At 36.5% G+C, this 144,179-nt stretch overlaps 4 protein-coding genes across 4 annotated transcripts; 2 read left to right on the forward strand and 2 right to left on the reverse strand.

The window, feature by feature from the left end:
* Positions 1-3,128: 3,128 nt before the first annotated feature.
* Positions 3,129-8,616, reverse strand: cd40 (CD40 molecule, TNF receptor superfamily member 5). Its single transcript, XM_081385798.1, has 9 exons — positions 8,482-8,616; positions 7,703-7,787; positions 6,917-7,039; positions 6,495-6,647; positions 6,125-6,215; positions 5,490-5,542; positions 5,101-5,199; positions 4,255-4,274; positions 3,129-4,138 (listed from the first exon to the last, which is right to left on the reverse strand). The coding sequence occupies exons 1-9, from the start codon at positions 8,509-8,511 to the stop codon at positions 3,902-3,904; spliced, it is 891 nt and encodes a 296-aa protein (XP_081241924.1). The 5' UTR covers positions 8,512-8,616; the 3' UTR covers positions 3,129-3,901.
* Positions 8,617-16,218: 7,602 nt separating this feature from the next.
* Positions 16,219-57,031, forward strand: LOC308703057 (uncharacterized protein). Its single transcript, XM_081386325.1, has 16 exons — positions 16,219-16,291; positions 17,219-17,293; positions 17,365-17,538; positions 17,706-17,863; positions 19,577-19,837; positions 19,952-20,504; positions 22,512-22,674; positions 34,904-35,015; positions 37,169-37,259; positions 39,276-39,362; positions 45,449-45,601; positions 51,168-51,297; positions 51,402-51,434; positions 51,745-51,842; positions 52,694-52,777; positions 55,870-57,031. The coding sequence occupies exons 1-16, from the start codon at positions 16,220-16,222 to the stop codon at positions 55,972-55,974; spliced, it is 2,349 nt and encodes a 782-aa protein (XP_081242451.1). The 5' UTR covers position 16,219; the 3' UTR covers positions 55,975-57,031.
* Positions 57,032-65,759: 8,728 nt separating this feature from the next.
* Positions 65,760-79,737, forward strand: cbln4 (cerebellin 4 precursor; the record flags this gene model as incomplete). The annotated part of the gene is made up of 3 exons (XM_081386002.1): positions 65,760-66,053; positions 78,429-78,545; positions 79,540-79,737. 3 exons carry the CDS (start codon positions 65,760-65,762, stop codon positions 79,735-79,737), a joined length of 609 nt encoding a protein of 202 aa, XP_081242128.1.
* Positions 79,738-124,677: 44,940 nt separating this feature from the next.
* Positions 124,678-126,435, reverse strand: LOC308703220 (putative N-acetyltransferase 8B; the record flags this gene model as incomplete). Its single annotated transcript, XM_081386542.1, has 2 exons — positions 124,678-125,384; positions 126,315-126,435. 2 exons carry the CDS (start codon positions 126,433-126,435, stop codon positions 124,678-124,680), a joined length of 828 nt encoding a protein of 275 aa, XP_081242668.1.
* Between the last annotated feature and the right edge of the window lie 17,744 nt (positions 126,436-144,179).

The following is a 144,179-nucleotide window of genomic DNA, read 5'->3' on the forward strand; positions in this document are numbered from 1 at the left end:
GAGAAATTATTTAAAATGCAAATTTATGCATTTTTTTTGCTTTTAGTTTTAGTTACAGAAGCATACTTTCGATTGTATTTCTGAAAGTCTTAAAGACCAATTCACTTAAGCAATAAGCCACGGAAATCTGTCCATGTTCAGTGAATTGCCTATAACTCGAACAGTTATAACCAACATTTAGTAAAATATAGACCATTATTTATCAAAAAAATGCCTTTATTACATGTAAAATCCGACGTTGCAACATTGTAGTCTTCAATATCACAGAAACGATATACGAGCTTTCAAATGCGGCTCATCCAATCAGAGTTGGCGCAACGCGAATTTTTAAATAAAATATCAACAACAGCGATGGGATAAAAAACATTGATTTGATTTGTTTTTTGTTTTGTTTTTTATATTAATTGGATTAAAATCTTAAACCACATAAAATTTACGTTCTGTTCGCTGTTTGACAACGCTTTGGAACGCGGCTCAGCCAATCAGAATTCAGAACTATTTTATTGTTTTATTACACACATGTATCCATCATCACTCTAAAACCTTTAAAAGAACGTATACAATCGAACTTTATATATATGATAATTGCAGTCGTTCGACAGGAATTCTCAGATTTTCGAGGCAGATCAAGACGCGTTCAAAGCGTTTCACTTCAAGGCTGGATTTAGGCTTCATGTTATCAGTGAGGACACTACTATTAAGGGATTTGCATATCTAGCTCTGATCTCTTAAAACAATTCAAGGCATCGCGGATTAAGGACATGAATTGTTCCGTTTTAAAGGGTGATAATTAAGATTATTCTCCTGTTTAGTCACGACTTGACAGACGAAAAGTGCCAGAGGCTCTATCTGGCTTTACACCCTCATTTGGTGCTCAAAGGTAGGATCAAACCTGAACAAAGTTACTTATGAGAAAATAAATAGTATTCTGACACAAAAAGTCAAAGTTAAAAAGTGAATTATATTATGACAATATAATGGTGCGAATAAAGGATTAAAAATAAGTCAAGCTAATAGCGATTAAAATTTCCTGTGCATATTTCACCCGCCTAGTTATGAACTGGCATCAGAAAATGAAAAAATAATAGAATCTCAAATAAATAAACTGATCCATCCAAAAGAAAAAAGTTGCATCCTTTTTCTTTAATAAATCTCTTGACACAAACACACCAACATGATTAGGCCGTAGGAGAATATTCTGTTTTTGCGGCCTCCCCTCTGCAGAGGGAATGATAAAAGGAAAACTCTTCCTTGCCAATCACTATGGCTTCCATGTAAATTCAAAGGCCTGTGGTCTGTTAATCCAAGGATAATGAGAAAACCCCTGGGTACAAAAAAGAGCACCTCCCAGCCACCCCCCAAGCACATATTCACAGCTAACACACACTGGGCACAACAATCTCCTCCATGCCCCCTTTTCGGTGGCCCAAATGATGTGTAATCCCAGTCTAAACATGACAGGCAAAAGGCTGTGATATTGAGATAAGGATTGAGGTGTTGAACAATGGTGTGAGATACAATGCCTAAATCGGCCATCAATGTGTCACACAAGGGCCTCCTGATCCCAGCATATGGTCTTATGCTTTGGATGCTACACACTGATTTATAGTTCAACAAGCTATGTTTGTTAAGGTGTATACAAGCTTTATAAGAATGTGTCATGTCAGAAATATTTACATCAATACAATCCATTACAATTGTATATTTTCCAAAAAAAGTTAAGTGAGTTGGATTGCTCTGTGATTTTACTGTGAGGTATTTTATCCCAAAACTCCACAGACATGGAAATGGCAACCTCTTGTGGACAGTCAGAGTATCCCACAATGCATCTCTTGTACAGTCATGACTCATGAGTGATTTAAACTCAGTTTCACACTATAACATCTGTCAGTAGTTTTTCTGTGGACATTTCACACCTCATAAGTGGCGAGTAAATATCTTGCAGTGATAGACGGGTTATTTATGCAGAATCAGGAATGCTTTAATATGTATAAAGAGTTTATTTTACACAAACCTGAAATAAAATACAATAAAAAACAATTCACAAACAAAAATATTTACATAAAACAATACAAAGCATCACAGAAATCCCAACGTTTAACAGTCGGTCTAACAGCAAACAAATAAACACAAAGCCAAATATTAAAACATATTTTTGAGCATAATAATAATTACACTCACTTTTTTTGTACAATGCTATGTTCCATCCCAGCTAACACTTCTAAGAAAGTGGTAACTGTTCAAAACTTCCATTTATAAAAGTTGTAGTTTAATACAAGCATTCTGGAAAAAGGATCCATAAAAAGCATCCATAGTGCCTCACCACTTCTCTTCCTCGCTCCTTTAGTAGTAGTGGTGTGTGTGTGTGTATGCTAGCTAGCTCAATAAAAAGCCACCCTCAACCACTACTACAATCCATCAATATTTTTTTATTTTTGTTCGCATGTAAATTTGCCTTCTATTTTGGACTTGTAATTATTATGTTAGTGGATTATATTTCATAACTACCACAGGACACGGCAAACAGCAGCACTGAGTAGTATCTACAGTACAGGGCTCTCAAGTCTCACGCATTGGGCGTGAGACACACGCAATTCAACCAGTTCACACGCTCACACGCCACACCGTGTATTTCTCACGCTGAAAAGGCAATGCCAACCAAGTTGTCCTGCGAGCTTTATATATAACGTTGTATACGAGGCGCAGGCACACAAAGTGAAGTTTCCTGCCGCCAGCACGTATCTCAGCACGTATTGCGTTCGTTACAAGGCAACACAGATGCGCGAACACACGGAAGTTGACGGAACATTCTCGGCCACCGTACGTTCGTTACTAGGTAACCAACAACATTGCGCGAACACACGTCGTAATGGAGAAGGTAAGTTGGAAGAAAGCTCGTCTAACGTTTTTAGGCTAGAACATTTAATATATAGCCCATCGTTTACATTATTATTAATGCAGTTAAAAACTCTACAACTACTCTGCAACCAGGCCAGAAGCTTTGGCTCAGTTTGACTAGCTTACGTTTTCTTAAACTAAGGGAATGTTAGTGGGTATGGGAAGGAATGAAGATGTATTTCTTCATTTTATTTTAAATACATTTAAATTTGTTTATTTTATTTTAAATTCTATATTATACTGTATTAATAGTCTTTCTAGTTACATTAAGGCTATGTATTAAAGCAGAGTGCTCTGGGTAATATTTTATATCCTGTCAAAACATACATTAATCATTGCCATTGCATTTGTATTTTTCAAACACAAAACACATTTCATAAGCTGGAGTGTGTACTCTTGTGTACACACACACACACACACACACACACACACACACACACACACACACACACACACACCTTAATAATACTCTAATATGTCATTTGTTCACAATGTCCCATGCACCACACAATAAATAATTACCGGTATACCATTTTGACTAGACATTCAAAATGCAAAAAGATTTGTTTTTCCAAACTGTTTGGAGCAATTTGTTATATTTTTGTAATTTTTGTATAACTTATTTGTAATTTTGAAATATAACATTAAAGAGTATATTTGATGTGATCAATTGCTCTGTCATTTATCAGATTTACCAATTGTAATAATTTCAATTTGGGCTGGTTAATTATGAACAATGGGTAAAATTGGGGGGCGGGGACATATGGGGGCGTGGCTTCATTAGGGCTCCTCCCCTTACCGCATATGATCTCACTCCAAGCTTTTGGTAAAACTTGAGAGCCCTGACAGTATGTGTTTGAAAACACAAAGCTCATGCTAAGGAGCTACTGTTTCAGTCATGAAAAAACACTGTATGATTGTATAAGACACATGCTGGTTTGGGGACGTTTAGTAATGCTCTATATATTGATGGTTGTAACATGATGGGAGCACAGATTTTGCTCTATGAATATGAATATGCAGTTGATTCAGTAGTTGAAATGATATGTTCCTTGCCGTGTTCTTGATCGACAACATTTCCATTTTCTGTCATGTTACTTGGCGTGGGGCTCACGGGTATGCTGCTGTCAATGTCCTCCTCAGGCTGTCGTAATGGTTGGTCTGCTCTCTCAACATCTGCTGCCTCTTGATGCACCGGTATTATGTTTAAGAGCTTAAGATTTGATTTCACTTGGTTGAACTAAAAACAAAAGAACCATTATCATTAATCTCCACACATGAATATAACATTATTCGAATTTACGGCTGTGCATGACTTTGAATGTTGCATATGATTAAGTAAACCCAGATATTTACCTCTTTAAATCCATGATTTTCTAGAAGAAAAGTAAAAACAGCAATTATTGATAATTATTTTTGTTATATGAAAGATATAATGAGCACTTGATCACTTAGAAATTGTACTATGAAAGCCTATAGAGTGAAACAGTCTGGTTCCGGTAGTAAAAACTCCAGTAGGAAAATTGATTTTTAAATGACAAATTACAAACCTTTAAAGGCAGCCTTACTGTGAGCTACGAGGTTGTTAATCGATAGTATTTGCTTCTGTTGAAGCTGTTAGCCCACATTACGAGGTTGTTACGAAACCTCGAAATGATCATTGCGACGGAAGCAAATCAATTAAAACTAACTTTAGATGGAAATAACTTAACTCTGCTGTAAAGCCGAAACAATCTCTGTTACCTTAAATTATACGCTTATCTCTGTAAAGCTGCTTTGAGACAATCTACATTGTTAAAAGCGCTATATAAATGAAGATGACTTGACTTGACTTTATTCCAACAAATACTACATTACCCATGATTCTGCGCAGAAAATTCCACCAATCAGAAAGTAGAAGTAAAATGAAGACAGCAAATGACGTAGAGTCGGTCTAAAATATTTGCATTTATGTGCATATTATGCAAAAATATTAAATTATATTGTTTATATATATGCCTGTTGGCTTGGTTCATGGCTTATAACTTAACTTTAATGAAGACTTCTTTGAAATCCCTATGAGAGAAATTAATGGAAAAAATACTTCCGGAACCAACGCCGCTGAAAAAGTGGGCGGCACTGTTGCACTCTATTGTGACAAACAGTATACTTTGTGTTATTGTAGATACATTTAGTAGATGATTTGTAGGTTGCAGTACTTACTTTTTGACTTGTAAAACAACACACCTAAAGCTAAGATGACTGCCAACACAAGTACTGTAACTAGCACGCCAATGACAACTCTGTGAACAGGTGCACCCACTGAAATGTGAAAAACAAAACATACAACAAACTGAGAAGCCTTCCTCATGCCTAATATTAAGGTACCTGTAATCAAACCAATACTACTGACAGCATTGTAAAACATTTTAATGTGTATTGCAAATGGTGCAAAGTCTTCACAGTCTTGTTTCAAATGAGCATGAGTGATCAAAAGTGATCACACAAATTTAGCCATACAGGAACTGGACTCCACCCCACACAACTGTCAGGTTTCACTACTGTGTTTGTAGAATGAAGGCGATTAAAAAGCAAGATTGCGTTTTACTCACGGCAGGTGCGGTCTGAAGTTGAACTGCCAGGAGTGTTTGTGCCATGGCCACATCTAGACACAGGAAAAAAGAGAAATTTAAAACTATTTATAAACTTTTTATGATTGTCAATAAAACTCTTGACTTAAATTCTGATATAAACCTATAAATATGATGGCCAAATGAAAATATATAATAAACAAAAATCAAACATTTGGGAGTCGCACATGTCTCTTATGCTGCATTTATTTGATCAAAAATACAGTGAAGACCGAAATACTGTGAAAATAATTATTTTCTATTTTAATGTATTTTAAAATGTAATTTATTCATGTGATCAAAGCTGAATTTTCAGCATCATTACTCCAGTCTTCAGTGTCACATGATCCTTCAGAAATCATTCTAATATGCTGATTTAATGCTCAAGAAACATTTCTGATTATTTTCTATGTTAAAAACAGTTGTGCTGCTTCATATTTATGTGAAAGGCTTGATATATTTTCCCCAGGATTCTTTGATGAATAGAAAGTGCAAAAGAGCAGCATTTATTTTTTTAAATAAAAATCTTTTGGAACATTATAAATGTTATCCTTGCTGAATGAATGTATTCATTTCTTTTTAAAATAGGGACCTAAAATCAGAAAGATGTTTCATACTTTGTCCATTCCTTGCAAGTGTCGGCTGAATCGTGAGTGGAGAACGTTCCATTTTTACAGGGTTCACACAGAGTATCACTGTCCGGTGAACCTGTGTAAATACAAGGAGATGAGGGGCAAAGATTAGACATTGCCAGAGGTTTGAACCTACAACCTTTCATTTAACCACCAGGCTTCAACAGATTCCTCCAATGTGTCTTTAAGGCAAATCAGATGATTACAGAATGATTATAAAATCTCTAAATCACATCTGAAGTGATAGTCTAGGAGGGATGTGGCATATTTTTTATTCTGGAGGTGCAATTCAGGACAGAATCAACATAAACCAGCAAGTATATATACTATATACATGACGCCTGACAGCACAAACCTTTTTTGGCGACTCTCTGTCCTGGCTTGCAAACACTGTGTTTAATACAAGCGCTGCAGTCATCATCTTGTGTACAGTAGTATCCATCTTCACAAACGCATTTGTTTAGATAGGTTGTGATGGGTTTATCCTCTTGTGGCTTTAAATGTAAATCTGATTTAAACAGAAAAGCAAGAGAGATTACATTTACATTTATTAATTTAGCAGATTAATTGATCCACAAGTTTATCATGAATACTAATAATTACGTTTTAAAACTATTTATTATTGATATTAATAGATAAAAAATGAAATGTGTAACTGTTAAAAAAAAAATCATAAATTTGTCTTAATAAATAAATAATTAAAAATCTTGAGGCCAAGACAAAACATTGTATTTATTAACATTACCCATTACCCATTCAGCAGTAATACACACTTACTGGGGTCACAGCTGGGCTGGCGTTTGCATTTGGTATTGGATGTGTAGCCGCTCTGATACTCTCCGATTTGGCAGTCCTGACAGCGTGGGTCCTCACAGTTGTCGTCCACCAACATCCTCTTACCTGTGACACATTCACAGTAACTACCCACTCGGATTAAACTAAGAGATTCGGATATTAAAAGAGGACTAAGACTATGTGAAATATGGTAGTATTGATGGGTTTATTTCAAGGCAACATGTGAAAAAATATTAATTAGACTGGGCAATTAAAAAAAAGTCGAGCTAACTTGAAAAAATAAGTTAACTCAACTAATTTGCTCCAGTTAATGTCAACTTCTATACTTTTGTTCTTCTAGATGCTTACATTGCTAAATGCTAAACATGCTTTAGTTGCATTGACAATCATTTTTAAGTTTAAAGGACTACCTGTTACTCGTTACATTAACAGAACTTTTCAAGTTAACTTTAAGTGGAGCGAATTAGTTGAGTAAACTTAAGTTGAATGTGATAGGTAGTCTTATTCTTTCAAGTTAGCTCAACTTTTTTTAAAGTTGCCTTGACAAGAATTTTCAAGTTCAAAGACCACCAGTTACTCATTAGATGAACAAAAGTTTTTAAGTTGGCTTTAACTGGAGCAAACTAGTTGAATTAACTTAAGCTGAATCTGATAGGTTGCCTTTTTTCAAGTTAGCTCTAGCTCTCTTAGGCCTACTGTATGGTGATACTTCCTCAAGTCTAGACATATTTATTAACTAGAGTGCCACGCTGAATTATGTCCACATACCTGGTCCACACTTTTTGCAGCATTTATCATTCTTCTTATAATGTGTTTCCTCCTCACAGCACAGCACAAACTGCAACAGTGTGACCTGTCAAAGATTAAACATAAGAGGAACATTATGAAGAATACATGGCATGCCAGCGCCCATGAGGAGATGAGAGGGCCCACTCCATGAAGAAAAAAACAGCTTTTTCAAGTAGACTATTATGTTAAGGGTCGTTTTCATTTTTTTTTTCTTGTAAACAATCTTTTTAATAATCAGTTATCATACAATACGTTATTAATAACCAAGCCTATGTATGTTTTCGAGCTAGTTAAGTCAGTTAAGGACATGGGAACTCTCAGACCCCAAAACAAACCACCGGGGCATCTTAAAACTGAAACGACGTTAAAGGAAAGTCCCTGAGATCCCCACAAAGAATGACCGTTATTGAACAGGGCAAACTGCAACCTTATACTTCCATCAAATAACTATTTAACAACATACAATGCACATGTTTGTTTTCATATGTCACTTGGATACAGAGACGCTTTAAATGCTTCTTTATATGCTATTAGCCTATGCGCATTCAAATAGAAAGTGAAAGTAACCTAAAACATACTAGTCATTCCTTCAGCAACCACGCCAATCTAAGATTTCTAAATGCTACACGTGAAAAATAATAACAATACTGTTACAATGAACATCAACAATGTAAATAACAACCGACACTAACATTCACGCGAAGGTATATTTCACGCGTAGTTATCAAGCACGCGCAAAGCGCTCAGCACAAACTTACCAGCAAATAAATAATGAAAACTGCCCTCATGATGGCAATATAGAAACGGATCCTTTTCACCAGTTGTTAATGCTTCACGAACACATAAGACACTAAACACTCTGCTGCAGCTCTTCAAATAATGAATCATCACAGGGCGAGAGGGGGTTTCTTTCCCGCAGACAGACACGCCCACGAGACATGTGACCATTTCCCATTTCCCCATGCTATTCCAAGAAGTGAGAGTTGGCCTACAAACTCTGAAGACGTTTTAGAGCCATTGAAAGACACAAATTCTTGAAAAAATTGATTTTGACGCTTATTTTATTAGGAATATTATTTCGAGTTTAAGAGGGAAAGTTGAAAGAATAAATTTCAATAATTAAAAAAACAACAAAAAACAAACAAACATCCAAACACACAAAAAAGACAGATTATAATATGGGAATGGTTTATCTTTCAGCAGTCTAACTTGTAATTCAACCAGAGAACTTCCCTGCTTGACTCTCACTTCCTCCACAGACAAACGTGTTATTATTATTGAGTCACGTCACCAGTGACAAAGCTTGCGTGAAAGTACCATTTATCCATCCACCTACTTTAATTTCAATTATGTACAGATGCAAAATATAAAATCATTTAAAATATGGATTACGTTATATGACTAGCTACAGAAAAATTCTGACCACTAAGTGTAACGTGATCAGGGACGAGGCAGGGCATCCAAATCCTAGCACAAGTTTATTAACAAAAACAGATAATCCTAGAGCAGGCCGGAGAGCAATGACTGACAAACAATTAAAGCACAGAGGTTAAATAGATTAACAAGGGGCTGATGAAGGACAGGTGTTGGTGATTTGATGTCATGGTAACTAATGAGGTAACTAGGGTGACAAGGTACAAGGCAAAACAGCAATCAAACACAGGAAGTGAACAGAAATAATGGGAACCAAGAATACACTTTAAAAAGTCTTTACAAAACACAAGACAGCACAGGGATCGTGACGAGGCGTAGCTGAGGACCACCACAAGGGCAGATCAGACAGGTCAGAAGATCTTCATGGCGGTTCAGGTGGAACTGGAGCAAAGAAAAGGTTAGGTTTGGCCTCTGGGGCCATGTGTCAAAACAGAAAGAAAGTTCAGTAATGGCCTCCGTGGCCATAACAGGGCAGCCAGGACAATCAGGAGAAATGTCTTTGAACTCGGCCTCCTTGGCTGAGACTTGGGACCATAGAACGGCCTCTCTAGTCGAGACGAGACAGGGAGTTCATAGGTGACCTTCACGGTCGTGACAGGGCAAACAGGAAGTTCTTGAACGACCTCCGTAGTCGTGTCAAGGCTAACAGGAAACTCAGGGACGACGTGTCAGGACAGGTAGGGGGTTCGAAGGCGACCACTGTGGTCGTATCGGGGCAAACAGACTCCTGGGCAGACACCACCGCCTCAGGCAAAACTAGATCTGGTTCCACCACCTCGGGAGAAACTGAAGCATACGCGACCGAGACACAAAATGGCCACCGGCGTAACGGGGAATGCCATCAACAATGGGAAAACTTCTGAAACCCCCAGACTTGATACCGCCATGGAGATGCTAGCTGCTCATACCAATATCAGCGCTGTGCCCGCCAAACTGGAAGCCAATCTCACATGCCTAGGAACCACCTTGGTATCTTCAGGTGCAAAGTTTATGACAACTGGAAACATGGCGTGGCGGCCATGACGGCTGGAGACTCTGGAGTAGCGTGTACAGCATGACTGTCTCGTTTCTCCTCCACGACACCCACCGTAAAAGTCCAGGTAGGTTCATGCAAAGGCATGACCGAGCTAAGTGGTTCAGATAGTCCCCCTCGAAAAAAGATCATGATGGATATTTCCTTCATTTTGGCAAAATGAGCCAACTCAGAGTCCTGTACATTATAGTCCTCAATTTTTCAATCTCCTTGGCGGAGACGCATAATCCTCCCTGCTGGGTCCATTTGTAGTCGAGTCTTCTGTAATGTATGGTGACCTCAAAAACAAAGGAGAGCTGGACCTAAATGCAGTGATTTTAATTAAAAAACAAAACAAAAACATAATAACTCCAACACAGAGAACCCAGGGACCAGAGAACCGAATGAGTGCACCAAACATACATCCATGTAGGACAAGACCAGTCAAGAAACACTGGGGTTTAAATTCAGAAGGGGTAATGGGCAAACAAGACATAGGCTATCAGTGAAAAATCTAAGAACTAAGAAAACAAGAAACACTACAAAGGACTACAAAACATGGTGCAGAAAAGGAAATATAGAAGTCCACACAACACCAGGGGAACACAGGCTGGGATCATATACTTATATTTATACTTATATTAAGATTTATATATATATGTTACATTTTATTTTTGTGTATGTGTGCAATATAGTATAAATAATATACAAAGTATGATATAGTGCAGTGTTGTTATTCTTAACTATAAAAATATTAAAATAATTTTCATTATTTTAAATGAATCTGGAATAACATGAAATTTAAATATTAGATGGAATAAGCAACAGAACATTAAAAGTGTTGGCAAATAACTAAAACTGAAATAAAATTTAATTAAATCTAAACAGAAATATAAAAAAACTAATAAAAATGATAAAAGCACATAACAAAATGACTAAAACTTAAACTAAAATATACGAAAAATTTTAATATAAAAAGCTACTTTACAAATATTAATAAATAATATAAAATAATAAGTATGAATATATAATATAGTATAATAGCCCATAAGACAAGAAAGCAAATGATATTGAAACAGTTAATGAGACAAAAAGGTTGAGATAATGCCAGCATGCTTTGAAAGAGCACATTTGACACAGTTTGCCACTGTGAGAAAAGAGGAGATTTAGCAAAGCAGTCTGTAGCGTGAGTTTAACTCACTGAGTTTAACAGCCAGAGGTGAATCCCGCCCCTGCTAGAGGACTCTCCCTTAAAAAAAAAAAGAAAAAAGCCCAGGTTTGGATTCAAGAGACAGCAGGAGGAAATCCCCATGTAACAAGGAAGTTGTTTTGGAATATACACATGAGTAGTTTTAGGGACATACCATGGAAGAGAAGAAATACTCTCTGATCATCAGTGATTCAACAAGGCGGATCCCAGCACAATGATGTCTGACTTTAGACACGCTTGGAAGATTTTCTTACTTATTGTATCACTTCCTCACCAGGTATACATTCTGAGAATGATTTGAGGCATGACATACTGTAATTAAACGTTCTAGTGAAAAACCCTTGAGTCCCATGAGGAACAGTTTAGAGAATATGTGCGTCACATGTTACATGTTCTCAGAGGAAGGCTCTTCTCTTTCAAGACACTGCACAGTCTAGGGGGCTTGCTTTATAAAACGCATCTACAAATTACAGTTACTATAGACAATAAAAGTAGGGTATCAGACAATAACGGGAGCACACAGTCTGTATGTTAAATAATGTATAAATATGCAAAAGGTAGAAACACTAGTATACAAAATACATTGCATGTATGTAAACTTGACTACAGTGGTAAATTAAATAGGATGTAAACACTTCCTCTTCTCAGTCAGTCTGTCAGTTTTTGACGCACAAGTTATTTTGAGTTAGTAGGCCTAGTCGGCTACAAATGCCGGCTACAATTTCCCTCCAAGTCCATTTCATTGTTTACCAAAATACAGAAGTTAACAGTTATCTGTAATGACAGTGCTCAAAGTATACAGCAAGCTCCTGTCTATTTGAATGTGGGAAAGACTGAAATCACAGAAGCTAGTTATTGTTATGCTTAAATAATTTATTTCAAATAACAACCTAACAACATTACTATCATAAATGGTAGGGGAGCGCGGGCCACAACCTAACGCGGGTCTAGTTGTAACACACTTGTTTTAAATACTTCCACACATGCTAGCATGACGAAACTTGGTGCATTTACTAGTTGCCATATCAACACTATATAGAGACAAAAAATGCGCCAAAATTAATTTGTTTTTGGAAGATATCCATAGACATTTATTAAACCATCGCAAAAGTAAATTTCTTATTTAAGTACATTTTTCATCTCTATTTTTTGTGTTTATTTAAAATTAGACAAATCTGATATTATTTTAATCTCCAATATGGTATTTAGCAGTTGAGATAGTTCTGTAATGCTTCGCTAACTAGCAGAAGACACTAGCAGGGTTTTAATCCCAGTTGTGCAGGCGGGGCATGTTGTATGTGCCCCTATTAGGAATATGCTATTATATTCTATACTTTTATTAATTTTATTGAGAAAACGTGAGAAAAAGGTGAATAAAGACTGAGAGTCAATGTTCAGAAATTACTAATTATTTATTTGTTTTGAATTATGTTGTATAGCTGTGTTTTCCTGTGTTCGTAGTCAAAACTCAAAAATGAGTTTATATTTAATTATTAAAAATTGGCATTATTTTATATGAAAAAGTTTTTTAATTGTATTTTATTTAAAAAATATTTTAGTTTGTCTTGTATATTTTTTTATTAGATCAGATAACATTTTAAGCTGTCATATGTCATGTTACAATGTGCCCCTCACATGTTACAATGTACCCCACCTTTGGGGCATGTTGTCACATTTCACTTCCATTCTTTCGGGGTATATCCAGAAAAAAGTATATACTGTATTAATAAAACAAAACCACATAATTGTACTAGACATGTTGGAAATTAATGTGGGGAAAAAAAAATACTCTGAACCATAAGTAGATTTACACAAACTGAGAAAGTCATAAAGCGTTACTTTGTGCCCTCTCTTCCCTACCATAAACTGCTGCTTTTGCTCACATCCCTCAAATTACATGATTAGTAAGTCTGGTGATTTATGTTTTTACATTACTTTAACTCATCAAAATAATTTAATCAATTTCAACTTTTTTTTAAAAAAATACGTTAGGATATCCCAGACAGGACATAGCGTCGGCCCAGATCCGGGCCACATCTGGCAACGCATACAAGATGTGGGCGGGATCTGTAACCCCGCCTCTTTTCAGGCTGAGCTCGTTATATTTTGAATGAATGGCTAGTTTAAAATCTTCCCCGTCGACTGACATTTGTCAAGACATCTGCTTTAAACATTAGCCTACAATCCTCATGATAACTTTCGTTAATGTTACATTAAGTAAATCCACTTCAAAAGCTAATTACTCCTGAACAGCAATGCCATAGAAATATACAGAGCGACCGCAAAAACGGAAGTTCAAAGACAATATTCTAAAGATGGCGGCGCCATAAGGTCTTGAACCGGTGTGATGAACAGACCAATCGGTTTATGATGATCAAAGTACAACGAGAGCGATTGAAAAGCATATAGAGCTGTCTGCGCTCTAATCGTTTTCGCGGTATTTTGATGTCATTCACCGATCGGACTGTCTCTGTGCAACGCTGGTTCAAGTCGAACAACATGTTGCTGTTCCGGATTCAATTCAACCTCAGTCAGTTCCAGGGGCGATTCTAGAATTTTCATTTTAGGGGGGCTCAGCCCCCAATGAGGGTATGATTTAAAAAAAAAAAAAGTTAGTTTATGGTCTAATGCGCATTATTAACTAGTTTCATTCATTCATCCAGTAACATGCATATGGCAGGGTTTTATAATCACTGAGGTACCAAATGCGAGGTATTTAGGGGGGTTCGGGGGCATGCTCCCCCGAGAAAATTTAGATTTCTCTGATCTACATATGTGCAAATTAGACAAAAGTTTATTAGTTTTCTAATTATTTTTGTCATTCGTTTAACATTTATGACCTAAAAAACTGTCAAATATAAAATGTTTAGTTTAGCTACTTATATCTTCTTAACTCGCACTTGACCGTAAACTGAAGCGTCAGTCATGCTGCTAAAATTCCATGTAAAATTCGCGCTCAGCAGCTTCTGTTAACATAAAGCCCGCCTACTTTGATTTGATTGGTCATCTCAAATATTGTGACATTGACGAGAAGTGAAAGACCAATGAGGCTCAGATGAACAAACACACACACGCGCGCGCCTCTGTTTCTGACCTGCGCTCTGCTTGGCGCTGCTGCGGACTGAAGATGAAGAACATTATTTAACCTTGTCAAACACAAAAAAATATATATATTTTTTTAGAATAACAACATTTCTTACTCCAAGTTTTAGGGGTGCTGAGCTCCTTTTTAGGGGTGCTGAAGCACCCCTAAAAAGGGGCTAGCCTCGCCCATGGTCAGTTCAATATAATTTAAGTTGAAATGACTTGTACAACCAAGGTAATTATAATAAAAAAATGTAAGGCAGCCACTGAACTTAAGTTTTTAAGTAGATAGGTGGATTATTATTATTATTATTTTTTTTTACAGTGTCCTTTTCTGGTCCTGCCGATGTGCAATGAGCACGCGCACTCTATAGTAAAAAAAACAAAACAAATTGACACTCGGCCGTATATACCACCAAGCGGTAGGACTTACCTAATGATTATTGGATTTAAAGCAACTGTAGTATTATGATATTTTGTCTGAATCTACGTTTAACTTGGTGAATTGTCGTCACAGTAGCATTTAAGCTAAAATACTATTTTACAGCTGCAATAACTGCTTTAAAGTTTGTTGTGGGTAAATAACAAGCCACTTTCATGATCAAAACACTATTATATAACTAGTTTTGTACTTTATTTAAAGTTTAGTTGTCTTTTACAGCGTCGTAGTGATTTTGTGTTGGATGTACGCCATCTAGCGGTTGAACAATTGCGTTACAACTTGCAAACAGACGCGGACATGTTTTATTTTACTCATCAAATTTGACAGTACAAGTAAGTACAACCAACCACATTTACAAAGACAAAGACATGATACACAAGCCATAGATTTAGATTTTTTTAATGATTTTCAACTGAGAGACAGACGCATTTTGGTGAGTCCCACAGAAAGATGAGAAGTCAGATAAAGGGTGGAGGTGTATGACTTCACCTTTTTCTTTTTTTTTCCTCAGGTAAGCCGCTTTTCAGGAAGTTGCCTAGTAATAAATACACATTCCATACACGCATACCAAGTTCCCTCTCATACAAACACACACCTTTACAATCCTCAGTCTAAGTTTGACTGATGGTTGATCTGACATGTTTTGGTCACTTGAAGCCCAATGAAGAAACATGAATCATAGAAAGACAGATTTTCCTCAGGTAAGAGACATTTCTTAAAGCTATTATTCAAATATTCAGTGTAAAAGTCTGTTTAACTGCAACTGTACTGTGTTGAAAAACAATGGGTAATCATTAAACTGTTTAATTTGTTTATATTTAATGAACAAAAATGATATCAAACCTCAAAAACACATGGCTGTAAATGAATGTTGTGTTGTGAATTCATAAAAAAAGCTGTGTTCTCCATTTCATTTACAGATTAATGTAATGCATTTGATGTCCCACGTTGATTGCGTTAACCAAAATAAGAATCATATATAGTGTCTCTAAATAGTGTAATAAAAAGTTAAAATTTTACAAGAAGACCAAACATGTGTCATAGGGAATCAGATGTCCGCAAATCAAGTGCACTAGCATGAAATACAAGATTAGAATGACGGTAAATCGTGTGCCAAAAATAAAAATCATCAAAACTTCCTCATTTCAACAGTCTTTTGTCAGCTAGTTCATTGTTGCCAAACAATGTTCCATGGAGACAGCATGTGGTTGTCTTAAGAATAATCACTTAAACTCTTGACTTAAACTCTCATTGTTTCTGCAGCTCAGCAACGAAATGCAGCTGAATCTCATGGACATGGTGAAATCGGGGAAAATGAGTATCGACGAAGCTGTAAATCAGGCTAGAAGTGGCTCAGTACGGAAGCAAAGTGTCTTAGACCTGGAGGTGATCTACAGTGATCTACAGTGGGCCAGAAAATTCACAATGCAATAGAATGGCAATTCAACATTTGAAATATACAGTCGTGCTCAAAAGTTTGCGTACACCTTGCAGATTCTGCAAAATAAGATGGAAAATCATACAAAATGCATGCTATTTTTTATTTAGTACTGTTCTGAATAAGATATTTGACATAAAATATGTTTACATATAGTCCACAAGACAAAAAAATAGCTGAATTCTGAATTTATAAAAATGACCACATTCAAAAGTTGACATACCCTTGATTCATAATACTGTGCGTCATTACCTGGATGATCCACGACATTTTCCGAATCCTTCAGTTTTCCAGCTTCTTTTGCATATTTGAACCCTTTCCAGCAGTGACTGGATGATTTTGAGATCCATCTTTTCACACTGATGGCAATTGAGGGACTCAAGCACAACTATTAAAAAAGGTTCATACAGTCACTGCTGGAAAATGTTCAAATATGCAAAAGATGCTTGTCTTGTGGACTATATGTAAACATCTTTTATGTCAAATATCTTATTCAGACAAATAAAAAATAACATGCATTTTGTATGATCCCTCTTATTTTGTTAAAATAATTCACATTTTGCAGATTCCTTAAAGGGTTGAGTAACCTTTTGAGCATGACTGTATCTTTTATTTTGTTTTATTTAAAAAATATATAAAATAACATAGCAAAATGGGCGTGTAATTCAGTCAGACTGATTTCGTTGAGCATTCGTCATAAGAAAGTGGCTGGTGGCAGTCCTTGTTAAGGAAATGATTTGTTGTTTAACCAGTCGTCGTGGGACTGTCCCTAATATTAAGAGTAGATCTCTATGGTTATTTTAATCATCTCTATTGTAAAGTGACCTTTTAGGAAGTATTCTTGATTTCTTTGTTTACATATGTTTCTGTTGAAGGAAGAACAGCCATCACAGTATAACTTCAGTGTTCGCAAGTTCAACCGCTACATATGGCAGAAACGAGTGCTGCAGGTGTGTATCAAGTAGATACATATTACGTTTTAATGCACGATATATAACAAATGCACGCTTCTATGCTTCAGATTGATTTCAGCACAAGCCTAATGTGCAGCATCGAGAAAGGCATCGTGAAACGCCAGCTCCTCTTTTCTGATGTGAAAAACTGCCATGAAGCGACAGGTACCAGGTTCTCCATTTCGTTCAGAGGTCGGACTGACTATGAGCTGGAAGCTGCATCTTTAGAGGACAAGCAGAAGGTGAGAACATCACGTGCAACGCGGATTGAATTCATAGTCTTTGGCAGATCATTAAACACATATCAAATCTGCTGTGTTTTTAAAACCATTATTATTAATATGAGTCTGCATGGCCATGATAAAGCATCTTTATTGATGTATTATAAACCATGCAATCTCACCTTCAGATCATGCTGCTGATAAATCAGATCATCTACAGTAACATATACAGCTCTCCTGTGAATGGGTCAGTTGAAAGGAAAAGCTCACACTTACCTCCGGACAACCTCAAAGAGGGACAGCTTTTACTCCAGAGAGGAGGACTGGCATCATTCAAATGGAAAAAGTATCATTTTTTTGACATTTTATGTTTTGTCTGTTTCTTGCAAAACAGCCCTTAGCAGTTGTTATACCAGTTAGACTGGAACAAACGTCACAAGCCTCTTCTCACTAGAATGATCAGCTCAGGTAATGTTTGGTAACATTTTAGTGGTGCTCACTCATGCAGCCGTCCTGCAGGCTCATACTTTTTGAACAAACCCCTAACCATAGATACTAAATTATAGTATGTATGTCACTTTTTAAAGTAATATTCGATTTTTTTTGCCTATGAAAGCGGCAAAATAAAATCCCATAGGCTTCCACTGGATCATAAATAGCAACCAGAATATCAGCAACACCTTTGCAACCATCTAGCAATAAACTAAAACTGTAAACCTTAGCAACTGCAAATTTCTGGCAAGTATCCGGCATTGTTGCGTCATGTTTTGCACAGCAAACACCACAACAGTTTTTCTATGCAAATATATTGCAAGTTCGTATGGAAAATATGTTGGCATCAGAAATATAGATTTATACAATGTCTTTCTGGGGAATTACAATTTTTTTTCATTTTTTTGGCACCCCTTGCCACATGTCAACAATCTTAAAGGCTTATTAAATATATTTGTGATCTACACTGAACAAAATTATAAATGCAACACTTTTGTTTTTGCCCCCATTTTTCATGAGCTGAACTCAAAGATCTAAGACTTTTTCTATGTACACAAAAGGCCTATTTCTCTCAAATATTGTTCACAAATCTGTCTAAATCTGTGTTAGTGAGCACTTCTCCTTTGCCAAGATAATCCATCCACCTCACAGTTGTGGCATATCAAGATGCTGATTAGACAGCATGATTATTGCACAGGTGTGCCTTAGGCTAGCCACAATAAAAGGCCACTCTAAAATGTGCAGTTTTACTGTATTGGGGGGGTCCGGGGGGGGGACCACCCCGAAAAAAAATGTAAAATGAAAAATGGGTGCAAAAACAAAAGTCTTGCGTTTATAATTTTTTTCAGTGTAATTAATTAATAATTAAAGACCGTATTTATGTTTTGTCATTCTGTCTCATAAAATGCTGTTATTTTGAACTTTCTATTCCTAAAAAAAAAAAACATGGAAAAACAAATAATAAGAAATGTTTCTTAAGCAAATCATATTAAAATGATTTCTGAAGGATCATGTGACACTGAAGACTGGAGTAATGATGCTGAAAAATTCAGCTTCGATCACAGGAATACATTAAAGTTTTAAGTTTATCAAAATAGAAAACATTTATTTTAAATTCTAATAATGTCACATTATTAGTGCTTTTACTTTTTTTCTTTTTGAATAAATAAATGCAGCCTTGGTAAGCAGAGGAGGCTTATTTCAAAATCATTGAAAAACTTATATAGAGACCCCAAACTTTTAAAAAATATATATATTTTAAACTCTATTTAAGCATAAGAAACAACTTTTATGGGACAGTTCATGTCAGATTTTGTAGCTAATTTGAAATATGTTATTTAATTGTGAGTACGGGAAGAAGTTTTTGAGATTTCAGGATTCCCCCGTTCAAATAGATGGGAGTTGGTCTTGGATGCCTGAAATAACTGGACAAAGGTGTTGCAAATATGGCCGCCGACTGAACAGACTTTCCTTGAAAGGGACTTTGAATGGGGGGGCTATATATATATATTTATTTATTTATTTATTCAAAGATTACTAACAGTCATGCTATGTTCTGCACTCTTAGATATGAAGCTCATCTTCAGACTGGTCAGCTGACCTTGTGGACTGTTGCTCAGCAATCTGCCAGCAGTAATCCAGACGTGTTAGTTTCCTCCAGCGAGACAATCTGGACGCTCTCAGACATTTACGACAGTGTGGATGACATCAGGTGTGCAGGGGTTGATGGGACAGCTGTTATCATCCATCTCTCAGACGGTAATGTCAGGGTGGAGACCTCCTGCACCACCGACACCTTCACTCTGATCAACGACAAGAATGACTTCCTGTGAGTCAAGTGCTCTTTCTTAATCCTTGATCTTTACCGCAATAGATAATAGTCAAGAGGAAATTAATGTGTGACCAAAAGTTAACTCAACAACACTCTTTTTATCTTTGTCAGGTTCCGAATACCAAAAAGCGAATATATGACCTCAGAGGCAATACAATATGAGCGAGACGCCTGGGTGAAAGCGATCAAACAATTATGTGTGGACTGGAAACGAAAGTCACTACATGAACACTTCTATGAAGCCCCTGAAAGAGCTCACATTGACAGTACAAAGTCAGAAAGTAAGACACAGAACGACCTCATGCAGTTCACACCTCCACCAGTGCCACCTACTCCGAGACCACGGTTACCCAAAACATTCCCAGCTGAGCTTATAGATAATCCAACAACACTAGAGCCAGAAATCGTCTCCATGAAAGGATCAGAACCGAAGCCAGCCCGGACAGCAGAGTTCAGATCTGTGCTCAAGCCAACCTCACCAGTGGCCACATGCTCATCACCGTCTCTGACTTTGCCGTTTGTATTGCCCCCACCTTTGCCTGTGCCGTCAGCAGTTCCAGGTCCTGTACCGCTCGCTCCTTTGCCCCCTCCGCTGCCCATGAAATCCAAGCAGCTTTCAGAGAGGACAAAAGCTTTTCACTGGGACCTGGTGGCTCAGGATAAGGTATCTGCTCTTGTGTTTGGTTTTATCTATGGCCCGGTTTACACCTGGTGTTAAGATGCGGATCACAAGTAAATGAGGGAGACACATTCTCGTTTACACCTGGTGTTTTAATCCGTCTCTTTTGTCCACTTTCAACCACTTCTGTCCTGATTTCTTCGAGCGAAGGGTGTGAGTGTGTGTTAGAAATCAGGAATGGTGAGAGAACATTGTGCTTGGTATGTTTTTAGTCTTCAAACCAAACTTGGGTCTCCAGCCGACAAAGTTTAAACCCCGTCTGGCTAGCGCGCTTCCCATAATGTTTGCACATTAGGTCAGCAGGCGGAGAGTAGACAGTCTTTTGTGGCTGTTTGAACACATGAGCGTTTACACTACAAAAGCAATTCAGTCGAATGCGTTTTCGTCTACCTCTGGAAGTGATTGAAAGTGGACAAGCTCAAAACGATTTAGACCCCATTTATACCTGTATTTAGCGTCGTCCACTTGTGATCCGATCGACCAAAACGCTTCTTAATACCAGGTGTAAACAAGGGCCTCCAGATGTTTGGTTGGACCAGTGTTATTTTAGTGTAATTTAGATACTTATATTCATTTTTATTTTAGTTTTAGTTATTTTTAAGAAAAGTTAAACTAAAAAAAGAGAAATGTTGCCTTGGCAACTATCTGAAATAAAATGCATACGTTTAATTTTTAAAATAATTTATTTCACTAAATGCCTATTTTATTGCAAGTATCGAAAATACTTATTTTATGGTGTTAGCTTAAGTCTTAGGTAACTATAATAACCCTGAGTCAGACAAACTACTGTTTAAGCCATGAAGAAAATGTGCATTTGTACAGTATTAAAACCGCAGTAATTAATTGTTAGAATTAATTAAAGTTTGGGATCGGATTTTTTTTTATGTTTTTGACTCTTCTGCTCACTAAGGCTGCATTTATTTGATAAAAATACAGTAATATTGTGAAATATTATTGCACTATAAAATAACTGTTTTCTTTTTTAATGTATTTTAAAATGTAATTTATTCATATGATGCAAAGCTGAATTTTCAGCATCATTACTTCAGTCTTCATTGTCACATGACCCTTCAGAAATCATTCTAAAAGGCTGATTTGCTGCTCAAGAAACCTTATCAATGTTGAAAACATTTGTGTTGCCTCATATTCTTGTGGAAACCATGATACATTTTTTTCTTTGATAAATAGAAAGAACATGATTTATTTGAAATAGAAATCTTTTTTAACATTATAAATGTCTTTACTTTGACTTAAGATCAATTTATTGTGTCCTTGCTGAATTAAAGTATTAATTTCTTTAACAAAAAATCATACTGACCACAACTTTTGAACAGTAGAGTACGTATACTGTACATGTACTGCACAGTTCTGTATGCAAGAATACGCCAATGACCTACTACATCTGGTAAATGTGCAGTATACAAACAATGATTCCCAGAATGCAATGCACTTGACTTGACCTTCCATTTGTAGCGTTAACATATTAAACTTTCTCAGTCAGACTTATTATTTGATTGGCCCATTAATAGTATTTGTATGCAAAAATTGGATTCAAAATGCAGAATTACCTTTTTTATTCAGCGGTACGTCTGGACATGACAGCAATTAACATTTTAAACATGTAATCTTATTTTTCACATACTATTTTTAAAAAAGTATGCTAGTGTTCCGTTCCGAACAACTATCGTTTTACATTTTTTTTCGTGAGACTTTTATTTTTTATTTTTGGTGAAAGAAAACCCCATACAGGGGCTAATTTTTGTTAAATGTCCGTGTGATGATGTTATTTGCTTGTAAATTCAGACTAAAGGAGTCATTCAACATTCATATTGCAAACGCAGCATTGCTGTTTCAGCATTGAAATAGTTGTTATGCCAAATCTGTTTCTTAATATGTAATCATTTGCTAAAGATCACTTGCATTCAAAGCAATGCCTTGATATGAAATAATATCATATGAAGTAATGGTATTGACTGTTCCCTGCCTTTGCAGATCGAGAAGTCAATATGGTCTTGCAGGAACCCCAGGAAGACTGAAATTGACACCTCACGCTTGCTTGAGCTGTTTGGAGTGAGAGAGTTAGGCGGCCCAGGCCGATCAGAGTCCACCACTACTATGGAAATCATGTTGAATTCAAGGATCGCTCACAATTTCAGTAAGTATTGCAGAATCTGTCAGGCTATCAGCCAACATCTTTAAATGAAAAGTACCTTTTCATTTTCATAATAGAAATTAGCAGCCAGGATATTCTTGCAGGTTTGGAACGGCATGAGGGCGAGTAAATGATGACCGGTTTTCATTTGTAGGTGAACTTCCCTTAAAGTAAGAGGATCATGGCCTAATGTTGTTGCTTGAGGAGAAATGCCAGGCCGTGTCTCGTTATAAATGGTGTATTTGTTGTAGAACTTGTGGAATCGGTCATGGTGTGGGTTATTGATCTCTGTGGGAGGATTAGAGCAGCAACAGAGAGGACCATTAAAAACCTCTCCTGGATTGGCTTTGAATAACAATAGATCTGACAAAACAATTTGCACATAGTTTAGTTCTCACGTACTTAAGTCCTCAATAGATTTTGTAGTTTGACAAAACACTATGAATTGAAAAACAAGCTGTTTAGCAGACTGCTACGCTGATTACTTTAGAAAAGAGAATTGTGTCTTATCTTATGCTTATTTGTTTATTAGAGGTGCTTGCAAAGGACTTATTGAGGAGTGTTGTGCCATATTACCTTTCTAAGTAATATTTTTGGCTTGGACTTCTGGAAGATTATAATTTGACTTACATTTATTAATGTATTTTCAGGTTGTCATAACTGTTCAACACATTGTGCCCAAAAGGCTGAGATCACATTGAAATTCTGACTATCAAATGCTAATTTCTGCTGTATATATTGTAGAACACTATCATTCAAAAGTTTGAGGTTGGTAATTTTTATTAATGTTTTTTTTTTTTTTTTTTTTTTATGAATTTAACGATGCTGAATTTTCAGGATCATTACTTCAGTCTTCAGTGTCACATGATCCTTCAGAAATCATTCTAATATGATGATTTGATGCTCACAGAGTCACATGATTATTCATATCCGAATCATAAATTGGGTTGTGAAAAAGTATGAACAATACAATACAAAACAGTGAGGTTTGCTATTGCAAACACGTTGAATAAACACATGAGCATAAGAAATATCAAGAAACAATTCTCTTTTCTAAAATAATCACATAGCAGTCTGCTAAAAAGCTTGCTTTTCAATTTATTGTCTAAAATCTCTTCTAATTTAAACCTGGAATCAAACTTCAGCACTAGATGTAAAATGAAGAAGAAATATGTAAGATTTTACTAAACTATTAAGAATGGTTTACATTAATTGATATTAAGCTGAAAAAAATAAGTAAAATAAAATAAATATATAAAAAACATGTAAAAACAACATTTACAAATGAAAAAGTACTACAATAACTAATACTTAAATAATAATACATTTAAATATAAATATAAAATGGTGTTGTCAACTTTTATGTTAGATGCGATAAATCATGATTAATCGATTTGACAGCACTTATAAAAAAACAAAATTAATAAAAATGACAAAAGCACAAAATGACTAAAACTTTAACTAAAATAAAATATATAAAAAAGCCAATTCAAAATATGAATAAATACTATAATAAAGTATAAATAATACTAAAATAACAATGGTGTGGTTGATTGAAATTCAGAGCTTCACGTAAATTGTTATGCTGATACTATAATTTGTAATGGAATAAATATTTGTAATTAGAAAAATGGAAAATTTTCAGTAGTGCATTTTCTCAGACTTTTGGACCCTACTGTATGAAGCATTTAGCTTTCTAAGAAAAGAAAATTAAGCATAGACAGAACAAATGCTCAGGAACAATTTACATTTGACCACAAAAAAAAGATCTCAACCTGATAAATCTGGTCTGTTGACCATCTAAACAGCTCTAAAAGATACAACTAGGTGGCAGTGTTGCATCAAACTGACAGACAAAAAAAAAGTATAAATAAAAAAGTTACTGCAATGTTCCAGTGTCCTCCAACTGATACTCAAGCATGGAATATGTTGAATCATCACACTGCGTTTCAAGTGTTCTGTTGAAAATACCTCTTTGTGATGCACGTTTCCCAGAAGCAAAGATCTATCTTGAACAATAAGGATGCTGATGTTCTCTTAAGCACGTCAGAGGTAGCACAAAACATCTGTTATTTCTGACCACCCTGTTTTTTTGGATAAATTTTTTTTTTTTGCCTGATTGTTGCTAGTGAATGAGACTTGAATAGCTTCAGAATCTTTGTAATGCTTTTTTTACTTAAGTGTTCACTGACTCAAAAAAGCATTAAAGATAAAAAAAAAATGATTTGCAAATGAAAGTAGGTCCTTGTGATCTCTGCTATTAATATTCAATACATCCCTAGAAAATGTTATAAAAAATGTTGCGAGGCCACATTTTGTGCTTGACTGTTGGATTCTAATAGACAAGCACCATTTTATGTCTCTTTGAATGACCTAAAGTGCACTTAAAACTAAAAATCAGAGTTTAAAAGTGCTTTTGTGCAAAGTTCTGCACCAAAAACAAGACATTTCCACAACTTTTACATTTTATTTTCACCTTAGCTCTTCACAAATAGGTAAAGCATGGCCTCGTCTACTCAGGAAGAAAAGAGATTGGATTTCAGAAGCGAGTAAATCAGATCGAAAACAATAACACCAGCAGCAACCAAACGGCTGTGAGTTTTTCTCACACAGGTGCCTCAATTAGGGGAGCGCTATGAAAAATGCATGGCACCCTTACTAGTCTACCGTGTCAGCTATCTCTTCCCTTCCAAGTGTCCTCTTCCTCTTCCCCTGTCTCCGACAAGTTGCGGCGGTAGGCAATCAGGGCCCAGAGGAACCCCCAGGCAATTTATCTCTCAGCCAGTCTAACACGAGGGGGCAAAGGGCTACGGAGCTCGGCAAAATGATAATGCCTTCTCAGATGAATATTGCATGTTGATCAGTAATAACTCAGCCAGAAAACTCCCCCGACTGCATGAAAAAGGAAAGAGATTCGCGAGGTGATTGAGTTTGTAGGAGTTCTTGGATGATGGCATCTGTGGTAGCGTGGAAGGAAATGCTCCATCACGTTCGTCCTATTGTTTTTCACGTCTGTGACCAAATCGGCATTATGACATTCATTGTTTATGTATATTTAAGTATCTCAGGAGTTTTGCTGAAGCATTACAGAAAATACAGACGGTTATAAATGCCATGCCTCTTAGTCAATTGCCGTGTAGCTTTATTCCACAGAGACACATTGTAAGCAGATGTAGCTTAAAGTTGCTCTGCACACGGATGGCTATGCGGTGAAAATACAGATGGAGGAATTATGGGATTGTGCATTTCACTCGTGTCTGGGTATTATCATGAATCTGCTTTATGTCCGTAAGTAGTAGTTTCGGCTAAACTTTATCACCCCCTCGTGCCAATAAATAAACAAAACGACATAGCTCGGTGAGATTTATTTCAATAAAGTGTCCAGAATGGCTATGTTATACATATTATCCCCCTGTAATCAATAACTTTATCCCTTAAAACTCATCTTTGATCACCAAAATGTCATATTTATACTATCATATTTATACATACCTTAAAATAGCTTGAATGTACTGTAACTCTATACCCTTGCTTCATTTAGTATGCAGTTCAATGAGTATGCAAATGATCCCCGCCTCCACTCACACCAGCTCAGAGATCCACTCGTTGACGATCACATGGTTGATGTGATTGGTTACAAGGTAGTTTGTGACGTCAGAAACACCAGCGATTTCAAACCGCGTTTTTGAGACTGTCTTTGGTTCACTGCAGTTTTAAGGAGAAAATACTCAGCAATAATGTTGACTTATGAATTTACACATGATTTGTCTTAACCCCCTGAGGTCGGCTATCGCGCTATCGCGATAGGCTCGTTTTTTTCCGTATGAATGCAAAAAAAAAAAAATAAATAAATAATAATAATAATTTTTATCTTATATGCTTGTGTTATACATCAATCGATCCTGTTTAGTGTGTATTTTTTTTGTGTATGCTCATAATAAAAACAAAGTGTTGTGCTTTTTGCCAAATAAAGAAAAATAAACATGATGCGAGTTCTGCCTACTCTCCGTCAGTGAAGTCAATTCTGAAACGCGTCCGAAAATGAACTAACTCAGCGAATACTCAGTCAAACAGGCATACAGTAACACAGGCATGAAGCTTGAATTATCTTCTTTTAAATGAAGTAATTTTTATAAAAAACAAATATTCACAGTTTATGTAATATGTATGCAAAGAGAGAGATGTCAGTCGTTCTCATCTCAGCTAATTAAGTTTTAATGTGACTCCGCCCACGGAGAGCGCGCGCTATTCAAACGCAAATGTGAGGCGATCCATACTTCTGTGAAACGCCCACATCAGCTGGATAACACACACCGCGAGTTCACTTTCAGACTTATGTACTTTACGATGCTGTGAGGAATAATACTATCTTGATAATAATCCTGCAAAAATTTACCTCAGAAGTTCTGGAAGTATCATTTCGAGGAGCAAACGGATCCCGCTGAGGAATTATGTCAGTTCTGTTTGCTTTGTTCTAATCGGAATGAATGAACGCAAAGATGCGTGCTGTTGTGGGGCTACTACAGCTGGCAAAAATACTGTTTAAATATGAATCGCGTTTCTGTGTATGAATGAATGAACGAACGAACGCACAGATGCGTGCTGTTGTGGAGCTACTACAGCTGGCAAAAATACTGTTTAAATATGAATCGCGTTTCTGTGTATGAATGAATGAAGGAACGAACGCACAGATGCGTGCTGTTGTGGAGCTACTATAGCTGGCAAAAATACTGTTTAAATATGAATCGCGTTTCTGTGTATGAATGAATGAACGAACGAACGCACAGATGCGTGCTGTTGTGGAGCTACTACAGCTGGCAAAAATACTGTTTAAATATGAATCGCGTTTCTATGAATGAATGAACGCACAGATGCGCGCTGTTGTGGAGCTACTACAGCTGGCAAAAATACTGTTTTAATATGAATCGCGAATACAAAGAAAGATTACACTGGAAATATTGTTACAATTGTAAATGTTGTTGTAATTGTATAACCTTAAAAAAATAAAAAAAATAAAAAAAAAATATATATATATATATATATATATATATATATAAGGATAGATGTAAACAAAATCTTAAAAGGTCATTATAAGCCTTCTCTTTAAATAATTTTATTATGCTTTATTAGTGACACATTTGGGAAGAGAATATATTCCAAATCTGAAAATACAGTATGAGAACAATTAACTGCACAATTACTAGAAATGTTTACCTTGGATATTGTACAATTTGCAAGCAAAACTTGTGGAAAAAACAACAAACCAGTTATATATTGTCCTTGCATTCTTGTGGCTCAGTCACACACCTGAATGAAAGGCTCATTACGTATGCAGCCTCATTATGCGGGCCCCATTGTCTCCTAAGGTGTGAATCACGCCCACCCGCATATGGCCTTTCCAAACAAAAAGTGTTTTACAAGATTTAAATCAATGTATTGTGTTATGTGAATGATTAGGCAGGATGATTTTCACATAATTTTGAAGAAAAAATTCTAGGCAACGTCATCCATTAGTCAAGTCTTATTTACATATATTTAGAATGTGTTTTATGGCCTTATTTCAGAAACTTTAGTTTTTTGTTTTTGAAAAAAACATGCATAAACATTATTCTATCAAAAATACAAACATGTACATGCAAGTTGTTCACATATTATGGTAGCCCTGTTTGTGCTTAATAGAGTGAATTTACACCTTTTCCATTAATATGTTTATAAGCAACTGAAAAAAGCACAAATGTCAGGGCATGTCAGAACATCTCAAGGACCCCAAAAACCCCTCAGACCCCAGAGGGTTAAAGCACATTAAAAACACCACATAGACATATAAACAACATTAAAAGCTTGATTTTCACCACAGGGGGACTTTAAAAAAAAAAGTGTGAGCTGCCTACAGAAGCAGTATTTTAAGAACATTGTACACTACCGTTCAGAATTTCTCTTATGCTCATTAAGGCTGCATTTATTTGATCAAATTTACAGTTAAACAGTAATATCGTGGAAAAATTGCTACAATATAAAATCTAATATGCTGACTTGGTGCTCAAGATATGTTATGGTATGCAGTTGTGCTGCTTAATATTTTTTACGGAAACCGTGATCAATGTTTTTCAGGATTCTTTGAAAAGAACTGCATTTATTTGAAAAACAAAGTTCTGTCATGAAACTCTAGATAGCGCAGGCTGATTGGTCCTTAACTCTATTAGCGATGTTAGCGATCACATCGTTGCCAATGAGCTTGCCTCTCATCATTTAAATACTTGGCATTGTTTGCTGTTTGCAATCTGCAGCGCGCTTTCAGAAACCCTCCACCTTCCCCAGCTGCACCTGTATTGATCTGCTCCACCTGTATTAACATTGGCATTCTCTCAGAGGGTTGTCATGACAGAATGCAGTTAATGCATCCTGAATAAGAAGTATTAAATAATAACAAATATTACAGACCACTTTTGTACGGTAGTGTAGGCATACATGTATCAATGCATGTGTCTGCATAATGCATTCAATAATAAATATTATTTATTTATCACGAATATAACAGTTCGTGGAATTTTATGCTTATTTGGGCTAGTGCCCCGCTTTGCACCAGACAGTTTGATCATTAGCAACATGCTGATGTTAAACTGTATTGGAATAGATAGTTAACCGAGTCTTATTTGTATGGTTGCTGCTTTGTTACAATGCTGCCTTAGAAGAAAGCTGCATATTTAGGTAGGTGACAGTAAGGCAGCTCATTAGGTTTTGGAACAGACTCATTATGTCCTGTAATATGACTGCTTATTTGGCTCTTGATATAATTTATAGCACACGTAGGTCCTAATAATGCGAACTCAAAGACTAATCTGATGCCAGACACTTTTGAGGACTCTGTTGAGACTTTTAACACAACCTTAGAGTCATCATTAGTAGCAGCGATTTTATCCAGAGGACAGTTTTATTGCTTCGAGGTTGCTCTTTCATGTCTCTGGAGATTTAAGATGAGATCTCTGACTTATAATTGCAGACTTTGGTATCTTTGGTAGCACAGTTTGAGATCTCTTAAACTCAAGAGGTGACACACATGAAATACTAGATTACTAGGAGAAAAAGGTTACTGTCATTGATGTCTTAAAGGGATGGTTCAGAGTAATAGCACCACAAGCCAAACACCCCCCCCAGAAGCTTTTTTTCCCTTGGTCGAACATTATTAAAGTTAGAGCTTATTTAGAGATATCAGCCGAATGGCTTAGTGCAGGCGCTAATGGATCCAAGGTTGTATCTCGTAAATTACCCCACTAATAAAGCCTGGAATGGTACCAAACTTCTACAGTAGTACAAATAGGTTCTACTTTTATTTGAAATACAAAGTTCTGTCATGAAACTCTAGATAGCGCAGGCTGATTGGTCCTTAACTCTATTTGTTAGCGATCACATAGTTGCCAATGAGCTTGCCTCTCATCATTCAAATACTTGGCATTAGCCGCTTTCCGACCGGAGGAACCTTTTCACACTTCCTAGAACTATTGGCTAAAGTACCCGGATGTCGGCGTGTTCGCACCGCAGGAACTAGGAACGATTTTAGTTCTAGGAACTCCATTTGTAGGAACTAATTTAGGTCCTACTTCAGAGTAGGGTCTAAACCAGCACTATAGGAACTACCCGTGACGTTAGAGTTCGCTGATTGACCGAACGCACGCGGAACACCAGCACCCGCCATTTTTAAAACAGCTAGAATGTAAACACACAGATTATAGCCTATATTTACTCCATAAACTAACTGTACAAACATGGAAAACAGTGATAGATGGGTCTCTAAACCTTTATGCTGAAGAGAAAATCCAACGCAACTTTGAGGGGACCAAGTCAAACATGATTATGTTTATCTGCCCAGCTAGCAACACTGGACATCAACCACACGGCATAGGCTAATAACCTTTTTTTCATATACTGTCTACTTTCTATAACCGTTCTATCTAATAAGATATTAAACAGTACTGTTAGACAGATCGCTGACGAATAAACACAGAGAATGCGAGCATTGTTTGCTCTGGCGTTCTCAGCGCCGCCAAAATAAAGGTCCGTCGCGCCGTCAAAATAAAAGTCACCGTGCTTGCGTCACTCCCTTACCCCTCCTACCAGTTCCTATGGCCACTTGGCCAGTGCGAACGCAAACAGCAAAACCGAATTTGGGGGAGAGTAGTTCTTAGAACTGTTCAGAAGTGGACAGTTCCTAGAACTAAGTTCCTGTAACTACTTGGTCGGAAAGCGGCTATTGTTTGCTGTTTGCAATCTGCAGTGCGCTTTCAGAAACCCTCCACCTTCCCCTGCTCGACCAAGGGAAAAAAAGCTTCTGGGGGGTGTTTGGCTCGAGGTCATGGTGCAAAGGACCCTAGGTTGAAATTACTCCGAACCATCCCTTTAAATGATATCTGACAGTAAACTTTTCTCCCCACAGATATAGTTTTGTATATACAGTAGGGTCCAAAAGTCTGAGACTACATAGAATTTAATTTAAACAAGAAAAAAAATTGGAAGATTCTCAGTAAAGAAAATATATGGCATAAAAAATAAGAAATATTTCAGATTCTACAGATTTCTAGATCACTAATTAATTCAGCAATTTTGTGACTTTGAGCATGTAAACTTTGTACAAAAGGTCAGATTTTCATTATTCCATTGAAGCTCATGATGCTCTTTGAAACATCTCAGATTTTCTGGATAATGATGAGTGTTGCTGCCATTAAAGCTGAAGTACCAAATATGAAGACATTCTGCAATCATGTACAGTCATTTAACCTTTTCACACATTGTTGTACTAAAATATGCTATATTATATACTATATGCCCACTATATGGACAAAAGCATTTGGACACACCTCTTAATTATTGTATTCAGGTGTTTCAAGCAGACCCATTGCCACAGGTGTATAAAATCATGCATCTAGCAATGCTGTCTGCATTTACAAACATTTGTGAAAAAATGGGTCATTCTGAGGTCAGTGAATTCAAGCGTTGTACTGTAATAGGATGCCACCTTTGCAATAAGTCAATTTGTGAAATGTCATCCCTGCTAGATATTCTACGGTCAACCCTAAGTATTAGTACTGGAAAGTGGAAGAGTTTAGGAATAGCAGCAACTCAGCCACGAAGCGGAAGACCATGTAAAGTCAGATAGCGGGGTCACCAAGTGCTGAGGCACATGGTGCGTTAAAGTCACCAATGCTCTGCTGATTCCATAGCTGAAGAGTTCCACTGGCATTAATATCATTTCACTGGCAAGTATTCAAAAAGAGATACCATTCAACCAGAGATACCAAATGTCTTTTCTATTTCTCAGTCTCTGGCTATGGCCTTAGGCCTAGTGCTACTTCAAATGAGCAATAGTGGACCGTAAATATATTTACTGACCTCACTGGGTACCATATTAATGGTATGGGGGCTGTTTTTCAGACTTGGCCCTTTTCTTTTAGTGAAGGGAAATCTTAATGCATCAGCATATCAAGACATTTTGGAAAAATCTATGCTTCCAACTTTGTGGGCACATTTTAGGGAAGGCCTTTTCTATTCCAGCCTGACTGTGCACAAAGCAAGGTTCATTAAGACATGGTTGGATGTGTTTGGTGTGGAAGAACTTGACTGGCCCTCACAGAGCCCTGACCTCATCCCCATCCCCATGAACTGGAACGGATATTGCGAGCCAGACCTTCCCGTCCAACATCAATGCTTGACCTCACAAAATGCTAGATGAATGGGAAACTCCAAAATCTTGTGGAAATCCTTTCCAGAAGAGAGTGGAAGTTGTTACAGCTGCAAAGGGGGGACCAATGTGATGTCATTACAGTCCCCGTTGGTGTAATGGTCATGTGTCCCAATGCTTTTGTCCAGATAGTGTTTATTTGTAATTTTTTGTGTGTCTTTTAAACTAGAAAGCTGCTAAAGAGAAGCATTTTCACTAATGGTCTCAGACTCTTGGACCCACTATACAGTCATGTGAAAAAGAAAGTACACCCTTTTGAATTCTATGGTTTTACGTGTCAGGACTCCTGATAAAACCATAAATTCAAAAGGGTGTACTTTCTTTTTCACATGACTGTATATATGTTCCCATATGTTCTCTTTCAATCTTTATTAGAGCTATGCTAATGGCTTTAAAGTGAACATCACTCCTTGAGTCCAGTCCTTGAACAATGATGGAACCACACAGTCTTCATAAATAAAACAAAAAGTCCTGCCTATTTCTGAATTGAAGGGCTGTATCATATTATTCCATTTTAATGTATCTGAACTTTTTTGTTCCAACTGTACCACCTGTAAAGAAAATAAATTGCTAATCGAAAACCCATGATTAGAGCCGCAATTACAGCTTGAAGACTTTTCATAGGGGTTTGACTGTTCAGCTGGTGGTGAGCTACTGGAATCATGAGTGAGGAACGTAGTCTGAAGTCCTTGTTAGCCTCTACAGCTCTGGCTGTTTTCAGTTTAATCACTGAAATAAGGAAATAAGATGAACAGCATATAATTGGAACATAAAAGTACAAAATTATATGTTAATACAAGTGAAGATGTTATTCTCACTCTTTTTATTATTTTTTTCCTTCAGTGTAGTATTGGTGTTTTTTTTAAACAGTTGTTTCCAAAAAAAAATCACTGACTTTGAAATGTTCTAAAGAAAAAGATTAAAATATTATATTTATATTCATTAAGTAAAATATTAAGATGACAGCATATCTGAGATAAACACAAAGATAAATCAAGTTAGAACTTTTGCATTGTTTTATGTAAAAATGGCAACCTTTGCAATGCCACTGAAAATCAAAGTGACACATTTCAGTGAGAAACAACTTGGAATAACTAACTGCTTATTATTATTATAATTGGGTATGTGACAGTGTTCAGAATAAACTAATCATCAAGCTCATGTGAAGTGGCAGTCACATTTTTTTTTCTTTTTACAAAGAAATTTACTGCGAATTCTGATATTAAAACAATTTTCTCGGTCCAATTAATTCCCAGTGGATAGGCTACTACATTCTAGACTCACCCTTAATTTTTTGCCCTATCAAATCAAGTGGTTGTGAACGCTAAATACTTAATGTTAATCTTTTTTGTGTTTGTGAGGCTGTTGGTTTTTATGAATGTGACATGGCCGAATGGACGAAATCAGATTTTCTTGCTTGGCTCATTGTTGCCGAGGTGAAATCATGTTAACCATGAAAAAAACCTTCCTTTCACACAGATAGGCTATAGGCTAATGGTTTCTCTGTAGTGCAACTTGGTGCAAACAGGAAAAAGAGGCTTTCACCGCGTCCTAACCAGACGCGATGCATTCCAGCGACAAATATTTTTTTCTGTCCACACTAGACTGCGAGATGCGTCAAAATCAATCAAACCCCACGGCCAATCAGGACAGCGTGTGGGCGGAGTCTCGTGGCAAGTTCACACAGAGTAGGCTAGCTTAATTTTGACGGCAATCGCAAGAAAATTAATAAGTAGGCGCTACATAATCAAATTCACAAATATTACACCATTTAAACATTATTAAAAATACATATGCTACTGAGTCACTAAAACAATCTTTGTCAAAGAACACACTTGTTTGTTCACAGTTTGAACGTTTTTGTTTCCACTTGTGAGCACTAAATGATATTCAAAGTCACATTACACGCTTTTAACATTAAATAAGCACATAAGCAGTAGCCTACATGAGATTAACATTGCCACACTTTGTGTTTGTTGTTCCAGCGCGACTTCGCAGAAAAATAGAAACCGTTTCTAAAATAGAACTCGCGGCTGGTTAGGACAAAAACTCAGATTAACATGGAAAAGATAACTTTTATTGCGCGTCACGTCTCGTTAGGAGTAGGACAGGGTGTTAACATTGTAATTGTACCCTTGAACCTGGTGCCACTCAATCAAAGTGTGAATATGTTGCTGTAATGAGCGTCATGCAGCTGCCACGGCTCCCATTATTCATACCTTTTTTTTTCTGTTTGCAGCTTCAGCACAGCTAGGTTTATTAGGTAAAATGAAAATCCCATCAATTCAGGTTTTGTACAATGCAAATCAGCATGCATCTGGCCCTCTCTGGATCATGTATAGAGAGGTAATTAAGCACACAACCCTTTTGTCTTCGAAATGCGCTTGGAGTTTTTCATCACAGGTGGGGAGAGCTGCTGTCAGGAGAGGTTGTTTCAAGAGTTGCTCAAGACTGAATGTGTGTGTACATGTGTAAATGCATTGCGTATTTTCCCCACAGATATTTTCCTCAAAAGTTTCCCTGTGCATCCAAAAGAGCTCAAGGACAAATTGTTGATTATAAATGAAGAGGAAGGGGGTCTCTCAGACGAGCATATTGCCTCTCTCAGGAGGTAAGAGATACATGGAGACAAAGCAGCCTGCCAAACTCCACACCTGACACAATAGTTCATTTCTTAAATGTGTATTGATTAATTGTTGGTCTATGAACACATGCAGACTGATGTCTTTGGTTGTGGTGTTGTTTTGCTTCTTTTTCAGCATCTTATTAAGAGTGCCATGTTTTTAAGATGCTGTATCACATTAAGTCAAGTTTGTACAGGAGGTTTATGAATTCCATTTTGATCCAGACTAGGTTATGCTGGTCTCTTTAATTGAAAATGATAATTTGACACGCAAGACTTTATGGAACTTCTTCAATATGTCTGATAGCAAAACACTGAGGACTGGAGTAATAATGCTGAAAATTCAGTGTCACACCTGTCATTTCAGATCCTTCAGAAATCATTCTAATATGCTGAACTGGTGCTTTCTTTTTATTATCAATGCTGAGAGTTTTGCCCCATTTTTTTAGTTGAATTATAACGAACCATTTATTTGAAATAGATTTTTTTTGTAAAATGATTAATGTCTTTACTGCCAACTTTTGAACAGTAGTGTTAGTGTAGCAGCCTGAAATGCTAAATTATACCATTTACATCAATTGTAAACACATTTTATACTGATTTGATAGTTTGTATGCACTTTTATGACCAGAATAGTTAAAAAAAAATCTGTTTATGAAATATACTGTATATTTTTAAGACCGTTAAAGGTATAGTTCACCCAAAAAAGGAAATTCTGTCATCATTTACTAACTGTCAAATTGTTCCAAACCTGTTTGAATTTCTTTCTTTTGCTGAGCACAAAAGATATTTTGAAGACTGTCAGTAACCAAACTGTTGATGGGGCCCATTGACTTCCATAGTATTTACTATGGAATCAACAGGCCCCATCAACTGTTTGGTTACTGACATTCTTTAAAATATCTTCTTTTCTGTTCAGCAGAAGAAAGAAATTCATACAGGTTTGGAACAACTTGACGGTGAGTCAATGATGACAGAATTTTAATTTTTGGGTGAACTATACCTTTAAGAGTAAGAACCCTAAAAGAAATGGTGATAAAAATATACACATCCTACTATACATGCATGCATATTTAACGTCAAATGTTAATGCTTGAAAAAGATTCTTGTCCATGTTATTAGTTAATGACCCTTTTATAAAATATAAATGAAAATATAGCGGTTGAGATCAGCAGACCACAGTTAAATGTAAAAGAACAGAGTGAGGTCTGTGTTTTGTAAGATACTCCAGTGGTAGATGTAATGAAGACCACAGAGACCACGAGAAGTCACGGGCAGTTCATGTTGAGGAAGACACCGTAGCGTTTCTTTAATGCTAATATAAAAGAACATATGCCAGGCTCTCTTAACAGAACAGCCTGCTTATAAAACTTTTATCTGATGTATTTGAGGAAAAGGAAACTATTGAGTTGCCCTGAGGGAAGCTGGAGAAATGCTTTCTCCTCTGCATTTGACTGCAAGAAACATCCTTAAATGACTGCTGGAGGCCAACCTGCATGCGGGAGGCATAATCTAATGTACCTACTGAGATTTATATTTATTTAGCCAAATACGATGGAAATCTTAAGTGCGGCCACATGGGCTTCTGAATACAATCTTATTCGAGATGGTCCCAGCAGAAACTGCAATATTAATGGTAGGTGGCTTTAGTTTGCTTGTTTCTCCATCGGAACATCCTTGGGCTCATGAAATAGTCAGTGTGGTATGGATTTGAAACGCACTAAAACGACCTGAACACAGGTCCATTTTGGAGGTGAGCTGGGTTCAAACAGGATGCAAGCCAGGAACAGCCAAACATCAACTACCTGAGCACTTTATACAAGCTGACTGCAACTTGGCTTTTAATCAACCTCTGTTCCTCGGGCCACTGCAAATCAGAGTAGCATGCGCCCTTTTCAGACGACTAGATGGAGAGATGCAAAGAGAAAAGGAGGCAATCTTGGTGGAGAAAATATACTCGCTAGGCAGTCAACCTGTAAAAAAGGAACAAGGGTTGTGTGACATCCTTTTAGAATCGTGCACGCTTAAAATGGTCATCTATGAAGTATTTATGACGCAGAGAGGTTGGACCGATGTAAAACTAAATTAGGGCAGACGTTTCAGTGCTTTGCCATGTTTTCATTTGTTGCGTTCTTCATCAGATACGTGCCCACCGCAGATGACATTGAGATGTATAAATTGCATAAAGGAGACTTGACTGAACTGCATGTGGTGGACCAGTACATGATGGAGGTAAAGACATCACGTTCTGGTTAATCGCTGAAATAATGGATGTAATATACAATATGTATGTATGTGTGTGTGTATATTTCAAATCAACATAAATTGAAGAAGTGTATACTATTATATACTACCATCTTTGTAAATATATGGGTCCCTATTTTAACAATCTAAGCGCATGGTCTAAAGCGCACGGCGCAAGCACACTTAGGTCGTGTCCAAATCCACTTTTGCTAGCTTAACGACGGGAAAAATGGTCGACTGCCCAGCGCATGGTCTAAAAGTGAGTCTAATCTCCCATTCCCTTTAAAAGCCAGTTGTGCTCATGCCATGGCAGATTTGCTATTTACACGCCAACAATGCGCTTGAATACACATAGTTTTCAGGCCAGCACGCCTATGGGCGCACAAATGAGCGCAATTGCATTTGCTATTTAAACAACGGGGCGCAGGATGTGAAAATGATAATTGCGTCGGGCTGAAACTTGCAAAAAACACTTGCATCGCGCCTCCGGATGTATGATAGGGCCCATGATATGTAAGTACTTTATAAATACTAAGAATTTTCAATTGCATCATGTCTGATATGTTCTTAATAGGCTTCATGAGATTCATCCAGACATTGTTGTTGACATTAATGAGCAATACTCTGCATTTTCTAAAAGTGTCCAATTATATGTAGATTCTTATGTATTAGTTCCAAATCTCTCATGTATTTTAGTCCGCATTATACATTACCTACAGATTCTGGGCCATGTGCACAAGGCCATGTTTTCATGTGTCTAAGTGCATCGAATTCTTCTGATCCTCATTATGTGAAAAATCCATGAGAGGATTTAATTTGACAGCTGTTGGTTTAAATTCTTAACCTTCATTTTCACACTGCAAATGAACCACACATCTTGAAAAAGGGATTTTTTAAAGAGAAACAGCAGTTGCTGTCTTCTGTTTCAGATTAATCTTTAGTAATTTTAACAACCATGGACATGCCATTTGTGATGCATCAATCACAGTGCTAGTCCGTTCCAAAGGTTTGAGGCTGGAATTTATAGCGGTGATTTTTAGTGTTTTCACGATTTTCGGCAAACATCGTTCCTGCCTAATGATATCTTACTCGAACACCTTCCAGCAGTGGTGGTCACTTTGCATCAGATATGTGAGATACATAATACATAAAACATGTAAAATATAAATGTCTTTACCTTGAAATATATATATGTGTGTATAACCTGAGTGCAATCCATGATGCGTTGTATTTCAGCTGATATCTGGGAACTTGTTGAATGTGTATGACTGAATCTCAGGCAACATGTCAAAAACATGTCATATTTGAATCAAAAGTATGTTCTGTTTAATAAAAACCAGGATCATTTTTTTTTTTTTTTTTTTTGCATTGTGGCATTATTTTCATGAAAATTGAGCTAATTTCCTGCCAAATTCCCAAGAGCATATAATGCACAACAATCTTTCTCATTACCATAACGTGAGAAAGTATATATGTTTTTAAAATAGATTTTAAAATAATAATAACTAATTTACTGATTTTAATAAAAATAGAACTGATACAGTATTTTTGCATGCAATACTGAATTACAATAATGAGAATCACCATTAAAAATAATGTGAATGAAAAAATAAACAGTAATAGACAATTTCACTTAATTATCATGAAAATAATGCATCAAAGTGCAAAAAAAAAAAGGATCTCTACATATACTAATAATATATTTTAATATTTAGTTTATTAATCAATAAATGCTATAAAAATGTCTTATGCAATGTTACTTCATGATTCCTATGCATGCATTAACCAATCTTAACATGTAGAATCCTAGTAAAGTGTTTAAAGGAGTCCTAAAATATACTATTCGGTTTTTGTTCGCTTTTGGTGTGAAATATGACCTGGGTTTTTTCATTTTCAATTTGTGAGATTCACCCGTATGAACCAAGCAGAGCATGTGTGAAGGTGTCGCTGCATATCTTTGTGACATTGTCCAGGCTGTCTTCTGATACATCACCTCTTCCTCAGATGTGTAACATCCCGGACCTGAGCGCCCGCCTGGACCTGCTGCTCACGCTGCGAGAGCTGCCCATCTGTATGGAAGACCTCACGCCGGTCAGACTCGCATTACAAACACCTCATATGCACCTGTCAGTCATGTTTGTGTCAGCCTGTCTCAGCTTCTCTTGCCTTTTGCCTCTCTTTTTCTCTGAACTCTACTGAATTACTTACCGATAGGGCTCATTCAGAATGCGCTGCCAATATAGAATGCATTTTCTTTTTCAGATGATACAAGAAAAGAGAGGCACTTTTGGATGCATTCACTATTACCTTTAAGATATGATAAACAGCATGTGGTGTGTGCATATATTAATTTGCATGTTTGTGGTTGTGCCGGCATTTGTTTTGCAGTTAGCACTGTACTGCACTGATGATTATGAGTGACAGATGAAGAAAATGAAAAGTTTGTTTGTGGAAAAACAATCTCATGTGAACTCGATTCTCACAGTTCGTCTGGAGGACATCAGTATTAAAGCTTCGCAATAGTGGCTCCTGAGGCAAACAGCTGAACGAAGGGGAATATTAAAACAAAAGCAAAGAGAAAGAATAAAAAGCTCATTTACTAATGCAAAAGATAATCTTGGCAGACAGCAGGTGCTTGGAAAAAAATAAATGAAATGGACTTTAGGTGAAAAAAAGAATCATGCATTAATACACAGGGGTTCTGTTCCCAATGAATCAGCACTTAGAGTGGGCTGAAGGAGTTTCTAATGGCATATTTCCTTCAAGTCATTTATTAGTTAGAGAGAGGTAGTGCCGGGGAGAAGGAGATGTAGCCCAAAGAGCACTCTGAAGGCTTTTTCTACCTGTGAGTAAAAAAAAAGAAAAAAGTTGAAATCCCTCTTGTACTTTCAATGCATCTCAAAAGTTCGTTTTTATTTGAGTCCCTTATACCCACCTGGCTCCTCTATTCTGCACCAATACATTTCACTCTCACGTTAAGTGCTCCGAAATCCCTCTAATGAACAAATGTAGTGTTTTAAAGGTATGCGAGATGTGACATTCATCTTCAGAAGCTTTTTCTGTGTGAACAGATGATTATGTACTGGACAGGGGCTGGAAGTTTAAGCCCAATAACTTTGGAGAGGTCAGGATCATGGACGTGTCGGGGATTTTTCCAGAGGTTATGGGTGTTATATGGCATCGAAATAGGCTTGACTCAGCATTTGGGTGTCAGTAAGGGCTTACGTTTTTTTCGCCTCAGGGAATTGACAGCTATTTTAGCTGATGTTGCTGTTCTGTCTACCTTGCTCTGCTCGGTGGTGTCACTGACTTTCGTCAAAGATGCCGGAAGCAGTAGACATTTGAATCGGTCACACTTTGACGAATATGTGTCGATACTGAGAATTTGAAATGTGAAAAATTAACAGTTTTATTTGTATTGACAAATGACAAAAAAAATTTGCTCATTGTTAGTTAATTTGTCAACATTAACTAATGGGACCTTATTGTGAAGTGTTACCCATATTTCAAGGTTCAAGGTTCAATTCTCTAACCTCAGTTAATGCCTTAAAGGTATAGCGGAGGATCTTTCCGAATTTTAGATAAGAACCGCCCTCTCCACTTTTTGAAAAAATGCACATGCGCAACACTCTACTTGCTCCCGAGAGGGAACGCCTATTAAACGTGTGCGAGGTTCTCCTCGTGCACGCTCTGTTTACAAGTTGCTGTCGGCATCACTCATACAAGATTACTTTCCAAAAGAAGATTTGCACTTTTTCACCAAATAGCATGCCAAACTTTACCTGTCGAGTAGAAACTTCGCGACTGAGGCATCAGTGGGAAGCCCAACCTGTGTTTTCAGCGCACGCCATCGTGTGAAACAATCTCCCAAAAACACTCTGATCTTGTTTCTCTCTTCTGAGGCCTTTCTCTTCTTCTCATACAGTTCGTACAAACTTTTTCTCTTGCGACCCTCAGACATTTTCAAAGGACCCGGTGAAACGGCGAGCTTCAATGAATTGCTTAAACCGTAACTCTAGCTCACCACCACACATAAACACCTGAAAGTGCGCATGCGCAGAAAGCGAAAACTAAGGGACGAGCACGTACGACGGCCTTACGTAAACATATCACCAGAATGATTGACACTTAGGTGGACCAATAGTTTACACTACCCACCCGGAAAAAGAAAATCCTCCGCTATACCTTTAAGTGTCATGAACGAACAATGAACAAACTTCTTTTTACAGCATTTATTAATCTAAGTTCATTTTAATCTATAAATATACTATTATTCATTGTTAATGTGTGGTTATCCTTAACAAGTTAATGTTAATGTATTTATAATTTAGAAATTGAAATGTTAAAAATGTAGAAATTTACATTCTAATGTCATGCTGACACTTTTAGGTCTGATAATGCTGATAATGCTTTTCCTAATCTTCCACTATTTGCTGTTTTTTTGGTAACCTTTATTAGATTCAAGTTAACAAGCATTAAATTGCAAAGTATTTCTAAAACATTTTCGAAATGCTGCATAATTTACAACAGAAATCTAAAATTCCTAAATAGCTATTTGGTTGGCGCTTAACATTATTTATGGTCTTGTCAGCTTAAAAGGTGAGTTATTATATATATATATATTATTTTTTTTTTTGAATTGCACCGATTTATTTTGCTTTCATGAGCGCAAGGAACATAAGATTAAATAAATGGATAATTCACCCAAATTTGAAAATTCTTTCATCTTTTACTCACTCTCATATCGTTTCAAACCGATATGACTTTCTTCTGTGGAACATAAATTTTTTGTCTATACAGTGGAAGTCAATCGGGTCCAATGTTGTCAGTGTTTGTTTTGACCCCAACTTTCTTCAAAATATCTTCTTTTGTGTTGTGAAAGTCATACAGGTTTCGAACGACATGAGTCATCATGTTTGGGTGATCTATCCCTTTAAGATCCATGCTATATTTGTGTCTGAAAATGTTATAGTGTAACTTTGGACCTTACGAAAAGGTCTTCCATTGTTAAGAGTTCCCAAAACATAACCTGCTATTAAATCCGTGGGATTGTCTGACATGGTTGACTTTTTAAACCTGTAACATTAAGGCGGATTTAGCCACCATCTGACAGGCTGGGTGCTAGGGTGGAAAATTGGTCTGGCTTAGAGTGGGGAATACTGAAGAGCTCTCTAGATGTGCTGTGCTTTGTCTAAAAGCTGTCTGAGGAATGCTAACTCCTTGTGGCATTGTGAGCTTTTAGTAAACAGAGAGCGTGCAGTGCTCAAAGAGCTCATGAGGTTAGAGAAACACAGGAGTTTGAGAGAACTAGAGTAAAAAAGTGCAAGAAGATCACTCATTTTGAGTGTTTGAAAGAAGCTTAGCTGGAGTTTCCACCCACTGGGACTTGATTAGCATTTGGTTAAATTAGTGTTTAAGGGTGTGAATCACCAGGTAGAAATGAAGGAGAGGGCTCGAAGGTAATGGATTGAGGCTGAGGTTACGATGGAAACAGATGAGCATATGGTCTAATGGTTTGTCTTGTATATCGTGGACGTCAAATCAAGTTGTGTCTGGACTTTTTCCTTCAGATACTGTCTCTGCTGTTTCCCTTTGCTCAGGGGTTCAGTACACCAGCTTGTTAGACAGGTTGAAAAATAACAAACTAATACTACAAACAGCGATGGAAATTAAAGCTAGCAGCTCACAATGCGTTCGCAAACTCCTTTCAGTCAAACCTGTTTATCTTGGCTAAATCGCAAGGGCTTTGCCCCAAGAGAACCATAAACTTCTTACTTCTGGTATTAATAGGAATGTTAATGTTAAGCCTAAATTAATATGGTATATCTAATTTGGTGAAGTTAATTGGAAGTAATCCAGTGTGGTTCTGGGAATATTACTGATTCAGTCTGTATCCTGATCCACTGTGAGTTTAGTTTTCACAAATGCAATTTATTTCGAAGTGCATTGGTGTGAATATGGACATTTATGCATTTTGGTATCTGTACATCCAGGGCTTGACATTAACACCCGCCTACCAGCCAAATGCAGGTGTATTTCAGCAGTGGCATGTAGCGCAGTCACTCCTACTAACCACTTTGGCGGCTTGAATTTTATATATAATATAGACATTTTTCAGTTGTAGTCTTTTAAAGGGCACCTGAAATAATAAACTAAGTGCAGTGTAGTGTTGTCAAAAATATAGATTTTTTGATACATATCAATACTGAAATATCTGAAACGCTTCCAATACTCATTTTCCGCAGAATAGACACACGACACCAGCTGAGCTTTCTCTCTCTCTCATCTCTCCGACTGCGAGTTACACACAAACCCGCCTCTCCTCACTCACTCGTTTCTTTTGCTCCGGATGAATATTGTTGGTGTTACAAGGCTTGGATTTCAGCATGGAATTGCTTGTTTTGATCATACTCATTCCTACAAATTTTGAGCTCACACCCAAAATGCGTGCATATAAAACTGCCTCTCAGTACTAAATAGAGTTCTTTTTCGCTGCTTATTGCACTGAAACATATGGAAGCTTGTTTCCGCCACAGAATAAAACATTTTAAAAGACAATTGCGACTTTTTATCTCACAATTGCGAGTTTACATCTCGCAATTCTGACTTTATTTCTAAGAATTGCAAGATATAAAGTCGCAATTGCGTGTTATAAAGTCAGAATTCTGACTTTTTTTCTCGCAATTGCGACTTTATATCACGCAATTCTGATTTTATATCTCCCAATTGCGACTTTATTTCTCAGAATTGCGATTTTATTTCTCAGAATTGCGACTTTATATCTCCAAATTGCGACTTTATTTCTCACAATTCTGACTTCATATCTCGCAATTCTGAGAAAAAAAGTCACAATTCTGACTTTGATATATCGCAATTGTGAGAAAAAAAGTCAGAATTGTGAGATAAAAAGTCTCAATTATTATTATTTATTTATTTATTATTCAGTGGCGGAAACAAGCTTCCATAGAAACAGTCAAAGACACACAAAATAATGTCAAAATGCCGGTCTTAACGAGTATTCAAGCAAACATAGTCAGTTAAGTGAACGTTAAACAGCTGAGAAAGTAAATGCATGTGTAACACTATAATGAATCTGTGCGTCAGATCTAAAAGTGACAGCAGCCTAATATTCCTGCTGCCAAATTATGAGATAATATTAAAAAAATCTATATTGCAGTTTTTCGCCTTGGTATCGATGTACAATTTGGAAAACCACTAGCCACAGTGGCTGTTGAGCAAAAAAGTTAGTGTCAAGCCCTGTGTACATCACTGTGAAAACCTGTGACCATTTTCCAGCATGAAATGTCATTTGCAGGCCATTTTTATTGTATCAAATATTTTTTTTAACAGATTGTTTATTTATTTTATATTCTGACCTGTGAATCACTTAGAGCATTATTGATTGATCATTCATTCATTCATTCATTCATGCTTTCTTTTCTTCTCTAAAATGTTTTATATTATTATTATTCATTATTTTATCATTATTGTTATTATTATTTTCGCCTTTTTTATGGCATTAACCAGCATTTATTTACTGCTTTTAGAAAGGAAGCATTACTTACAACAGTAGCCTAAAACAATGATGAAATAGCTGTTATTTCTCCTGAGATGATGTTAGCTGAATGTTGTTACATAGGCCGAACAAGCCATTGTATTTTGATAAACAATTACAAACAATAATTTTTTTTTTTTTTTTTTTACAGGAACTTGCATTAAGGAAATGAACAGGGTCAATTTTGATTTCATGTTGACTTTAAATAGATTATCCTCTGGCACCATTTTCTGTAATATTAACCTTAGTCATACACCATTCTGTTCCAGAGTTTTGATTTAGCACATAAACTTGTCAAGGACTCTTTGTAATAGCCCTGATTTAAGTGTCTTGTTGACGAATGATAGTCGTTGATTGTACCTTATACTTGTTACTTCAGTAAGAACCCCTTAACCTAACGGCTATCAATCCTCAGGTTTAACTTTCTTTCCTGCTTCAAATAATATATTACAGCACTTCCTGTGTAGGCTCAGATATACACTTGACAAGAACGGTTTGTGTCAACAAGACCGCTGAGAAATCCGGCTGTGCTTAAGTGTCTGTGGCTGTTAAGTGAGAGGCAGGGAAAAGTTTGCAGTTGGATTAGTTGGAGATGACATGTTCTGGCCTCTCTGTCTTGCAGCTGATTATCCAGAAGATCCGCATGTGCCAGCAGCTGTGGGCTTGTGAGCCATTTGTCAGTGTGCTGGAGTACCTTCTGGCTGTGGGCAATTACCTCAACCAGAACGCGGGCAAGGACAGGGCCAAGGGATTTCGCCTCTCATCCTTAACTAAGGTAGGACCCGCACCGCCAGCAAATGACCTTTGGGCGATGGCGAGGAGAGCCAGGGCAAATAAAACATCTTATTGGCATACTGGTTTTATTTCTCTCTCTTTTTCTTTCTTTCTTTTTTTTTTGACCAGTTTTCATCTCTCTTCCAATTGTTCTGTCTGTTCAGCCTTGGTAACAGCATTAAGTGTAACTAATAATATGAGTTAGGGTTTTCCTGTTTTCAGCAAGTAGCAGTGTCTGTTTTTGGTCACACTGTGTTGTGCGCACAGCTTTGCACACAAATAAACCGAAAAAATGTCCTGAAATACACACTCCTCACATACCATTCAAAACCGGTGGTGTTTTTTTAAAAAGAATGAACACTTTTATTTAGCAAAGCTGCATTCAATTGATCAAAAGTGACATTAAAGACGAATGTTACGAAATTTTTCTATTTCAAATAAATGCTGTTATTTTGAACTTTCTATTCAGTCAAAGAATCCTTAAAAAATGCATTGTGGTGTCCACAACATTGATAATAATAATAAATGTTTCTTGAGCAGCAAATCAGCATATTAAAACGATTTCTGAAGGATCATGTGACACTGAAGACTGGAGTAATGATGCTGAAAATTCAGCTTTGATCACAGGAATAATTTTTTTTTTTTTTAATATATTGTTATAAAATAATGTTTTTTTGTTGTTGTAGTTCCAAAAGCTTCAAAAGCACAAATCATTGCTTAACAACCGCATTGATTATGGTCAGTCTGTCTTAAAACATTCATGTTAAAAATCAGTTTTAAGTTCTACCAGAAAGACTCAAAAACAAGCTGTTTAAGTAATACAAAATTAATGAGTGAAGTAATTACTGTTAATTATGGATTCCTAATTTATGTACCTGAACAAGTCATCCCGATAGAACTAACGCAAAGCTAGTATTTCCAGAACCCTGTTGTCGCACTCTGTTTTGATGCATTGCATGTCAAATGTATTGCGACGTGTATCATATTGTGACATAATTCCCAATAGTTTGTCATGTTTTTATGACTCCATACACTACACAAATCAGACATGCAGTACCTGAGTTTCTCTTTGTTGTTCATTTCTACAACCTCTTGCCGCAGCGGCCCAATTCATTAGCCACGCGGCATGGGTTTTTTTCCGAGTTCGCTGAGTCATTAGCGACACATGGTGGTAATTTGTATCGATTTTTTCGGCCAGGATGCTGAAAACCCAGTTCCTCAGTGGCAAGATTTAAGGGCACTTCCACAATAAGCTGAATGACTTCCTCCTTTGCTAATGAGGTATCTGAGTGCACTGTCTCTGTGCTTCCTCCATAGAAACACGACATAGAAGGACGAGAACAGCATTCTTACTCTATTATGGCGTATAACTTTACAGGGCAGTTACAATTTTCAAAAATATCATTTAATATATCATATTTTTGTTACCAGTGTATGAAATTTGAAGATATCACAACATTTAAGACCAATATGTATTTTAAACGTATATTTGACAGGCTTAAATGTAAATTTGATTCTTATATAAATGTAGAATTTTACAGTCAGATATTTTTGTATAATCACTGCTAAATTGTATAAATACAGTGCTATGCATAAGTTTATACACCCATGCTAAAGTTGACTAAAAAGAGGAATAAAAAATCATCTTTTGGAAATTGAACTTAATGCCTTAATTAAAAAAATTAGGAAAAATCCAACCTTTAAGGACACCAATTTTCTTTGTGAATGAATAATGTATCGTAAATAAATAAATGTTCTTCCTTAAAATACAGGGTGCATAAGTCTGGACACCCCTATCAGATTTTTATTTTTAAAGGCCAGTTACTTCATGGATCCAGGATACTATGCATCCTGATAAAGTTCCCTTGGCCTTTGGAATTAAAATAGCCCCACATCATCACATAGCCTTCACCATACTTAGAGACTGGCATGGTTTTATTTCAGTTAGCCTAATAGCTGGTTTGATTTGCATTCAGAGATGATCTTATGGAAAGTACTCCATGCCAATCTCTAGGTATGGTGAAGGCTATGTGATGATGTGGGGCTATTTTAATTCCAGAGGCCAAGGGAACTTTATCTGGATGCATAGTATCCTGGATCCATGAATTAACTGGCCTTTAAAAATAAAAATCTGCCTGCCTCTATGGGAATTTAACATAGGGGTGTCCAGACTTATGCACCCTGTATTTTAAGGAAGAACATTTATTTATTTACGATACATTATTCATTCACAAAGAAAATTGGTGTCCTTAAAGGTTGGATTTTTCCTAATTTTTTAAATTAAGGCATTAAGTTTAATTTCCAAAAGATGATTTTTTATTCCTCTTTTTAGTCAACTTTAGCATGGGTGTCTAAACTTATGCATAGCACTGTAACTGTTAATTTATGTTTCTTTTAAATCCCATTTCTCCTTTTCCCATCACATAAAATAACTTGAAATCAACACTACCATTCAAAGGTTTGGGGTTTGATAGATTTTTAATGTTTTTGAAAGTATTTTATGCTCACCAATGCTGCATTAATCTGACCAAAAATGCAGCAAAAACAGAAATATTGTAAAAAATTATTACAATATAAAATAAATGTTTTCTATTTTCATATATTTTATATTGTAATTTATTCCTGTGATGCAAAATTAAATTTTTAGCATCATTACTCCAGTCTTCAGTGTCACATGATCCTTCAGAAATCATTCCAATATGATGATTTGCTGCTCAAGAAACATTCATGATTATTATCGATGTTGAAAACTATTGTGCTGCTTCATATTTTTGTGGAAACCATGATCATTTTTCCTTCCTTCCTTGATATTCATCAATATCAGTGCATCCTTGCTGAATAAAAGTCAAGAATCTCACTGACACAAAACTTTTGGATTTTTTGAAACTGCAAAATATGAGTGATCCTTTGTGAACTAAGCCTAAACTTTGAACAAACAGTGTATTTGATGTCTCCAGGTCATCTTTTAGTTTTGTAGAATGGTCTGGGGATTGAAATGGTAAACAACACAGACTAGAAACAGAGTATAGCCCAATTTTCCACCCATCTGAAGATTAGCATTTAGCCCCCTGTGAGTTTTAAATTAGCGGCTGTTGAAATTGTTGCAGTGGTTTCATGTCTACATGCATTACCATAAAGAATGGGTCTAGAGAGCTTGATATATTGCCACTCTTGTTCTCTACAGGCCTCTTCATATGAAGATCAGTTGAAACAATCACTCATGAACATGCTTGCTGGTTTTTGTGGCATGCACACTCGCTTTACATATTCTTTCTTTAAGAGGATGCAATTTAGATAGGATTGTTTTGTTTAGCACTATTTGATTCATTTTCAGTGCTTAAAGGGATAGTTCACCCAAAATGTTTTATTCTGTCATCATTTACTCACCTTCAAGTTGTTCCAAAGCTGGACGAGATCTTCTGCTGAACACTAAAGAAGATATTTTGAAGAATATGGGTAACCAAACAGTTGATGGGCTCCATTGACTTCCATAGTGTTTTCCCCCCATACTGTGGAAGTTAATGGCAGTTTGGTTACCCATATTCTTCAAAATATCTTCTTTTGTGAAAAGAAAGAAAGAAATTCATACAGTTTTGGAACAAGGGTGAGTAAATGATGACAGATTTTTTGTTATTTTGGGGTGAATTGTCCCTTTAAATTATTCACATTACCATTTGATAAGTGTTAAACCTTTGTGAATTAGCACCTATATTTATTCTGCATGATGACTCGTGACATGCATTCCTTATCATTATCACCCTTTAGCCTGCTGTACAAATTCCCAATCTTTAAAAACACTCGTGCGAGGCTGCGGTGCTCCAACAGCATTTGCATTGTGTCTGTATGGTTAATCAGAGAGCAGAACATTCAGATGTCAAGGAGATCCTTTTGGAAAAATGTTAACCGTTTTTCACATGTGCACAATAGAGGTGCTCTTCAGTACAAGGACATTATCTTCTTCCATTTTTAGTTGATGGTAATATGCACGTGGGTGTTGAATTGTCAAACCTCGCTCTTTCTCTGGCCTTGGGCAAGGTATTGGTATTCAGAAGTGCGTGCATGTGCATGCATAAACGCTCACAAATGCACACTCACACCCAGATAAATATTTGTTTACCTGATCCTCTAAATATAACACCCTCTGATCAGATGGGATATTTGATTGGGGATGTATGACCAACCGTTCCTAAACCTCTGCCCTACTGCCAACATAGACAGCTACCTTCTAAGAAAGCATCCCAATTGTTATGGAACCTTATAAGTGACCAATTTGGAACACATTGGCATCTCTATGTCACACAAACAGCACACTACACTTGACAGACAATTGATTCCAATAGAATTAGTTGTTAATATGTTGCTAATGGCATTAAAACACATCACACACATATAAAACAATACATATTTATATATTTTATATTTATTTTATATAATAAATAAATGTAAAATTTGTATCAACTAGTTTGTCAGCATTAAATGGAATACAAGTTAATTTATAGTTATTTCTCTTACCTCTTCTGCCATCTTGAATATCATTTGTTTATTTTTCACTGAGTTTGTGACATTGCAATTCTGGGATTGCCTTCACTGCATTTTGGCTAAATCAAAATAAATGTCTATTATGCTTTAAAATGCTGCCTACATAGGGAGCTTACCAGGTTTTGGACACAAAGTAAATTTTTCATAAAATAATAAATGTTTTATCATATTTTACATACATATTTTAATTATATATTATGTTTTATATTTGTTTATTGTTATATATATATATGGATTATATTAAATAATATTTGTATTAAAGGGTTAGTTCACCCAAAAATGAAAATTCTGTTAGTAATTACTCACCCTCATGTTGTTCCAACCCCGTAAGACCTTCGTTCATCTTCGGAACACAAATTAAGATATTTTTGATGAAATCTGAGAGCTGGATCACTCCTCCTGCAGGCTTATGGACACTATAACTTGCTGGCCCAGAAAATCAATTAAAGACATTGTTAATATAGTCCAAGTGACTCCAGTGGCTCAATCTCAAGTTTATAAAGCGACGAGAATACAAACAAAAATAACGACTTTATTCCACTTTTCATTTCCTTCTCTCTGGACCTCGAGTCTTTTCACGTAGTGGAATAGCGTAGCGCGTCTGTGTTGCACGTCACCACGTATCACACACATGACCAGCGTTGGCCAATAGTGAGCCTACGTGGTGACGTGCAACACAGACGCGCTACGCTTATACACTTCGTGAAAAGACTTGAGGCCCAGAGAGAAGGAAATGAAAAGTGGAATAAAGTCGTTATTTTTGTTTGTTTTTGCGCACAAAAAGTGTTCTCGTCGCTTTATAAACTTAAGATTGAGCCACTGGAGTCACTTGGACTATATTAACGATGTCTTTAATACATTTTCTGTATTTAATGGAATACAAAGTGTCAAAAAAGTGTCTATGATGCATTAAATTGCTCCCTACATAGGCAGCTCAATAGGTTTCGGAACACAGCAAATGTACCACCGTCTTTTCAAGTGCAGGTGCGTGGATAAACGCATTCATTATTTTTCCCTCCTTTTTCCAGCTTTCTCAGCTGCGCGGGAACAATCGGAAGTTCACCTTGCTGCATGCCCTTGTGGAGCAGATCATGTTGCGAGAACCACATTTGGCCACCTTTTTCCTGGAGCTTGCAGAATTCGAGACTGTTCCTGGCGGTACTCTAATCAAAATTTTATTGGAAGGGAATATGTGATAGAAGTTTTTTGGGCTGATTTGATTGAATGCCTTCTGATTGTGTGTATCTGTGGTTTTCCTGCAGCTTCGGTTAAAGGTTTAACAGCAGAGGTGGATGGTACGTGGTCTTATCTGATGTGTTCTGTGATGCTGCTGTTATGTTTTGTAGATGCTTGATGCTTGATTGAGCACTTTTGCTTTCAGAATATCAACAAACCCTTTCACTGTATATTCAAGTGTGGTCAGGCATTTCATACAATTTATAAGTTTTTAATCAACTGAGCGTTAGATTTAAACCTGTTGCTGCTTGGCTTGCTTGTGCATTAATGCATGAAAGCATTGAAGTTTTATTCATAGAGTTTAGCTAGTCCATTACAAATGTCCTAAAACAGAGATCCCCCCACCCCACCCCCCTTGTCCCTATTTAGTCGTGAAGAACGAGTTTCAGAAGGTCATCCAGTACAGGAAAGCACAAAAACGGAAAATCACAGCCAATCAGCACCCCAAATTCATCAAAGACTTGAAGGTAAATTTACAGGTTTACCCAATTATATTTGCTTTGTGTGTTATTGTACATCACATACTTGGTCTGAATATATATAAAGGTAATGTTTTCTGATTAATGATTTATTCAAGTGGTTTCCTCTGTGGAACACGAACACAAAATTTTAAATGATGTACTTGTCTCTATTTTTCATGCAATAACCATGAATGGGGATTTAAGTTTTTTTCTTTCTACAAAAGAATGCAGGATATACTATTTGTGTGATATATTCTAAGTCTTTGCAATTTAAGTCGTCACTCAGTTTCAGTGAGCTGATAATGACTGTGATCGGATCACTGAGTCAGTGAGTTGAATTTAATCATTTAAATTCAGTGAACTGGATCAAAAGATCTGATTCAAAAGAATGACTCAAATTGGACAAAGCTACTTTACTCACTGAATAATGACTCAAATTTCAATCTCTTCCTCACACAAAGCTATCAAATTACTTCAAAAGAATATATAATACATTATAATGCTTTTATGCTCATTATTAGTCCGTTTGGAGCTTGACAGCCCCTGTCCTGACTGGCCAGGATATTCTTTAAACAAATTAAAAAAATCCAATGTACTGTATCATTCTAGCACAACTCCACAGAGAAAGGAAGTTAATGTAGATCGTATGAAGCACAGACCTTTGTGAGCTTGTGGTTTGTTACACCTTTTGACTGTATAAAAGCTTTTTCTGATGTGGTCTGTTTGGAGAGAAATATCAGTGATGAAAAGCCTCTGAGGATGAGAGCGCTAAGAATGCCAGCGCTACCTCTCCAAGAAACGGAAAGAAGGAAAATGCACACCCGAAACACCTGCTGTTCCTTTATCTCCGGCTCTAGATGGCCATAGAGAAGCAAGAGGCCGATTTCAGACAGCTGATGAAGAGGTGTGAGGAGATGAGGAAGCTCTACACTGACATATTGGTAATCCCTGAGTTATTATTTCAATATCTTCTGTTGTGTTGGCTTGAGAGATGGATGGGCCAGAGTCACCGGCTATCTGGAGATTGGCTTTTTCTGCTTATCTGTGCCAGGTGGACTTTGGGAAAGGGGAATATATTTCAGCCCACCCATTCACCAAGGTTACAGTGTTTTTTTTTTTTTTTTTCACTCACTGTGAGGGACATGATGCTGGATTGAGAATGACTTATGATGACGGTTCTCTATGATGTTCATGGGTTGTTTATAGCACTAAATATGTTATGAGCACAGAAGATTGTCTTGGGTATACCAGAGGGGTATTTGCTACAAATATTTGCAAAGCAACTGCAGAATTTCAACAAATATGATTAAAAAAGAAAAAAGAAAATAATTAATACTTAAATGAAATAAATGTATAAAAAGTAATATAAAAAAACTTTAAATATAAAATATACTCTATATGAAGAAATTTTGCTTAATTTAAAAAAAAAAAATTGCTGGAAAAAGTACACAATTTCCTTACTTGAGTGAAAGTACAGATACTCCGTTACAAGTAAAAGTTGTAAATACCTATTCGGACACCCAAATGGCTGTTCCCTCAAATAGTGCCCCATTTAAAGTTTTTTGGCTTTTAGTATGAATATGTTAACCTTACTGATATCTATAAGGTAGTGTGCTCCACAACAATGACAAAACTCGCATTTAGAAGACCAAACCCAACTTTGAATATGAAAATCAGGTTGATGTCAGAATCCAACATCAGATTGACATTAATATCCAACGTTGGACAGACGTTGTATTGTGGTTGAAAATTAAAATCGGGTTGATGTCAGAAACCAACATCAGTCGGGTTCTGACGTCAACCCGACTTTCATTTCCAACCAAAATCATGACGTTACTACTTTCTACTCAAGGACCTTGACAGAAATGTAGCGGAGTAAAAGGTACGATATTTGTCCTTCAAATGTAGTGAAGTTAAAGTAAAAAGTTTCCAGAAAAAATAATACTCAAGTAAAGTACAGATACTCAAGTACATGTACTTTGTTACTGTCCACCTCATATCTGAGTAAAGCCCAGTTGGGCCACATCAGGGGCCAAGAAATACACAGCTTTCTTAATAATAAAGGAAAGTAACAAATTCTTCAGCAGAGTCCTTTTCCTCTGTTTGTAACTTGTATTGTATTTCCCAACTGTTCCAATTTTCTTCAAGACTGTGAGCATTTCATTGTGAACGTTCAGCCCATTGTGTGTTTGACAGGATGAGGTGGAGGCTCCTGCCAGCATTGAGAATTGGTTTAGTTTTACAATTACAGCCCAAACTTTTAGCCTTGGGCAAAAATACAGCAAACAGCAACTTGGGGCTGTGGCGCCAGGAATAATAGAAAGTATAGTGCCAGGATGAAGAGAGAAACTGAGAGGGATGGGATCAATTTATTTTGTTGACTATTAAATAGTTTATATCTCTTAGTTTATCAGCATTAAGGTTTGTCTCTCCAGGTATGAAGGTGATTGGACAATGGTTCACAGTAGTAGTTGGTCTAAAAGTTTAAATTCTGTCATCATTTACTCACCCTCATGCCGTTTTAAACTAAGATTATGTTGTTTCTTAGGTGGATGAAGAAATTATAAAGGGGACTTAATATGCCCTTTTTCAAAGTCTTGATTTTGTATTTGTGCTCTACTAGAATAGGTTTTCATGCCTGAATGTTCAAAAAACACCTTATTTCCCCCATATTTGACATTGTGGCAGCTCCTCTCTTCCCAGTAAGTCAGTAATGCTCTGTTTAGTCTCTTTGAAGCCCCTCCTTCTGAAAAGCGCTGTGCTCTGATTGGTCAGCTGGATCAGTGTGTTATGATTGGTCAACCGCTTCAAGCGTGTTTGGGAAATGTCCCGCCCCTTACCACAACCGCCAGTACTGTACACACTACTAACTAATCAACCAGGCCTCGTCCCTTTATTTTGCGTATGCCTTGGGCAGCAATTATTTAAATTAGGGATATTGTGACGTGTCAGGATTACAAAGACTAAACTCAAGATTACAATGAAGGTGTTTCAGGGAGTTCAGAAACAGTTGCTGATATACAGAATAACTCCCTTTGGAGGGATTTTGTGCTTTGTAACTTTGCAGACCTTTTTCATGCTCAAACAGCAACATTACACACTAAAGAAATCTGAAAATGTAAAAAAAGAAAAGAAAAAAGGACCCCTTTAACTAGTATGACTTATGGATATTAGTGAAAAATGTCAAGGGAACATTGACTTGGGCCCTGTTTATATCTGGTATTAAGATGCGTTTTGTTCGATCGGATCACAAGTGGATGATGCTAAATACAGGTGTAAACAGGGTCCAAACCGTTTTGAGCTTGTCCACTTTCAATCACTTCCAGAGGAAGCTGAAAACTCATTTGACCAGCTTTCTTTCTTAGTGTAAAGGCTCATGTGTTCGAATGCATTCAAACAGCCACAAAAGACCGCCTTCTCTCCACCTAATGCGTATACATTATGTGAAGCGCGCTAGCCAGACGGGATTTAGACTTTGTCGGCTGAAGACCAAAGTTTGGTTTGAAGATGAAAAACATACCAAGCACAATGTTCTCTCACCATTCCTGATTTCTAACACACACTCACGGCGTTCAGCGTAATCTTGTGGCTGTCAGAGCAGAAATGAAAGCTGATGGTCTCCGTGTTTTTCCGTCGTCTCCGGGCGCGTTCATATGTAAATTGTGTGAGCTTATTTTGTCCATTAGATCGAAAGATCTGAAAAAACACCCTTCCCTCGAAGAAATCGACAGAAGTGGTTGATAGTGAACAAAAGAGACGGATTAAAACACGGGTGTAAACGGGAATCCCTTGTCTACTTGTGATTCGATCGACCAAAACACATCTTAATACCAGGAGTAAACAGGGCCAAGGTGGTATTTGGATGGTTTGATTTGATCAGAGGAACTATATTAGAACTTTTACATTTTGTATTTTGACTTTGAAATAGACGGTAACAGTCACAATATGAAGCAATTTTGATCGTATCAAGTGTTATATAAATAAACTTGACTTGACAATATCACTGTTCATTTGTTTTCTTTTTCATCCACAGGTAAAATTTGGAGAGCCTTTGGACCAAGACTCCCAAGAACTTTTCGGATGGATTTGCCAATTTATGAATGACTTCAAGAAAGTATACTCTGAATACGCTCAATGATCCTGACTTTCCAGGCAGATAGTCACATCTAATGCAGTAGGTGTTTGTACAGTCTGTGTGAATTGACACCTGCTTTCTCAAACATTTCAAAGGCGATACGAATGTCTGTAGAAAGAGACTTACCTACAGACTACGACCAATGTTTTCTGGATCTTTCCCAGTGCTGGTGTTTGGTTTGATTTGATTAAAAGGATTCTTTGACACAGTGCTACAGCAAACAGCTTGGATTGATTTTCCAAGCAGGAGCAAATGTTTACTAGAGCCACATATCATTTTGGTTCTTTTAGAATGGATGTATAATGAATGTTAGTGATACATTCACAGATGGCTGGTGTGAAAGAGGCATTCTGTTTCAGACAGCCAGTTGAATGGTTTCCACGTGTCTCTCCTGAATCTCAGACTCTCTGTGGCCTTGAGCGTGTGTGTATTTTCTCGAAGATACAGAATCGAGTCCTCTGTGGCGGTTCAGCACATGACATCTGCATTTCACACTATTCAGAACAGACCCCTCTTCATTTTTCTTTTCTGAATTATAGAAGAAACTAATCTTTTTGAAGTCTGATTTCCTGCGCATAACACTAGGATTTACATGCTCGTGTCTTGTAATCCTTTTGTAATGAACATCCACTGCAGTTTTTCTGCCTTTGCTGGAATAGTTCAGCCAGAAATGTAAAGCCTGTCATCATTTACACATCTTCACGCCGTTCCAAACCCATATGACTTTCTTTCTTCTTTGGAGCACAAAAGAAGATGCTTGGCAGAATGTTTAAGCCGCTCTTTTCCGTTTAATGACGAATGATGCTAAACAAAGCATTTTTAAAAGTAGTCTATAGCATTTGTGCACTGTAATAAAATGCTTCTATTCTATAGCACTATTTTTAAGGCCTTATTTCAGTTAATATGTGACCTATTGTTTTAAACCACATAGCAGAGTAGCAACATAACTGTGTAAACATGACCTTGTGACTAATTTGTTGTGGGCTACGGAAACAGATTCATTGTACAGTATAACAAGCAAATAAAGTGAGTATTGCGCCCTGCAGAAGGGTACATAAAGTATTCTGTGTGGCATATCATGACCTGCAGGAGTTTGTCAGCTCAAATTCTCTGCTTAGTCAGACATAAAATGCTTTCCTTCTACCATGAGGCAAAAATTGAGTTTTTTTTTCCACTAAAATGAACTTGACTGCACAGGGAATGAGTATTTTATTCATTAAAGAAATCTATTAGAACACTGAAAGATTTAAACCAAACAAGCTTAATTTGTCTTCTGAAACACTGATTTGCGTTAATTGTCATCTTAATTTACACTTTTCGAAAATAAATAATTAAAACGACTTTTCTGGTATCACTAAAATCATGTCCTGCATGCTGTCATTCCCTTAGTGTGCTTTTTTTTGTACTCATACTCTGTGATTATGTTTGGTTTAGAATAAAAGTGGGGATTACATCTCCACCTGAAGCACACACAGGGCTTTTACGATGACATTAGTTTAAATCGCTACATCTTACATCTGTTCATCTTCTTAGGTACCCAGCTGTTGCTTTGTTACCTTATATTTGACCTTATGTTCAGGGGTGAATGGCCATACAACACACACACATTTACTAACTTATATGTTAGATGCGATTTGATAGCACTACTTTCAATTCAGCAAAGAATCCTGACAAAAATGTTTCATGATTTCAACATAAATATGAATCACAACTGTTTTCAACATTGATATTAATCAGAAATGTTTCTTTATCATCAAATCAGCATATTATAATGATTTCTGAAGGATCATGTGACACTGAAGACTGGAGTAATGATGCTGAAAATTCAGCTTTACCAACACAGGAATAAATTACTTTAAAAAAAATATATTCACAGAAAAGTGTTGTTTTTAATTGTAATAATATTTCACAATAATACTGATTTTACAGGCTTGGTGAGCATAGACAAAATCTTAAAGACCCCAACCGTTTGAACGGTATATAATTTAATTAATATTAATCTAGTTCAAGTTGCATGCATTAATTAAAGTACTTATATGTGAAATATTAGTTATTATTTTAATACTTATAATTCCTCCTTCATAATATTTTAGAATGAATTTGTTTGTTCTAATTTCAAAACGTCTATGGCACAACTAAACTTTAGAGTTTTTTTTTTTCGATTGGTCTGAGCTTCATGGAACATAAAAACTGAAAATGCATGGGCTGCCCTCTTGACCAGCGCTACACAAAAGCATTTATGCTGTTGAAGAAAATCACTGCAGCCAAAGTGCTCGGCCGTGACCCCATTGTATAGACCACAGATTAAACAATTTCTCTTGGCCTGCCTTGCGGAGCGCCTGCCAGGGGTGAAAGCAGCAAGCTGCCAATCTTTTGTCAGCCTGCACAGTCAGGCAAGATTGGGACCAAAAAGTCGCTTTTGCCATCAGATGCTTTTCAGTCACCCCATCAGAGGTGGGTTAGCAGGTGCTTCACAGTGTGCTGGACAACAGTGTGAAAATGATGATTATTAGCAGCTGTCAAAGAGCTCACGCTACCTCAAACCTATAGCGTAAATCTCCCAGCCTCCCCTTCACGGACATTTTTAGGGAACTACAGGTAGGCCTTTGTGTTTAAAATTTTCAGCCTACTAATGGTGGTCTTAAAGGAAGAGTTCACTCAAAAACTGAATTTTAGGTTGTTTAAAATATGGGTTACACTTTATTTGGTAACTCTTTATTTTACAGTGTCCTTGTTATGTTACATGTACTTACCATAGTAATAACAGTAAATTATGCATAATTACAAGTAACTAACCTTAAACCAAACCCTAATCCTAGTCGTAACTTTATAGCAAGTAAATGTAGTTAATTAATATTACTCAATATTAAGTGTAACTCATTATTTTAAGGTGACGTAGTTACATTTACTCAAATAAGTACTGAGTAATATTAATTTACTACATTTACTTGCTATAAAGTTACGACTAGGGTTATCGTTTAGGGTCCCACTTTATATTAAGTGGCTTTAAGTACTATGTACTTACATTGAAATTAATAATTTGATACTATGTACTTATTGTGTAACTACATATTTTTACATTGTACTTACACTTTAAAAATTCCTGCATGTAATTACAGCTGTAATTAATTTATGTAATTACATTTATAATTACACAGTTGACCCTTCCCTTACACCTTAAACCTACCCAATCCACCACACCTGTCCCTAACCTTACCCGTATCACACCTCAGTAGCAGCAAAAGTGTTTTACAATACAACATGAACACAATAAGTACATTATACTTATTTTTTTATGCAAGTACATAGTACTTAACGCCACTTAATATAAAGTGGGACCTGAGTTAGTTACTTGTATTATGCATAATTTAATGTTATTACTCTAGTAAGTACATGTAATAATGCGTAACTACGTCATCTTAAAATAAAGTGTTACCAATATATGTACTATTTTTATGGTCATTTTAAAAATAATTTTAAGTTCTGTATTTTTTGGTGATCTATTCCTTAAAAAAAAATACATTCTAGAATGGATTCTGTTTTCTATGAATGAATATTCTGAACTGACTGAAATTAAGGTAGTTTGAATAGGATGTAAAATAAGGACTATTTTATGGTTCCTTTAAATAATTTAATTTCTGAATTTTTCTGGATTTCATTAATTTTCATAATGTTCATTTTAAAGCTTGACAGATGTGTTCATTTCTGGAAAGAGCTGCATGAAGTTTCCTCAGTATTCGTCATTTTGTCTCACAGAAAACAGTGTTTGAGTTTGGAACAACATAAAGGTGAGTAAATTCCAGAATGTAATTTTTTTTTTTTGATGATCTGTTTCTTTAAAGGGATAGTTCACCCAAAAATGAAAATTCTGTCAGTAATTACTCACCCTCATGTTGTTCCAACCGCGTAAGACCTTCGTTCATCTTCGGAACACAAATTAAGATATTTTTGATGAAATCTGAGAATTGTCTCACTCCTCCATAGGCTTCTAAGGGACCGAAACTTGCTGGCCCAGAAAAGTCATTAAAGAGATCGTTAATATAGTCCAAGTGACTACAGTGGCTTAATCTTAAGTATATCAAGCGACGAGAATACTTTTTGTGCGCAAAAACAAACAAAAATAACGACTTTATTCCACTATTCATTTCCTGCTCTCTGGGCCTCTAGTTGGTTCACGTAGTGTTTTTGCGTAGCGCGTCTGTGTTACACGTCACCACGTAGGCTCACAACTGGTCATGTGTGTGATGCGTGATGACGTGCAACACAGACGCGCAGCGCAAAAACACTACGTGAACCAACTAGAGGCCCAGAGAGCAGGAAATGAATAGTGGAATAAAGTCGTTATTTTTGTTTGTTTTTGCGCACAAAAAGTATTCTCGTCGCTTGATAAACTTAAGATTGAGCCACTGTAGTCACTTGGACTATATTAACGATCTCTTAAATAACTTTTCTGGGCCAGCAAGTTTCGGTCACCTAGCAGCCTATGGAGAAGTGATCCAGCTCTCAGATTACATCAAAAATATCTTAACTTGTGTTCCGAAGATGAACGAAGGTCTTACGGGGTTGGAACAACATGAGGGTGAGTAATTACTGACAGAATTTTCATTTTTGGGTGAACTAACCCTTTAAGACATGCATTCTAGAATTGATTATGTTGGTTATAAATAAAGAATAATTAATAATAACAAAAAAAAAAGTGTTATACCTGTTAAACTCAAGTCTGGGGAGCAAGGGAGAGTCGTCGTCACCCCACCCCCCTCCCCCCTCATTTTAATTCTGTGGGTTTTTTAACCTTCTCTCTAGACTGGCAGATTTGTTTGGATACCCCTAGAGAAGCCGGTTTGTTTGAACTCCAGGAAAAGTGCAGGGCTTTGTTTGATGGATTTTTAATGTCATTTGCTTTAAGTCAATGTCAGCTTTGGGGAGGTGTTCACCCAGAGGCCTTTACACCCAAACGCTGCAGGCCCAGAATTACTTTGTGCTTTGTGCAAGGACTCACATAGAGTTACACTCACACATAAACACAGACAACTCCACAGCACCTCAAAGTCCTCCGCTCGCTCCACAACCCAGTGAATCATAACGTTGTTCTGAAATGGTCCAATGAGGCAGTCCGTCTCTCTCTCTCCACAGTGTCAATGGGGTCGTGTGAACTAGCCTTTTCTTCTCGCTCCCAGCAGTGCTTACCTGGCTGAGAAGACTGCTAGCCTGTAGGTCACAGGGGTTTGATTCGTTTGCAGTGCTTCAAGTCCAGCTCATTTATCTTACTCTCATCCAGGAATAGATTCACGGCTTTCTCTCCCCAGCTGCTGTCCAGGTGACTGGTCCAGCAAAAATCCAATACTCTTAATCAAAAATTAACTCCTTATGTCATCATTTGTGTTAAGAGTCTTACAGGCTGGTATAAAAGTAATAATTCAGGAAACTTTAAGAGTTTTGACTTTTTTTCCCCGCCATTGACGGAAATTTCTGTCTTTTCTGAGACGATGCTTCCCCGAAATGTCCAGCTTTTCACTGTTATACGGTAGGGGGCGCTATTACCAACCCGACCTCATGGCAATTCATATGAATTTTACGAGGTGGCTAATTCATACGAAATCATACGACCTCACTCAAAAGATTTTTGCTAAATCGTACATATTTTACGAGTTGCCCAATTCGTGTGAATTCATACAAATTTACTGACCCCGCCCCTAAACCTACCCATCATATTTAGTGACCTTTTACTCACTCAATTCATACGAATTGGTCATGAGATTGCGTTGCTATTACACATCTCCTGAAAGAGTACTGAATCTCCTGATTAAGAGTCTCCTGGACATTAAAAAGAAGACCAAGCGACCAAGACCAACATTAAACAGCAAATAAAACAAAACTGCCTAATGTTATCCAATGAAATGTCGACCCAGGATGTAATATAGGACTGTGAAGCTTTGGGGGTGTTGTTGGACGCGATCTACTACAGTATAATTGGATCATTATTGCAGTGATTGTTATGTTAGCATGTTAAATGTTTGGCAGCAGTTCTTCTAACTCTAATTGATGGAGTGTGTAGCTTTTCATTTCTTCAACAACCATATAGGAAGACACATTATGGCCATATTCCAGGATGACAATGTCAAGATTCATCAGGCTCAAACTGTGAGAGAATGGTTTGGAGGGAGCATGAAGAATCATTTTCACACATGAATTATCACCTTTGAGTCCAGATCTTAAATTCATTGAAAGTCTTTGGGATGTGCTGGAGGAGACTTTACAGAGTGCTGGACTCTTGCATTTGGCAATACAAGAACTTTACCAAAAATGCATGCACCTCTTGATGGAAATAACATCACAACATTTATTGAAAAGTTACACACTACTGTACATCAATTAGGGTTAGAAGAACTGTTGCCAAACATATAACATGCTAGAAACATAATAATCACTGCAATAATGATCCAATCATAGACTCTTAAAGTCCCCCTGGTGAAAAGCAAGCGTTTAATGTTGTTTATATGTCTATGATGTGTTTTTAATATGCTTTAAGTCAACACCATTGTTGAGTATTTTCTCCTTAAAACTGCAGTGAACCAAAGACAGTCTCAAAAACGCGGTTTGAAATCGCTGGTGTTTCTGACATCACAAACTACCTTGTAACCAATCAGGTCAACGTGTGATCGTCAACGAGTGGATCTCTGAGCTGGTGTGAGTGAGTGGAGGCGGGGCTCATATTCATAGAACATAGAGAACCGTGTATACTAAATGAGGCAAGGGTGTAGATTTACATTCAAGCTATTTTAAGGCATGAAGAATGTTTTTTTCCAAGGAAAAAAACCTTTGAATATGTCATTTCGGTCATCAAAGATGAGTTTTAAGGGATAAAATTATTGTCTAAAGGGGGACTTTAAGCATTGCCTATTTGCATCCAAACAGCGCCTTTCTTTTTTTCTTTTCGCTGGCAGTATTAAAAGCATTATGATTTTCATTTTTTATTTTGCATTCACTACTTTTGTGCACATTTCCCACCAAAATGTTCTTACACCCTATTGCCGGTTTCTGGTTTGTCCCTCTTTGAACCCACGAGCCTTGTCGTTTCAGAGATACTCTGACCCAGTCGCCATGCCATAACATCCAACACGTTGATTACGAGAACTGAATGTTTGCTTACCATCTAATGATATTTATATTTGTGCCCTATTTTTGAAAACAGTCAGACGACGTCCTCATCATTAGTGAAATTACCAGCAAGATGTAGGCTACAATCTCATTAAGATTTTACATAAGAGATGAATATTACCAAATGCCCAAGCATTTTTTTTTTTTTTGGTGAATGACTTTGATCCAGAACTGTGAGGTTTAAACATGTGAAACATTTATGCATTTTGAAATATGCATGACCACATCGGATGCTGTTTTTCTAAGCAAGAGAAGCTCCATTCACACTTGGGCACTGTATACTAAATGTGCATCACACCAATGCTGTCCTATTGTTCACACAATGTAATCAAGAGTTTACAGTATTCCTTTATCTTATAGAAGACTAACACTGGGAAAGTGGTGAGAGGCGCTGAGAGGAAAATGAAGAACATCGTGAAGATAAACAGCCATAACAGCTCTCATTTATTCAATAAATTCCCAAGCATCTCAATAGGTCCCCAGGTGAGTTAACTGTTAATTTGTGTTTGCAAATATTCCATCCTTAATTTGTTCCATAAATGAAAAGCCTTGCATTTCTCAAGTTCACTCTCTGCATCCTCCAGAGAGATTGAAATCAGTGAGTTGAGCCGAGTACAAAGTGTATTATTCATTTTCCATTGACTTCTGAATTTGAACTTCATTATAGATCTTATGGAAAAAGGTTTTTTTTTTTGCAGTCTGCAATGACTTTATTTAAGTGTTGAGTCCTGATGAAAGCAATTCATTTATAATCTTATATAATCACTATACACACACACACACACACACACACACACACACACACACACACACACACACACACACACACACACACACAAACAAATAACTACAGAATTACATTGCTTAATAGTCCAACATTAGAGCAAATAACATTCACGGCTCCAACTTGAGATGCATAAAGTAGCGCCAAACGCATAAAGCCAAATATTGAAACGCTTCTCTGCTCCATTATAGATTGCACATGAATTGCTTGTCCTTCTTATACTTCACTCAGTATTTTCTTTATTTTTGAGACATGTATATGAAATGCAGTATTCTCCTGAGACCCATTTGTCCAATGCAGTGGCTGTATATTTTTTGTTTATAGATATTACAACAGACATGCCAAGCTGCTTTTAAGAAAAAAAAACAAAAAACAATAGCTACATTTACAAAAAAGTTAACATATATTCTTACTGTGTGTCATTACCTGGATCCATGTGCATGCATCGTGCTTCCTTCTGGAGCATCAGTGAATGTTTTAACCTTTTATTTACTAGCTGTGTTTGAGTCCCTCAATTGTCCTCCGTGTGAAAAGAAGGATCTCAAATTCCTACAGTCGCTGCTGGAAAGGGTTCAAATGTGCAAAAGATGCTGGAAAACTGAAGAATTTGCAGGACCTGGAGGATTTTTCTGAAGAACACTGGGCAGTTTAACTGCTCAGGACAAACACAGGACTCAAGAACAACCATAAAAAAAAAACCAAAAAAAAAAAAAACAGTTGTGGATCATCCAGGTAAGGACACACAGTATTAAGATTCAAGGGTAAGTCAACTTTTGAACGGGGGCATTTTATAAATTCAGCTATTTTTTGTCATCTTTTAGATCTTTTATGTAAAATATCTTATTCAGAACAGTACTAAATAAAACATAAAATGCATTTTGTATAATCCCTCTTATTTTGTTAAAATAATAAACATTTTGCAGATTCAAGGGGTATGCTAACTTTTGAGACTGTATATAAATATTAATTTAATACAAATTGGAATATATATATATATATATATATATATATATATATATAGTAATATATTATTTAATAATATTAATATTATAATTAATAGTTTAGTATAAAATATTTATTAATTGTATTCATAATAATAATAATAATAATTGGTATATTAAATATATCATTAAATACATTGAATTACATAAATATTATTTTTATTAATCGTAATCATAATAATAATTATTGTACATAAATATAAATAATAATAAAAACTTTACTTAATTACCTATGTAACACTATTTAAAACATGTCTGTTTGCTGGGTGTCAGGTGGATATTGAAAAATCATCTGACGTTACGCACCAGTCGTCACAGTGAGTGAATAGTCGGGCGTCATTAAGGGTGTGCGCGCGCTCATAGAAGTGTCTTGTGGTTGAGAGAGAGAGAGAGGAACATCCACTGATGTGTTAAGGGGGTCATTGGGGGTTTGCTTTAGTAGGCTATCCTTCTCTACTTTCATGGCGCAAAACTAATATGGACACGAAGTGGCGATTGCCCATGCACTGCGGATAATATAGCATTGCTGTGCGCACTAAGTGGATTTTTACGCGGAGTCGCCAGGAACCCACGGAGAAACTGCACCTGTCCAAAACTCGTCTGACAGATCTTCTGAAGTTGAAAACTATCAGAATTAATAACACACAGGGAAATAAGTATAACAATAAAAAAATGACTATAGACATAAGGTTGTTGCATCCACCTACGCGCATTTGGTGATTTGTAAATCAGCAGCTGGTGTCCGGACGGATGTTTGGCGTAAACGAGCACGGACACGGAGCAGAAGCGAAGTGACGGGTTCGGGAGAGCCGTTTGGATTTAGACTTCATTGGAGATCGTTCATCATGGTGTCCATAAAGCCCTTAAATAAGGCGTTTGTCGACTGCGTGGCTCTTTTGTTCTGCCTGGCCGTCATGTTTGAGTTGGCTTTTTCTCAAAATGACACGGAACCCATCGTCCTGGAGGGCAAATGTCTGGTGGTTTGTGACTCGAACCCCGCCGACTGGAAGAGCTCGTCCTCGCCGCTCGGCATCTCCGTGCGCGCCGCCAACTCCAAAGTGGCTTTCTCTGCGGTGAGAAGCAACAACCACGAGCCCTCTGAGATGAGCAATAAAACGAGAATCATATATTTTGACCAGGTAAGGCTGATCTTCATGTTTTTATGCATGTTATATTGAGACGAATAGTATTTCTTTATGACTTTGACTTTTCAGACCGTCCAGGTAAAGCTCGTGGGCTGGACTAACAGTTTTGGGTTACACGTAGCCTACTAAATGTTTTACTCCCTATTTCTCAGGGTAGGTTTATTTTAAGTCACTTTATGTATACAGTAGTTTAAACTACAAATAAAAAAGATAGTTTAACACATTGACCTTTTCACAGGCCATCTTCGAGGTATGTTGAATTAAATGGGGTAAGTTGTCACAACGGAACCTGTCATGTTGGCTAAATAAACAGTCAGTAAAAAAAAAAAAATCATGAAAGAGAAATAATGTAAAAGGTAACCTAATGGATACTCATATCATTGTTTGATATGATATACAGAACAAATATGATAATTAATTAAAATTAGACAACTTGCCCCAGTCTCCTCTATATAAAGCTTTTTGTGACTACACACTGTTTCTGCTTTTGTAATTAATTAAATTGATGTGATATTTATAATATAGTCAATACAGGCAGTGTATTTAAAGTGTTGCTTTTTTTAACATAACAGTCATTTTGGATTTTCTTTAGAGGGTCTGAGTGAATCTAATGTTATGGAATATTCAAATTACAAGAGGCATAAAGCAAATTCAGTTCATTTGTCATCATTAGTTAATATTCTAAATCAGATTACTGTGATAACTGGAATGAGTGCAGAGGTTAATTATTATTTAGCATTTAAAATGGACATTTATTTTACAGAGTATAGAAAAAGAAAAAGAATACATTCAAAATTCAAAGTCATTTGGATGAGAGGATATCTGGATATCAGATTTTCTGTACATAGATGTACATGAAAGAGTTTGTTTCGTAACCTCAGATATGATCAGATATTCACAGCTACCCTACTGGAAGAACTGTGTCAAATATTGTTCATAATACATTGCATCTGTGTGTTTGACACTGACAGCACATGTTTTCAGGGTTTCCATTATTGCAGCAGATTCACAGAAATATCACAGTGATGATAGGTCATTACTGATAAGTCAAACTGTCAGGACGGTAAAGGGCAGATATTTATTCTTATTGTATTGCTTATTTTTTTAGCTGTGTTTGTGTTGAAAGAGGTGCGTTTTCTCATGCATCCGTCTAGGGGTCATGTTATGCTTAACTTTAGTCTTTAGCTTTATGACGCTGAAAATAAATGAATTGGAAACACTCATGCATGTGCTGAATTCAAAGCATACTGTATTTTAAATTACTTCCATTCCGTTTAAATGAACTTTATCATGAAAATTAGTAAGCTTGGCTTTGTGTGAATATATTCATATTCACTGTGTGTTTTGGTGCACACAGATCTGGCATATAGCATGACCCTGCCTGATTTTATTCAGTTCTCTTTCTTGGTCAAAGACGTGGTAGAATTAATGAGCGAATGTCATTATGCAGAGTCAGATCAAAACAGAGCCTGCATGATGTGCATGCCTGAGAAAAAAAAAAAAAAAAAAAAAAAAAAAAAAGCTCTTTTATTACCAATATCCTTGAAACGAATGAAAAATTATACTGGAGACGAGGTCAACGTGTGTTTGTATTTCACGATTAAATCGATCCCCAAAAGAAAAAGGCGGGACATTTGGAGACGTGTCTCTCTGAAGGCTTCCTTAAACTTTTTCTTTTCATTTACTAACCCCCCTGTTGTTCAAAACCTTGACACAAAAGTGAAACAGAAGACGACATTTTTAAGATGTTTTCCAATTACAATGAATTGTGGCTGAAGATACAAATCCTTCAAAAGGATATATAAGCACCATAAAAGTTGTCTAAAATAACATTTATGTTATAAGGCTTCTGAAGTCATACAATTAATGTAAACCCTAATACTCAAAATAATTAATTGGTTTGAGTGGGGGAGAACTTAAATGAAACAAATTAGTTCAATCAAATTAACTTTTATAAGTGTTTAGAACTTTCTTTTTCTTTTGAGTTCACAAAATTGACACATTTTAAGTAATCTGAATTGTTTCATTGTTTTGAGTTTTATTAACTTAGTAACTTACTTAATTTAGGCAACCTTAAATTGAACTGAAACTGGGATGGGATTTCCCAGCATGCTTACCATGATACTCGAAAGGGAGAGTTAATGCTAAAATTAAGTATTACTGTATATAATGTTTTTTTGAGCAAGATTAATGTTAAGTTGGAGATTTAGTAGTGTTAATAGGGGGAACTAAATTCCACAACCCGTCATGGAAACCCATTGCCTTAAAATTAAGTAAGACAATTTAATGCATAATTGAAAAAAAAAAGTTATTTGAACTTGACAATACCACATAACGTATTTTTTTTCAATTATGCATGAAGTTTATTTACTTAATATCTTTAAAGCAACGGGTATCCTCACGTTTTTTTAAAGTTAAGTCAGCTGATCACTTTTACGGTTAAATCTTGCCAAGTTTCCACTAATAAAAATATTCAAGTTGAAATTACATGATAATTTTAAGAAAAATGAATGACTGAATCAGTTTACTCAGATATTTTAAGTTACGATCAATTAAAATGTATGAGTACAAACTACTGATTACCTCAATTTTATATAGATTTTTTTTTTAAATGAATCATTTAATCCAGTTCAGAAAACCAATCTGAATTATTTGTTCATAGATCAAACTGATTGATCTGACTGAACTGATTCCCAAATTCAATGATCATTCAATGATCTGTCAGATTGGTCATGGAAAATATCATTGAATAAGATCTGAAGCCCTATGATTTCTTTATGTGTGGAGCAGATTGAATTTTACTTCAATATTCACTGAAAGTATGAAAAGTTCATTAATCACACTGTCCACCTGTGACCTTTCAATGAATCAATTGATCCAGTTCAGAAAACCAATCTGAATGATTTGTTCATGGATCAGACTGATTGATCTGACTGAACCGATTCCCAAATTCAACTCACTGACTCAATGATCCGTTCACATTGGTCATGGAAAAAAAAAAGGACTGAATAAGATCTGAAGCTATTGAATGCCTTCAAAAGACTTTGAAATAGTGCAAGACGACTTTTATGGTGCTTCTGCATCCTTTTTGATGCTTGAAAGCCTCAGTCCCCATTGTAATAGAAAAAGAGACCAACTACATTATTCAAACACATTCTGTTCCACACAAGAAGGAAAGTCACATGGGTTTGGAAAAACATGAGGGAGAGCAAATTAGCATTTTAGGATGATCAATTCCTTTAATTCCTTTAATTCCTAAAGATTTCACCTGGCAAATGTGTCTCTTTTTGCTGAAATAAACAGGAAGCTGATTACATTTTGCCCTTGAGGAGCCATTATTCCACTCCCATTGCTTTGGCTGCAGGAAACTCAAAAAAATAATGTAAAAAAGTGCAGGACTGACCAGCTGCCCTCAGCCACCGTGCTCCAGACCTTGACACACATAACACCATCCAATCCTCTGGCCCGGCACGTGTCTCGCTCGGGGTACGCCACAGGGAAAGGTTGTATGGAGCTCACAGACTGCAAGAGAGAGATTCTGCCCTTGTCAATGTACCAAGAGCTTTGTGAATCAACAAAAGAGCTGGCTGTTTGGGATGCGGAGTAATCCTAGCGCATATCACAGCTAGTGTATGTGGAAAGCCTTTGTTTGCCTTTATATAGGCAAAGATTTTAGTGTCACTGCTGCGCTGCTCTATAAAAATTCATGAATCCGAGACCGTGAGTGAAAATGTTTCTTGCATTTTTTTAATTTTTTAGGTACAAAAACATGTTTGATGCATAACAATTAAAGTGTAAAGTAAAAAAAAAATGAACTACACTTTTAAAAATAAAGGTTCTTTATTGGCATTGATGGTTCCAGAAACTTTTTCAATGTACAAAAGTGGAAAAAGGTTCTTTAGATTATTAAAATTGCTATTTTAGGTTCTTTGCAGAAACAAAATGGTTCTTCTGTGGCATCACTACAAAACCCCCTTTTGGAACCTTTATTTTTAAAGAGTATATTGTCTTAGTATTTGCTTTGCCTGACATGAATCAAACCTGATGACCGTGTTCTCCAGCATGACTTGAGATTTTCCAGAGAGCATCTTGTTCTTCAGAGGATGAACAAAGTTCTGTACAAAGGGGCACATTATCAGTGTCACATTATGACTTATTCATTTTACATTAGAACTTTTCTTTCGTTGGAAAGGTTTCAAAATATGAAACTTTGTATTTCCAGGTTTAAATGGAGAAACAAAAACTTTTGGACCCCAGTATTGTAGCTTATATTTGTGATCAATCATAAAAAAAGCTGAAAAACTCCCTTTTGCTTGAGTTTTTCTTCGACTGTAATAAAGCCAAGATCAAAAGAGAGAGAGTGCAATGTACAAATTTACCTTTGAGCGGGCTGGGGTCAATGCCCAGACTCCATCCACTCATCTTTGTGTCTACAAAGTAAAGGGAACACAATAAATACACTTTCTTTTTGATGTTCACTTCAATCAGTGTTACTGAACATGACCTGAAATTTCATCAGTGTTGAGAACACTGCGGGTTTTAATCCTAGGAAACCTGTTGTAGGATGTTTGGCCCTGATAGCATTTGATTCAGGTTTAGTTGTCTTATATTTTTACCACTGTAGATTTGGACTTTTTTTTCCAGAAAGATTACAGGCAGTGCTGGAGTAACACAATCAGAGTTACGTAATAAGATATATATATATATATATTTTTTTTTTTCAAAAAACTAGTAAAGTAGCGCATTACTTTTGTTAGAGCCATAACTAGCCTACTATTAATAATTTAACTATTAATATATTAAAAGTGATTATGTTTTTTGATAAATGCATATTTTGTATTATATCGCGAGATTTTGACTATTTTTACGTGCTAAGTAGCCTACGTGTAATAATTTGAAGAAGAATAAGGAAGATGAAAGGGTTGGTGCTAGACAGTCTTTTGACCGTGAAAAGGATCGAATTCATGTTATTGGAACGTGAATAAGTGTATAATCTTTTTTTTGTGTTTGATGTCTCTTAAAATGTAACCTGACAACGAAAAAGTAAAGTTTACAAGGCAAATTATGGATTCACGCATCTTGTGGTAGCCTACACCATTGTGGAAATGGCGAAGAACGATCGCCATTACATTTTAGTCTTCACATTGGAATTGTGTGAAGTGGAAATCGGTTTGCCAGGATTGATGCCGCAATGGACACCGAAAAGGATTTTCAAAGATTATGAACATTCCATGATGTATGAGCGGAACAAACTGCGAGTTTGAGATTATTGCGATGGACGAAACTGAAAGTAGCTAAACCAGGAGACGCGCGGATTTCCCGGTCTGGACTATTTGGATGTATAGAGACATTTAAACTTGTTTCTTCTGTTACTTTTTTCAATTCATTGATTTTTGACTTGCTTTATGCTACATGCATAAAGCGCAGGAGGAGCGTTTGAACTGACTCATTCATTTGAGAAAGTCAAAAATGGCTCAAATTACCATTCAAATGAAAGGAATCTACAAATTAAAAGAAAATGCAGCAAATGTGGAAATAATAGAACAAGAAGTTCTTACAACACTCACCAAGGAGTTCATTGAGTTAAATGAAAACGTTCAAGAGCTTTTGGAGTATAATCAACATATCTGGTTTGATATGACACAAATCAGGGATTTTGTTCTTGCTACTTAACAGTGGATTAAACATGTAAAGGATGAAAGTGCTGCAAAAAATGATGACATTGAACCGGGTGACAGTATCTCTGAAGGTGATTCAGCAGTAAAAAAAAAAAAAAAAAGTAGAGCAGGTTTGTTAGTTCTTTAAAAACGAAACAAGCTCTATAGGTTGAAGAGATAAACCTGAAAGCTAAACTGGAGCAATTAGAACTGCAGACAGCAATTGCTGTTTCTAACGCAAAACTGAAAGTTTATGATGAACATGAAAATTCTGGTGAATCAGTGCAAAAATATGTTCAACCAGAGCACACGGATGAAAGGAGGTCAGGACTTGAGAAAGATCCTGCCGATGAAAGTTCTGATGTTCAAGCTGCAACCAGAAGAAAACAAAAGCCTGTTGCTGAACAAACTCGACTTCATAATGCCAGTCAAAATTTTCCAAAATCCGAAAGCTCAAGACAATTTATTTCAAATAATGCAAAGACAAAATAAGATCACACAAATGCTAGTAAAGCAACAAAATCTGTGCCAACTACCGCAAAGAGATGTCCCAATCTTCCTTGGTAAAACTGAGAACGCCAAGCTGTTGTACTTGGAGCAATATGCCAGTGGTGAACCACAAGACCCCTGGTAAGGACAAACTCAAAATTGCTTCAGTGTACAATGAGAAGGCACTAAAATGGCCTCAGATCAAAACGGAAGACAGGAAGATGCTAAATGCATATGCTTTTTTCTTGATTGGATGCCGCAACACTATGCAAGATGTAGATTACATGGCTGAAATGGACAACCCCACAAGCCTGAGGGTTATCATCTCCAAGCTTCCATACAAAATGAGAGAGAACTCGAGAAACGTGGCATATGATATTCATGAAAGAATATCGACCATCAAGCCAAAGTAAAAAATGACCCTTTGTTTGGAGACAATCAGGAGATAGTAAGTGCTGATGCTGGGAAGAAAAGCAAAGCTTCTGACTTTAAGAACAAAAAGGTTACTACAAAGGGAAGTAGTTTCGTTACAAGTGTCTATACTGATCAGAAAAAAGAAAGTGAGACAAAACCTCAACTTGACAAAACCGTTCATGTCACATGCGTGTTCTGTCAAAATAATCATGCCTTGAATTCTTGTTTCAAGTTTAAGGAGCAAGCACACAAAGATAAAATTGAGTTTTTGAAAACAAAAGGACTGTGCTTTGGATGTCTCACAAGGACACTTAAGCAGAGACTGCAAGAAAAAACTTATTTGCCAAGAATGTTCCAAGAGTCACTCAAGTATTTTGCACATTAAAAAAGAGAACAGAACAAAACTAGCATGAGAACAACTTTCATAGACCATGAAACTTGTGGATACACTGGGGCCGGAAACAGTGAATGCATTCTTGCTATAGTTTCAGTCAAGATCAAGTCAAAGAAAAGCGGCAAAATGGTAAAGACATATGCTTTCATCGATCAAGGAAGTTCTGCAACATTTTGCACTGAGTCTTTAATGAGAGAGTTAAACTTGAGGTAAACTTAAACTTAAACTAGACGGAGATTTTTCTTCGTACTATGGGACAAGAAAAACCTGTTCATTGTCACATTCTGTAGCGAAGACTACATATAACTTCCGAAAATGTTCACTCAGAAAGAGATTCCGGTAAAACAGGAAAACATCCCTCAACAGCAAGACCTGGAAAGATGGCCTTGTTTGAGACAAGTTATCCTTCATCTCAATGCAGAGGTAGGCCTGCTGATTGCCGCTAATGTGCACAAGGCAATAGAACCATGACAAATAATAAACAGTGAGGGAAATGGACCTTATGCTCTTAGGACGGCATTAGGATGGATAGTGAATGGGCCTTTATGAGCAGATGTGAGCACCGAATCGGACCAGGTGGACATTGAAACGCTGTTAGTAGAGCATTTCAATGCAGACTTCCCTGAACGTAATTATAGTGGCAAAGCTGAAATGTCACAAGAAGACCTAAAATTCATGCAGTGCGTTGAGCAGTCGGGACAGTATAAAGATGGGCATTGCTGTATTGATTTACTTTTCAAGAACAATCCTGATAAGCTGCCCAACAACAGATGCATAGCAGAACAAAGAGCCATCAGTCTCAAAAGGAAGCTCAGCAAGAACCCAGAGTTTCACAAAGACTATAAAGCTTTCATGTCAGACATAATTGACAAAGGCTATGCTAACAAAGTGCCTTTAGAACAACTGGAATGCACAGACAAAGTGTGGTATATTCCATACCATGGGATATATCAGCCAAAAAAGAACAAAATCAGAGTTTTTTTTGACTGCACTGCAACCTACCAGGGCTTCTCACTGAATAATCAACTGTTGCAGGAACCTGACCTGACCAATACTCTCATTAGTGTGCTAAATCGATTCAAGAGCCAATTGCTATCATGGCAGATATCGAATCAATGTTTTACCAAGTTAGAGTCCCAGATTATAATTCAGATCTTTTGCGATTTTTGTGGTGGCCTGAAGGAGATCTAGATAAGCCTACAGAGGAATACAGGATGACAGTACACCTGTTCGGGGCAACCTCGTTTCCCAGTTGTGCATGCTTCGCTTTGCGAAAGGCTGCAATGGATGGAAAAACAGAGGAAACAGCTGAAGTGGCCAATACTATTCTCCAAAATGTTTAGATGGACGATTGCTTAAAATCTGAGTCAGCAATCAAACTATCACAAAGTCTGATATCTATGTGGTCTAAAGGGGGATTCAATTTGACTAAGTGGGTGAGCAATAATAGAGAAGTCCCGTTATCATTTCCAGAAAATGAAAGGTCCAAAGATGTAGGGGACTGAGATTTCAATAAAAGCAATCTACCAATTGAAAGAGCTCTTGGAGTAAGGTGGTGCGCAGAATCAGATACATTCAGATTCAATCAACGCACAGGAGAAACCTGCTACGAGAAGAGGAATGCTTTCAGTAGTGAATTTCATATACGATCCTTTTGGTCTTGTAGCACCCTGAATCCTTACAGCGAAACTCATTTTGAGACAACTGTGCAAAGACAAATTAGGCTAGGATCAGAACATTATGGAAAAGCAAGCACAAAAATGGTTCACGTGGCAAAAGGACATACAACAATTGTCAAACTTCAGTGTAGGCAGATGCTTCAAGCCAGACAATTTGGGAACTACTAAGTCTGCTCAATTACATCATTTCGCAGATGCAAGTGAAAATGGATATGGAACTGTTTCCTATGTAGTACTCACAAATGAGCAAGGAGAAAAACAATGTTCATTCGTAATGGGTGAATCCAGAGTTGCACCTTGAAGTAGATAACAATGCCTAGAATGGAGTTGACTACAGCAGTTATTGCAGCGAAAATGGACAGAATGTTAAAACAAGAGCTTCAGTTACAACTCAAAGACTCTGTGTTCTGGACTGATAGCCTCACAGTGCTGCAATGCATTGAGAATGAAGCCTCATGGTTTAAAACATTTGTTGCCAATAGGGTTTCCTTCATCAGAGAAGCTTCTGAGTTTGTCAACACCTTGCCAAACCCAGCAGACATGGCCTCTAGAGGCATCAAAGTGGAAAACTTCATGAAAAAGGAAAATTGGGTCAAAGGACCAGAATTCATTGTGAGAGTGAATGGCCTTGGCGACCAGATAATGCAGGTGCAATGGAAGTGGAATTGAAACAATCAGCTTTAGTAAATTGTGTCAGTGCTACAGGAAAAGCGAAACCTCTGGATAAAATGATTGAGTATTATTCAGAATGGTACAGATTGAAGAGAGCAATCGCTTGGATGTTGAGGCTGAAGGAAATACTCCAACACCTATCAAAAAAGAGACGTGAAATTCAAGCTACCGTAAGTCAAACCGAAAATAATCCGAACAGACAAGCACATTTGCAAACTCAAATGTTCAAGTTGAAACAGACACTGACCAAAAAACCTCTTTCAGTAGAAGATGTGGAAAATGCAGAACTGAGTCTGATTCGTTACAGTCAAAGACAGACATTCCCTGACGAATCCAAGTCTTTGCAAAGCAGTAACTATGCCACCGGGAGTTTTTGTGAAAGAGGACTGTTATTCACATAGAAGATGGAGGCAAATTCAATAGCCTACATGGCAGACCTCTTTTTTTGTTCAGATGGACTAAGGAATATCTGCCGTTACTTCAAGAACGACAGAAGTAGCAGAAATTGAAAAGAAACATGGTACCGGGAGACATTGTTCTCATTGTGGATAATTCTGCTCCTCCAAGAAATTCTAGGATTATGGGAAGAATCCTCAGGACCACACCAGATGCTTCTGCTTGTGTTCAGACAAAAACTTGTCTGTTGGAAAGGCCGATAACAAAACTCTGCTTATTGCAAGAAGCAGCAGAAGAAGAAGAACTTCATAAAGGCTGCGAATAGAAATTTCCTAGAAATTTAGAATTTTCTAAAAAATTGTTTAAAAGAAAATGAAGTATTGTTATGACTCTATTCAAATATTGAACAAGATAATTGTTATGCTTTCGGCATAGACAATTAGGGGCTGGAGTGTTAGAGCCATAACTACATTAATAATTTTGAAAATATTTTTCCTTACATTAAGAGATTGATTATGTTTTTTGATAAATGCATATAATTTGAAGAAGAATAAGGAAGAAGAAAGGGTTGGTGCTAGACAGTCTTTTGACCTTGAAAAGGATCAAATTAAAATGTAACCTGACAATGAAAAAGTAAAGTTTACAAGACAAATTATGGATTTATTATTATTTATTTATTATTAGCAAATTATTTGTGCTACACCCTTGTGGAAATGGTGAAGAACGAAAAACGGCTCAGATCGCCATTACAACATTTACATTTGCTGCAAAATATCTGAGTTATCTGAGTAAATAAGTAACGCAAGTTACTTTGTTTTCCCATTTATTGACTGACAGGTCTCCTGTCACCATGTTGGGAGAAATCGGGAGTGTGTGCGCTCTGTAAACATGATGGTTATTGTTTCCAGTATTCCTCAAAATTAGTAAAAACAGTGAAATGCAAACTCAGATATTACGCAGACCTGCAGTAATAAAATGTGATAAATAAATAACGCATATAGGCTACTTTATGTATTTATTCTAACTTTATTAACAGTCCAGGTGTGAATTTACATTTCCTTCAGCCTGAGGCTTATTCATTTCACTTCTGTGAAATGACCTTTACATTTGCCACAAACAAACAAGCCCAGCCCAGGTGAAAAAAGTAACGCAAAAGTAACAACATTACTTTCCAAAAAGAGTAACCAAGTAATCCAATTAGTTACTTTTTTAGGGAGTAATGCAATATTGTAACGCATTACTTTTAAAAGTAACTTCCCCAACACTAATTACAGGTGGAGGAGGTGTTTTATTGTTTGACCATGTAAAATAAAAGAAAATATTTTTGTAGATAATGCGGTGTAGTAATCAGCACTAATTCCCACAACATTTGTACATGAATTATACCTCAAATTCTGCAGCTTTTTGAGGAGACTTCACAACAACAACAACAACAACTATATTGGTGTCCACACTAGCGGACGAGATCATTCTGTTTATTCTAAACATGCACTGCAGCTTCGTCATCTGTCACTTTAAATGCTTAAACTTTTTAAAGCAGAATGGATTATGATTGACTGGCAATGTTTATTCATCAGCTGGAGAAATCATTCAAGAAGTGATTCCAACTATATAGTTTCTCTGTGCCGTTATCGTTATAGTTGTGGTGTGGAATCTGCTGTGCTTTTATATTTAGAATGATTAATATCTTTATTATTATTGTTGTAGTTATCGTCCTTGTTGTGAATGGGCTTTTACACTATAGTTAAAAAACGGTTATATTGTAAAATATTATTACAAAAATAATAAATAACTGTTCTATTTGAATATATTTAAAAATGTAATTTGTGACCAAAGCTGATTTTTCAGTATCATAAATCTTCAGTGTCACATGATCCTTCAGAAATCATTCTTAAATGTTATGATATAGTATATAGTATATAATATGTAAGTATAGATAGATAGATAGATAGATATGTTTCTGCTCAAGAAACATTTTTTTGTTGTAGGAAACCACACATTTTTCAGGATTCTTTGATGAATAATAAGAATAAGAATCTTTATTGTCACTGTATGCACACAGTAGTAAACATTAACGAAATGGAGTTAGCAGCTCTAAAAAAAGATGCATAAAACAAGAAGTAATAATAAATAACAGAATGGACAGCTCAAATGAACATTTATTTGAAAGAGAAATCATTTGTAACATTACTTATGTCACAATAGGAACTGTAGAGCAAGCTGCCACTGTGCATTAAAAAGTCTGTGAAAACACATCTTTCCATGGTGTCTGTCACTTCAGATGCAGTTTCTGTCTCTTGCGCGAGTGAAAATCCACCTATGATTGATTGCCCTGCATTTGCTATAGTTCATGGTGCCTCATCACGGCATTAGAATGGAATCACGGTCAGCATGACCGTAAGAATGAGAATTTGGTGTGATGGCAGGATTGTAGTATTGTTTCATTGCTGCAGAGGATTATTATTGAAAAGTCCAATTGTAAGCATGAGTGCATTCATATTTGATTCCAGCTGCCTTTTCTAATCTGACACTAACGTTTTTTCAAGGTCTTTTGAGGTTTTAGCATTGCAAGTATACATATTTCACAGAACAAATAACTGTATAGTGTGGATAGGATATTTCATTATAATGGCATCAGGTCTGATACCTCTGTAATACTCTTTTGCAGGTTCTTGTCAACATAGGAAACTATTTCACGTTGGAATCCGTCTTTCTTTGTCCCCGGAAAGGAGTCTACAGCTTTAACTTCCACGTTATTAAAGTGTACCAGAGCCAGACTATACAAGTGAGCACAGAAAGAATATATTTAATCACTTTTATTTTTATATCATATTTGAATTTCGTATTGAACAGAGTTAGAGAATATAGAAATTGGGTAACATTTGAAGCCTGTATTTTCAATTTATTATACAATGCCTTACAATACACCTTGGATAGTCAGTATATTTAAAGTTAAACATAAACTTAAAGTTTAACAGCTTTTTAACCATTTAAAACACAATCAGATGTTATTTGTCATACAGGAATTATAATAGTACTTTTTCAGTGCTTTCCCATATATTATAAGGAGACTTATAATACTTTTATTTACAAAAACATCATTTAATAAAAATACATACATGTCAACATACATGTATTATTGTGTTCAGTTACTCTAGTTAAATATATTTAACATGATGCAAAAAGCAACAATTATCTTATAATCTATCACAAAAAAGGTAATTCTTGCTTTTTACTTGTAAAAAAAAAAATACTGTAAAATATTCTTAAAATAAAGTACTGTACATTTTCACCATAATTAAGTTATTTCAAGCTTAATTATAATTTTTTATTTTTATTTTAAATATTATATAGATTTTCATTGTAAATATAAGGTCATTCATACTTTCTCCTTTTTATTTTTACAGCTCTTTACAGTAATATTGCATGTATTATCTTGTTGAACTTAATTTTTCATTTTATTGTGTGGTAACTCACAATTTACAGGTTTTACTGTAGTAGTCTTCCATTAAAATTGCTAACATTTTTACCATGATGATTAATTTTTTTTTTAATGAAAATATATAGTGGAATACAATATAAGGCACTATGAAAATCTTTATAATATTAAATGCAGGCTTTAAGTCAAGTGTTATGAAAATTGTAATAAATAAATAAATAAAAGTATTTTTTTCTTCTTCATAAATGTAACCATCATAGATGTAGATAGATGAATGAAACAAGTCCTGTAAAACGTACATACTTGAGATCTCTGCATTGATTTTCTCTTTGTGTTTCAGGTGAATTTAATGCTGAATGGAAAACCGGTCATCTCTGCCTTCGCAGGAGACAAAGACGTCACACGTGAGGCCGCCACCAATGGAGTCCTCCTGCACCTCAACAAAGAAGACAAGGTTTATCTGAAACTGGAGAAGGGGAATCTGGTAGGAGGATGGCAGTACTCCACTTTTTCTGGCTTTCTTGTTTTTCCTCTGTAAAGCAAACAAAAAGACCGCCACCTTTGCTGTCCTATCGTCATTGTGTAACCAGCCCTTCAGCATTAATTGGAGGCACCCAAATGGAATCATAATTCCAGACATTCATTCAGCTGTCGTCTGCGGACTACTGGAAAATGCGTCGGTGAATCTGGAGACATCTACTTCAGTGCAATATCACTTTCTGCTGCCATCCAGGATTCAACACATCATGTCAGACTGTTTGTTCGTTTCGTTCGTATGTGTGTATTGGTTTTTAGCGTGTGGTTTTTAGTGAAATGAGGGATCTTGATTTAGTATTTGTTAACAAGGTCATTTCCTGTCAGAGAGGAAAGGCACAAAACTGTCTTGCCACTTGAGGGCGCAATATTTCAAAAACCCTGCACTGCACCATGCCTATTTAAAAATAAAATCAAAAATTTAATTACATTAAAAAAATAAATAAAATATCATTGTTTTCAAGCAAATACACATTTCTATGTAAATTAGACTTGTTCATGCTAAATATCAATGCTTTTAGCCTGTGCTATTTATCGCCATGAAAAACAGGTGGTAAAAAACTTTATTTAAAAGTGTTTCCAGTTGTTTCTAGCTATCATGGGAGCAGTAATTCATCATATGATGATCAAATAAGAAGAGAATAAGAAGAACATTATAATGGCCATGTTTCCCAACATGCTTAGTACTTTCTGCTGCATTTTAAAGCATTGCAATGGTTGAGTGAGGGGCCGTTCACACAGTACGACTGCATCCGAAATCGCATACTTGTAGACAGTACGTGACAACATAAGTATGTCCGAATTTACAGTACTCATAAAAGAGTACCCGAATGACCTACCACTCCGGGCGAGATTGAAGTGTGCATACGATGGACACTTTGCTATCCCATGAGGCCACAGGAGAGGATTTTTGAATGGCAGTGAAGCGACTGACGCTGGTAAAGTCACATAATAATGACAACATGGTGAATGTATAACGTCCGGATTACATTCATACTTTATAGAACATACTTTTTTAGCAGTCGTGAAGTAATTACTTGGTTCAAAATAAGAACCTACTCTTCATATGCGATTTATGGATGCAGCCTATGTGTTTTTCCATTCCACTGCTCTACTTTTCCATTGTTTTTCAATGTAAATATGCGCTAGACAGACATGTTTGACCATTGCACTTGCGTCTTTTGACGTGCCGTTCTAAAAACTCAATGCTCAAGTTAAAATAAAACTTTAAAAAAATGTACCTCAAGACCTTGCAGTGTTTTTTTTTTCTAACATTGACTTGCTGTACAGCCTCAGTAAAGTCGCTAGATTGCGGTAGTCTGTTGCATCCTCTGCATCCTAGAACTCCTGGACTTTTACACTGGACTTTTTTTTTTTTGGTTGCGTTTGCGACTACTTTATTTGCATACTTCCTTTAGTCAGTCGGCTGCTATGCCGCATTCATACCATGTTGTAATTACCGTAAATAAAGCTCCATTTGCTTTTGAATCACTCTCGCTGTACTTTGATGTCATACACCGATCGGTCTGCACAGCGCAGCTTCAAGTCGAACACACCTTAGATCTGCAGTGGTCAGGTACAGCGGCCACATGGTACAAGTCGTAACTAACACGTTGTAATCAGGGCTTGACAATGACATTAACTTTTTTGCTCACCAGCCACTGTGGCTAGTGGTTTTCCAAAGTTACTAGCATTTTCACATTGATGGGAAAAACTGCCATTGGCTATATATATTTTTAATATTAGGCTTCTGTCACTTTAAGACCTGATGCGCTGATCCATTATACTGTTACACATGCGTTTTCTTTTTCACTGCGTTTGAGTGAATACTCGCTAAGACCAGCATTTTGACATTATTTTGTGTGTATTTGACTGTTTAAGCGCAATAAGCAGTGAAAAATAACTCAATTTAGTACTGAGAGGCGGCTTTATGTGCTGCACTTTGGGTCTGAGCACAAAATCTGCATCACAACACGCGCAATTCCATGCTGAAATTCAAGCCCTGCAACACCAACAATATTCATCTAGAGCAAACGAAATGAGTGCTAAAATCCACATGCATTTGACAGATGTTAATGTCAAGCCCTGGTTGTAATCACAAATCTACAAGTACAAGTACGTTAAGGCTTTTTACAGTTCAGAATCCTTATAGTAATTAAGATATTGGGTGAAAGCAACTCTAGTTTCAGTCTCAGACAGACCGGACCGTTGGCTAAACGTCTGATGCATAAGGCACACAATTGGGAAACACTTTGGGAGTTTTGAAGTCGTCATCTGATTGGTTGAATTCTCTAGGATTTCTGGGTTTCACGTTCTTTAACGGTCCGCTTGGAAACAAAGCCGTCGTGAAGCCAAACCCCCTCATGGAAGAAGAACACTGTCGTGTTTACAACTGTGAAAATGAGCGCTTATCGGGATCAACTAAACACTGGATTTTCAAAAGCATGTGAAGTTCACAGCACCATTGTTGCTGTAAAATTGCAAGATGTACTTAAATGAATAATTTATTAGATGCATGCTGGTCTCATGCCCCTAAACATGACGCTGTGATTGGTTGCTTTACATGTCAGTCAGACGGCCTCTTGGTTGGGCCTTGGCCAATGAAAGCTGACTAGTCAACACAGCGTGCAAGTAAACCAGGCCACAATTCATTCTTTATTTGCCCTGTAATGTTTGCAGTAAAGGGAGGTTGTTAATGTTTTCTGTGTAAAAACGACAAGATCGTCTGAATGGAAAAGAAAGGTAAAACAGTACTTACTGATTTCAATCCTGAAATCCAGAAAAAATAAATGAACTAATTTTCACCATTAAGAGGTGTTGAAAGGAATATGTTTGTGATCCGTTCAGGGACTTCACACAGAGTGTTAAAGCACAGTTTGTTTTAACAGAGTCGAGGGGTGGAGGGATTGGTGTGTGTAAAGGTGTCAATGAGCTCAGACATGCTCACACAACAGTTCAATAATCATGTCACCGCATCATTCATACAGTTTCGGAATTAATGTCTGTCACTTGTGAGTCACATAGACAGTGTGCTTGAGGTTAAGGCAGAACTATAGGTCACCGGAGGCTGGAGAGTTGATTTTTCTGTGACTTAAAGACCACAGTTGGACTGTGGATCTCATCACTGAGAGACAGTTCACACACAAGAATATTGGCCAACATTTACCCATTCTTATGTTGTTTCAAAACCATATGCTGCAATTTAACAATTATTCATAGTAACCACATCTTTAACGCTTCAATAAAGGCAGAAAAAATAATAATACATAAATTCACCAATTTGAATACATATGACATCAGTCATGTGCTGTACCTTGTGCAACCAGTTTTGAATGTGAATTAATGTTCAGAATGAAATACTCATTTATTGAATACTTTTATTTTTTTTATCTTAGCATTATTTATATATTATAGTATTTATTGATATTTTGAATTAGCTTCCAGTTATCATTTTAATTTTCGTTGAAGTAATTTTGTTGTGTGCTTTTGCTGTCATTTTTATTTTCATTTATTTTATATTTTATTTTATTTTTATTTATTAAGTATTTTTATTTAGCTTTATTTTATTTTTAGTAATATAGACATTTATTTCAGGTAAGTGCCAAGGCAATATATATATATATATATATATATAATTTATTATTTTTTATAGTTAGTTTTAATTAACTATATATGTGTAATATTGAATAATTAAAAAAAATTCTGTTCATGCCTTTATTTCAGTAACTATAAAAAAAATAGTAACCGTTTATTCCACAAAAGTTCACAATAAATCCTATGAGATATGTTTTTTACATGACCTCATCATGTTGCATGAGTGGTTATTGTGCATTTGAATTGAATTTTGTGTTAAAATGTCTTAACATTTGACGGTCATATCAAGTAACTTTAGTGAAGAAAGAGCAGAAGATTGTTTTAATTCTCCACAGCATACAGATTTGGAATAACATGAGGGGGGAGTAAATAATAAACAAACAAACAAAAAATTGCTAACTCCACACTGAATTCAATCTAGACTAAAATAGTCTAGCAATTTTATATTTTATTGTATATACTGCATAGTGCAAAAAAAGTGGTGGTGAGTAAATAATGACAGAAGTTGTATTTGTGGGTGAACTATTCCTTCAAGTTTTAGTTTAGATGTGGTTTAGATCTCAACCACAGCTTGGTGCCGTTTCAAACAAATGCTGCAATAAACCAATTATAAAAAATTTTAAACCACTAAAATTTCAGCTCATTAAAAATGATGTTTTAATTAGAAGGCGAGATTGTAAGAATAACTAACCTGACATTGAGTAAATGTCTTCTTCAATGTGTAGTTCACCACACACTTCAAAACCTTCAGCTGCGTTTCATCAGTTTCCCTGAAAAGCCTTTCATATTGTGACACAGGTCTGCCACTTATTAGCAACTAATGGATTCTTGCTTTGATAATATTTTTTTATTAAACAAACTCAATGTTTGATGGATTAAAAATTCCAGAAAGTGAATCTTCAATCAACCATGTGGCCATAAACACAGCGGCTGTAGATTTAGCACAATCATTATGACTCACGCAGCAAATAGAATAGCGTGAGCCGCATTCCTCTCGGTTTTCACTCTTTATGCCAAGTCTTACATTAATGTTGAATTACCTTTGTAAATATTTCATTTTCATTCTCACTATTTTTTACACTATAGATTTGCTGATATGAAGTGTCAGTTCACAAACGACAGATTGGCCTAATATTGTGAATAATTTGATCCTGGCGTGTCACATGACCGACTGGTTTCTTGTAGTTCAAGCTGTATGCCGTACATGTTTTATGCTCCAATGAGTCATTATTCTTTCAGCAGAGCCTTGTTATAATGGAACTCAGACTAATGTTAATTAGACTAATGGAAATGCTTGGTTCAAATCTTTGTCATATTTATATGTAAAACACCTATTTTTATTATTTAAGATATTTTTTTTCTTTGTCTATGTGCATCCCACTTTGACATTGTTTCTTCATGATGGACATCTTCAGATGGTGTTTGGATCAAAGACGAGTTGAATCAGATGACTTCTCTCTGGGATTGTACCAGGTCGAAAACATAATGGAGATCTCGCATGTATGCATCGGTGGATTTGGAGTGACAAGCAGAAAGATGAGTGATTATGTTTTCATCAGAACTGAAACTTTTCTTTCCTTTTTTATTACCAATGTCCACACCAAACAAGAGAGACACATCAGTAACAGTGTCACAAGACTGAAATGGTTAAAGAAAACAGCAGGAATCATGTAAAAACCATATTAGATGACAAGAGGGACTTGATTAAATGAAGAACAGCATCCGGTCTGTGTCATTGATTACGAATCACCAAAATGTGTTGTCTCTGATTTGATCAAAAAAGCCTTTAAATCATTATGTGTTTTTGTCCTATTAAACTGAAGTATCCGTAATGAAAATTTGTCCTTGTTCATTTCATAGCTGTACAATCCTTCAGCGTTCAGAGGATTAGGTCCAGTGTTATTGTGCACATGAACACAGAGATTTGATTGAATGGAGAGTATCTTACACACAATGTTATGTATTTGTGACCTCTGATTTAAGGCTACAAGATTAAGTACTTTCGATCCAAAATCCTGCATTTTCCTCATGCAGTGGCTGTCTTTTGTTGTTTAACTATTGTAATTCAAGGCTTTCTTAGACAATTTGCATGCTGAAACACAAATGCATGCTGCTTAATTAAACAGAAGGTTTGAACTTTTAACTCAGTGAATCAAGAAAAATTGGCAGTCAAGAATACTTTTATGATCAACATTTTCACAGTTTTTTTTTAATCAATGGGTGCTTGCAGCATTAGCACATATTTCTCCATAGGGAAATTGTTTTTTAATGATAACTTATACACCTTTAAAGACAGGCTTATGGTGAGCTACGAGGTTGTTAATCGATAGTATTTCCTTCTGTTGAAGCTGGCATCCCGCATTATTTCAACTTATTTTTAAAATAATCGTATTTAACAGAGGGATTTATGGTGAAAAACTGCATTACCCATGATGCTGTACAAAAAATTCCACCAATCAGCTAAAGCGCCAAAATAGCTCTTTAGCTCCGCCCACTCCCATGAAGCACTGCAAATGACGTAATCGAATCGGTCTCCCAAAGCTCTCAAAATACAAAAAAAAACCCCATGAAATATATTGTTTTTATATATATACACAATCAGCATTTTTAAATGTGCAGTTTTATATTTCTACATTGTTTTTAATTTGATTATTCGGTTTGCAGTGCATCATGATGATCATGATACGTATAAATGAAAGTTTGTAATGTTATGTTTCACCTTGTAGCTGATTGGTTTGGTTCATGGCTTATAATGCTCAACAGAGACCTTTTTTTAAATCCCTATGGGAGAAATAAATGGAAAAAATACTTTCGAAATCAATGCCGCTGAAAAAATGGGCGGGCTCTGTTGCACTCTATTGTTTTAAACAAAACGCGAACCCTAAACACAAGTCCTAGCAGCTTCACAGCAACACCCTGGCAACCACTTACAAGACCCTAGCATCCTGGAGTCAACTTTAGCATGTGCCAACACCAGCATTTTCTTCAGAAATGTACAAAATCCACAAATCTGGTTATATTTTTAAATGCTATTTTAGTATTTTTTATTTTTATTTTAAATGCTTCCACCTCAATGTGTGACTTTAAAGCCATTCCAGTGTCTGTTTTAGCACATTTAGTTCTTAGTAAACACTTTTTCTTGCCAACACAGGAAATTGGAGTTGCAGAATATATCACTTGGGATTTTTGCACTGGGATGCCTACGGTTATTTGCTTGGGGAAAAAAAAAATCAATAATTTTAAATAGTTGACCTAAAAAAAAGTCCTTTCCGCAATCAATTAACATTTTGTGAGTCGTTCGGTTCACCGCCTCAGATATACGATTGACCAATGGGTGCATGTATATCTTTTTTAATCTGGGTGCTTTTAAAAGTTTCTCACTTTAACCTCACCGCAGTGAACAGCACCAGTCCAATTACTCTAAATATTAAATCACCCCTGAGCAACAAAAAGACGACGGCTAAACAGACGCCTTCATCCAGCAACAGCCAATTCTGCACATTTCGCCAACTGACATTATGCAGAATCTGCACTTCTGTTTCTGAATAATTGGTCAATTTGGCCACTTTCCCCTCACGGATCAAGAATGATAAATATGTTGTTGTGGAGGATGAACACAAGCACCCGGCGAAAACCTTAGCAGGTAGGATGGATTTTTACCGTGGGATGCTTGAGAAGTCCCTATTTACTGGCCTCTCCTCATTTAATATTAAACACAGGAGTTATTAAAGCAACCATCAACAAGAGCTATAAAAAAATACGGAGATTGACTGAAGAGAGAGGAAGAAGGAGAAAAAGAACTGAGAAAATGAGGAGAAACTGCATAATGTCGTGCGTTTGGGTGGATTTCAAGACTCACGGTATTGATTTGTCCGTCCGTCCTGTCCACGCATCACTTCCTCAATCCGTAAATGCATTTGTATGTCCTATAATTGACAGAATATATATCACTGATTGTCAAAGGCATCATGGCAAAGTGCCATCTGAATACAAACAAAGGCCTTGCTAAAGTGCTTTGGGCACCGGTCCTGCTCCGTGCATCTGAGGAAATGAGAGGGTCCTTGGTAATTATTGTCATGAAAGAAATGATTCACAGCTGCTGCAATTAGTCAGGAATTATCAAGATTCATGCTGTGTGTTTGCATTGTGCAAACAGCCAATTACATGACACCGTGTCCAGATTACACAAAGGTGTGACTAGGCATGTGTTTGGAGGCGGGCTGTGGGATAAATCAAGTCTACAATTGTATTTAACAAGTGTAATGTAATATAATTGTGCATAATAATTAAGCTTAATGCAAATTTGCTGGGGCTTGAATTTAACGTTTTGGCATTATGTTCTTCATTTGGTTACAGAAGACTTGAGTCATATTTTTATGAAACTTTTAAGGCCCGTCCCGATTTACCATCAATGAATAGAAAGAAGTGACCATGATGTTCTGCCTAACATCTCTTTAGGTGTTTTATGGAAGAAAGCAAGGCAGACAGATCTAGTGCACTTAAAATATGTTTGATTTTACTATAATGAGCACAAAGCAACTTAAGCAAATTAGTATCGAATCAAAATGTCCATTAAAGATGTTAAATGAACTGCAAATTGTTCTAATTGGCTTGTAATCAGAAATGTAATTCAATCCAGGCGATGAGGAATTGGACTAAATTAGAACAGTTCAGTTCTGATGCTTCTTGCCCAGGAGTAAACACAGTAAACTGTAAATATCTCACTATTTCTAACTATTATCTGCGCCTTCAAACAGAGAGGCTTTTGTTGATTCAGTGGAAAGTTCATTTGGCTAATACAGCACAATAAATCCCCAGTCCCGGGACAGGCAAAACTAAGCACTTTCTTGGCCCAGTGCTCCTCAGACTTGGATGAATGTGAAAATTAATCATTTATTTGACACAAAAATAGCACTGTAAGAATATTTCCGGCTGTTTGATAAAAGTAAATAAATATTGAGTCGACCTTATGTAACCGATCCTACTCCTAGCGGGATTCGAACGGCGCACTCCAGCGGGCGCGCTAGCAAAGACGCTAAAGACCACAGCCGCTAATGTGCCTAAACCTCTTTTCCATCGGGGTCACGGCACCAAATGTAACTGGTACTACTCGACCTGCTCAGAGCGGGATTCGAACTCGCACAGCTCTTACTGGCCTCTGTTACACTTACATATGATTTGACACGTTGTCAAAAGAACAACTTGTCTTGCAGTCCAAAGTCTCATGAACCTAGTATCACATTAACATTTCCCAGTTCATCTCGAAATGAACAATTCTGTGAAATGACTCGCATTTAAGTGAGTGAGTCAGTTATGTCTCTGAATTATTCACAGACTGAGTGTATCTGATTCGAACCGCTAACCCAGCGAGTGCTTTATGAATCTTTGTGATGGACTCACTAAAAATAATTATTTCGTTAGAGTCCTTTGTTCGGGAACCGAACATCTCAGTGCAGGAAACACTGGCATGCGCTCGGACTAAAACCGTGTGTGAACTACTTTAGATTTTAAATTATTATCGCCGTTTTTAGTTTGTTATAGTAACAGTCTGGAGCCACATCCAGCAATTTCCGCTTCGCCACATGCTGTCAGTTCGAAAGCCTGTAGTTTTGACCTTTTCCAACGCGTGCATTAAATTAGCCGGATAATAACTGTAATCACTAACAATTTGTTCTCCGGTTTATTGGACATCCTGGGGAAATGCAGAAAAGAAGCCATCAGAATGAAGCAGTTTCACCTGTTCTCTGTTCATTCAGCTGGTGAACTCAGAAATCACCCCTCGAGAGCTCTGTGGGAGAACGCTGTTGACATTTAATACTCTGCAAGTTTCCTTTCTGACCTCCGAGCTGACCATCAAAAGTGAGGACAGCAGTCTATTACACAATCCACTCAACAAAGATGAGCTGTCATGAATATGAGTCGAGATCTTTTTCCAGAAAGGATGGACTGGCACCCTTGCTTTTTATCATTAGCCTACAACAATAGGTCTGTAGCTAGTTGCGCTCGAGCTTGAGCGGATAGCTTGAATATATCAAGGTAAGAGATGATGTTCAAAATGATTGTAATGGAACAGAAATGGCTTATGGGCCGCTTTCAGGTGTTGGATGGAAAACATAATGATTCTGGACTGAAATGCTTCTTATTTTTCAGACTACTGTCAGTCACGATACGTAACGCTTTGAAACACTGACGAAGCATCATTTAATATGAGTCCTGTATTCGTTTATAAAGTCGAATGAAGCAATCTTAGATTTATGATGTAACACGCAGGACATTCTTAAATTAAAAGACTAACAATGTCTGTTTGACCTTGGTTAGATTCTGATGTATAACTGGAATGATGTTATCATTATTAACAAAACTTGTTAAAATTATATAAATATATATATTTTTTCAAATAAAAATGCAGTAGAATCAAACAAACAATCAAAAAAAAAATTAACAAAACATATTTTAGTTTTTGCATTTTGGATAACCTTATTTTATTAATCTCCTAGTCTAAAGGTATGTTTGCACAACCAGAATTCACTAATCTCGGAAAAGTTTTTCCTTTGCATTGTCAGAACGATCCCCGTTCATGACTAAAATGCTGCCAGGCCAGTGGTTGGTGATGTGACTTTGTAATGAAACACTACGCGCCTGAATACGCATGTGCATGATATCACAAATTTGATCAAATTCGACGATAACGGTATCATTTTCAAAGACGTGCACTCTGAAACCCGTTTTAAAATGTCAAAAAGCTTGAGTTTCAGCCAGGTCAGTGATAGATAGATAGATAGATAGATAGATAGATAGATAGATAGATAGATAGATAGATAGATAGATAGATAGATAGATAGATAGATAGATAGATAGATAGATAGATAGATAGATAGATAGATAGATAGATAGAATGACTGATGTGGGAGTCTTCAGGGGATGTATTGTTTGGCATTTATTTATATTCTGATTTTCAAATTAGTTTTCTTTTTCATAGCAAAACTAATAATAATAGACACTCCTGGATCATGAAAGATTAGATGTGCTTGTCTGGAGACAGCCAAAAGACAGCCTGATCTATATTCAAATCATATGAGATTCCCACCCACGGCTTTAAAAACACAGAAAAATGAAACACTTGCAAATACTTGGTCAGTGCAGGGCTTGGGATGCTCCAACACTTTTAAAAAACTTATAAAGTCTCTTTTTTTGGAGTGTTTGAAGGAGATAATAAAGTGGGAAAAATATTTGCATATTTAAGGATTTGAAAAAAGAAGAAAAGATGTCTGTGTTTCAAACTATCCAAACATAGATTTTTCATAGAAAATATCAAAAGCTTGTCTGACATTACAATGATAAAACACCATTTTAATAGCAAATAATGACATCACTATCTCCATGCAACATTGAAATGAAACACAAACAAAGTCTTAAATTAGGCCTATCCTTTAGTTCAGTGTTTCTCAACTTGGTGGGTCGTTTTAAGTGGGTCACGGAGTGTGTAGTCAGAGAAACACAAAAACAAAACACTTAGGCTAATTACAATGTTTTTCTGATGCGCGAGACTTTAATTTTAAATGACATCCGTGAAAGCGGCTGACCCTTCTTCAAAGACTTTGCTCTTCTGTCAGACAGAACACGCTTTTTCATTCCACTGCTCTACTTTTCCATTGTATTTCTATGTAAACACACACTATACACACATTTTTGACTGTTGCACTCACTGTTTTGTTCCACCGACCCGTGTCTCATGTTGTCCTGACTCAGTATCTGCTGTTTGCTACTCTACTCTGGGTTTGAGCCACATTTTTTCAATAAATTTGCTTGGTTCAACTTCCTAAAAATGTTCAACACCATTGAGAGCCACTGCTTTAATTTAAATGAGGGCAAACAAAACTCCTATGATTGATTCTATGCAATGAACTTCACAAACCTTGGTACATCATAAATTTAACAGATTAATTCCATTGCATTGGTTTTTATATTACTTTGGTTTACCCTCGTCTAATATATTCAGGATTCACTGTTGTTCCAGAGTCATCTAAACCATATAGACTGATGTGGGAGTCTTCAGGGGATGTACTTGTTTGGCATTTAATTATCTTCCTCTGATTTTCAAATTAGTTTTCTTTTTCATAGCAAAAAAAATAATAATAATAGACACTGCTGGATCATGAAAGATTAGATGTGCTTGTCTGGAGACAGCCAAAAGACAGCCTGATCTATATTCAAATCATGTGAGATTCTCACCCACGGCTTTAAAACACGAAAAAATAAAACACTTGTAAGGCAATTAAAGAGAGAGTATGCTCAGGTTTTCAGAGAATGGTTTCTGCATGGCTTACCCTTTACCATAGGCTACATATTTGTTTTGTTTTGCTGATTTTTATTCAGAATGAAGATATTGCTGTGTTAATATAATCTAATAGCCTTTAATATAATCCATTTTGCCTAAAAGCAAATGGAGAGTGTTTATTTAATGCTTTAATGCATCATAGGACTGCGCAGTTAATTTTTTTTCTAGATTTCTTTAAAACAAGATACAAATTTAGAAATACTTTTTATAATAAATTAATAAAAAATATTGATTTATTTTATTAAACATATCTATTTATTGAACATGGGTGTAGCCTATATTATCATATAGCCTAGCCTAACTGTCACTGTTGAATAAAGCCCATGTTAAAATCTGTGATGCACAATCTCAGATATATAGACAGTATGTCTGTGAAGATTGCTAAACTTAGAGCTTGGATAAGGGTTAGGGACAGTGGTGTAGTGCAGGGTATGCGCAGGTAGGCTATACGGCGTATACCCACTTCTTGTTCAGTCGGCATTGCGTATACCCACTTCTAAATCCCCTCTGATGTGCGTGTGAAAACACCCAGTCAGGGTCGTACCCACCATTGAGGTCCCCGAGGTCCGGACCTCAGTAATTGTTTTTAGTTTAGCCTATATAATGAAAGTTGTGAAATAATTGCCTAATATTAGGCCTAACTCTAATTTGGTGCTGCAATGATTTGCCCATCGCGACGATAACCGACCTTCTCATCTGAGCTGCTTCAGCACTCAAACACACGCTCGTCAATGTCAAAATGTTTGAGACCAATCAAAGCAAGCGGGATTTATGTTCACTCACAGAAGCGCGAGCCGAGCGCAAATCCCAAAGCGACGCATCACGCTTGAGTTAACGATAATACAAGTAGCTAAACTGAACAGCTGTTTTTCGATCGAAGTTTTAAATGACCGACAGAAATAAACAGTTTGATCAAAGACAGTGGAAACTATAAGCTCAATTTAACAACACAAGCACCATATTAAATATATTGCCATTATTATTATAAATACAGTGTATAAATGTATTTGTATATAACGTTACCTCGAATGTATTTGAATATTTCCCCAGTATCAGCACTTAGACTTTTCACTGTTTGTATCACTCCGCTTGTCTGTGTTTGCGCAACTTGCATCATTAAGCCAGAAGGTGGCACAAGTGACTGTCTTTATGAATGAGCAATTGAACCATTGATTAAATGAACATATTAGTCCAAAAACATTGATTAATTTAGGAAAGAAAAAGTAGCTGAAACTGATCTTTGATACTCTATATAAGTATATATAGAGTATCAAAGAGTATATCTCTATACTCTTTGATAACTCTAATATAAATTGTTCATATGCCTCTGGTCTGGACACAGAAGGATTGCATTGGCGTTTGTTTGAAATGTAACATCTATGCAAAATAATCCTTGAACCATTTCTTATTTAAGGCCATTCCCGTTTCGAATATGTGATTGTGTATTGTCAACAATAAGCATAAACATTCTGCATTTCCATTTTGTAGTGTGGATCATTCATTGCGACATTTAAACTGATTCTCATGTTTAAAAATATCTGATAAAATACTTCATGCTACTGCCCACTGACATGCTTTTAAAGCTACTGTTGTCCATTTATTTTGGCCTTCAAAACACCTTAAAATGCACATGTCGAGATCAGGAAAATCTATATTTTCTCAGGGGGGCATGCCCCCGAACCCCCCTAGCAAAATCATTTTTGGGACCTCGGTTTTTATAAAACCCTGCGTATGGCCCTGCGCCCAGTAAAGACAGTGTTGCAGTGATCCCTTGAATAGTCGTCCAATTTTCATGTGGATGGACTAAGGAATAGTCACTCAAAATTCATAATAATTTAGTATTAATAAATAATTAAAAGCCAGTATTAATTACAAAAACTGCACCTCTTCTGTGGCTAATATTAATTTTATAATGATCCTTTTTCTGTGAAGTCAAGCAGCAAAAGTTAAGTGATAATGTGTAAATACTATACTGGCCCATTTTGGGGTGAACTTATATGCAAGACTATCTTACATCACTGTTTATAACACAGAGCGTTCATCCTTTCTTGGGGCGCTTAAAAAAATTTGAGGCAGAAATTAAGAGTATACCCACTTCTCCAGGCACCACTACATCACTGGTTAGGGAAATGTTTTTCATAAACAATTTTTGTTATACTGGTCGAAACTCTCTTCACATCCTGATAGAAAACAATAACAGTGTTCTAAAAAATGTACATATCGTCTGTGGAAGTCTCAGGACCAAAAATGTTCATCTAATCAGTTCATTCGGTCCGATGTCCTCCCTGCCTGTCAGCACAGCACCTCCGCACACCTGCTCGCGCACACATCACACGTCATCAGCGCGTTCCTCGAGGCTATGCAGAGTTGTGGACGGAAAGTCAACAAGCGCCAAAAACAAACAGCAGCTGCCTTTTACAGTTCCTCCTGAATTGAAACGAGCTTATGTTGCGTTCACGCACCCCATGTCCTAATGTGATTAAGAGATGGCATCCCAGAGCAGATCATGTCCTCAGACTCGGTTGTATGCGTTTCTATGGCAACACTATCAACGCGAAATGAAATCAGGCGCTACAAGTAAGAGCCAAAGCCACTGGAAGGCAAGACAGCAACCTTGATCCAAAAAAAGCGTAACGGCTAATGATAACTCTCTGGCTTTGTCGATACGCAGGGAAGGAGAGCAGAGGCCGTTTTTTATGAATGGATGTCAATGGAGAAGAGGCCTCATTACACAGAATAAACCACTTTTGTGAGGAAATAGCTTAAAGGAGAACTCCGGTCAGTTTTAACATTGAGCTAATTTTTTTGTAAATTTGGAGTGCTGTCAATACAGAGAACAACGACAAAAATCGGTGTTGCCTACACCGTGTTATCCTCTTTTTAAAATTTGCACCCTGTTGACTTTGGGGCAATGTTTAAACCTGCTTTTAGCCTCTTAACATCCTTGATGTGTCATTACAAGTGCACAGCCAATGTGAGTGATTACATTAGAGTTATCACGGGTGAATCTGACTGCAGTAGAAGTGAAAAATATGAATAAAAATGATGTTATTTAAGCCAGCGCAAATACCTGTATTTACATCCTGTTTTCGGTCAAAGTCCAAAGTAGTCGATTGTCGAGTTCACGCGCATAGGTTTAGTCATAGATATCATATAAAGGCTAGATGTCTTAAGGCGGAGTCACTTCCGGCATCACCGGCGGCCATCTTAAGACAGGGAAGCTGTGAATAGGGGCTTGGGCGTCGTGACGTCATACTTGGCGTGGCGGCCATGTTGATGGCCTCGCGAATGTAAACATACAGCAAGTCAACGGGGAGAAGCAGAGTTGGGAGAAAGAAAAAAGATGTTAAAATCTTGAAAAGGATGTGGAATTTACGGGGATACGTTAAATAGGGAAACCAGGGACCAGTAAGTTATGTGGACACATTTTCCTGTAAAATATCCCGTATTTTAATAACTTACTATCATAACATTAATGTTAGCCCTTCCATCGGACCTGTTAGTCTCTGTACTGTTGTCCTGTTGCTACCCCCTTGCCCTTCCAGAAAAACAGATGTTTTCAAAGCATCGTTTTGCTTACTTGAAGGCAACCTTAGCGTGATATTGGCCTTTTTTTAGATAACAGCGTGGTTGTTGTGAGAGCACGATTTCATGCCAATCTGTATGCAAAGTCACGTTAGACCTAGCTTCACAACTCGCATAGTTAATGCTGCAGTTTTGCAGAGGGATAGCAACAGAAAGATGAATGTTGAAATTGTAATTTTTCGGGATATTTTATAGGTAAATACTAAAACGGGAAGACAGCGGGAAAAGAGCTCAAATACGTGATAAACCCGGAAAAAACGGGAGGGTTGACAGCTACTAACTACACTTTTTTTTGCCGATTTTGTCCACATACTGGTCTCTTGCTTCCCTATTTAACAACCCGTTCTCATACCCAAGGCGTCACTTTAAACCATGCTTCAATATCTGACGCTCAAAGCACCCTTTAGCGTCCATATGAGACGCATAACCCTACCACAGACCTAAACCTACCCAACCGAAGCGTCACATATTGACGCTAAAGGGTGCTTTGAGCGTCAGATATTGACGCTTCCGAAAGCGTCAGTTACATGACGCCTAAACCTACCCATAACCGAAGCGTCACATATGGACGCTAAAGGGTGCTTTGAGCGTCAGATATTGAAGCACGGTTGAAAGTGACAAAAAGTGACGCCTTAGGTATGAGAATGTGTTGTATTTAACGTATCCCCGTAAATTCCACATCCTTTTCGGGATTTTAACATCTTTTTTCTTTCTCCCAACTCTGCTTCTCCCCGTTGACTTGCTGTATGTTTACATTCGCGAGGCCATCAACATGGCCGCCACGCCCAGTATGACGTCACGACGCCCAAGCCCTATTAAGGTGAGTGATCAGCACGCACACAAATCCTCTTATCTCGCTGAAATCTTGACGGATTTACAAACGGTTTGGTTTCTTACAAACATTATTAACGTGGCTATAATTCCAAATGCCTGAACATGTATGTTATAACTATTCATATGTATGCAGTGTCATAGCTACATCTCTGACGTTTATAACAAACCAAACCGTTTGAAAATCGGTAGAAAATTGAGCAAGTTATGGTTATTTAAAAGTACATGCACCATTACGAGTGAGCGAGCACCCTGTCGTAAGATGGCCGCCGTGTGCGGGCGTCGACCTCCATTGGCCAGCAGCGCGGACAAGACATCTAGCCTTTATATGATATCTATGGGTTTAGTTACCTATGATCACGCGCGTGAACTCGACAATCAACTACTTTGGACTTCGAGGCACACCGATTTTTGTCGTTGTTCTCTGTATTGACAGCACTCCAAATTTACAAAAAAATGAGCTCAATGTTAAAATTGAACGGAGTTCTCCTTTAATGGATCGACTTCCTGTCTGCTAATCTTCAACATGTTTTACGCTAAACAATGCTTTTGTTGGGAACAATATCTAGATTTTACTATAATAAAAAGGTTGTTTTATAAGAGAAGGCAGAAGACTCATTTACGGCATTACCATAGTATTTAATTGTAATATTGAGTGATATTGTATATTGTCTAAAGAAAGTTACCAATGTTTTCTTTCTTTGGATCAGGTTTTACCAGTTATGATATGACTATTATAACTGCATATGGCATATGCATATGCATTTTAATGAATAAAGAGAAAATGAATAATTTAATTATATATATATATAATGCAGGCTAATATAGCCAATATATGTTGTTTGAAAAAAAAAGTTATTTCTATCGCTGCCAGATTAGACTTGTATTGTGATTTATTATGACTGCTGTGTGCCTAATGATGATATAATGCGTTTTAATGAATAAAGGTAAAAAAAAGTAGCTAATATTAATGAATTAAATATGTATTAAATTACAATTAGGTTGTTTGTGTAATTTTAAATTACAAATTTTATGCACCCTGCAGTGATTGGTACTTTGCTGCCAATAGAGATATTTGCTCTCTTTTTTCCACAGTAAAGCACATTCCATAAACAATGCAGTCCTACTGTAAGTTTACTAGCGATAAAACACCAAATATAGAACATTTACTCACAAGACCAACTAATGTTCGTGTGTTTTGAAGGAGGCATGGCTTTGGAGACTCTATGATGGGAGGATGGGATCTTATGCTTTCAAAGCTAAGAGTATTTTAGCATTTCCGGTTCCATTGTCCCAAAGTTTTGGGGATTTTGGTTAAATGGCTGAAATAAGGCCTGTGGGGAACACAAGCCTAAGACACTTTCACGTTTTATTCATAAAATACATCAGTATTACCACACTCGCGATTTTTTTTAAGCTGTTATGTGTCCTGAAAAAGGATGTTGCTAACAAGTGACTAAATGGGACTACAGAGGCAGTCGAGGACATTAAACGTCATCACACCAATCAGGTAAGCTTGCTTTTACAGCCATGTTATGCTTATAATTTTGCTCTTATAAACTATTCTAACTAAATGTTAGATTTTTTTGATAAAAACTGAAAGAGTTGTCTGAAGCTTAGTGTTGGTGACGTTGAAGTTGTGTGACCGTGGTGTAGTTCGTTTATAGCCTAGCTTTTTACTTAAGCGGAATGCATTTAGGCTTAGCTTGTTTTTTTTGCTATAATCCAAAAGCTTATGGAAAAATCCTACTGGGTTTTTGTCGAGGGAACCAGTGTGATGCTAATTGCCTGCCGGCCTATAAAGTGACGTCATACCTACTCTATTGCTAGCCTCTCCGAAATTGCCTACCGTAGCTTTAAATATGATTTTGCAAAGAGTTTGACCTTTATTACAGAAATGTTTATTACTGACAAATATTTTATGTGTTCTAATTATTGTCTAATATTCCTAGTGCATTTTAAAATATTTAATCTAGCTGGGATAGTAAATCCTTGAACATATTCTGGAGATTTCTCCAGTTTCCGAGGAAACTTAAAAAACTGTGTAATCAAAGCTATGAGATGCAAGGACAGCAGAGCCAGATAGCGGAGTCATTGACTTCTGTGGGACAAACTAACCAACGAATCATTCGCCCCTGAGGTTTCTCTCCGTGAGCAAACATGCTTTGTCTGCTCCCTTTGTGATAAATGACTCCTATGTCTCATCCAATAATCAAAACTATATATGATGGGCCATAAACTGACCTTGGAATAGCCCGAGGGAAGAGGGATTGTATGTAATGCTGTGACAGAGGACGAATTCAACTATTTGGTGTTTATTGACACCACAGGCATACAGATCTAATTCATACAACAGTCAGAGCAAGCGGCAAGACTGGCTCTGAATTAAAACCTAAATAAGGAACTGAAAGAAATTGCAAATTTCCAAATGCTACTAGCTAAATGCATGTAGTGCATTTGTTTCCATATTTCTTATTTTAATTAGAGCTGTTTGCTTAGGCAAGCATCACTATTGTTATTGCTCATACAGTATTTACTCTTATTCTTCCCCAAACAAAACTTTGTTTGTGCTGCCGACAGAAACGATGCCTCAGAGTAATTGCATTTACGATTTTTGTGGCAATACAATGGGCCATAAAATTTGTTTGACCCCCCAGCAATGTCTAGGGACCAAAACAGAAATGTTTTTTTTTGTTTTGTTTCGTTTTTTTGTAGAAAAATAAAATAATAGAAGCATGGGAAATCAATTTTGTACCTAAATATACTGCTCTGTACATTGTTCTGAAAGGTGTGTTAGAAACAGACAGACAGACAGACAGACAGATAGATAGATAGATAGATAGATAGATAGATAGATAGATAGATAGATAGATAGATAGATAGATAGATAGATGATGGACGGACGGACGGACGGACAGACGGACAGATAGATAGATAATAGATGGATGGATGGATGGATGGATGGGCGGACGGATAGACAGACAGACAGACAGACAGAGATAGATAGATAGATAGATAGATAGATAGATAGATAGATAGATAGATAGATAGATAGATAGATAGATAGATAGATAGATAGATAGATGATGGACGGACGGACGGACGGACGGACGGACGGACAGATAGATAATGGATGGATGGATGGATGGGCGGACGGATAGACAGACAGACAGACAGAGATAGATAGGTAGATAGATAGATAGATAGACAGATAGATAGATAGATAGATAGATAGATAGATAGATAGATAGATAGATAGATAGATAGATAGATAGATAGATAGATGATGGACGGATGGACGGACGGACGGACCGATAGATAATAGATGGATGGATGGATGGATGGATGGTTGGATGGGCGGACGGATAAACAGACAGACAGATAGATAGATAGATAGATAGATAGATAGATAGATAGATAGATAGATAGGTAGATAGGTAGACAGTAATTAAGAGGGACACTATTGCAAGTGTGCATATACTGTATCAGTCACAAAAAAACCCACTTTGCCATCAATTTCAATTTAGTTTTCTCTCTTTTTCTTCCTAATTTTATATCACTATAGGGGTTTTGCGGTTTTCTCCCTTTCAATGGCTTCTTGACATTACGAAAGCTGCTGAGAACCAGGAATTGTGGTCTGTGTGGATGAAGCACCATCCATCAAATGACCTCCTCTGAGACACGCAAACTACCGTGAGTAGAAGTGTAAAAATGCTGGTGGGGTGAATTCTCATCTTTGTCTGTCATAACCTTTGCATTTGGGAGAGACGCATCAGTATGTGAGATCTAGAAGCCAGAAGCTTATGTTTCGCTGTCTGTTCATCATCATTTCTAAATCTCTACTGAAACCGCATGTGAATCGTCCTTGAGTGGATGGGCATCTTGTCCCTGTTGTGGGTGTTTCACGACAAGTTTCTTTTCATGTTCTTTCAGATCTGGGGTTTTCTCAAGTAACTAATTCTGATGCAGATGAGCAAAGGGGAATAGTCTAGGGAGATGTTGATGCAGAGTGGTTTATTAGTGCTAGAACAACAAAGCAGATGGCATCACGTCCTCTTTTAAAAGCGGTCATATCAGGAGAAATCGTCCTTGATTTACTTTTTTAGACAAAATAGTTCATTGTATTGTAAAAATTAAAACTTGCGTATAACTCAAAAACGTCCAAGCCAATTCAAAAAACCCTTTATTGTAAACAAGCTGCAAAAACATTTCATTCTGAAATCCTTGAATTTCTGAAGTCTAACAAAATCTACATCAGTTGTGGGGAAAAGTTGTGTTACATCGTTACGCCAGTAGGTGGCGACAAACTTTTTCAGTGAATCTTTGAATAATTAATTCAACCAATTCATTCAAAATACCAATTCATTCAGGAACAAAACGTGACGGGCTTTATGTATGAGCTACTGAATCATTCAATGAACCGAATCATTCATAAAACGGATTCATTCAGCAACACTACTACTACCAATGCAGTGTTGCTCGGATTCGTTCAGCGGATAATTTCGTTGTGGCTTCGTTTGAAAGTATTTGAAAGATCAATACAATACACAATATACAATACAATGGCCCATATGCTGTGTTTGCACTTTGCACTTGCTATTACACAGCTTAATATTTTTATTGTATAATCTTAAAACACATGTTTAACAAGATTCCAGCCTGATCTTTACCATTTGAATTGCACATTTCAGCACGGATTGTTTTGTGAACCTGTTACTATATTTCTTGCTCTGTAAATAGGCTGTTGTTTAAAGATGGCACAGGTAAAAACTTTTGAAAAGCAAACCCAGCCTATGTGCTGGATTTCACATGTGAAAATGTGTTTACGTAGAAGTCACAGTAACATCAAAATAACACTAGGCCTATACAACAGTATCAGAGAAAGTGGAAAATGGTTATGAAAACCTAACTTTAGAAAACTCTAAAGTTGAACTTGCAGAGACTTGCTGACAGGGAAATAATTTATATATAAAAAAAATGTTTATATATATAAAAAAAACCCTCTTAATCTTGGACCCTCATGCTGTTGTATAACTTACATTGTCCCATTTCCATCTTGAGACGTTTAACATTTACTTTTGTCTATCTAAAGGAAAAGTTCTCTCTGGCAATTATTCATAACTAAGCAAAATCAGTAGCTATAAAACATGGTTACCACAGCAGAAATGTAAGAAATGGCAATAGGTCATATTTCATGGAATTAGACGTCTACTAAGTAAGAAAAGTATGTGGAAGGAAAATTGTGAGCTCTTACACTTTTTCGCAATCTTTTGTATTCTATTTTCTTTTTACCATTTTTATCAATAGAACATTGTGTAACATACATTTTATTTCATTCATTCATTTAATGACTAACTGATTAATATATTAATTTATTCATTCAAACAAATACAGCATAAACCATATAAACAAAAGTAAGCACAGAGATCTGGGTTCATTATGCCAGTCCATTTACATTTTATGATCCTATTAAAATGGTTCAGTACTTCACCAAAGGTGTCCATGGATGAATGTGACTTCTGAATGATGAAAATAATCAGTGAGTCATCTGTGAAGGGAAAATTATGCTATTCCTACCTCATATTCCATATCCATTCACAATAGATATCATTAACCTCTAGACTTCTCAGCTGTAATGTCATATTTTGTTACAGCTAAATAAAGTTGAAAAGCAAAATAAAGCTGAAAAGTGTCTGTCACAGAAAAAAACATTTGAAAGAGAACACAAAATGTTACTGGATCCACAGCCTTTTGTCAGTGCTGGAACAACATTGCTATATAAAAAATAATTAAATAATATAAAATATTATCATTATTATTAATAACCTATAATATATTTTATAAAGTATATATTGATATGATTTGTCTATATTTAACTATATATAGGCTATATATGCTACAAACTTAAAATCTGATCCATGAGTGTTGCTCCATGACCGACGAGGATTTGGATTCAGCAACATTTCCTATACTCGGATAAATCACACTAAGCAAAAGGCATCTGATTTATCACCTAACCCCAGTTTCAATTTAGCAATATGTGAATGAAGATTCTAAAGCTCCATTTCTGGAAATCCATTTCTGAAAAAGTTATAAAAAGTAGACTGCAGTCTGCAGAGAGCAAATTTAGATTAGATAAAAACAGAAAAGGAGGCCAAAAGTGAGGGATGAACACTATATCTCTCCTGTCAAATTCAGATTGTGATCCATCATTGGGGAAAAGAGTTCTTTGGCTGATGGACTCTTTCCATTTTGATCTTGAAAGGGCTGACCTTTATGCCCCTTTCACTGAGACAAACGTCCATAAGTTTTTTATTCTTTTGGGATGTTTTGGGGGAAAGGGGAGAATGTAAATGAACTAATTCAAACATAAGAAGGAACAGAAGACGAGTACATGAATAACAGGTGCTTGTATGCATTCAGACCCTTAGAGACTTAATGGCCACAAGTGAATGAAGCTGAATCATATATCTTCATATATAATATATTCAGATATGTATAAAAAAAAATCTGCAAAGATTTCAAATAAATTCTGTTCTTTAGAACTCCACAAAAATATTAACTGTTTTCAACATTGCTAATGATAATAAATGTTTCTTGAGAAGCAAATCAACATATTAGAATGATTTCTGAAGGATCATGTGACACTGAAGACTGGCGTAATGATGCTGAAAATTCAGCTTTGACATCACTGGAATAAATATTTACAAATATATGTAATAATAATAATATTTCACAATAGAACTGCTTTTTACGGTTTTTGGATCAAATATTTTGGATCCTAAAAGAAAAAAATCTCTTAAAAAATATTGAAAAACTTTTGAACATTTCAAGTTGAACTGTAAACTGAAGTAAAGTCTTGCTCTGTTGCCCCTGAAAATTGTGCTGCGTTATCAGTTGGAAACGGGACAGATTTACACAGAGGCTACTGCTGTCGGACAGTAAACATCACCCTTATCTTGATGCCTGAATCTTAAAGTTGGTGTCTAAACTCAATGTGTAACCTCAAAACAGAACAATAAATAAGCGTAGATGCATAGAAGCAACTATATATTATATTCATGTTGCTGAAAAGAACCATTATATATTCACTAGTCATGTGGAATATATCACAAAGAGGACAACAATCTAACTAGTACTGCTGATCAGCGTTTTAGAAGCTGTAGAGCATAATAAAATGACTTGGACATACTCAAATTATATGGTAAAGTATGATCAATTATTTAAAGGGATAGTTCACTGAAAAATGAAAATTCTGTGATTTACTCACCCTCATGTTGTTCCAAGCCTGAATGAATTTCTTTCTTCTGCTGAGCACAAAAAAAGCTATTTTGAACAGTTGATGGGACCCATTTACCTCTATAGTAGCCTATTTGTTTTCCCCATAAGTCAGTGGGGCAAACAAGCACATATCAAACTCAAATTTTAATTGATTAAAAAAGATGAAAGATGAAAAAAAAAGTATATATTATCATATTATTGAAAACCATTAAACCAAATTTGACTTTTAATATTATAGTAAGTGTTTTTTTTTTGTTTTTTTTTTTCATCTGGTTTAAAAATCTAAGTTGAAGGAACATTATCAGAAATAAATAATTACATTCTCCACATAATTCATGCGAGGTAACGCCATATGATTGATTTCTATCTAAAATACTCATCACACTAACTCAAAATCAGGTGCTAACAACCAGATCAGGGATCTCACTAATGCACAGCTTCTTACAGTGTGATTCCAATTTTCGTACACACTACACCACACACACACACACACACACGTACGTGTGATATAACTGCACGTGGATAATGTGATTGCACATTTTACTGATAAATACAGTAAAACTTTGCTGTATCCTTCGGTAATCCAATCAAATTACACTAAATGTCACACTGATTATGTAGTGATCACAATACGCATGTCATTTAAATTGTCCATAAAATTATAGAGAGAATGCTGTTGAACAGCATGTGGGTAAATTCAGCAATCTCTCAGACATTAATGGCAGTTAGTGTAACCTGCGAAGCGCAGAAAAACATGCAAATGCAGAGCAACTGGTGTAAAGTAGTGTTTAACCAAGCAAAAAATGTAGATCTCGCACAACCACATTTTGTGCTTATTTGCATCCAGGAGAGTTTTATGATAAAACGGGATTCACATTTACAAGGAGCTCAATGCAAAGTCAAGCTGAAGAGTGGGAGAGACAGACCATAAAACTGCTAATGCATAATGTTGTGTTGCTAGAAGGTTGTTCATATTTGAACAAGCATGTTAATAATGACATATAAAAAGAAGAGACTGGGGCTTGTCACGCACTAAAAAATGATTGTTGCAATTAGACAGCACAGCTTAAAATTTTGTGTTAGGATAACTTTCCTGGATTCAATTTAAGATGATCAACTTAATAAATAAAGTTGTCACTTAATTCAACTTTACATTTCAAGTGGCGTAACACTTACATTTAAGCTAAAACAATTTTTTTAGAGTTACCACGGAAATTGGTTGAAGTGATACTTCTATAATGGTTTTGAGTAAAAAAAAAAGAAACGGAGCATGGTTTTTGTTCCAGATGTCGTATTTCCCACCTAAAATGTTTTAGAACATTTTTTTTTCTCTCAGTTTGATGATGCAGTTAATTGACCTGTGATGTAGAGCACTTCAGCAATTACATTCTGATTTTATTGCTTTTTTCCTATTACGAGAAACTCTCAAGTGATTCCTGCTGGGTGAATCTCTAGAAGAGGTTAATTTTTTTTTTGCCATGCTGTGATCTTAAAATTAAGTACATGTTCATTAACTTGATGACTAGATTGCGACTTTGAGAATCTCAAGAAAAAGAACTACTGAAAACTTTCATTACGAAAGAACTATGGACAAAACTTTATATAAAATACAGAGAAATTTATAAGTAATGATATCCTTTTACAAAGACTCGATCATGCTGGATTTTAAGGGCCTGTGCTGGAGTGGCTTGTCTCTTACCTCAAGGAGAGAACTTTTTCTGTTAACGTAGAGAAGGGTTTATCATCCTGTGCGCAAATTTCCTATGGTGTTCCCCAGGGTTCCATTTTGGGCCCTCTTCTTTTTTCTTTATATATGCTTCGTCAAGGTCATATCATTGAGAGACACAACTTATCATATTAGTTCTATGCCAATGACACAGCTTTATCTTCCTGTGAAAAACAATAGCTGTTCTGTGTCTAGTTTGTTTGACTGTCTGCATGACAAAATGCTGGATGGACATTAACTTTTTACAGCTAAACAACGATAAAACTGAATTTATCTTCTTTGGCCCATCAACCATGTGTCAACAATCTTGGGTGTTATTTTTGATTCCACACTGTGTTTTGATGAGAAGATTAGTGCTGTTGTGAAAAGCAGTGTCTTTCATTTCATTCATGCATTTATAACATCTGGACTACTTTAATTCGCTCTCTCTGGGTTAGCCTAAATCAGCTGTAGATTGTTTGCAAATGGTTTATCAGATTACTGACTGACACATTACACCTGTGCCCGCTTCTCTTCACTGGTTATCAGTTAAGTTCCGTACTGATTTTAAAATTTAGCTTTTTGTTTTTAGCTTTGCATGGACTGAGTTCATAAATGATTTTATGATTATATAAATTAGGGATGCAACAATATGAAAATTTTGGACAATACAGATAATCGATAATTCTTTATATTTGAGAGTCGATAACCGATATACGGTATTGGCCGATAAATCTAAATCCAAATTTTTATATAATTTGAGAGCCTTATTACAAAAACAAAAGTCTCACGATTAAAAGCCATGTCCTAAACACACAATTATGATGTTCTCATTATAATTGTATGTAGCCTATATGACAGCACTGTTGTGTTTGGTAAGGATCACACTGACACAGAGAGTAGCATCAACTTATCGTAACTTTTTACTTCATCTCACTGTCTTTTTTTAGACCCAAGTAAACAAACGCATATATTCGTCACAATCGTCAGGCATAACAGGCAAACAATGCGCATCTGACGCTGAAGGAACTAATCCATTATTTATCAGCTTTAATATATCGGCCAAATTTTAAAAATGAAAATATATCGGCCGATAGCGATATGGTGGCCGATATATCGTGCGTCCCTAATAAAAGTTGAGATACCAAGTGTGCAAACTGAAACATCCCAAAATGAACTCATACACGCATATTATCAAATACTTCCAAAACTTACCTTTAATGGTTTAGTTATAAGATATGTAAGTTTAAATTCTCATTTGTTACAGATTTTAGAAGGAATTTTAGTTCAGACATCTGAGACAAAAGTGATTCATTCAAAAATAACTAAGAGATTTTTGAATGGTCAGCATTTGAGAAAACATTTTCCTGAGTTCTTGTTCAAAACAAACAACAAAAGAAGAAAAAAAAAAAAAAACAATAATAGAAAAAAGTTAATATAGCATTTTCAGACATCAGTAATGAATATTGCTATAGTTTTCATCAGTCAGTGCGAAAACTAAGATGCCATTTCGTGATCACTTCCTCTCCAGTTGTGCAGAGCACTCTTCACTTGCCGACGAACAGAGCAATTATTTATTTCTGATTTTTATTTGATTATTGTAATCAGCTCGAGCTGTTCAAGTAGGTAGACTGTTCTGAGAAGCCCTTCAGCGCACTCCATTGACACTCAACTAATCAAGGCCCCCGCTCTCTCGAGCTCTCACCACAACTCTCAGAAAACACATGTTATACATGTATGATTTGTGTGTTAGGTGCTAATTATAAGCTCTGTTTGAAATGCATAGAAATTATTTTAAAAAGTTTAAAACATAAGATCGAGAACAACAACAGGAAGGCACGTTCTCAAAAGAGCTGGTCAAAGGAAATCCCTCAAGAAAATATCACCAGTAAAAATGGACATGACTTCGTTAATGTTAATGATTCTGTTTCAAAACCTAGATTTAAAAAAAATTAAAAGTTAAAACAATTTAATAAAAAAGTGAAATATTTCTTATTTAAATGCATTAAACCCCATTATGCACCTTTGAGCACCATTAGAAGCTTTCCATATACCATTTTACCAAGAAGATCCTGCTCTTTTTCCACAAAAGTAAATTTTCAAAATGTCAATTCATTATATGAGCGAAAAAATTTTTTTACGAATATTTTCATATTTTACAAACGTATTACTGTTCAGTATGGTGTCATTAAATCAGAGAACTGCTGACTCATTGAGCCCAAAATAATGTTTGTCAAGGTCAGTGTCAGATCCTCTTCAAATATGCCATAAGAATGACAAGTGATGGAATATATTATTCCAGGCAGCTGAAGAGCATGCTGTCAGCATTTTCCACACACAGATATGCAAATATTAATTACATGCGAATATGAGGGCAATGAATAATCAGGGAGATATATACTTTTTAAAAAACATTATCATGGTTAATCATTAAAACCCAACTAATTAGATTTTTGTTGTCTTAAAATTTGGAATTTGCTGAAAAATTTCTTTCCAAAAATATTTGTATATCAGTTTCCAAGTTGGAAGTCCACCTTCAAAAAATGAAAGTGTCCCAGCAACCAAAAATATTTTCTAAGAACATTTTGCTAACGTTCCATTAAGATATGAAAACGTTATTTCTGAATGTTCAAAACATTCCATTTTTAGTATATTGCAAACATTGTGGGAATGTTACTTTTGAATGTTCTCTGAAACAAGTAGTACCATTAATTTTTTTTTTTTTTAAACATTAAAACGAGCGTCCAACTAAAACATTTCAGGAAAAAATATTCCATAAACAATGTATAAATAAAGTTTTTGTGCTAATGTTTTAACTGAATGCACATTCCATTTATGTTACTGGAATAATATTTGTAAAAGAACATAATTCATTTGCCAGAACGTTAACCAAAGTTCTCGTTCCCTGTTAGCTGGGGTAATATTTCCTAACAGGAAGATTATCCAAGGACTGGTTCTATTCTAAATAATAGTCAAGTGCTAAATAAATGTAAGTAGGTGAAACATATTTAAATAATCTTGAATGCGTTAACTTTGGCAGCCCTAGCATTCATCTGAGACAAAAGTATCAGAAAAAGCTTATTCAACACATCACAAGTATTCCTCTTGGAAAAGAGCCTCGTGTCCCTGAACAGAGCGTTGTGGATTTAATGATCCTGTACATTGTCTGAATTTTCATCTCTGGCAAGCAGATGTCCAAGACTGCTGTATGTGTTCATGTTTTTAGGCCAAACAGAGAAAAATTGCAGCTTGGCATGGCATTGTGCATCTGTGATTTTGGAACAGGTGTTAACAGACCTGAAGATGCATTTTTGTTCAACATCAATGGGGAAAAACACAACCTGTGCAGGTTTTCTGCTGCAGACTAATGTAAATTAATGACCATGTGGTGTGAAAAACATCCTCATTCCATTTTTCACAATGCATTTGCTAGAATACACTGGGTGCATTCCTGACTAATATGCGTTGATTTAAAAGGTTTCTGCAAATATATTCTCAAACGTCAACCAGTATTAAAGATAAGGCATGAAGCATCAGGAGAATTACAGGAAACCTATCAAGGACATGTCCAGGTCATATGTTGTCACACTAAAATGCAAATAATAGTAATTAAAATTCTCATTTTTGAAATAAAAATAAAATAAATGTATTAAATACTGTGTAACTATATTTTATTATTTTAATTATTAAAGAATGGTAGTATTTGTTGTAATGCCTATAATTTATTCTTGCTTAAAATATAACGAGAATCACCATTAAGAATTATGGAAATTCCAAAAGATGTCTAGAAACATTACAGTTTATTTGGGAATGTGGTTACTTGTGATTTAAAGTGCCCCTATTATGCTATTTTAGAAGTTCCTAATTTTGTTTTTGAGGTGTCCTACAACATGTATCCAAAGTCTTGACACTTTAACTTTCTCATAATATACATTGCAGTATCACCTCTTTTCTCACAGTGTCTGAAACCGTTAAGTAAAGGATTCAGCCTCTCTAAACTCCTCCTCTCCAAGCCCATGCCCTGCTCTGATTGGTCTGGTGGCCAAGTCCGTTGTGATTGGCATTTTGTTTCCGACACAAGCTGTAAGCGGTAGACCAATTACTATATCTGAATTTCAGCTCCGTATGCTTCCTTAAAGGGGGGGGTGAAACACTCATTTTCAGTCAATCTCATGTTAATCTTGAGTACCTATAGAGTAGTATTGCATCCTTCAAATCTTCAAAAAGTCTTTAGTTTTATTATATTTATAAAAGAAAGATAGGCTGTACCGAGTCTTTCCGGAAAAAAACGAGCGGCTGGAGGCGTGCTGTGTGGGCGGAGCTAAAGCTGTGCTGACGCGCCGATAGCTAACAACACTCAGACATTTGAAGCAGTTTTACTCACCGCCTGCGGTTCCAACGCATGACCGCGAACCTTTATCATTGTGACTGCTTGATCCTTAAGCATTAGACGATCTGCAAATCCGTCGATCTGGGCTTTGTTTATAAAACAATCATCTTCGAAATGCAGGGAACAAACAGTCTTGCACAACTCCGTTGATGCTCTGGAAAAACAAACTTCATCCACTGGTCCCTTAACGCTGGGTTCTTTGGGAATCTGTGCAGGGTTGTCCTGGCAACCAAAAACACACTTCTTTGGTGACATTGACTTCCCTAAAGCCGAGCAGAGCGCTTTGATGGGCGCACTGCTTTGGCTCTCTTCTCTCTCTGGTCTACGGTTGTGCGCGTGCCCGCGCCTTTCCGGGAGAAGTGCCCTTGGGACCCATATAAGGAAATTCCGCCCCATCTGACGTCATACTCGAAAAAAACTTTCCGAAACTTGTGACAAACCGGAAGGACAATTTTTGGCACAGAAATACTCCTTCAAACGTACAATTTAATTTTTGAAACTTTGTCCATGTTTAGCATGGGAATCCAACTCTTTAACAGTGTAAAAAACTCAGTATGCATGAAATAGCATTTCACCCCCCCCTTTAAGAACATTAACGATCCCATTGGTTTTACCGTATTAATTAGAGCGCGAGTTCTCATCCTTTGGAAGTGGATTTGCTTTTGCAGGGCAGAAAACAGCATCTTCTCGATATTTCGATAACATGAACCAAACTCTTAAAAGTCTCAGCTAAAGTGTTTAAGGGTGGGGTAAAGTAGACGTTGTTTGTGGACAGCCAATGAAAACCATAGGCTGGAATTGTGCAAATGTATTACAAACCTACATGTGTTTCTGCAAGTAAGACTGGAATTGTACTTCAATCAGAATCATACTTTCTTTAGGGAGACAATAACTCCATTTATCACACGCTTTAATCTCTGAAACTTTGCGGACCTTTTACATTCACACAATACACACTCCATCAAAGGTAATATCTGAAAAAGCATTGTAGGGGCACTTTAAAATAGTGTCACAATGCAAGAAAATCTTATTGAGGGCAAAAATGCGACCTCTTTTGTTTTAAAGGGATAGTTCACTTTGAAATTAAATGTTGGTATGTTTTAGCTTACCTCAAGGGCATCCAAGATGTAGGTGTCTTTTTTTCCACAGTAGTTTCAATTTTGATATTTTTAGGTCAAACCGTTCTTGTCTGTCAGTCTTATAATGCAGGTCTATGGTCACCCCCTCTTAGAGCATGCACAGAGTCCAAATTAAAACAATTCCCCATCGTAAGTACACACTGATGGCCTAAGACACGCAACGAGCGGTTTGTGTGAGAAAACGAACAGTATTTATATCGTTTTTACCTCTTGTACACATCTGAGATCACGTCTGGCGCTTTACGGCGCTCACGCAGACTAAGCCAGAACGCGCGCACACGTCACACACCAGGAAGCGCGCGCGCCCTCAGATCACTTGGACATGGTTGTGTAGAGGTAAAAACTATATAAATACTGTTCGTTTTCTCACACTAACCGCTCGTTTCGGGCCATCAATGTGTACTTACGATGGGGAATTGTTTTAATTTGGACTCTGTGCTTGTGTTTTGAGACAGTGACTATCGACCTGCATTATATGACTGACAGACAAGAACGGTTTGACCTAAAAATATCAAAATTGAAACTACTGCGGAAAAAAAGACACCTACATCTTGGATGCCCTTGAGGTAAGCTAAAACATACCCAAATTTAATTTCAAAGTGAACTATCCCTTTAAGATTCTCCCGATCATGAAATAGAGCTTTAAATTGCTGCATTGCCTTGAGAAGGCAAGCTCAATATCAGTCTGTTTTTACTTTTCATTTCCATGTACTTACATTTTGAGAGCTGGGCCAGGTTAATCCAGGTGGGTACTTGGGTATGACCCTTGCATAAGCAACCAAGTAGTCTGAGACTGTTTTTCCCATCCTAGGATAGGTTTTGCCTTTCAAAAGCCCTCAATACAGCCAGATCCCCTACTAGCAGCAGGTCCCATAGAGACCCGGATCTGCGTAGGTGAGGAAGGTTGAGAGCGAGAAAAAATAACCACTAATAATATGCTGAGGCTTAGATCACCTACGCCAAAGCATTTTTTCCTGCCTGGGCAAATGAGCTTTTTATTTTCCTTTCTGAAATCATTGCTCGTCACGCCACGTAGACGCCGCCGGTGAATGCCCTGCATGTTAAACTGTCTCTTGATCCCTTGGTCTGTCACAGACTGTCGCATTCAGTAAAGCAGGGCTTTAAAATGTGTTAAGATGGGAGGAAAGACATTTTTAAACATAACAAACATTCATTAAAGTCAACATGAATGGAAGACTTAGTCTGCAAGACTCAGACTCATTATTTATTGCCCATTTATTTTGAACAATTATATAACATGAACAAAATCATTTAATAGCTAAAAACCCCAGCTTATATCAAAAGTCACATTTAACTTGTTTGGGGGTCAGTTTTTTAAAAAAGAAGGAAAAAAATAAATAAATACTTATATTCTCAGCAAGGATGCATTAAACTAATCAAAAGTGACAGTAAAGACATTTATCATGTTTTGAATTTCAAATAAATGGTTTCCACAAAGATATTAACCCTTATGTGCTGTTGGGGATGTTTTCATCCACTATGGGGTATTTTTGAGTCTAAATTTGGCCATAACTTTTTCTGTGTTTCAGCAAATGGAATGATTTTTGGTGACAAATCTTATTTTGACACATATTTTGGGAAAATGCTTTGAAATTTTTCAAAAACTCAACAGTACACTGTGGGCAAATTTACTACCCTTTCGTTATGTTCGTGGCTGAAAACAGCCACTACTTTAAACTGCTGTAAAAATGTATCAGATAAATATTTTTTTCAATTTTTTTTGCATGAATCTATTAATCAATCTCAGTCCTGCTCAAAAATACTAAATGTTAAAAAAAAAATCAGGATTTTAACTCTTTAATTGCCAAATTCGTAAATGATGTCACTGATTTGGGAAAAAAAACACACAAAATGACTCATTTTCAATATAAAATGTGATTGTGGACTGGATTTTTTTTTACCTTTTATCACAGTCTTGGACATGTCAAAGATTAGAAACAACATTGGTTTTGATGCATTGTTAGTTTTTGTGCAGCATCAGATTTTAACTTTTTCTCCCTCATTTACTGTTCGTGGCTGTTTTTGCCCCATTGACTTCCATTATAACCACATTTTTTTATTGCAAAGCCATGACACCATATAATCATGCATTTTTGATTGTTGGTGGTTTTCCCTGTTGGGAAGAGGTAAAATTTGTAATTTTTACTGTTGATAACCAGGTTGAACCATTAACCCTTTAGATAGGCCTGTGCAAAAAAAAGCTTAGTTTCTGGCTTTTACATGGAGTTATATGGAGTTTATAAGGAGTATAATAGTATAATAAAGTGTGTGTTTGTGTGTGTGTGTGTAACTCCATGTAAAAGCCAGAAACTAAGCTTTTTTTTGCACAGGCCTATCTAAAGGGTTAATGGTTCCACCTGGTTATCAACAGTAAAAATTACAAATTTTACCTCTTCCCAACAGGGAAAACCACCAACAATAGAAAATGCATGATTATATGGTGTCATGGCTTTGCAATCAAAAAATGTGGTTATAATGGAAGTCAATGGGGCAAAAACAGCCACGAACAGTAAATGAGGGAGAAAAAGTTAAAATCTGATGCTGCACAAAAACTAACAATGCATCAAAACCAATGTTGTTTCTAATCTTTGACATGTCCAAGACTGTGATAAAAGGTAAAAAAAAATCCAGTCCACAATCACATTTTATATTGAAAATGAGTCATTTTGTGTGTTTTTTTTCCCAAATCAGTGACATCATTTACGAATTTGGCAATTAAAGAGTTAAAATTCTGAATTTTTTTTAAACATTTAGTATTTTTGAGCAGGACTGAGGTTGATTAATAGATTTATGCAAAAAAAATAGAAAAAAATATTTATCTGATACATTTTTACAGCAGTTTAAAGTAGTGGCTGTTTTCAGCCACGAACATAACGAAAGGTTGTAAATTTGAACAATGCACAAGGGTTAAGAAGAACGACTGTTTTCAACATTGATAATAATAAGAAATGTTTCTTGAAATCAGAATATTAGAATGATTTCTGAAGGATCATGTGACACTGAAGACTGGAGTAATGATGCCATTACAAGAATGAATTACATTTTAAAATATATTAAAATAGAAAACAGTTATTTTTAATGGTAATAATATTTGACAATATTACAACCCATGATCTCTAAACAGAATGGAGGGAGGTTGGCTGAAAGTAAAAGGGATTAATGATGTCAGCTGAGAAGGAAAGTTATTTTGCTGAAAGATTATAAAGATAATCTTTTTTTTTTTTAATCAACATGCACCAGTGAATCGTTCACAATGAGACCATGAACATGCATTAAAAAAGTAATTAGGGTCAGTTCTGATTTCATGTTGACTTTGAGCATTCATTAAAGGGTTGAATAGACTGATTCGAATGACCTATCATGGCTTGTTTGAGGTGCATGTAGAATAAGGTGATTCATGCAGACAGCAGAAGCTAGAGATCATGAGTTCATGGGCTGCAGTCTACAAAATGCTTTTTCTGCTTCAATAAGAATGTTCAATGTATATAACCAAGTATTATACTACTTTCATAATAAATTTCACTGTATTCATGCAGTTATGAGCCATGCATTTTGCGAAATATTGCAGCCTTTGAAGACAGAGTTTCGTTTGAACACAGAGAAACAAGAGTTTCACCCTAGGTTAAACATTTCATTTCAGTTATGTTACATGTAGTTACATTGTACTTACTCAGATAAGTACTGAGTAATATTAATTAACTGCATGTACTTACTATAGAGTTAGGGTTAGGGTTTTGTTTTAGGGTTAGTTACTTGTAATTATGCATAATTTACTTATATTACTATAGTAAGTAGATTAAGTAACATACGTCACAAATTAAAGTGTTACCTTTTCTACTTCAGACGTTTAATTCAATGTGTTACTTGCCATTTCTTTGTAATTGTTTGTGAAAATTTCCAAACCTATTTTTTTTTTTGTGTAAATGGGCAGTTCTTAGCCAGAATATACTGCAAAAAGGACCAAATGTGACCCTGGATCACAAAACCAGTCACATGTCGCACGGGTATATTTGTGGCAATAGCCAACAATACATTGTATGGGTCAAAATGATCGATTTTTCTTTTATGCCAAAAATCATTAGGATATTAAGTAAAGATCATGTTCCATGAAGATATTTTGTACATTCCCTACCGTAAATATATAAAACATTCACTTTTGTGAGTGAATGCAGCACAATCGCGAACATAAATGGACAACTTTAAAGGCAATTTTCTCAATGTTTTGATTTTTCTGCACCCTCAGATTCCAGATTTTCAAATAGTATCTCAGCCAAATATTGTCCTATCCTAACAAACCATACATCAATGGAAAGCTTATTTATTTAGCCTTCAGATGATGTATAAATCTCAATTTTAAAAAATTGACCCATGTGACTGGTTTTGTGGTCCAGGGTCACAAATATCAAAAATACTCTTACCCAACTCTAAGCATCTCTGTGGCATAATAATTTGTGCTTCAAGACCTAAATCACACCGGGTGGCATATCAGTCAAATAGATGCCAGGCAAGCATGAAGTCTCTGCTAAGTAAATAAGCTCAAAAGATTCTGTCATGCTATTTGCAGTCTCCACAACCTGTATATGAGGTAAAGATTCATAAAAGTACCCTGTTTGTGGAAGCACTTGAGCACCCGCTGCCCGGGTTGATGCCATGACAACAGCTGTCGGCCACAGCACTGAAGGTGCCGCACATCCGTACCGAAATAAGAGCCCTCCTGCCCTGTGAAGTGTTCAGCATCTCTCTGGGCAGATCGCATGCTACGTGACTCTGGTTTCAAGTGGATTTTCAAAGAGAACAAAAAGAGGTTGTTTGCTCTTTATGGGCTTAATGAGTCACACTGTGTTCAGTGTCTGAGTGTTACTGCTATTGTGCTGTTCAGATTGGGGTGCTTGAGCAGTGGGTAAAGGATTTTTAAAGGACACCCCAAAGAGTTGCATCCTATGGAAGCTTGTTTCCACTACTGAATAAAAGTTAAAAAAGTTAATTGCGGCGTTTTATCTCACAATTCCAAGCTTATATCTCACAATTCTGAGAACAAAAGTCAGAATTGCCAGTTTATATCTCACAATTTTGACTTCTTTCCTCAAAATTGCTAGATATAAACTCACAATTCTGACCTTTTTCTTGCAATTCGGACTTTATAACTTGCAATTGCAAGTTTATATCTCACAATTTTGAGAAAGAAGTCAGAATTGCCAGTTTATATCATGCAATTCTGACTTTTTTTCCTCAGAATTGCGAGACAAACTCACAATTCTGACAAAAAGTCTGAATTGCAAAATATAAACAAAATTCTGCGAGTTTATATCTCAGATCTCACAATTCAGACTTTATACCTCGCAACAGCGAGTTTATATCTCACAAATCTGTAAAAAAAAAAAAGTTAGAATTGCGAGTTATAAACTCTGAATTGCAAGATAAAAATTCAGAGTTTATATCTGACAATTCTGACCTTTTTTCTTAGAATTCTCTCTGAACTCGCTATTGCAAGGAAAAAGTCAGAATAGTGAGATAAAAAGTCATAATTACCTTTTTTTTGTATGATTATTCCGTGGTGGAAACAAGCATCCAAGATGTGACTCATGCATTGTTAATACCTCTTGAGGCTCAAGCTAAGCTAATTCACACACTGTTCAGCACTAAGTTGGTTAAGCCTACACTCCACACGTTCATTGGATTAATTTCAAGGGCATGTCAAAAATATAAACCTGGTTATTGTTAATTATGTGGCACTCTTTCAAAAATGGAGGACACTTTTAGTCTTTCTAGCTCTACTGTCAAGGGAAGAAGTGTAAAAAATAAGCATTTGCAATGGTCACACAATTAAAAGTACAATTAGTTTAAATCTTTTATTCATTCCAACTCAGAAGCATTGATTTGGTAAAATTAGCACTTTTCCACACCATTCACTGTTCACCTGTGAGCTTTAACAGTTGTTTATAAAAACGTCTTTTTAAACATATGAAATACACACTGACTGATGCCCTGGACGCGATTTTTTTTTTTTTTTTTTTTTTTTTTTTTTTTTTTCAGAATGTCGGGAGGGGTAAATCAAGCATAAATTGGCCTGAAACTCCGGTTGTCTAAGCATGGCTTAAGGGGGAAAAAATACTTACCGGTAACGATATATTTAAATGTTTTTACCTATATATATTTTTTTGTCATGCCTTAAAATAGCTTGAATGTAACTCTACACCCTTGCCTCATTTAGTATACACGATTCTATGAATATGCAAATGAGCCCGCCTCCACTCACTCACACCAGCTCAGAGATCCACTCGCTGATGATCACGCGTTGATCTGATTGGTTACAAGGTAGATGTCAGAAACACCAGCGATTTCAAACCGCGTTTTTGAGACTGTGTTTGGTTCACTGCAGTTTTAAGGAGAAAATACTCAGCAATGGTGTTGACTTATGTATTTACACGTGGTTTGTCTTAAAACATATTAAAAACACCACATAGACATATAAACAACATTAAAAGCTTGATTTTCACCACAGGGACTTTAAGAAAATGATTTTTGCAGTGTAAAACACATTGTTTACATCTGTATTTAGCAGTGCCTTCTTGTGATCGAATCACTTAATTGGATACCAATACCAGATGCTAATGAGACATTAGCCTGTTTCTGTATTGCCATCTAGATTTTCTCATGCTGTTTTTTTTTCTTCAAGCATGAATCGATTTCAGAGCTTTCCCTACTGCATAACCAGCATACAACATGACAGGCAACACAAAAGTCCCTGACCACTCACAAAAAATAATGCCAGAATGTCTTTTGCTGTTTCCTCCTCAACCATGACAGCTAAAATGGCATCTAATTCATTTTTGAACACTGATCACAGTATCCAGCTTCAGTTTGTCTTGGTTCTTTCCTGTCAGACACATCTGTCTGATACAATTATTTCAGATCTATTAAGCATTTTAAGAAAACACGTTCAAAGAAAGTCAGAGATCTGAACTTTCCTTCAAAAAGTGACCTTATAGTGATCTTGCAATGTCTTTGAAGCCGCTTTGCCGATCAAGGACATCTTGCTAGTGTGAAATCACAAACTCCAGTGATTCATATATCCTGCTGTTACACAGTGTGCTGCTGAATATTTGTTTCCACATAAAAGATAACGAGATCATTGTTATAAAAACAAATCCTCTGTAAATCACTTTGTCACATAAAGTATGGGCCCTATCTTACACCCGGCGCAATGCAGCACCAAGATGCAAGTGTTTTTTGCAAGTTTCAGCCTGACGCAGTTATCATTTTCACGTCCTACGCCATGTTGTTTAAATAGCAAATGCATTTGCGGCCATTTGTGCGCCCATGGCGTGCTGGCCTGAAAACCATGGTGCATTGTTGGCGCGTTGCTATTTTGAGGCAACTGAAATAGACTGCGCCATTGGCCAACTGAAACCTGGTCTAAAGTCAATGGTGCAGTATTTATTTATTTATTTTTGTTATTTAATGTGCGCGTTAGTAATGTGCACCTATAGGCGGGTCCGCAACACGCATACATTCTGCTTATTAAACACACAGGGACGCACACAAACATGCCAAATATTTAAAATAAAAGGATTACAATGTAAAAGATTATTATTGTGTACATAAAGATATGGTGGAATCCGGCTTGTCCCGTAGATGGCCTGCTCGCGCACTTTTACCTCGCGCACGAGCAGATCCGTTTGCGCTCTGGAGACTCGCTCAGTCTTTCCACTATCAAATTCCGTCATGTAAATAGCGAATCTGCCATGGCGCGAGCGCAACTGGCATTTAAAGGGAATGGGAGATGAGACTCTGATTGGTTTAACACACGTAAATTAATTACTCATTAAGAGAACCCTTTTAAACCATGCGCCTGGTGCGCTGACCATTTTTCCCATCGTTAAACTTGCAAAATTGGATTTGGACACGACCTAAGTGAACTTGCGCCCAGCGCTTTAGACCATGCGCTTAGATCGTTAAAATAGGGCCCAATATATGAAATGAAGCAGAATTGTAGTGCTATAAACTGAACATGAGTACACATGAAATACTTTTGGACATTTTTTTAAAGACAATTAAAAAAATTCTACAATTAAGTGTAGAAAATTAAAGTTAAATCGACAGCCCTGGCTTTAGAATATTCAGCTTGCACCCCCAAAATTTGCTTTGAGCAAAAAGAAAATTTTAGAATTAATTGCCATTCTATACTTGCCTTGCACCCAGCAGAGTGTGTGTGTGTGTGTTGATTTCTATGTTCCCTCTTAAACCCAAGGCTGAGTTCATTAAAGCGATCTGAGCTTTTTGCATCTCTAATCCCTCCTTTATCTCGCCGCTTTAATGTCTTCTAATAGATGATGGTGTATGAAATGCCCATTCTATTTAGAAGTGATTTTTTTCACTGTTTGAATACTTTCTCCAGCTTAATATGCAGAGACATCTAGGATAAATAAGCCATTTGTAAGTTGATTCCCTGGAAAGTGTAAACGCTGCAACTCTATCAAAACAGTGCTCGGTTTGTTTGAGTATCCAAATAAGCCCCATACAGTGATACTGACTTTTTGACTTTGCAACCATTTAGAAACTCCACAGACAGCCTAGCAACTGCCTAGCAACACCTTAGCAACTACATAGCAACATGGCCCAGCCATATAGGCAACAGAATATTAAAGACACACTAAGGGAATTATATTAATAACAACTTAAATGGGCTATATGTAAGAATGTTATGTATTAATTTCTTCTTGTATTGCCAGTGTGTGAACAGCTTGTAACAAAATGTAACATGAGATCCACCAATAGTCAAGTCAAGTCACCTTCATTTATTATAGCGCTTTTAACAATATGGACTGTTTCAAAGCAGCTTTACAGTGATAATAGGAAATTAAAGTAACAGAGCAAACCACAACCATCCAATCAATTCACTGTAAAAAAAAATTACATCCCCAAGTCAAAAATTTCTAGTGACTGGTCACATCTAAATTTTTCAATTAGTCTGACGTATTATTTCTCATTGAGCCAATGTTAACAGACTATTGCAACAAGAATTGCACTTGGGCCAATTTAAAAATTTAGATGTGATCAGTCACTAGAAAATTTTGACTTGGAGAGGCTAGACATTTTTTACAGTGTTCCTGATTGTTCGAGAAGCTGTTTCAATCAGATATACGTGACAATTGGGGAAGAAAAGACAACCACAACTTCCTTTTCAGGTCAACTTTAAATGGGTGACAATACCCTTAAAAAGTTTATATAATCCTATCTACAGGAATATTTCCTAAAGAAAATCATGCATTATTTTCATGTCCTGATAATGTCACTTATATTATTTTATGAACTCTATGCACATGCACATGTAAATTCAGCTCTAGAAGCTCTTGCTGTATTTACACAAACTACGCAAACTGATAAATATTCTCCATACCATGTTTTGAGTAGAGTAACCTAACCAATTGATTGAATATTTATCCTCTCCAAAAACATCAAGCTTCTCCAAGCTGTCAAAATACCACCAAAATGCACAGTCACACACCTTGACGCTTGCCAATTATTTAGCATTAACACTACGGCATTATCCATCCTGACATTATGTGTGTCCCTTACCTGTATGTGCATATGCATGCATTAGAGTCATGATGTGCAATTTAGACAATTATTTTAAAACCCATCCTTATGCATGGTAGGAATAATAATGATTGAAGTCATTACTAGAGGCTAATTCCCCTCGGGAGTGTCTGAAAGGGGGCTCAGTAGCGCAGACGTCACTGGAGAGATCATCACCTGCCGACCGGACAGTGCTTTATCTGACAAGATCTGAGCGAGTACTCTGTCTAGTAATGTGTGCGCGTCTCAGACAAACACAGAACACCTTTGGGATAGAATATCTCATACTATATGGGCTCATTTATCTGAAGGCATAAATATAATCCTGTATATATAATTATGAATCCAAATGCATATATTCTTTTGTATATAAAATGTGTTTTTTACAGTAGCTTTAACGTGTAACAAGGACATTGTAAAATATAGTGTTACCCATGTTAGTATATATATATATATATATATATATATATATATATATATATATATATATATATATATATATATATATACAGTGAGGAAAATAAGTATTTGAACACCCTGCTATTTTGAAAGTTCTCCCACTTGGAAATCATGGAGGGGTCTGAAATTGTCATCGTAGGTGCATGTCCACTGTGAGAGACATAATCTAAAAAAAAAAATCCAGAAATCACAATATATGATTTTTTAACTATTTATTTGTATGATACAGCTGCAAATAAGTATTTGAACACCTGTCAATCAGCTAGAATTCTGACCCTCAAAGGCCTGTTAGTCTGCCTTTAAAATGTCCACCTCCACTCCATTTATTATCCTAAAGTAGATGCACCTGTTTGAGGTCGTTAGCTGCATAAAGACACCTGTCCACCCCATACAATCAGTAAGAATCCAACTATTAACATGGCCAAGACCAAAGAGCTGTCCAAAGACACTAGAGACAAAATTGTACAGCTCCACAAGGCTGGAAAGGGCTACGGGGAAATTGCCAAGCAGCTTGGTGAAAAAAGGTCCACTGTTGGAGCAATCATTAGAAAATGGAAGAAGCTAAACATGACTGTCAATCTCCCTCGGACTGGGGCTCCATGCAAGGTCTCACCTCGTGGGGTCTCAATGATCCTAAGAAAGGTGAGAAATCAGCCCAGAACTACACGGGAGGAGCTGGTCAATGACCTGAAAAGAGCTGGGACCACCGTTTCCAAGGTTACTGTTGGTAATACACTAAGACGTCATGGTTTGAAATCATGCATGGCACGGAAGGTTCCCCTGCTTAAACCAGCACAATCATGTCAAGGCCCGTCTTAAGTTTGCCAATGACCATTTGGATGATCCAGAGGAGTCATGGGAGAAAGTCATGTGGTCAGATGAGACCAAAATAGAACTTTTTGGTCATAATTCCACTTAACATGTTTAGAGGAAGAAGAATGATGAGTACCATCCCAAGAACACCATCCCTACTGTGAAGCATGGGGGTGGTAGCATCATGCTTTTGGGGTGTTTTTCTGCACATGGGACAGGGCGACTGCACTGTATTAAGGAGAGGATGACCGGGGCCATGTATTGCGAGATTTTGGGGAACAACCTCCTTCCCTCAGTTAGAGCACTGAAGATGGGTCGAGGCTGGGTCTTAATGACCCGAAGCACACAGCCAGGATAACCAAGGAGTGGCTCTGTAAGAAGCATATCAAGGTTCTGGCGTGGCCTAGCCAGTCTCCAGACCTAAACCCAATAGAGAATCTTTGGAGGGAGCTCAAACTCCGTGTTTCTCAGCGACAGCCCAGAAACCTGACTGATCTAGAGAAGATCTGTGTGGAGGAGTGGGCCAAAATCCCTCCTGCAGTGTGTGCAAACCTGGTGAAAAACTACAGGAAACGTTTGACCTCTGTAATTGCAAACAAAGGTTACTGTACCAAATATTAACATTGATTTTCTCAGGTGTTCAAATACTTATTTGCAGCTGTATCATACAAATAAATAGTTAAAAAAATCATACATTGTGATTTCTGGATTTTTTGTATTATGTCTCTCACAGTGGACATGCACCTACGATGACAATTTCAGACCCCTCCATGATTTCTAAGTGGGAGAACTTGCAAAATAGCAGGGTGTTCAAATGCTTATTTTCCTCACTGTATATACACAAATCTGCATGTATATAATATAAATATAATTGTACTTTTGAATTTTTTTATTTAGATTCATAGCACAATATTCCGAATTTAGCATATACACACATCACAATAAATCTAAAATATAATTTAATATATACATTTATGCTAAATTCTGAAATTATGTTTCTATTAATTCTAATATTACTCTAAAATATAGTATATATTTTAGAGTAATATTAATTCTAATATTACTCTAAAATATATACTATATGTTAACTAAAATGGTAAGCTAAAGGATGTGTAGGAAACTCAGAAGCGAAGACCAGGAGACTTGGTTGTGTCTTCAGCAGGATTCTTTATTGAGAACAAGAGCTGTCGGTATCTGCAGTCATCAGGCCTGACTCTGACAGTCCTTAAAAGTGTTGACTTTACACACAGCCTTAGAGATGACCACTAAATCGAATAATTTAATGGCAATAGAGGTAATTACCCCCGACTGAAGATAATGGTACCCCCCATACACATCACATGGTCACAAGAACTAAGTAATCATTCACACATAGTTTGACTCTCAACAGGAAGATCAAAAACTGACAAAACCCCTTCAATGGAAACTATATTGAATCTAATCGGTAAATTAATGACATCATGTTCACCTTGAATGCTCGATACAGTGTAGTTCACCTTAGAGTTCTTAAATTTGTAATCCTACAGATTCAGATTTAGAACAATATAGGTAGAGGGGGAAAAAATCATGATTATATATATTAAAATGTTTTGATAATAATAAATACAAATGTATATTTTTATATATCACTGAAAAAATATACTGGTAGTGCTAAAAATATGAATATATAAATGTGGGTTAAATTCTGAATACGTTGCTATTAACCAATATCTAAATGTAGGTAAATATATCACTATATATTTACTTGCTCTGCAAAAATATATAGATAAATCCTTATTGAAGCTACCAACGTGATTCAGTCAAGAGCAGTGAGTGGTTTTATTATTGTCTTTTGTTGTTTGATTAACATTAGTGAAACATTAGTGAGTGCAGCAGGTTTATTCGGGTGCTGTCACTTTAAGACCTGACGCACGACACGGATCTGACATGCATCCAATGACTTTTTAACTTATCTGTGCTTACAAGGATACTCATCAACAACGGCATTTTGACATAATTTTGTGATTTTCTGTCCTTTCTAGTGAAAGAGAACTCAATGCGTTGTGAAGCGGCTTTCTGTGCATGCGTTTTGGGTGAGATAACAGTTCTCTTTGGCGTCTTATTGCTTTTGATTGGTTTAAAAGCACTTGAATGAATGATAGCGTGATCATATAATGTAATGTTAGTCAAAGAATGCCAGGAAAAAACGGATGCTGCGTTAATTGCGTTAAATATTTTTGACGGGATAAAATTAAAAAAAAAAAATTATTGCAAAATTAACACTTAAAAATATATATATTTAAATTGCATAAATCTGCAAAACAGCACCCCCCCCCCACTGTACTACTGATAAATGATGTTTTTAATACAATAATGGTGTTACGTGGTTAAACATAGCTTTTATTCCCAAAAATGTTGTAAACACTAGTTCCTTTATTCTAATCCACACAATAGGCTCACAATGTCATTGCTGCAAGAATGTTAAACCTCCAGCCGCTTTCTTTGGTTTTGTATTTCAGTTGTATTTAAAAGATTTAAGTATGGATTTATGGGTCAGCTGGCATAAATTCCTCTGGAGCAATGAGATTCAACCTTTCCCTGAAAGCTAAAAGTAGTTTATATAACATTTTTTACACCTCAGCTTCTATTAGCATTTGAATTCTAATGGATGAGAAAGCAAACTATAATATTTGTGTTGTTTATTGCTTGTGGCATTTGTTTAGATCCAATATAGAAATATAAAGAAACCACATATCCTCTAGAAAACTCAATATTTGATTTAAATTGGCATTGCTCTTTTACTGTCTTTGGAGTGAGAATATAGTGTTGCTTGCCAAGGGATGGTCAAATGTGTGAATAAGAGATACAAAAATCTAAACATATCTGTTGCAAGGACTGGTAACATTTATTTCGATTGTCCACTTTAGACATTTTACTAACTATAAGTACCAGTTATTTGACTAGTAGTCTGTCTGCTTAATATCGGCTAACACTTTATTTTTGATACTCCCCAACAGACATTCTACTGACTATAAGTAACTTTGCAACTACATGTTTACTAAAACATGTACTTCAACAAGCTTATTCTACTAACCTGAACCCTAACACCTAACCTTACCGTCTACTAATACTCTACTGAGAGTTAGTTGACAATAGTTGCAAAGTTACTGGTAGAATATCTAAAGTTGACTATTGAAATAAAGTATAACCCATGGATGTAACATGGCATCTTAAAGAATGTGCTTTTCCATTCGTATCACATTGATCCTGGCCAGTTTTGAGACCAAATGGTTACGATGTCTGTAGCTGTGCACGGATGTCACAGTAAAGCCCAGTTTGCGGAAAATGGAAATGGCCGCAGTCTGTGGGGAGCTGATCTCTACGACCACCCGAGAAAGTCCCTGCTCCTTACAGAACTCTACAGCTGTCTCTACCAGCTGCGTTCCCAGACCTTTCCGTCGCTGGTGGAAGGACACGATTAACTGAAACACCTCCGCTGTCGCTGCATCGTCTGCATTCCAGCCATCCTTCGAAACGCCGCCCTTCTCACCAACTACAGCCAGCAGCCCGGACACTTTCCACTTCCCGTTCACCTCCACCTCCGCCACCCAGAAATGATTCACCTGGTTATCCAAGAACTTGGCCTGAATATCCGCCATTTCCACCTCCATCTTCATCTTGAGGAAGCTGTCGTAAATTTCGTGGCAGCAATAGTAAACCAAGCAAGCCCAAGCTCCTCCGAAAAGCACGGCCTGGAAGTACGAGCTCCCTCCGAGCACATATCCGGCCACGGAGACGCTGAGGGTCACGCCGATGTGGTCCGGATGACTCATGGCTTTGAAGAAGGCTGGGTAGACATGCTCCAGAATGCCAAAGCGGAAGAGAGAGACAATAGCAGACTTATCTGCGGGCTTGTAGGGCCGGATTACACTCTGCACTGCAAGAGAGGAAAGAGACAGGGATTCAACTGGGATGCTGACTGCTGAAAGTCATGCAGATTTACAGGCAGAAGAAGGAAAGTGCAGAAAGAACCCTTATAATTAAAACCAGGGTTATTATCCTTAACTAAAGCTAAAACAATAATAAATAAATAAATAAATATTTACTGAAATAAAATAAAGCATAATGCAACTTAAACTTATTTTATTCCAGCACCAAGGCAACATTTCTCATTTTCATTTAGTTTAAGATGAACTAAATAAACTAAAATTACTAAAATTGTTACTAAAATTAAAATGAATACAAAATATAATCTAATTCAAAATATTATAAAACTATATTAAAATAGCTTATCAATGATATTTAAATAATACTGATTTAAACACATAAATCGTCCATATCAAAATCATGCGTTTGTTTGTGTTTCACATATTATCACCTGAAAAGAGCATTTGAAGCTTCGAATGTTCACAGGCAAAACATTTCAAAACCGGAAAAAAACAAAATCAGATACAGATTCTGTGAAAAATTTGTACATTTCATGTGTATTTTTCATCAAAACATTGTAAAGAACAAAGCAAGACAAACAAAATACCCTATCATTTGAGAGAGAGAAAACTGAATTAATTGGAATAAATGATTTACTATTGGTATGTCTGTCATTTGTGAACAATCAACAAACTTCATACATTATAATAAAGAAATGTTTCGCATTTGGGAAACATGTCGTTTGGTGTGAAGCAACACCTCTGAACTTACAACTCACAAGCAGACTAGCAGATGTATTGTTCCACAACACTGCAATTTTTAATAATTCACCAAAGCACAAGCTATTCCAGCGCTTGCTAATTGCATTAGCGTGAAGATGCACCTGCCACCTTTGAGACACCTCACACAACACATTCCTATAGAGAAAATGTTCACTTACAGCTAGTCTTCTGTACCATCGCTGCTGCTTGCTGTACTTCTCTCTCAAACGCTCTACACCTCCTTTCTTCCACACTCACTCTGTGAACTTTAGCCACGGATATATTGGGACAAATACCCATTATAGGGCAGCTTAGGGGAAGAAATAGTGCATTTTAACCACACACAGACGCGTGCAATGGAATTCCAATGTTTTATGGGGACTTTCCATAGACATAATGATTTTTATACTGCACAAAATGTACATTCAATCCCATAGACACAACCCTCACAGAAACTTTCTACAGTTTTAATCATCATTTAAACGATTTATAAGCTGTGTGAAAAATGTCCCCGCAACGTATGGTTTACCAGGATCAAACAGACACACATAAGCATGAGATATAACTTTGCAATTGTGAGAAAGTTGTATTGAGATATAAAGTCGTACATATGAGAAATAGCTTTGCAAGCGTTAAATATAAAGACATATTGTGAAATATAAAGTCACACAACTCTGTATTTGTGAGATATAAAGTCATATGTGAGATATGAAGTCCTTTTATGAGATGTTACAATTACAATAAATAGAGCTGCATTTGTGAGATACTGAATAAACAAACCTTTTAAAGATTTTAATTAAAATAGTATGTTTACTGAGTTCCTTTTATTAAGCTGGAATTGTTGACTGGTCCTCACAATTTAGCTGATTTCAGGTTTTTCTATTCTTATGGGGACATTTGGCCCCTTATAATGTGGGGAAACACACACACACACACACACAGACACACACACACACACACACACACACACACACACACACACACACACACACACACACGTCTGGTTCACTATCTTTGTGGGGACTCATAGACCATAGACTTAAAGGGTCCATAGACTTAAAGGGATAGTTCACCCAAAAATGAAAATTCTGTCAGTAATTACTCACCCTCATGTTGTTCCAACCCCGTAAGACTTTCGTTCATCTTTGGAACACAATTTAATATATTTTTGATGAAATCTGAGAGCTGGATCACTCCTCCTGCAGGCTTATAGACGCGTTAACTTGCTGGCCCAGAAAATGTATTAAAGACATTGTTACAGTTTTTCTCGATTGCTTAAACACATTTCTTGAAACTATGCCTCATTCTCAAAACAGTAAACACAAATCCATAACGTCTCACCCAATTCCCCAAACATCCTATTTTCAGTTCAAAATGAAGCTCTACACTCAAAACCATTCACTCTTGCTGAAAAACCAAACTTTGCCCTTAGACAGGACACACAAGCCATCAAAATCACACACACTACAACATAGTCTAACACACTGGTGCAATAAATTCAAAACAACATTTCCAAAACTGGTCAGTTATGTTGCTTGTGGTGTAAGTAAATATATATATATATTTACTTACAGTAAGATGTGTGTGATCATCATATGACAGTAAAAGAGCACACACAAATCCTTATTCTAATATGGAATTGTATTGGAATGGTAAAGAGGGTTGGTACGTGACAGGAGGTTCTCCACTCAAGGAGACAATATGATGAACAAGTCTAAGATTGTTTCACATATGGTTGAAATACCATAATGTGCCTAGAAAGATAACATTCTGGGAGTCAAGACTATAAAGGATGAAGGATGCCCTCCCTTCACTGTCACACTCTGCAGCCACACTGTGTGACTGTACGACTGCTGGCCTTTTCTTGCAAGAAAATACACCTCATCAAAGACTATTGGAAATGTTTGTCTTTTATTCAGTGATAGAATTTTGTTTATCAACACATCTCCACGAAGGTTCTCGAGGTGACGGTAAAGCGACTAAAATTTAACCCAGCCTCCCTCATAGTCATACCATTGACTAAGACATGGGCAACTAGAGTGGCTTGAATTTTATCTGAGACTGCTTGTCTTCTTGCCCTTCGTCCTCCTCCTCCTTATCCCTCCTCGATCTCTTCCTTCATGTCTTTCTGGATCCATTGTTCCAAAACTCAATAATCTGATTTGGGCCCTTTTCTATCTATTGAAGGATCTGATTGATGTGTGTTCAATTTTGACTCTTAGTGTTTCCACCTGGGTAATTGTGTGCTAACTGAGCTAAAGCTGTGCTGACTTGAGTGAACAATATTGAGTGCTAGTGCTTTATAAATGACAACATGGTCTAGGCAAGGAGAAATGAAGGGATTTGTGTGTAGAGTTTTGCAGTGACAGTTCAACAAATTTGACTCATGTGTCAAAACAGGGAATAGTGTTTATAGTTTAGTGAAATGGGTGTGCTTTTTGATAAATGGCATTATGGTTTTGAAATTTTAGTTCAAAAGCCTGGTTATAGTGTTTAAGCAATCGAGAAAAACTTTAATATAGTCCAAGTGACTCCAGTGGCTCAATCTTAAGTTTATAAAGTGACGAGAATACTTTTTGTGAGCAAAAACCAACAAAAATAACGACTTTATTCCACTTTTCATTTCCTTCTCTCTCGACCTCGAGTCTTTTTACGTAGTGTAATAGCGTAGCGCGTCTGTGTTGCACATCACCACGTATCACACACATGACCAGAGTCGCCCAATAGTGAGCCTACGTGGTGACGTGCAACACAGACGCGCTACGCTTAAACACTACGTAAAAAGACTCGAGGTCCAGAGAGAAGGAAATGAAAAGTGGAATAAAGTCGTTATTTTTGTTTGTTTTTGCGCACAAAAAGTATTCTCGTCACTTTATAAACTTAAGATTGAGCCACTGGAGTCACTTGGACTATATTAACAATGTCTTTAATACATTTTCTGGGCCAGCAAGTTAACGTATCCATAAGCCTGCAGGAGGAGTGATCCAGCTCTCAGATTTCATCAAAAATATCTTAATTTGCGTTCCGAAGATGAACGAAAGTCTTACTTTCCCGCTGGCTGGTCCCCACAATGGAGTTGATCTCAGGTTTTACTATCCCTGTGGGGACATTTGGTTCCCACAATGTAATATAAATAAAACGCACACACACACACACACACACACACACACACACACACACACACACACACACACACACACACAGAGTCAGCGTCTCTAGCATTTAATAAAATCAGATCTAATCTTGGCCTGACTGTGTAATGAGGTCCTCATATGCCTGGCTGGATCAGTGATACATCTGCATCTCTATGACTTTGTGACTGAACCAGTTTGTCCACTAAATGTGACCTGGGTTTTAATCGCAAAAGCCCAGATTAGAGTAACGGTGTCACTTAATATGAGCTGTTAAAGATACATCACTGCCAGCTCTACACGCCAATACACTGGCTGAAATTGCTTTCTTCATGAGAGGCATAGGCCAGGGGGACAATTATATTGTCCTTTTTACAGCTTAATAGACCTTCTCAAACAAATCTTTCATAGATATTCCTGTTTTGTCCTAGAGTAAAAATAACTGCACACAACAGGTTTGGAAATAATGACAGAATATTCATATTTTGGGGGTTGAACTGTTCCTTTAAGCATAAATTATGAAAACCGACATATATGTGATTTTGGTGAATGATGTGGCTTCTAGGGCAATGACAATGACTCAGAAAGTAACTGGATGCTTCTAGGGCGTTCGGCACCTTAGACTTTAAATGAGAAATCCTTTAGTTCGGTCTGAGGTGCCACAGACCCATAAATTACATCTGATTGCTTGTCACTCATTCAGACTGGATGTTACAGAGGACAGATTGCTCTCCGACCCAATGCACTTCATTTAGTAACCAGTGCGCATGTTTTACATTATAGACATTCTCTATGTGACAACTAGCCCTCTTGCTATATCTCAATAACTACCGAGCTAAAAACTAATATGTTCTAAGAACATTTTGCTAACGTTTCAATTAGGTTATTAAAATGTTATTTCGGATTGTTCTCTGAATGTTCAAAATGTCCTGTTTTTTAAATGTTTTTAAAAGTTTTTTTCTTAGTTATGCGGACGTTAAGGAAACATTACATTTCAATCATTACACATTATGGGAATTATATTTTTGAATGGTCTCTGAAAGTTCTGAAACAAATAGTAACATTTAAAAAAAAAAAGTTAAATGAATGTCCAACTAAAACATTTCAGAAAAAAATTCCATGAACCATGTATGATGTTTTGTACCAATGTTTTGAGAACATTATTAAAGACCAGATCAATTTGAATGTTATTTTTACATTACTGGAGGATTTTGTTCATAACTTTAAGAGAACTTGCTAGAACGTTCCCTGTCAGCTGGGTATAAGCTCTTGAGTCAAAATTCTGACATTTTGTTACCTTGTTTTTTGCATTAAAATAAGCCTAAAAAACTTGATTACTGTAAATGGCAAGTTCCATTGTGACAACTTACCCCATAGATTGTGACAACATGCCCTGGGTGTTAAACCAAAGCTTCTTCTTATTTTTGCTGTCAAGACTTTAAGTTATATATCTATACAGAAACTAACTCCAAATTTAACTTATTCTGAGAATTTTTGAGTGTGACAACTAGCCCTGGTCTCCTCTACATTATACAAGACTCCATTACCACAGATTACACTAAGCACTGGCATCTCTTTTTGCAGATCTCACCTCAAGAAAAAATGGATATTTGATTGACTCATAGACTCATCATTTTTACAAGCCAAAGACTCATTTTCACTTAGATTCACACGTGTGAAGAGTGATATATCTGCACGTTAATATTAGCTCAGTTTCCATAGTTTGACAGATACTGTGGGCCTGTCTGCCCTAGTGCTAAAAGATTTAACATTACCTTTCACCTCCATTTATAAGCGCATAAGATCTCACTGGAACAAATACAAGCAATTGCTGTTAAGCTCTAAAGGCATTTCACAAACCCATGTGGCATGTGCTTTCTGAATGTATCCCAATATATTTATGTTCAGAAATCCAATGACATATTTATGAGGACAACCAATTTCAACATCGCAAATGCACCTTGTTTTTCTTTTTCTTTCTATGGCCCGCAAGAAAGCTGAGTTTATTTACAGCTCCTTATGAACCATATTTCGCTTCTCTGAGTAAGTGGTAATGATTTACGTGAACCCTCTACACAAGCATCATCTTTTATTCCTGATCTTAACAGTGTAGAGTACTTATATGACCTTGAGGCAGTTCACTCAACGCCTGGATCTCCACATTTATTCTGTTCTCGAACGAAGTGGATTTAAAGGAATAGATCACGTCAAAATAAAATGAAAATTCTCTCTAGTTACTCGCATTGAAAGTCCTTTCAAACCTTCATGACTTTCTTTCTTTTGCGGAAAACAAAAGGAGTTTTTTTTTTTTCATTTGCAATAAATGGGGACTGGCATGTAAATGCTTCAAAAAATGCAAAAGGACCATCAAAAGTATCATAAAAATGAACCAAATGACTCATGCACTAATGTTAAATACTGATGTAGACCTTAAAAGGGGTACTTCACCTCTGGAAAAATGAATGTGTATTTAAAAAAGGTCATTTATGTAGAAGAAATGTGAAATTATTTTTGAATTTGGAGCTTTCTAGACTGAGAAAATCCAGAAAATTTATTTTTGACTCCCAGAATGCACTTGCTTCGCTGCCCTACGAGGCCACTCCCAAGCCACGCCTACCGGTAAGAGAGCACAGTTGAAAACAACAAGGCTAGGCTACTAGTGAGACTCCGTGACGAGTTTGCCTGGGATTTCGAGATCGCCCAAAATGTCCGGGATTCGGCTTTTGCGTTCTAAAGTCGCCATTCATCATGTTTACTGTGGCGAGCAGGACGAGGCTGAGGGGCGCGGGAGAACGGCGCGAGGCCGGTGGCATCATTACTGAGACGCGCCGGGTCGCGCATCTCTCACGGAGGTGCGGGAATTTTCTTAGCAATGGTAAAACGCACATCAACCGATCACTTGTTTAGCATTCATGTAAACACTACATTCAGATTCACCGATCGGAATGAATTCAGTTAGATTGAAACAAGAGGTGTGCATGTAAACAATGAATGGCGACCGCAGAAAGCAAAAGCTGAATCCCGGACATTTTGGACGATCTCGACGGCCGGACATGTCCGGGAAAAAGAGGATGGCCAAAAAATCCTCAGATGACTCAAAATGACGATTTTTGCGTCATCGGAGGATTTTTTTTCAGACAAAAAATACATAAATCTCTCGTCTCAGGGGGATATGAGGGTGGAAAGCACGGTAATTTGAAAATACTACAGGTTTTCTACTAATACAAAGCTTAATGCTAAATCCTGAAGTATCCCTTTAAGAGTCTTATTCACTGAAAACCTTGACATCTGCATTTTCTCTCCTTTTCCATCTGGTCATGAAGTTTTCATTATAATAATAATAATAATAATAAAGACATATGCAGTATCGCAGCTAACAGGGAAGCTTCTCAGAACTTAACATTCTGGCAATATTCTCTCAAAGTTCTGAACATTCTAAGAATGTTTCCAAAGCATTCTTAGAACATATTTTTGTCAGCTGGGATTTAGCATACAAGTCATGGCTGCTTTTATGACACTTTTTTATGTTTTTTAAGCTCCAGACCCCATTATTGTAAGTAAATAAAAATAAAAAGAGTGACATGTACAGTCGACAAACATTTATATTTCATACAGGTTTGGAAACAACATGAGGGGGAGTAAATGATGATTAAATATTCACTTTTAGATCTCTACCAGTCACACTCACAAACGTTCGCTCAACACGTGGATCTTCCCTTCCCTTCTTTCGTCTATTCTTGACACTTGAATAAAGCCTTCTAAAAAGACTGATTCACACAATAGAAAAAACTTTGAATGCTTATTTTTTTCCTCTGGGTCTTTCTTTCTTTCTTTTCTTTCTTTCCTGCAGTGCTAATTATTTTTTGGGTAGTTAATGAGTTTTGCACCAACTGGAATCTTGGGAGAAAATTAAAAGCAACCTGCTGTTTACCAAATGTTGACTGTCCTGAAATGCAAAGGCATCAATCTCCGATCTTCTAAGATTATCATTATTTTTTCACTACATTTGTCCTAAAATAGAGTACTTTTTGTAAAAAAATGATTCTTAGTTGAAGTAAATAATGCTGAATAGAAGTAAATTACTTCATGTTTAAGCAAATTGTTAGCAACTTATAGATTAATTTAAAGTATCTTCTTCACATAATGTTAACAACAGACATAATTTTACACACAAATCGAAAACAGCTGTTATAAAAAGAAATTCCAGAGGGACCACATGGCTTGGAAATCCTAAATTTCTTCCTGATTTAAGGAAGACTACAAACTACAAGCACTTTGCTTTTCATATTTCTCATAGACAACATGAAATAAAGAACAATCAATAAGTTTAACCAATAAATATATTTTGACCCTTTAGTAAACTATTTCTCTCTTGGAAAGTATTTCTCCCAAAAGCATTTGAAGATTTAAACCATGTTAAAAGTGTATGGATTTTACTGCATTAGATACATATATAAAACTTAATGGTATCAGCAAATAAACTATGCCAGACTTTTTCCAGTTTCACTTTCATTTAATTTCTCATGGCAGTTTGTGGAATTAATTTTAACCAACAAAAGTGCACTAGCAACAGTTGTAGTTCATTACAATAACATATAAATACACCCCCCCCACACACACACACACACAGTTATTTTTTAACTCGAAAGTAAATATGCATGTAGTGTAGTTATTTTAATACATTTCGAAATGTTATTTTGTTTTTAAAAACTCAAACTCAATACCTTTCCCCCCAATATCATGTGCGACTGTGCGTAAGTTGTCATGTGATGAATCGGCATTTTTGGCGGATAACAGTGCGATAGATGTCTTTTTTAAAGCAGAGGGTGAGTAATTTCTCTCTCCTTTATTTGCCTACTGTCAAATATCATGTTCGTAGTGCATTTTCAACGTTTTATTGCTAAGTTTAGCACTGCAAAACCGACTCAGAACAGCCCTTGCCTTGCAGAAAAGCTGAAATGTGATTAAAATACAGTAGTGTTGACTGACACCATGACTGCTCAGATGTCACGCCACGGCCATGGTTCTAAACATTTTACTAACGGTCCCATTAGGTTATGAAAACGTCATTTCTGAATGTCCTTTTTTTTTGTATTGTGTGGTTTTGTTGTTGTTGTTGTTGTTGTTGTTGTTGTTGTTAGGCTATGTGAACATTAAGGGAACATTCCAGTTCATTTTGCAAAAATCATGGGGGGAACGTTACTTTTGAACGTTCTCTGAACATCCTGAAACTTTTAAAAAATGTTAAATGTCTGTCCAACTAAAACGACCATGAACGATGTATTTAAATTATTTTTTCATGCTAAAATTTTGAGAACATTGTTAAAGACCATCGCTAAATATGTCCTACATTTGAATTTGAATTTACTTTGCAGAGGTTAAAGAAGTAGCCTATATAGTATGAATATGGGTAGTATGAATTCAGACATATTACATCTAGTGTTGGGGGTAAGTCATTACAAGTAACTCGAGTTACGTAATCAGAGTACTTTTTTCAAGTAACTAGTAAAGTAGCGCATCGCTTTTAAATTTAAAAAGTGTAACGCAAGTTACTTTGTTCTCCCATTTATTGACTGACAGCTCTCCTGTCCCCATGTTGAGAGAAATTTGGAAATAAGTGCCGAGGCGTTGTATGTGAACATGATGGTTATTGTAGTTCTAGACTAAATGTGAGCACTCATCTCACTTGCACAAAAAAGAATCAGTATTCCTCAAAATGAATAAAAAAAGTGAAATGCAAAATCAGAATACTACGCAAACCTGTGATAAATGAACATGTTAAATAAAACAAATATTTTTATGGATTTAATCTCACTTTATTGACCAATGTACTTGCTGCTGATCTTCAATGATTCAGCAAAAATGACTTTAGATTTTTGTTTTTATTCGTGATGTTTATTCTGTGCCCCCTACTGTACAGGTGTGGATTTGCATTTCCTTAAGCCTTATTATTTCAATTTTGGTGTGAAAGGGCCTTTACATGTAAAGGGCCTTTTTGTTATAAAAAAACTAAACAAAACAAGCCCAGCCCAGGTGAGAAAATGTAACGCAAAAGTAACGTAACGCATTACTTTTTAAAAAAAGTAACTAAGTAACACAATTAGTTATTTTTTAAAGGAGTAACACAATATTGTAATGCATTACTTTTCAAAGTAACTTTCCCCAACACTGATTACATCCACCATATTGTTACTGTCACGCGACCTACCAGCGTCAGTTGTGCCACTTCACTTTCATTCATAAATCCCTTCCCATGGCCTCGTGGGATAGTGAAGTATACATCGAATGCGCACTTCAGAACTTCGCTGGAGATAGTAGGTCATCCGGGGACTTTTCACCTATACTGTTTTTTGAATAGCCTACTATGTATTCGTAGCCTGGCTAACGTCAGACCTCTTTCTCATTGAGACGTGGTCTGGGAACCACATGTTCATTTTCTCGTATTTGAGGCGTGGTTTACGAATGCCCAGAGCCGTTTATTGGGCGCTACGAATGTCTATCAAATGCGCCTGTACGTAGATCATAGCCAATCGTTTCAATTATACCAGATGACTTATGTAGAGCATAGACAGTAGATGTAGAGCGACAGAAATTTGACGAGGAAGAAAGCGATGGCTGAAGAAGACTAAACTACTTAAAACACTATCTAAGGCTGCATCAAAAGGTAACTTCGCGCCTGCCATGTTGGATCCATAGATATAAGCAAACTGCTTCGCTGCTCCCTCCCCGTTGTATGATTGGTTCCGTTTTTGAGGGGGAAATCTGGTCCATGGTATCCAGGCTGCCTAGCAGCGTGAATAAAATCGCGCTGCACGCAAGGCAGCATGAGGAAACCCAGGCTAATGTATTCGGACATACTACTCTTTTGGCGCACTGTTTTTCGCATACTATTATATAATAGGGAAGTATTTGATTTCGGACGCAGCGTATAACTTTGAATGAACGTTCTATTAACATTACTGGGAGAATTTTTGTTCATAACTTTGAGATAATCTTGCCAGAACGTTAACCAAAGTTCTGAGAACGTTCCCTGTTATTAGCTGGGTGTGGACATATATGTTCCACTAACATTTGACAATCAGAAAGTGTCGCTATATAAAATACGAACAGTTCATGTATTGTTTTTAAAACTGAAATAATAGATTCAATTTGATATTTTATCATCTAATGCAATGGCATTCAGAAATGTTCAGGAGGCCGTTATGGCTACCAAACATGCAGTGATATACTATTATTTGTTGGCGAATGGCACATTGAGCCTGTGAAATGTTGAATTATGCCATTTGTTTTTGATATGTAAGCAGCACAGGCTGTTGTGACGGCGTCTTGAACAATAAACCTGTGGATGTCAGGTAAGATTAGATTTCCTCTGAGGTGAGACTGCTCCTTACACCTGCTTAAATCAGTAACGCCCCTCATGAATCGCAGACGAAGACGAGGGTCAAGGCACTCTTGATGTTTCTAGAATAATTTAAAGCATCTCGATGAATCTGGAATTTCACACTGGTATCCCAGTAACCTTTAATCAGATCATGATCAAATCAAGTTAGTTTTGGTGAGGGTTTCCTTTGCCGGGAACTATAAAGGCAGACAGTGATAAAGTCATGAGCAAAAGTCTCAGTTTGACCTCCATGTAAACTTCTTGTCATCTAAGAGAAGCATTTGAGGGATTAAAGATATCTCACTTGTATTTTCCCCCCAGTCCAAATGGTTGAAGTTCTGTCTTTTTGTTGTAAACTTCAATGTGCTTATGACAACTGTAGTGATATTCATTTAAAAAGTGGCCTGCATTTTTTTGTAATCTTTGAAAATGGGTTTAAATCTCAAGCTGGAGAACGATTTGATCAAGAAAATGCATTATTATTAAACTTTAAAACCTCCTCCGATGCAATCGTGAACAAAAAAGCAAGTTATTATAAATAATTCAGCAACCGCCTTTAATAGCTGCAATATACGTCGGCCGTGAAATTGGATCATGTCATGAACTAATTTCATTTGGGGAAAAAAAACTCTATAGCTGTTTGAGGGTTGACTGAGTTAAAATAATGTTACAGAAAAATTCTAGCACTATTGGACTTTTCCACTTGCCTTATAAATGTCATATGGTTATTACCATACTAACATTACTAAATCGTCTAACTGTGATGTATCTCATCTCTTGATTGATCACTGCTATTAATGATTTTGATTCTCTCGCTGTGTCCAAAATCGCATACTGAATGAAATTCGGACATACTGTACTACATCATTCACATTATCATTGTCATGTGACCTATGGTGTCTGTTGTGTCGCTTCACTTCCATTGACAAATCCTGTCCCATGATGATTGAATACACACTTCAGAATCTCAGAAGTAGTAGGACATCCGGGTATTTTTATAGCCTACTATGAACATACTTGAGTACATACTACTCGGCTCACATACTGTTTTTCACATACTATATAGTAGGGAACTATCCAATTCTGGATGCAGCATCTGTACATTAGCTTAATTTTATTCTCTTTTTTTTTTTTTTTAACTAAAACAACAAAATGCAGAGCGATCGAAGAGATTCTTGCGTTTAAACATCAAATATTTATCTAAATGGTGACTGTTAACAGAGCGGGTTCAACAAATCTGCCTGAGTAAACCACTAATGACATTGAGGAAAATCACACACACACACACACACACACACACACACACACACACACACACACACATCAAACAGCACATGTTACCATCCTTTGCTGTCCAGTCTGACCTGAACTTTTTTTTTTTTTATAGTCTTAAAATTTGATCTCCCAGTATATTTTGAGACTTAAAGGGACAATTCACTCAAAAAATATAATTCTGTCATCATTTACTCTGCACAAAATATGTTATAGACTGAGAAGCCATTACACTTTCAGTAACCTCAGCACACACAAACTTCTAAAGGTAATAATAATAATCAGATGGCAACTGAAAAACAAGTAAATAAATAAAAATTATTTTTTATTTTTTTTCCCTTATGCTTGATTTGAATTTAAATTAAAAACAATCAATCCATTAGGTGATATCAATCCATAAGTATGGGATAAACAATAGAATAATTTGCATCAAAATTATGCATTCTGCATTAATAAGTGAGTTGCTAGAGGCTAAATAAATTACTAATTGAATAGATTATAATATAAATTAAAGTACAAAATATTGTAACCACAATTAGCTATCATTTTGAACAATGCAATGACTGATATTATACAGTTTTGGACCCATTGTATGGGAAATGCGTGTGTGTGTGTTTAGTTCAGGTATTCCCTTACGTTGCAGGGACAAAATTTCCCTATGATGAAAATAGCTGATAAATCATTAAAATAAATATATCATTATATTTTATAGACATAACACATGGAAACCCAACATGTGTGTGTGTTAAATTACATTTAAGCTACATGAAATTACAGCCCACTTCACTTAATACATTTGATGTACAGTACCTAGTGGTTGATGTCAAGACACTAGCCCACCAGTGAGTGCATTAGTAATGTTTCACAAATATTTCAGCCTTACAAAACCTTGTGAAACTAGCCATGCTATCCATTTCTGCAGTAGAGAGTTGTGGAAAAGCTTTACTGGGAACAATTTGGAGCTAAAAAACATGTCTAATTTAGTTGAGCAATGCTGAGTAAAGCCAACGGTGAACAATGAAACACTGCTTTTCTGATGGCATTCGTCTTCAATAAGCGCTCGACTCAGAGGAACTATAGGAAGCCAATAAAAGCGTTAAACAGTTCAGTCGCTGTAGATTGAGGGGAAACAAAAGCTTGCTGGAAGTGCTGTATTGCTATTCGACGGCGTTCTCTTCCCCTCTGGGAGAATAAGGACACAATGCGGACAGTCAGGCGGCTCTACACCAAAGTCCATCTATCATACTTAAGAAACAAAGCCACCCACCTATGTCTGCTCAACAACACACATGGATATTCTGAGGTTTACGGAGACACTGAAATGGCACACAAGGACCAGAGCTGTCACTATTTCAGCAATCAATCTGATGGAGAGCATGTGTGTGTGTCACCATCTCCTTGGTTTTCATTAAGAGGACACTGTTGGTAAAGTGCAATTGTCAGCTGGGGACGCTACCGTGGCGTTGTATTTTCATGAACAGAGACCTAAGGTGACGGCGTATTAATAAATGATGGTGGAAAGTAAAAGTGCACTCTGAGGATCAGAGTTCACAGATGCTCACAGAAGTTTGTGAGTGGATCCTCTCCTCTAAAACACAACAAACCTGATGTTTCCGCTATTTCTGGAGACATTAAAAGTCACACACCTCTGGGGCACACGCTGAAGTGGACACTCACCTGGACGGCACTTACGCCCACCCTGACATGCATTCAAAATCAGTTTAGCCCGTGAGGTAATTCACTTGTCTGAATAGATGCAAAGGTAGCGATGTATCAAGTACTGAGAAATTACGCATAATTATAGGTTATGTGCAAAATTTTACTTAATTAAAAGTCCAAGTACTACTTTAGTTCAAGTAGACTCCACGTTTAACTGTATACTAAAGTAAAGTAAACACTACACCTTTTTTTTATGACAAATGTAACCAAGATACAGTGGATGTTTTCTCATTAGTTTTGATGCACAAACTTTGTAAAGCAACTTAGTCATAATTTTACTCCGTGTCTTGACTATAAGGCTCTAGGACACACAGAGTTACATACTGAAATTGCACATTGTACACAACTAAAATTTTAAATAGTGCTGCAGGGATTACGTATTTTCTCAGGCCAAAAAAAAAAATTTTTATGTGTTCTGTTAAATGCCTAAAAGTCTATGATAAGCACAAGCTCAAGATATTTTCTTGTGTTATTCTACATAATGTACATCAGTAATACTTGATTTATTTTAGTGCTTTTACATGTCTTCGAGGCAGTTGCTTAAAGGTCCCGTTGCATGCGATTCCATGTTTCAAACTTTAGTTAGTGTGTAATGTTGCTGTTAGAGCATAAATAATATCTGTAAAATTATAAAGCTCAAAGTTCAATGCCAAGCGAGATATTTTATTTAACAGAAGTTGACTACAAAAAACGGCTCGATTGGACTACACCCCTCTACATCCTGCATTAGTGATGTCACCAGAACCGTTTCTTGACTAACCTCCGCCCACAGGAATGCTCCCTCAACTCTACTGGCAACTTGCGCACTTCTTATAACTTAGCCTACTGTGTTTACTCAGCTCTTACGGTGATTTTCTGAAGTAAAACTGACGCTTCATCTTTTGTGTGATGTACAATAAACTTTATTAAACTCATCAGTACATGTTTGATCATCATTCAGACAGCAGACTTGTAGGCTATTAATAAATAATGGATACATAGCCTACAAGCAGATGACAAATACGTTATAATAACCGTAATTAAACTACTAAACCATACCTGTTTCATCTCTATACAGCACTCTGACTCTGTAGGCATTATTGTCCGACTCGAAATGAACGCCGTTACTGAGAGTTTCTGATATTATCATCATTCCGTGAGATGAATTTTTCCTGACAGACTGAGCACGAGCTCATGAAGCTCCGCCCCCTGTGTCGTCCAGCAGCACCTCATTTGCATTTAAAGGGGACACACTGAAACGGCTCGTTTTTCTGAGCCCCAAAAAATGTCAATTTAAACATGCTGTAAAAAATTATCTGTTGGGTATTTTGAGCTCAAACTTCACATACACACTCTGGGGACATCAGAGACTTATTTTACATCTTGTGAAAAGGGGCATAGAACGGGACCTTTAATTAAAAGTGAACTCAGTCTTTTTTATATTTCACTGGCCGATACGGATATGTTGTCTTGGATTGTCACAGTTTACAGTCATGATTAATTTATTCCATGAATTCATGTCTTTATGTAAAACTTTTTCATGATGTAAAATGACTGTATTCAAAGATGAAGCATATTTTCATAATAGCGCATGGCCATAATTGTGTCCAGTTACATTTACACTGAAATTGATGTCATTAGTTAAATCAGACAGAAAATCAGAAGAAAAGAAAAACAATTTTGATAAGCAGAAATATTTAGGTCTAAATGCAGATGTAAAAAACAAAAGTATGATTTTTGTCATGTAAAATAGTATATAAAATACAAATTCCCCAGAATAATACAAAGAGACGTATAAGTCAGTTTTCCAAGAAGAATTTTTTTGTTATTTCTAAATATAATGTAATGCCAATGTTGTGTGTACACTATAATAGGAATAAAACATTGAACTAATAGCCTTAAAACTCTAATTTATATATAATGGGGTATTTAAATGTTATAATGAAGTACAGTTCTCAAAAGATGTCTTTTTCTTATGTTTTGATGCATACACAGTCTTGATTATGAATATGTATGTTGACGTATATCATGCAAAAATGTATATTATACTCAGTGTGGTCTGCATAAACAATTTAGCAGTCACTGTAATGAAGTCTTGTTGACACTGGCAGCGAATGTCTTTGCGATGCTAATTTACAAACTCCTGATGTATGCAGGCCCTGAAATGGCTTCCAAATAATTTTCCTAAGTTCCCTAATGACCCAGAACAGGTATTATGCACTGAAAATGAATAATCACTAAAAAACTTTGAGCGGCTCTTTGAAAGAAAACAAAGCAATCGCATCTCCGAGATGAATTATGAACACGTTTTACTGGAGGGAATTAGGCCTGGAATGTTTAGTTCAAGCTGCGTTTAGCGATAGGCTTCCACTGTTAAATGAGAAATGAAGTTCGGCTCTGACTACCTCCTCACGTTTAAACACACTCAGTAGGAGGCCTGTGTGAGATTGAGGTAGCCTTTTTATGATACACTTTGCCAATGTTGACAACAGCTCTCAGAACCTCACATTACCACCCACAGCTATTGTCAGCCAGGTCTATAAGAGGTGCGACCCATGGAGACTAGCAAACAGAGGCCGGGTCGAACCTGAGTGCCTATTCATATGTTTGCTTTACTCCCGCTGGCTCCGTTTCTAAGTGGCACAGCATGCTTTTAAAGCCCTGGGACATCTTAATTCAAACAAAATCAACCTGTACTTTGCATTCCTTGAACAACGGCAACAAAATCTAATAGTACTGTAATATAAAGATCTTTTTGTAGCAATGTGGTACATCAGAGTTTTAAGACGAGCACTTGATGATGCATATGCCATGACTTCCTCAGACCGAATGCGCAGAATTTCGTTTTTAGTTTAATCCCTAATAATCAGGTATTACTGAAAGACAGAGCGGACTCTTTGAAATGCACTTTTCTATTGCAAAAATAAATGGCTTTCCATTTCACTCCCGGATCAACTAAATCAACAGAAATGAAAGAACTTCCAAGCTTTTACTTCTAATCAAGTTGGAAATGTATTACCGGTGGAGAGTTTTAGGGAGACGCAGACTTTTCTCTCTCCGTGCAAGTCATTTGTTTTTCCATTAAAGTCTGTCGGCCATGCAGAAGTAGAGGGAGCAGAGTTTCCAATAGATGCACTAAATTATACGGCACCATTTCATGGAAATGATTCAATAAATTAGGCATTACAGGAATAGTTTGTCTAAAAATGAAACTTCTGACATTATTTACTCCTGCATGTCGTTCCAAACTTTCAACCATGGAAGACAAAAAGGGAATTCTTGAAAGGGTTAGTTCCCCCAAAAATGAAAATTCTGTCATTAAAGGTCCCGTATTATGCCCCTTTTCACAAGATGTAAAATAAGTCTCTGATGTCCCCAGAGTGTGTATGTGAAGTTTCAGCTCAAAATACCCAACAGATCATTTTTTACAGCATGTTTAAATTGTCATTTTTTGGGACTCAGAAAAACGCGCTGTTTTAGTGTGTGCCCTTTAAATGCAAATGAGCTGCTGCAGGACGACACAGGGGGCGGAGCTTCATGAGCTCGTGCTCAGTCTCTCAGGACAATTTCATCTCACGGAATGATGATAATATCAGAAACTCTCAGTAACGGTGTTCATTTCGAGTCGGACAATAATGCCTACAGAGTCAGAGTGCTGTATAGAGATGAAACAGGTATAGTTTAGTAGTTTAATTACGGTTATTATAACTAAGGGTGTCACGATTTCGATTTTGTATCGAAATCGATCGAAATTAAACCACAACCTCGATCTTCGAATGAAAAAATTGAATCGTCGATACTGCCACGCCCCCATGTCACGTCCGGTCGGCTTGCAGAACAGAAGTCAACTAGAGCGCAGTGCAGCACCCGGAAAGTTTAGAGGGACGTACATGCTCGCAACGGGGCTACTTGACAAGAAGTTCGTAAATCAATATTCTTCTAACGAATAGAAATAACCTTATATAATGTATCTATCTGTCAATTATGTGTACAGTTATGTTCAGAAAGGACGCGCAAGCGGTTGCCATGGTAATGAACAGCCTGCTAGTTAAAGCGAATGTATAATATTATCCTGTTTCTGAGCCAAAATGTACAGCGCGCGTTATATTTTCTAAATCCAAACAATTGGCCACTGAACCAGCTGATAAAATCTTCATTTGATTCAAAACGTGATTACAACTTGAAGACGCTCAAACTCGATCGTATTTTACTGATACAAAAGATGCGCGCGTGCACACGCACCGAGAGGGATCGCGGTTCACCGGGCTATGGTAAAATAATGTTACAAGGTGTGTATAATTTAAACTACTTAGTCAATGCTAACAGTAGCTGCTGTAAGGTTTTTATTACTGCTGCTCTCCTTCTAGTCACTTCTGAACCTTTCTTGATTAAAGCTCCAGGAGACGGGTTGTCAGATATCACAAAAAGAGCAAAACAAGCCCCTTAAAAACGCAGTATAAGCATGGCAAAACTTTACCGGGGAAGGAACACACATCTAAACCACTAGTATTACTAATATCCTATACAATTAAAAGGAAGTAACTAATTTATTATGAATAGAA

The sequence above is a fragment of the Scardinius erythrophthalmus genome (genome assembly GCF_964197995.2).
Source record: "Scardinius erythrophthalmus genome assembly, chromosome: 15".
Classification (NCBI taxonomy): Eukaryota; Metazoa; Chordata; class Actinopteri; order Cypriniformes; family Leuciscidae; genus Scardinius; species Scardinius erythrophthalmus.

Bases quoted from the DNA above. Each gene is read 5' to 3' on its own strand.
- LOC308703057 (XM_081386325.1), top strand. From the start codon at position 16,220: ATGAGTATCGACGAAGCTGTAAATCAGGCTAGAAGTGGCTCAGTACGG. The intron at 45,602-51,167 runs GTAGGACCCGCA...TCCTTTTTCCAG, and splicing joins GCCTCTCATCCTTAACTAAG to CTTTCTCAGCTGCGCGGGAA. The intron at 52,778-55,869 runs GTAATCCCTGAG...TTTCATCCACAG, and splicing joins AGCTCTACACTGACATATTG to GTAAAATTTGGAGAGCCTTT.
- cd40 (XM_081385798.1), bottom strand. From the start codon at position 8,511: ATGAGGGCAGTTTTCATTATTTATTTGCTG. The intron at 4,275-5,100 runs GTAAGTACTGCA...CTTTTCTTCTAG, and splicing joins GTTGTTTTACAAGTCAAAAA to AAAATCATGGATTTAAAGAG. The intron at 4,139-4,254 runs GTAAATATCTGG...TTTTGTTTTTAG, and splicing joins AAAATCATGGATTTAAAGAG to TTCAACCAAGTGAAATCAAA.